General features: G+C 31.8%; 1 protein-coding gene across 2 annotated transcripts; it reads left to right on the top strand.

Moving 5' to 3' along the window:
* Nucleotides 1–27,918: 27,918 nt before the first annotated feature.
* Nucleotides 27,919–138,485, top strand: LOC140452400 (cytochrome P450 4d8-like). Of its 2 annotated transcripts, none has more exons than XM_072546627.1 (9): nucleotides 27,919–28,078; nucleotides 107,026–107,219; nucleotides 110,679–110,876; nucleotides 112,951–113,136; nucleotides 120,819–121,198; nucleotides 131,267–131,335; nucleotides 135,254–135,369; nucleotides 137,576–137,808; nucleotides 138,185–138,485. In XM_072546627.1, the coding sequence occupies exons 2-9, from the start codon at nucleotides 107,063–107,065 to the stop codon at nucleotides 138,349–138,351; spliced, it is 1,506 nt and encodes a 501-aa protein (XP_072402728.1). In that variant the 5' UTR covers nucleotides 27,919–28,078; nucleotides 107,026–107,062; the 3' UTR covers nucleotides 138,352–138,485. The 2 variants fall into 2 exon arrangements, with proteins under 2 accessions (XP_072402728.1, XP_072402736.1); XM_072546635.1 differs by lacking the exon at nucleotides 27,919–28,078 and adding an exon at nucleotides 92,006–92,226.
* The last annotated feature ends 5,694 nt before the right edge of the window (nucleotides 138,486–144,179 follow it).

Raw genomic sequence — 144,179 nt, 5'->3', positions numbered from 1 at the left:
GAAACAGGTTAGTGATTTCCCCACCTCTTTTGACTTAAAAAATCGATCTGTTAGGTAAGATCTTAAAAGTAAACTAAGGCGATAAGGAAATATGGATGTAATTGTAGAGATAAAATATACATGGCAAACTTTGCCAAATGCTTGAGAGACATCTAGAAATGCAGCAGTACAGTAATTTTTGTGTTCAAGCGAATTTCCGATAGTCTTTACCACCCTATAAATTTGCTTGATGGTACCATGTTGGTCTCTAAACCAAATCTCATCATTCGGTAAAACATTACTGTCATATAAAATAACGTCCAGTCTTCTCATAAAAAAAATTTCTGTGATCCTTACTAGGTTTTGAAATAAGAACAACTTGAGCAACTTTTTATTGGAGTGGAAAATAACCTATTTTTAATATTGAATTACATATATGAGTGATTAAACTTACGCCTTCGTTGGGTAGATTTTTTAGTACTAAACTAGATAATATATTATATTGAGGCGATTTAATAATTTTCAATTTATTAATTTCTTGTTTGATTTTTGATTTGTTAAAAGATTTAATAGGCAGAGCCGTCTGATATGGTGCATTTAGAACTTCATGAATAGCTTCCTATACTTTAAGTGAGACTTCCCTCTAATGCGGTTGAAATACCTCGAATAGATGATTTGCAAGAGCATTTTATGTTTTAGTCCAAGTGACATTTTCTTTCCTAATATTCGTATTTATTTGTTCGTTGTCTTTAAGTTTTTTGTTAGTTTCCTCAGGAAATAATTTGTATCATCTGCAGGTGAGAGGTTCTTCAAATATTTGTTGATTCCATTGTTTTTATGTTGGGTCAATTTTCTTTTAAGTAGTCTGCAAGCTCTATTAAGATTTGCTTTATCTTCTGCATGAATAGTGAGCTGCCACCTCTTTCGCAGTTCTCTTGTATGTTGTAGTTGTAGGTAATTTTTGGGGAGGACAACCAAGCAGCTTGATGAATAAATGTAGTTAATCATGTCGCTATCACTTTAAAGGGCAAGTTTAGGTTAATGGATGTTTTTATTTCTTCTCCATATCTGTTCCAGTTTGTTATTTCATTCAAAAAGTTAAATATTTAGGACAGTCACGAATTTAACTTTGTAGATCTATGAAGAAAGTGGAATGATCAGATGAGAGGTCAAATTAGGGACAAATTTGAAGGTAGGAATGTGATATTGCTTTTACTATAGCGAAATCAATAAGATCAGAAATTGTTTGTCTATTAGTGGCCAATAAGTAGCCTGTCCAGTAGAGAAAGGAATTACATGATTCTCATTAATACCTTTTAATAATTCTCGTCAATGTCAGGTTATGATTCTGAAGCTCCAGTTATGGTATTTGGCATTATATTTTTCAGCAGTAATGAAACGGTGTCCGAGCATCTTTCAGTAAAATGATCAGCTTTAATTATTTTTTTCGTTGGGCAATAAACAGCAGATAAAATAATCAGGCCTTATAAATCTTCGAACGATACTGATATGTCTTGGATGTTAACTCTACTAATTTTATTTATATCATGGTGCTTAATATTATTTCTGATAATAATTACCGTACCTTCGAGATAAACATAACATCGAGATTATAAGAGTAAATAAAGGCTTTTCTCCCCCTCCTCATTCCTTGAGCCCTTATAAGGGAGTGGTGACACTGTACATATTATTTGCTTGCTGTCTTAATTGACTGCGATCCTGTGCCATATGGATGTCTTCATGTATGGATTTTTCCACCAGAACCTTCATTTGGTCTGCCCATCGTGTTGGAGATCTTCTTCTTGGTTTTTGGCCTTCTACCTTTCCTTCTACTACCAATAGTGCCTTGGCTTACTCTTCGTGGAAATGAGTGATTAAGCCATTGACATTCCAACAGCACATTTTTAGTTTAGTGTTGAAGGATAAACTTAGATATCAGAGACATGATGAGATCAAACATCTTATGTACTACTAGTTCTAAATTTTTTTATGTGTTAAGAGTTTGTTGTTTCTATTAAAGTGCATTCATTTAGCAAATTCCCATCAGTAAATATGAGCACGTGTTGATATTCACCGTCTTTTTCATCAAGAGGCTATTAAATATAATTTATTACCTTAAGCCAGCCAGATTCTCATGTTACAGATCCCAACTTGCGAGCATTTTAAATTCAAATTGTATCGTGTTGATTTTTAACTTAATATATTGTGTTATATTTATGTTATTAGTTATTGTTAAGTTATTTACTGGTCGTGTTATTGTTTAGAGATTGGTTTAATTGTGATATAATGATTAAATTTCAAGAAATTCTTACACTATCAGTTTCAAAAGTAAATATTTTTAAAAATCATATGATACATAGGACGTATATCAGTACGACCCTGTTTAGCTTACTCGTGGTTCTATTGACGATTGGGAATTTGTAAAATGAATGGGGTTTACATGAGAATTCTCATCCATGGTAGATGTATTTCTATTTTCCCTTTTTGCATCAATTTTCGCATACATCTTTGACATTAAGGTTGCGGTGGCTCAACTGTGAGAACAGAGTTGAGTAATTTCGTGATATATATATATATATATATATATATATATATATATATATATATATATATATATATATATATATATATATTTATTATTACTGTGAATAGTCAGTGCCTCTTTGCTTAATGTTAAAGATGTTCAGTGCTGCATGTACGTGCACTAGTACGCTTTTTTATTGACATCTGGATTAGTTGAAGGGTGTAAATTACGTATAACAACTCGGAATCTACGGTTTTGTTTTAGTTGGTATGTATGGTACTGAGTAATTTTTTCTACTAAAAATGTTACGATTAATAAATAGGAATGAGTCAGCTTTAATTTGGTTGTTAGCAAGACATTTTAAAGTATAGATCAAGAAAAGATAAGAACAAAACTTGAATCCAGAAAACTAACTCCTTGATTTTTTTGTAAAAAAAAATATTTTTTTAAAGTATAACTAATTATTTTTTTTTATCAAAATTGTGTGCTTATTCATTGTTTTTCTATCTTTATAATATTAGTTTATTGTATGGTAATGTGAGATTTTTTTGGAAATAAATAATGTAAGTTTAATTAAACGTTGTTTTTTTTTTAAATTCCCAAAACTTTTAATCACATGCGCGGACTAATGATGTCACATAAATTTACTTTTTATAACCAATTATTATGTGTTTAGACTTAAAGACAAAGTAATATAATTTATTATTAATATAATATTAACTATTAATATAACTATGATAATTAAATTATAAAAAAACTCCATAAATTAGTGAACCACTCTAGTATACAATAAGTATTGCAAACCGTTTACGTTTACGGTTTGAAATCACATAGCCGAATAAATCCATAAAATAAAATTAAACAAATACAGATAAGTACAATTTCTTTATTGATAATTGATGTAAACGAAATTAAAGAAATATGCTGAAATTGATATACAACAGTATAGTAATAGATTTTGTAAATATATCAAATCAAATAAGAAGTGATGAACACAAACTAAAATTCTAAAGTAGAACAGACATTATGGTATGAGCAATGTAGATCCTTTCATAATAAATAAAATTTTGTTCTTAACCTCTACTTAAATATACTTTTGATATCAAATTTGGGTAATGATGGTGTCGGAATGTGCCGTATATGAGTGGACTTATTTTTTAAAACTTTCTTGTCCGGTTGTCCCTATCATCTTGTCACGTATGCTATCATAATATGTATATTGATACAACTACAAAAAATATTAAATAAAAAAATATTAAAATCATGAATGTGTTGCTTGTGTGAGTCCATTTTGAAAAGAGGTAAAAAGAAATAAATTAGACTTATTCACAATCAATTTAATTTTACTACCCAAGACGACCGGTTTCGCTTTCTAAAATTTGCAAAGCATCATCAGGTCAGTGGTACAAAGTAAATTAAATGCTGAAATTATAAAAAGCCCATATTAGGGTGCTGTCTTATAAGGATCCTTAAACCTATTAACTAATAGCAATGCGTTTTCCAACAAACAACAACTGTGATGAAAAGGTAACCATCAAACATATATTAGAGAAATGTCCAGCATTAACGCCAAAGCGCATGTTGTAGAGTATACCAAACAAACTTAGCGATATTTTAGGTCTACAGTGCAATATATCAAATATAAAATGTTTCTTAACTTTAATTAATGTTTTAAACGCTTATAGCCAATTTGGCTGATGCGATTTTGTTAATAAAAAAATAATATTAAGTTGTGTTTGTGTACGTGCTAAGATTTTAACAATTTTAAAACTCTACAACCATAACCAGACATTGACAAACACATCTATAACAAATAAAAAAGTGAAAAAAAACATCTTATACATATAAAGCATATAATACATATATGCAATAGAATACATACACATTCCTAAGTTTAAGTGAATGGATTTCTCGAGGGTGATGGGTTTTACAAGATTACCTTTGATACTAGAGCCTTTCCTGTAACTGATATCTTGTAGTTTTTACTAAACAAAAACTAACGTACTGGGGCGTGATAATGGGTATATATTTAAAGCCTTTCTGTAGTCCAAATTTACCATAAATAAAAACTACTTAAGATTGTAAGTATTGACTCATATCCCATATACTAGTATTATGGACTCATATGGGCAAACCTTTCATCATTTAAAAAAATATTATAAGCAGTTAAAGATTTGTCGATCAAAAGTATCTATATGGTAATTCACATTTTATTGAACGTATTTATAGTTTAATGGTAACTAAATGTCGAGTGAATATCGGTAAATTATTTTATATCCTCTGCCAGGTTATTAACCTTAAGTCCTTAAAGTCGTTGTTCATTCTGATATAAATATGGTTAATATAGAGCTGGTAGTTGCATAATTAATATATATGTGGACTTTTAAACATTATTAGGTATTCACGTGATACTACTGCTACTATTAATGCTTTTGGGAAAGAAGTTAAATTTCAACCTACAAGTCCAATTGTGTTCCACTTTCCTTGCTTTGTTTTATGGTTTCTGAATAATTAGAGTCGCTCATGTAATCCCCTTTCTCTAGTCTCCCAGAAAGTTTAGTATATTTAGAAGATTTGTGATAGATACATTCTTTTTTTTTCTGAAGTTTCTTAGAGTACAGCAGTCTGATAATATATGTATGAAGACCTAGACCTCACAGACCCTGCATTCTACCACATTTACTACGTCAAAAAATGTTCCCTCCATTGTATTACATTAGAAGTCTTTTTGATTTACTCATCCCTTGTTAGTCTTTAAAATCATTGGATCTTTTGCGATTTCAAACTATGTGAAATATTAACGCCATATAAGGCACGTATAAGCATCTTGTAGGAAACACCTACGCTGGACAGGTCAAGATATTTTCCAAAAGAGAGAGTGTGATAGTTGAGAGAGATAGTTTTTCTTAAATAAATAAAAAATTAAAAACTAAAACATTTATTTTTAATTAAAATGTATTTAACAAATTTTATAATCGTGTTATTACTAGAAGCCTGAATTCAAGCTTCAAGACTTATAAAAAGTCGATCAATCATTTCGTGTGGCAGATCCTCCCGTTCTTCTCTACAGGCAATTAGATGGGCAATAGATGAGTTCTAGGAGGATTCATTCGGACATGAACAGCTCTGAACAGCACATCCCATGTATGTTCAATGGGGTCATGTCTGGAGATATCGAAAATCACTCCAAACGGCGAATAACCTTCTCTCTCAAGATGACCTATGTTGATGAGGGTTATCATTCATAAATACAAAATTTCTACCCCCAGCTTGTCTCCCTAATCTAACATGAGGTTCAAAAATCCGACTAATGTACCTCCGTCCTGTTAGAGTCTCGTTAATAACTGTAATGTACCTACCTACTCACATGTAAGATAATTAAAGTATCTATGTATTTCTATATAGTTTTTAGTCACCTGGTATATGTTATTTACAATTATGAAAAGTTCTCATGTATAATCACTAATAATTATTTGCTGTTAGAAATCAGAATCAATACTCTTCATAAATATTTTCCTATTTAGAATAAATAAGTTTCGCTAGTTTATTCACCTAATACTTCGTATCTATGGAATAATAATAATTTACTTCTCTTATTTCTTTGTTCGATAAGCTATCCGTATTTGCTATTTTAATATTAATATTTGAGTCCAATCTCTTGTACTCAAATCCATCCAGAAACATCGTTAAATAATTGTAGATAACAGAACTTATATATTCATAGTTTTAAGAAATAACAAGCAGAGTGTAATTTTCATCCTCTAATATAATAAATTTATACATGTCAATATATTCTGTTTAATTCCAAAACAAAGAGTTAGTCCGGAGAAGAAATAAACGCATAGTATTCCATAACAAAATTTGGTGTCAGAAGTGGGATATTAGTAGCAGAGTTCCTCTGATTGCTGATAGAAGGAGAGCTGAGGAATTTTTGAATTGACTTGTTTCCTTCGAGGAATCATTCAAAAAAAAAACTGTCAGTGTGGAAAAATCGCCACTACAACTAATTACATTGGGGTCCAGTACATCCAGTTCGAAATCCAGTTCCAGTCATAACCCAATTGTAGTTCCATCGGAAGTAGAGGTGAACCCGTGGAATAATAGACTATGCGACCAACAACAATATTCTACTTGTAAGTACATTCTATCTTAAATTCTGTCTCATATTTTAAAAATCTTGTAAACGTATGTCTACTTTATATCCTGATATAAGTAACTTATTTGACGAACAAATACCTTCTCCCGACTCAAATTCTCTTTCAAATTCTTCTACTTCTAATTCAAATAAAATGTCAGTATCAATTGAAATAGCTGAAAAACTTCTCATTCGATTTGATGGTACAAAATCAAAATTATACGAATTCATAGACAATTGTGATAAAGCATACAATTTAGTAAATCCGCAATCCAAACCCATCTTATTAGCCATTATAGAAACTAAATTAACCGATAAAGCTAGGGCCATAACTAGAAACAGAACATTTGACGAATGGAAAGATTTAAAAGACTTCTTATTAGATGCTTATTCTGAACGCCGAACTGAAGGTCAGTGGCAATTGGAATTACATTCCTTACGTCAGATGCCCAGTGAAAATGTAATGTCATTTGCAAATAAAGTTGAAAATTGCTATATAAAATTAATAAATACACTTGATCCAGACTTATCTCCAGATGCAAGAAATGCATGTACTAAACTCTTAAAAACTCAAGCACTAAATGTCTTTATTAGAGGATTAAACAAAGACCTCTCTATTTTAATCAAAGCCCGAAATCCAGATTCCTTAGAAAGAGCTGTTGCTATAGCAATTGCCGAAGAACAAGAACAGTTATCAAGACAAGAAATTTTCAGACCATTCTGTAATATTTGCAAACGAAATAACCATTCCTCAAATAACTGTCGATATAAAAACAATTCAGATAGAAATGTTAGACATCTTCAAAATTCTAGTTTTCAAAACCCAAAATATCCTAATTCAAATCTTCAAAGGTCAAATTCTCAAAATCAAAATTATAAACCTTCAAATTCAAATTCCAATTCTGATTTTCCTCCAAACTTAAGAAAAGAAAATACCAACACTTCCCAACGTTTTTGCAGATACTGCAAAAAACCAGGTCACGTTATAGAAGAATGTAGAAAACGCGAATTTAACAATAAAAACAAAAATCCAACAAATTCTTTAAACTTCCAGAATCCTCGACAACCAACGGTCGATTCTCGAGGAGTTCGTTCAGTTCAGGCCGTATCACAACCATCAACTTCTCAGTCACTTCCTATGTAGATTTACCCTTAGTAAATAATTCTAATCCATCCTCTTGCAAGTTTCTAATCGATACAGGCGCAGATATTTCTTTAATTAAATATTCAAAAATACTAAACATTCCAAAAATTTATTCTAAGTCTATTACTCTACGAGGCATTGATAAAAATGTCTTAAATCCAAATAAAACTATATGTAGTTGTAACGTAAATTTCAAGATAAAAGATTTTGTCCAAACTCATGTTTTCTATGTCGTAGAAGACGATTTTCCTCTTCATTTCGACGGTATATTAGGTAGCGATTTTTTTGAAATAAATAAATGCCAAATTGATTATAAAGAAAATAAATTAAACTTTAAAAATTGTTCTATTTCAATCGAATATATAAAATCTCCATTAAACAATGACAATGACGAATTTCTGAGAGATCAAAATATCGAGACAAGTTCTAATATCGATGAAATATTTCCTTATGATGCTAAATCCATAGAGGATCATTCTTATTTAGAAACCAATGATATCCAAATAACCTTAAGTAGTGAAGAACTACTATCCAATCCAATTCAATCTAAATCTAACTCTAAATCCAAAGAAAATTCAAGTCCAAAATGTGTAAAATCCACTGAGATATGCACAAATAAAACTTGTAACTCTTCACGAAATCATAAATCAAAATCCTGTTCAGAAGAAAAATCCTGTTCAGACGATCTTATACTAAATCAAAACTCTAATTCTAACTCAAGAAGTAATAAAACTATTCTATCCGCAAGAACTGAAACAATTGTTCAAATTAAAGTAATAAATAATGAATTAAGCGAAGGATTATGTCCCGAACGCGAAATCTTTAAAGGTGTATTTTTATGTCCTAGTGTTGTTAAAGTAAAAAATGATTTCTTTTTAACCTCAATCGTAAACACTACTGAAACGGATGTTGAATTAAACGATATTCAAGTAGCAATAGAAAAAATTCCAAATTTACAAAACAATGCAAATATACGAAAAATGTCTTCTTATAAAGATAATACGAATTCTAACAGAATTGCTAAATTAAAAAATGCCTTGAGAACAGATCATTTAAATAGTGAAGAAAAATCATCTTTAATTTCTATTTGCAAGGAGTACAATCATATCTTTTATCTGGAAGGAGATCAACTTACCAGTACAAATGCCATAACTTGCAAAATTCCTTTAAATTCTAATGTACCTATTAGCACTAAATCATACAGGTATCCTGAAGTACACAAACATGAAGTCGAAACTCAAATAAAAGGTATGCTAGATCAAGGTATTATCGAAGAATCAACTTCGCCATGGAATTCGCCCCTTTGGGTTGTGCCAAAAAAGGCCGATGCTTCAGCAAAGAAGAAATGGCGAATTGTTATAGACTATCGACGACTAAATGATATTACTATAGGAGATTCATTTCCACTTCCGAATATAGTCGATATATTAGACCAATTGGGTCATTCAAAATATTTTTCAACAATAGATTTAACATCAGGATTTCACCAGATCAAAATGGATCCTGAGGATTCTCCAAAGACTGCTTTCTCAACTCCGTCTGGACATTATCAATATTCACGAATGCCATTTGGATTAAAAAATGCTCCCAGTATTTTTCAAAGGCTAATGAATACTGTCCTCTCAGGAATACAAAATTACAGATGTTTTGTCTATCTCGACGATATAGTCATTCATGCCGATACATTAGAAAATCATAATAAAAGATTAAAAGAAGTATTCGAAAAATTGTCTACATTCAACTTAAAAATACAACCAGATAAGTGCGAATTTTTTCGTCGCGAAGTAATGTATTTAGGACATTTAATAACTGAATTTGGTGTCAAACCGGACGAAAAAAAGGTATGTGCTGTTACAGATTTTCCTATACCCAGAACACAAAAAGATATTAAGAGCTTTTTGGGTCTCACTGGTTATTATAGACGCTTTATAAAAAATTTCAGTGCTTTAACACAACCTTTAACAAAACTGCTGAGGAAAAATGTTGAATTTAATTGGACAAGCATTCAACAACAGTCATTTGAGAACCTGAAATCAATACTTTGTTCAGAACCAATACTTCAGTATCCAGATTTTACCAAACCCTTTGTCTTAACAACGGATGCTAGTAATTATGCAATAGGGTCCATACTTTCTCAAGGTAAAGTACCAGATGATTTACCTATTGCTTATGCTAGTCGTACCTTGAACAAAGCGGAATCAAACTATAGCACAACAGAAAAAGAATTACTTGCAATTGTATGGAGTGTTAAACACTTTAGACCATATTTGTACGGAAATAAATTTTTCATTTATACGGATCATAAACCACTCACATGGCTATTTAATGTAAAAGATCCCGGATCAAGACTCGTTAGGTGGAGATTAGCATTAGAAGAATATAGCTATGAAATTATTTATAAACCAGGTAAATTAAATCAAAATGCTGATTGTTTAAGTCGTCCTCCTTTAACCATATCTGAAACAAATATTTGCGAAGAAAACAAAAACCCGGCAACAATCACCTTACAAATAAACAAAATGAGTAAAGAAAATAATGACACTTATTCACAGTTCTTATCTAAATCCGAAACTATATTAATAACAAATGATAATATAAAAGAAACAAATGAAAAGATTACATCATTTTCACAAAATTTAGCATTGTTTGTTTCCGTAGATTTAAATTTTAATGAGATCGTTCAGAAACAAATAAATAAACAATTCAGTCATATAGAAAAATTGAAAGCCAAAAATCCAAGACTAAATGACATTATATATATTTCTGATCAAAATAAAAACTTTTATTACATATTTATAAAAAATAATTATTGGGACAATACCTCTTATGAAGATATATTTAATTCCCTAATAAAATTAAGAGACTGGTTATTAAACGATAAAATATTAAAAATTTGCCTACCCAGAATAACTTTTAGCTACGATAAATTAAGTTGGGGAAAAATTAGATCTATGATTAGATTTATTTTTAGAAAAACTGATATATCTATTATCATTTATCATGATATACTAACAAATCCTGAACCTGAGGAAATAACTACAATATTACAAGAGAATCACACTAGTCCTACGGCTGGACACTCTGGTTTTCATCGGACATACAATCGTATAAAAAAACATTTCAAATGGAATAATATGAAAAATGATATTAAAAACTTTATAAAAACCTGTGAATCTTGTCAGAAAAATAAACTCGTTAGAAAAAAATTCGTAAAGCCCATGGAGATAACAACAACAAGCTCAAATCCATTAGAAAAAATATTTTTAGATATAGTAGGTCCTTTACCTTTAACCGAGTCAGGTAATAAGTTCATATTAACATTACAAGATGACTTAACAAAATTTTCTCAAGCTTATGCAATTCCGAATCATGAAACCAAGACTATCGCTGAAAATCTGGTTCGTGGATTTATTTGCAAGTTTGGAAAACCCGATATAATAGTTACTGATCAAGGCCGAGATTTTACTTCCAAATTATTTTCTCAAATCGCCAAGCTTTTTAAAATCAGACATATAAATTGTACTGCTTATCATCCAGAATCAAATGCTGCATTAGAAAGGAGTCACGCTACTTTAGCAGACTACCTTAAACATTATATTAAAGCTGATCAATCCGATTGGGACGAATGGCTAGATTTTGCTATGTTTTCATATAATACAACTAATCATACTTCAACCAAATTCACACCATATGAACTAATATTTGGATATACACCTAATCTACCTAGCAGTATAATACGACCAGTAGAACTCAAATATACATATGAAGATTATTTAGATAATTTAACACTTAAGCTTAGAAAATCTCATGAGTTAGCAAAAACGAATCTATTAGAATCTAAAGTAGTCAGTAAAAAATATTATGACCAAAAGATTAATGACACCGTTTTCTTAGAAGGACAATTAGTATATCTCCAAAATGAGCAAACAAAGAAGGGTCAAACCAAAAAACTTACACAAAATTATAATGGACCTTATAAAATTCTAGAGATAAATTCTCCTGTCAATTGCACAATTTTAGTAAATAAAAAACCAATAAAAGTTCACATGAATAGATTGAAACATGCTTTTGTTTCAGGTATGCAATAATATGGCTGACAAATAGTGAACAAATTCACAAGAAATATACCAATACTCCTATCAACAAATCACCTGGAATCTATTACGAACACATAAAAAATGTTCAATTTATTGAAACTCATTGGAACATATTAAGTCATATTCCTTTACAACCTTTTACAGACAAATTAAATTTTGTAGATCTCACCTATCAAAAAACATTAAGACTGTGTCAAAACAAACCAGTTCTTATTGAATTACGATTATGCGATACTTCACTAAAACTCTTAGGACAAATCATACCTAGACTCTTTCAAGATGAACAAACTTTAAAAAACATAATTCTGCATGAACATTTTAGACCAAAACGCGCTCTATTTAATGCAATTGGATCTGTTTTCAGGACCTTATTCGGTACCTTAGACAGTGATGATGCTGAAAATTTCAATAATGCTATTAACAAAGCTGAAAGTAACGAAAATCATCTTCTTGATTTACTAAAACAACAAATTCATGTAGTAAAAGCCACGATTGCAAATTTTAATAACTCTATTACAAATCTAGACCGAAACAAAGTGATTTTTGATAAAAATTTTGAATCAATTACCAATTACACAGATAAAATGAATAATAAATATTTTAATTTAGATTTAAAACAAAAAATTGAAGAACATTTTACCTTACTAACTTTCTTTATAACAGAATTACAACAAGAATATTCTACTTTAATAAACGTTATTCTATTTGCAAGAAATAATAACCTTCATCCTTCTGTTATAACACCTGAGCAACTAATTCAAGAATTATCTAAAACGGTAACGCATTTACCTAGTACATCGACTTATCCATTTCCATTGACTATCGATTATGCTCATAAATATTTCGATATCATTTTACTTAAATATATATATTTTGATAACAAGATTTTAATTACGGTTAGTATACCTTTGGTTAGTAATACTCCTTATTCTCTTTTTAAACTAATATCTCTTCCTATAATTCATCCAACATTAAAGAGACTTACCTTTATTCTTCCATCTGTCAAATATCTTGTTCTTTCAGAAAATAGAAACATTTATGTTACTATTGATACATTAGAAGACTGTTATTCATTAGATGAAGAAAAACTTATTTGCAAAAATCCTGATACTTTCCGATTTACACACACTAATCCAATTTGTGAAACTGAATTGTTAACTTCAATAACAAACATACCATCTAGTTGCGATACTCGTATAATTCAAACAGAATATGAAATTTGGCATAAATTAAACAAACCAAATTCTTGGATATATGTTTTACCCAAACCAACAGATTTAACTTTAAGCTGTCAGACTAGTACGCCAATATCTATTGTTCTTTCAAACACAGGTATTTTTTCTACTTCGAATAATTGCAAAACTTACACCGGATCAACTATTTTGATATCTGTCTCAAATCCAAAAGAAAGTAATTTTCAGTCTATCATTCCAGATTTATCCCTTCCAGAAGTCTGTTGTGATGATATTAAGATAAATAATGAATCCAAATTACACCTTGTTCCCTTACAATTAAATAATCTCGATCGAGATGCATTAAATTTAGCAAGCCATAAACTAGATAATTTAGAGAAAATGACCTCAGAAACAAATATTAATTTTTCAGACACAATAAAAAATAGTTCTTATTTCACTTATGCAATCTTATTTTTGATAAAATGTATGTTACTTTATATTTTATACAGGATAATTAAATATTTTTACCGACGATTTCGTAGAAATCCGTCACATAGTTGTCAACAAATTACAAATTGTTTAACACTAAATATATGTCAAAGTAAACGAAAACATGTACATGAGACAGATTTAAGTATAGATTGTAAACATAATAAAGACAATAATTATAGTGAATCCAAAAAGTGTGAAGAGACTAGTTTCACAGAGACTACACCGATAAGACGAAGTGAAAGACTATCGAGACTAAAAGAAACTATTTAAATGTGTTAAAATAAAATAATAATGTATACAAATGTTTTATACCATTTAAATGAAAATTCATTTTACAATTATTTTCATTCTTACAAAAGGAGGTGTAATGTACCTACCTACTCACATGTAAGATAATTAAAGTATCTATGTATTTCTATATAGTTTTTAGTCACCTGGTATATGTTATTTACAATTATGAAAAGTTCTCATGTATAATCACTAATAATTATTTGCTGTTAGAAATCAGAATCAATACTCTTCATAAATATTTTCCTATTTAGAATAAATAAGTTTCGCTAGTTTATTCACCTAATACTTCGTATCTATGGAATAATAATAATTTACTTCTCTTATTTCTTTGTTCGATAAGCTATCCGTATTTGCTATTTTAATATTAATATTTGAGTCCAATCTCTTGTACTCAAATCCATCCAGAAACATCGTTAAATAATTGTAGATAACAGAACTTATATATTCATAGTTTTAAGAAATAACAAGCAGAGTGTAATTTTCATCCTCTAATATAATAAATTTATACATGTCAATATATTCTGTTTAATTCCAAAACAAAGAGTTAGTCCGGAGAAGAAATAAACGCATAGTATTCCATAACATAACCACCAATTCCATCCGGCCACCTGCCATAATACCTACCAACACATAACACTACTACCAGTGAAAGTAAGTATGGGACGGACATGTGCTAGTTGTGCAGCTCTTCATGGAAGAATTTCTCCGAATGGAAATCGTGTTAAGAATTTGTATCCAAATCCCTATTCCATAACCGCGACATATCACTCTAAGAAACACCCATTTTTTCCGCCACGATCTGCTATGAATGGCCTTCTTTAACTAAAACGGCAATTCCAACTCAGAAATTAAATTACGATTCATTATAATTCACATTTTCACAAATTTTACCAGAATGAATGTTTCAAAAATTTACACCTTGGCAAAACCAGATCAATTAAATGGGCACTTAAATAAAATAAAAAAATAAAAAAGATTTTATTGCGCGTAACAATCATGAATACGAGAGGTGATGAATACCTTTTGAAATTATGTGTAGTATACAAAATATTTACTAATGTAGCAAAGCTTCTTGGCAACTATAAATGTAACTTTATACCAGACCAGATTTTTGTACGAAGATAATTTGTAATAAAAACCAAAGAATTTATTGTCGATACCTTTCATCTCTTCATTGATTTTAAATTGGCCTATAATAGCGCCCTAAATAGAAAACTGTCAGATTGCTAAGGGCTAAAATGTATTTTATCTGTAGAAATAACAGGAAAGTACAAATAAAAGGTAAACGTTTATTTTTAAGCACATATCTGTCTACGACAGAGATAATACGCGTTGGCGTATCTCTTAACTAACATAGTCCTATAAAAAGTATATTGAGATGCCGAATAGATAACAGGGGAATCATTCTTAATAAATCTTCACAAATTATGACTTACCTAGATAATCTGGACTAAACTGTTCATACAACAGAGTAATTAAAATAATTTTTTTTATAATTATGTCAGAATCTATAGGTTTGTTCCAACCCGTCACATTACCGTTCTTGAATGGTTACGAGTATGAGCACTAACACATTTTTCGTTACTGAGCATACTCGTAATCATTCAAGAACGTTATTTGTGACGGGTTGGAACAAACCTTATATTATTACAGAGTATTAAGTAAATGTGTTACTAGTTTTGGACGTGAAGGAGAGACATCCAATGATGTCTCACCGTATTCTACTTTGGTTTAGTTTTAAAGTAGGTCTTGGGGCCAGGTTTTATTTAGTCTTCTTATCCCTAGATCATTGTTGAATAACTCCCTTACCAGCTATTTTCATGGTGAATGATACATTCATTTTGTAATTCCGTGGCTCGATGGATTTCTTCTCGGATGAAAGGAATCTTAGAAAGAGTCGTAGAAAGTAGTCGTAGTCTTTGATTACTTACGTACCATGGTGTATCCACTATCGATCTTAGCACTTTAAAATGAAATCTTTGGATCATATTCAGCGACGTTCGCTTTACACAGCTCCATAGGTGTAGTCAGTAGAAGCAGATAGGTTTGAGTATGGCTTTGTATAGGAGAATTTTGTTTTGATTAACCTCCAAGGAGCCAATACATTCGCCGGAATTTTAAGTCAAGCTGTCTTCTTTTGGTCTGGATATGTTTTTTCCAAGGGAGACATTGGTCAAGATGGAGACCAAGGTATCTAGCGTCTGTCACTGTTGGTATTTATACATTTTTCATTCTTACAGGTAGGCATATGTTGTGCCGGTTAGCAAAGTTGCTTCAGCAAAGGAAGCGATTGTAGTATTATTATTGCCTGGTACATTGGCTGTGTAGAGTGAGAAAAGCAACGGCCCTAGAACACCACCCTGCGGGACTCCGGAGTTAATAGGACAGATGTTGGACAGTTGTTCATTTAATTTTATAGACAAATATCTATTTGATATGGAGGATTTGGGTAGAAAGAAATAGTTACTGGATAGTGCTATTTTTACTTTGTAAAGCAGACCCCTGTGCCAGACTTTGTCAAACGCTTGTGACATGTCTAGAAGTATAGCGTTGCAGTATTTCTTTTCTTTTTTAAGACTTTTATATTCCATTTATAATTCGATGGACTGGGTAGTGGAGTGATTGTCCTGAAAACCAAACTGATGTTTTGGTCGTAATGTTAGGAATTCCCTAAAATTTCCTTTTATGAATGTGTATATGATTTTATTAGAAAAATATTGTTTTCGAAAGTGTTTGTCACAAATGTGACAAACACTTTCGAAATCGATCTTTTAACAGTAAGTTTGTTTTTATTTATCCTTTTGGTGTAGTATTTTTTTTGTATTGTGTAAAGTAATTTTTTAAGTCTTTTTAATTTTTCATTACTTCAATTAGTTCTAATTTCTTTAGTACCTTAATTAGTTTGTTCTCAATAGAGTGGTACATCTAATTACAATCTATGAACCAAAATCGCACCTTAAATTTTGTCCATACGAATTTTTCTGAAGTTGTTTTATGATGCCCAAAAATTATACATAATACACAATAGTTGTTTCTATCGGCCTAAGCTTTTACATATTTTTTATCAATACACATTGTTTTGAGTATTTATAGGACGTAATTTCAAATTATTTGTTACTCTTGAAGTATCACATCACTTTGAATTCGCCATATTAGAAGATGGCATTAGTCAGTCAATCAAATAACAGTAGCAAGTCAATAAAAACAGTAGTCAGTCAATAAATAATCACTCAAACAGAAAAAGGATGAATTTTGAATCGTGAACAAAGAACAAAGAATAAAGAAATAGTTGACGGGAAGTTGTATGGTTGGAAAAGGGCTACTGAAGAGGGAGGACTTAAGATTAAGGTATTGGAAGTATATGTGTTTGGGAGGAAGAGGAATTTTTAAAGTTGTAGAATTATTTAAATAGTTTAAAGAAAAACTAGGACGAGTAGGAGAATTTAAATAACTTGGTTCCTACATAACGGAAATGGAACACTAAATCGAGAAATTGTCCACGGGATATAAGCTAGTTGGTTTAACTCAAAGCGAATGAGAAGGAGACTCTGTGATCAAAAAATCTGGAAAGGGCTAAAAGGGAAGATACACAAAAGTGTGGTCAGATCTGAGTTAGTGTACGGTGGTGAAGTGTAGCCTGTAAAGAAAATTTGCGAGAAGAAGATAGGAGTAGCTAAAGTGAAAATGTTACGGTAGATATTGGGTAAGACTAGAACGGACACAATCCGGAACACGTTGATTAGGTAAAGAGCCAAGGTGACGGGTTAAATAAAAAAAAATTCAAGAACAAAGAATGCCATGGTTTGGTTTTGTCAGGCATAGAAACAAAAACTGCGTGGGAAAAGGGAAGGACTATTAGAAGTTGATGAAAGGAGAGATAGAAGAAAACTGAAGTGAAGATGGAAGGACTGTGTGGCAGAGGACTTAAGAGAGAAAGGTTTAAGTGAAGAAGACTCGATACACAGAAACGAGTGACGATGAGGAGTAAGGAACAATATCCTCTAAAAAGGAAAAAGCTAAGGAATAAAAAGAAGAAGAAGAAGAAGTGAACGACATTAGTAATAAACGATAAGAGAAAATAATTTCAGACCATATTCTATAAGAGTAGGAAATAACACACGTTTACAATAATTTTTGAATGATTCGAACCAAATAATAATTATTAACTTTCTAATTTGTTTTCTAAAAGATCCATCACAATTTATTTAAAACATATACGTTTTTTTTTGTTGTAAATCCAAACATTATTACTAAAGAACTTTCTTTGACTTAAAAAATACTATCTACTATTTTTAATAGGAACTAACCAAAATTTTAATTGAAAATATATTTACTTTGATGTTTGGATTTTCAGTTCGAAAATCGTTCTCAAAATATAAATTAAAGAAGTATAAATTAAGGAAATTAATACAAATTAAATATTAATTTGAATTTTCAGAACGGCTTCCGAAAGCGGAACGTGAACATAAACGTATATTTAATTAAAATTGTTTTTAATTCACATTAAAAAACAGTAGACAGCATAAAAATACCACAAGAAAATTGTTCCAGGACGATAAAAAATTGATATGCAGCCTTAACATTCTGCAATTTAAATTTGATTATTTCGTCTTTATTTTTTCAATACTACTTGGGATATTCGTAAATAAGTCACATGAATTAAAAATAGACAGCTTTATTTTTGTTTTTAGTGTTATATATCATTTTAAAACTTACGCTATTATTCTACATAATCGACAATGCTCCAAATTTTCTATCCCTATGTTATAGATTCCTCAATTTGTTGAGGAATCAAATAACCTCTTTCATGACTTTTTATCCTAATTACTAAAGCGTAAGACAGCTAAGTGTTCCTTTAATTTTGGAAATAAGTGATAATCACTTGTTGCTAGATCCGAACTGTAGGGGGAGGGCAGAGCACGACAGTTGTTCAGTTTGATGTCCAAAATCTCTTAGCAGTTGTTCAGTTTGATGTGAGACAAGTGGTCGAGCGTTTTCATGATGATGCCTCACACCACTGGACATGAATTGTGGCATGGAAAGTCTCAGGAATACGCAAAGCAAAGTCGTTAATGGTAAACTTCTGATTTTCTGCTTCTTTTTCTTCTTTTCATATAGACATGACTATGTCTTTTTTTTCAATGTGCCTCCAGTAAGTTGTCGTGCCATCCTTTACGTAGTCTTCCTACTGATCGTCTTTCTATTGGCAGGCAATCTTCGACTCGACTCATTTGGTCTTCTACTTCTGTTTAGAGCTTTCCCTAGCTAGGTAATGTGATGCCTAGATATTTAAACTTCATTTGTTTTATTATCTGATCCTCCAGCTCCAATTTTTGTCCTAGTAAACTTCTGATCTTCAAGCAATATTCCTTCAACTTTTTTGACAATATCATCTGAAACTAAAAGCCTTTACAGCTTCGAATTTTATCGTAAATTTCCGTTCTACCTTAACTGAATTTTCTTAACCATTTGCGAACATATTGAACAGATACTCACTTTTCCCTATAAACGTCGATCAACTGACGATGAATGTCAATAGGTAAAATCTATTGCATTTAGGAAACCTATCGCAGCACGAATCTCGCATCTGACGGTAACAGCGATCGAAAGCTCCATTTTCGAAGGCTGATAGGCCAGCACCAAGCAATGTAGCTAGGCGTTAGCGGTGGGTGACAGAGAGGGAGAGTTAGCAACATAAAAAAACTTTTTTTACAAATGACTCTCGTATTTTAATAGTATATCAATTTTGTCTACTTACTTTGAATTATTATTTATAATCCAGTCGGAACGAAAAAATGTCTAGCATTGCATAGCGAGCTACCGCCAATTTTTTTATTGTAACCTTTAGGGGAGGTTCATATTAGGGTAAATTTAAAATGGAGAGTGAATCCAACCGTTGCGTTAGCCTCCATCTTGAATTTAAAGAAGAACCGTTTTTGCTCAATATGTCCGCCATTTTAAACTTTTCGACAAAAATGGTAGGGACTGAAACTATTGCAAATACGATTTCCTATGATTTCGTTTTTATAATTTTTTTCGGGCGGTCGTTATTTTACGAATTAAAAGGGAAAATAATGAAAGAGAGAAAGCTTAATTATCGAATTATCTCGTTTAATGTTAACTTTACGACGTTCGCTAGAATTCAAATCGATCGGACGTGTTCAAATTATCGGCGTTAATAGTATCGATAACAAAATTTTTTGTCTACTTGTTTTGTTGTTTTTGCGATACAATCAATTTTGGTGAAACTATAGGTATTTTTTTATAAAGATGAATAGATTAATGGGGACAGCAAGACCCCTAAGCCCGATGCTGACCCTCCCCTTTTGATAAAGATGAAAATCAGGTTGGTATGATGAAATTTACAAATTTGGAAACAATTTCACAAAAACAAGAGAACCAGAATGTAAGTACTAATTTAATGTCTAATTCTTTGGGAACAAACGGAAATGTTTCTAACGTTAATGAGAAGGTAAATAAAAGACAGGTTTATTTATATACAAATAAAGATACCGGACCATATCATGTTTACGTAGAAAACTGCTCGGGATCTTTCACCGGTAAGTTAAATGCTTTAATAGTTGGTGACATTTTTCTTTCTGCGTTTCCTGAATTGGACTCAAAAATTACAAATATTGATTCTATAGGTCGTAATAGAATTAGCATGAATTAGTATTAAATAAACAGACTAAAAGATGCAAATTATTTAATAAATCAAAAATTCATCAGTGTTTGTTACAAATAATTTAGAATTGTATATACCCAAATTCATTCTGTTCCGACAGGGGATAATTAGAGATATTGATACAGAATTTTCTAAAGAATATGTAAAATCAAAATTTAAACAATATGATAGTCATTTTAACTTTGAAATTGTAAACGTTCGGTGAATTAAACGCAAACAGGAAGTAATTGAAAATGATTCAAAAAAAAGTAATTTGCGTTCCCACAAAATCGTGTATTGTTTCCTTTAAATCTCAGATATTGCCGCGTGATATATCAATAAATAAAGTTATTAAAGAGGTTGAACACTATACACAAAAAGTTTTAATGTTTTAATTGCCTTAGATATGGGCATTTCGGTAGTCAGTGTAAAGGTCGCCCAAGATGTGCTAAATGCGAAGAATCACATAATACAAAAGAATGCCAAAATGACTTTATCCCAAAATGTTTCAGTTGCCAAGGAAATCACTGTACAACAAATTTATCAGTGTGTCCAGAGTTTAAGAGACAAAAATTAATTAAGGAAGCTATGAGTTTTTCCAACATAAACTTTTTCGATGCCAATAAACAGGTTCTCAAAACTTCCTACGCAGATATTTTTAAATAAACGCAATACGAGCCATCCATTTGACTTACTCGTTCAACGCACTTCTTCTTTCTTCTACCTTACAATCTACTTCTTCTTTTACTTCTGTTGTTCAGAATATTCCAAAAGTCAACTCCTCTAGAAAACAATTTGCTCCCCATTTGCTTTATAACAATAGCTCAAACGAACTAAAATATAAATCTAATAAAAGGCCAAGGCCAAATACTCCTGATCCATCTGAACAGATCAGAAAAGAGATTATTTCTCAGGTTAATGTCCCCAGTACTTCGGGAGGAATATTAAGTAGCCCCCAAAACAAAAAAACAATTAGCGCAGATCGACAGTCATAGGTCCTAGATTCTAGTATAATTAATGTAATTTTAGAATTGGTTATGAAAATTGTTAATTCCCTACAACAAACAAATAATTTAAATGTTGCTAAATCAGAAATCATCCAACTAATTCATAAACATATAAATGCAGATGTGTTATCAAATTCGCAGACCTAAACTCAAACTTAAATGTTTTGCAATGGAACTGTCGTTCGGCAGTCTCAAATAAAGTAAATTTAGAATTTTTACTCTATCCAAATCAATTAAGCCTGGTTTGTATTATAACTTTAAAAACTTTAATTGCTTTAGAACAGATAATATAGATGGATATGGTGGGTCAGCTGTTTTATTGAAAACAAATATTAAATGTCAAGAAATTAGATTTGACATAAATATTCCTATTACATACACATGTATTTCCTTTAAACTACCATTAAAAAATAAAACTATTCATCTTGTATCCCTATATAATGAACCGAAAAAAAAACTACAACACAGCAATGGCTATCCTTTTTTAAAATTATACCAAATTCCTTTATTTTGGGAGGTGAATATAACGCGCATAATGTCGCATGGGGCTTTGAAGTTGATGATACACCTGCTAAATCATTGTTGGATGCTAATGAGCAGTATAACCTAGTATTTTTTAAATGACGGTTCACCCACTCTTGTTCCTTTAACCACACATTCACGAGCATCTGCAACCCAGGACGTATGGTAATCTAATTGAAAACTTCTACTTCACAGCCAATACAGCATTACGACAATACACGAATATTACCAACAAATATCACATTCCAAAACCTTGGTGGGACAAAACGTGCCAGGAAACAGCCCGACGTAGAAACTTAACTTATATTAAATATAAGCAAAATCCTACAATAACTATCCTAATAGAATATAAAAGATGGACGCATTAGCGAAGAAAACCTTTAAGGAGAAGAAAAGGAAAAACTGAAGGGAGTATTGTGAAAGTATAAATACTCCCATTAAGGAGGTATGGAGGAAAATCAATTGCTTCAAAAATCGCAAATAATCGAATAATTTACCTATTGACCCGGACGAACCATGGATAACAGAGTTTTACCAAAAAATGTTACCAAATTGGGTTCCGAATGATATTACCAACTCCATAGCCACTGTTTCTAGAGACAACCTTAGCTTAGATCGTCCGTTCTATCTATGGGAACTAAGAAGGATCCTTAAACAAAATAATAATATAGCTCCTGGTAAAGACAATATATCTTATTCTATGATCGCTAACCTGACAAATGAACATAAAATCCATCTACTTAATGTTCTAAATAATATTTGGCAGAAACAAGCTCCAATTCCATAAAGCTGGAAGAAGTATATTATAATACCTATTAGAAAACCTGGCAAACGTGATGACGATCACAATTTATATCGCCCAATATCTCTAGCTTCGTGTCTTCTTAAAACCCTGGAAAGATTAATTAAAAATATAATAAAATATTGGTTAGAATTTAATGACATTCTTCCAAACTCCAAATCTACGCAAATTTAAATCCACTCCAGATGCCATAACTGCTCTCGTAACAACAGTTCAAGTCAATTTCACGGAAAATTCAGCCACTGCAGCTGCATTTCTGGATGTATCATCTGCTTTTGATAATATAAATTTGGATATCCTTGAACAAAAGTTATTGTCAGTCGGGATACCTATAGGTATAACATCCTTTTTGAAAACTTTGTACTCAGAGAGATTGATTTAGTTAAAGATCAATGAGAAAATTTTTTCTCCTCGACTCTCCAATATATGCCGCAGGGAAGTATTTTTAGTCCACTTTTATATATTTCATATAATATAGATTTAGAAGTCATTGTTTCTATTAACACAAAAATACTACAATTTGTAGATGATGTGGTACTCTATTCATCAGACAAATAAATTGATGTTTCTAAAAATAATTTAACAACAGCTATTTCATCAATACATGCATGTTATGAATCAAATGGATTAACATTATCAGAATCCAAAACAGAAATCTGCTTCTTTTCTAGAAAACATAAAATTCCAGAAGTGTTTATAAATTGTGGTCAATTCAAATTTCCCATTAAAAACTGTGTCAGATACCTGGGAACTTATTTGGACAGAAAAATTTGTGGAAAGATCATATTCAACATATCATTAAAAAAACCGAAAAAGCTATGAATATCCTAAGAGCTTTCTGTAAAACAAACTGGGGTGCAGATCCCAACATTAGTTTAATGTTTTATCGATCTACGATACGACCAGTTTTCGATTATAGCTGTCATTTGTATGGAAACGCATCGAACATCCATTTAACAAAAATTGAGGCACAGAAAAATAAGTGCCTACGCTTGTGCCTTGGGTATCTAAAATCTACACCAATTAATGTAATGGCAATTGAAGCTGTTGAACCGCCATTGAATTTACGGAGGCAGTATATTAGCGACAAATATGTAGCTCATACCATTAGCAGAGACCAAGTATTTCTCAAAGATATTCACAATCTGGTTGTTTTAGATATGACTAAAGGGTAATAGTTTAAGAAAAAATCCCCACTCGTGGCGGTAAGCTACAGACATCTATCTAAATTCAAAGAGGTACTTTGTAAGGGTCTTCTTCCACCAGTTTATACTGAAAAGCCTCATGTACCGTTCTCAATAAAAATCAAGACAGAATTTCTCAATACTGTCCAAGGCCCAATGTTTAAAGCAGAAATTCAGAAGAGATGGCCTAATTATTATTATATGTTTACTCATGGTTCAAAAAAATAACACTGCTTGCGCAGTATACCAACAGTATTCTAGACAACAGCATAAATGTAAGTTACTTGATGAAGCCACCATCTACATATCCGAAAGGCTGGGTTTAAAGTTTGCTCTGTTTCACGCTTTAACAAAGGAAATGAAGAACTATGTAATATTTACAGACAGTAAAAGTGCAGTAGAAAGATTAAGTGTAACAAGTAAATCCAAGCAATTGACTCATCTTGATATAGAGATTTAATATTGTACTACGAGGTTTCAAAGCTCGGAGAAGTTATTATCGCATGGATCAAAGGCCATTCTGGGATAAAGGGTAATATAATAGCAGATTCTTTGGCAAAAGAAGCATTATTAAGCGGAGAAATCATAGACAACAATATTCTATTGGTGTCAGGTATAGATGTATGTAGTAAACATCGGCTCAAATTAAAATGAAAAGCCAATTATACGGAATCCGAAAGACAGTCATCCTTTAAATATTGGCAACACACACTTCTTAAAAAAAGGTGGTTTTATTCAAAGTCCAACAGAAACTATTAATAGGCTAAGGTCAAATCATGCTCTAACACCTTCAAGAATGTACAAAATGAATTTAGCAGACACTCCAAACTGTACTTGTGGTAAATATGGAGATTTAACACATATCCTATTAGAATGTGTAAACCAAATAGGAAATATTACATGTTTTTATGAAAACTTACGAAAACTAAATGTCTGTTTCCCATTTCACATAAACGAATTAATTTTCTCTGGAAACGTAGAAATCTTTAATTATATTTCAATTAGTTCAATTAATATCAGTTAATAAGAAATTGTAATTATAAACTTTAAACAATATAATGTACTAACCATAGAATTAAAATGAAACTTATAAGCAATTTGCGAACACACCAATCATGTAATAAACCTTTTAATACTAAAAAATGAAAAAAAAAAATGGAAAAAATAAGAAACAAAACAAATAAATAAAAATAAACAAATAAATAAATAAAAAAAATATGTAAAACAAAATAAAATATATATACATATTACATACAATATCAAAAAAGTAATATAAAGAAATAATAAAAAAAAATAATAAAAATAAAAATAAAAATAAAAAAAAAATCACAAACAAACAAAAAAAAAGAACAGTAAAAACAAGTCAATTCTTTAATTTACTTTTACCTTACATTTTTAGTATTAACTCGAACTGTGATTGTTGTTCTGAGAATACAAATTACAAAATAGTCTGGTCAATTGGCTATGCCAAGGCCATTAAAACAAAATTTACGACATAAATGTACATTAAAAAATCTAGAGAATTATATTTTATACAATTTTGATTTCTTTGAATTTTTGTGATTCAATCAATATTTAACCCATTCGCTGCCAAACTTCGCTTTTTAAATTTTATAGCACCTGCAGGTCAATTTTGTGTTCTGAACTTATAGAAAAATATTTAAAAAATTCTAAAACTTTTCACAATAGCCCTGTGTCTAAAAATTTTTTTGTTCCAATTTTGGAACATGGCCGTAAGTATATAAAAAAACATCAACGTCAATTTAAACTTAAACATTTATTGATAAAAAAATGTTAACATTTTGAGAGGGTCTATACATTTTTTTCATCAAAACATTTGAAACGATTAATAGGATATACATTAATTTTACAAATAACGCATCCAAATGTACAATCCACATCCAAACCGTATTTGATACATTCTCAGACAAAAATTTAAACCCATATCTAATAGGTTTTCCTTGAATACGCTGTTTACAGCTATACTGGCTGTAGTAAGGTACCACGGATTCATCAACAGATAGTGATATGGTTTCACCAACCGGCACATATTTTTTAAATAAATTATTTAAAGGTTCCATGAGTGGTCTTATTTTAGCAAATTTATCATTTTTTTGTAGCTGAGTGTTATCTGAAAAATGTAAATTTTGCAAAATTTCTTAAAACCTATTTCTCGACATTGCGCTGGCGATTGCTTCGTTTCTGAGATCCAAATCCAAACTCCAGTACATATCTTTTCTGGTCCTTTGAGAATAACCGTAAATCAGTAGAACTACAAAGAATAATTTGAGTTCTTCAATCGTAACCTAAAATGATGTGTTTTGTGTCGGACATACTTTATAGTCTCGTCTTTTATGCATTCAAAGACATTCTCACATCAAAAAAGTGTAAAGAAATCGATTGCACTTTCACAGTGAGCAATATTTGGATTTGGAAGTGAGATATTTTCTCGATGTTTATCTTGGGACAAGTCACCTCTTTGTTACTCGTTTTGTCTATTTGATTGAGCCTTATTCATTGAAGTTCATCATTTCTCGTCGAGAACATATCTTCAGCCTCTTTTGTCTAACATTGTAAAATAAGAGTTGCTTTAGCTGGGTGTTCAGTATCTCTGATAAAAACTTATCAGAAAAATCATTGAAATTCACATCATCCGATGATTCAGAATCTCCATCAGAATCTTCCGCTGGAAGATAAATGTATATGTTTTCAGAATCAAACTGCTTCTCATGTAGGTCATCGATTAGATTGTTCAGAGTATCAGCTGAACAACTCGTGTTCTTTACATAAAATGTTTTCACATCCATAATTCCAAACTAAAAAGGAAAACCTCAATTAGCAACATATACAGCCAAGTTCCATTTTTGGAACGTACGAAAACTAGAGGCTACTCGGTATATTCTATTTAAGGTTAAGCATTAAAACGACACAGATATATTGTATAAGCGTATATTATTACTAAAACTTACCCCGATCGCTATATTTCACAACAGAAGATAGCTATAATCAAGCTAGAGGTTATACAATTGCACCTTCCTTGAAATTTTGATATGAATCACACAACAAAAGCCACTTACACGAAACCAGTGGGTAAATTCAGTATGCACGTGTTCTTTTGACACTACCGAACACAAATAGTTTATCAGATTTAAGACCAACAGTTACATCTTGTAACCAGCAGCGAAACTAACAATTGTTCCAGATTTTGAACATGGCAGCGAATGGGTTAAGGTGCTAATCTTATCAAGCCCTAGAAGATGACAAGATGATCAGCAGCAGAACGAACCTACGAGCTTAAATATTATTATTATTATTAAACAGATCAAAATTGTATAAAATATAATTCATTTTTGCTTATGTACATTTATGTCGTAAAGTTAATAATAAACAAGATAATTCGGTGATTATGATTCCCCTTATTTCAGTATTTTGCCCTTTAACTTGACAACGGCGGAATACACTCGCGATTATTAATTTACACTACTGTTGACTCCCCGTAAAGATTTGAATAATAAAATTTGGGGCAGTTGCCATGCAAGGTCAAATGCTATCCCGACGTAACTATTAGGCTTTTTTTATTATTTATTTATGATATCATCGATTGGAATTTGTCTTTTGAAGCTTTCGTTGTTCAATTAGAAAAATATTATATCTTGTCTTTAAGTAGGGTAGGATAAGTTATCTGATCTATGACATAATTAGTAAGTGTCAAATTTTGTTTTTGCTAGTATTTTCCGGTATTCTTAGCAATTATGGTACCTCACCTTTAATATTTTGTTTATTTCACACACGTTCAATTTCTGTATTTATTTATAGTGTATCAGCATTTTGCTGTCATAAATATCATCTAAGACTGGACTATAATATACAAAGTCGAGAGTAAAGAGAAAGTAAAACCAATTTCAGTTTCTAAATTTGCACAGTTTGGTGTATGTAAGTGCTCTGGTGCATAGCAATACGTAAATATTTTATATAGACATAATAATTATTAATGTGCGTCTAAAAATATAAAGGTCAAGTAAATATAACTGCACGCGATAAATCTAACAAACAAAAACCAAGGTAAATATTCATTTTAATTTACAAGTTTTTGCTTAAAATTGAGTTTTTGGTTTTATTAACAAAACAAAAGGTAATTTAAATGTATTGTAGGTATGTTATAAACACACAAAAAATTAATTTTTTTGCTTTCTTGTTATTGCTTAAATGAGGATAGTTTATGTCTTGTTATGTTCATAGTTAAGGATTTTTTAGTCTTCCTTTAAAATTTGTGTAAGAGTATATACTATTTTCTGTATATTTTTGATTAAATACCACACACACCATAGCAACATTACAACTTATCTAATCAGTTGAAATATGTGTGTCACCACAATCAACAATCGGGAAAAAAATCGTTGATTTCACGAAAAAATCGTATACAGATATTTGAAAGTTTAAAAAATATATGAGGGGAGCTAATAAAACATCGGTGAAGATGTACAGCTGATTTTGCTTTGTTTTTCTTTTAAAGAATTTAAAAAAGTGAAAACGTAATTTTTTGCCTATAAAACGTTTTTTTGCAGTTTAGAGAAAAGTGGTTTAAATCAAAGTAATAGGTCAGAAAAAGCTCTTTAACATTGATAATTTTAATTTTAATAATTCAAAATTAATATACATAAATACTTGACCAAAATAATTTTAAAAAACCCTTATTTTTGTAGCAATTTATAAATATTAATTCCTTTATTTTTTGCACAATCACATGTATGATAACTCATAACTATTGAAAATTCTGGCATTTAGTGAGTTTTTAAAGTGTGCTAAATTTTAAACGGATCGACCAAATAGAATATAAGTTATTCAATTTATTTATCAATAAGAGCGAATATTTAAACAAGTGTACTAGCTCAAACAGTCACTCTAGATTTATTTTGTAAATCGAAATTGATTCTTCGAGCCTTCGTTTTTAAGGTATATTAAAAAGATCTCAATATTTCAACATTAAATTTGTCCAAAAAAGGAATGACTGTGACATTGAAATTTTGAATTTTTTTATATCATACACTTTTATGTAGGCTCAATAAAAACCTGGTGAAAAACACACTTTTCAACAAAATCAGAACCTTCTATGACCAATATTAAACCATTTTTTTTAAACGATATTTCCATTGTTTATTAATATTAAGAGCTAAAACTTAATCAAATTGTAAAAAAAGACCTAATATTATAATCCAACTAATAGATGGCATACACAGTGAAGAAGTAAAACGTTATAACCCGTTAAAATGATTGTACTTTTAAAATACCGCCATTGAAAAGTAGAGGAAAGAATTGTCTCCTGAAATAACTTAGCTTGTTTTTTTTTATTAGTCATAGAACGTTCTGTTTTTTGGGAAAGTGTGCTTTTTTACCAGCTTTTCATTGAGCCTACTTACAACCATATGACATGAAAAATGTCAAAGGTATTATAAATGTTTAATATGTATTCTAAACTGCCACAATTTTAAGTAATTATATTACATGTGTTTATGTAAAAAAACAAAGTTTTTAGCATTTATAAATTACTACAAAAATAACGCTACCTTAATTAGCAGACCTTGTAACTCCAAAATAGTAAATTTTATAGGAGACAATAAAAACTTTGTAAAATTTTATTTATATTAGCAGTCATATTTTTGGTTTGAAATATATCAAATATACAGTGAACGGCTAAATTATGGAATATTATCATTATTTCGAGAACCATCGAGTTTTGAGCACAGACCACTAATTGAGGGAAATGCCGAAACAGGTCGATTTTTGTTAAAATATCCATGCTATAACGGGATGATGTCACCGGTGTAGGTGTAGCCACGCAATCGTTAATTTTTTTAAATAGAAATCGGTATAATGCGACACCTCATTTAAACGAGAATTTACTTCTCTATTTAACGACATTACATTTTTAACTAAAATATTTTTTTAAGGGTACCAAAACAATTTTTTTTAATTTAATTTAAACTAAATTACAACTAATGATTTAATTCATAATGTACTTTAAAGTAACCAAATTGTGCATAACAATTATTTTAAATTAAATGTTCGAAATGCCATCCATCGATTTCTTGATAATATGCTAATCTACAGACACATTCATCAAGTGCATTGCGGATGACTTCTGGAGTAATTAGACTCATTTCATGCCTAATTCTATGTTTTAAGTCCTGTAAGTTTTGGGGTTTATTGACATAAAGTTTTAATTTTATGTAACCCCACAGGAAAAAGTCTAGAGGTGTTAGATCTGGCGACCTTGCTGGCCACTCTATAAAACCTCATCTTCCGATCCACCTCCTGGGAAAGCAATGATTTACACATTGACGTACTTCACGTGCGTAATGCGAAAAGGCTCCATCATGTTGAAACCAGATATTTTCACTAGGTAAATTTGGATTATTGGCATTTGGATACATGTTAGCAAGGACAGGTATAAGTTGATTTCTCAAAAAACTTAAATAACGTTCTCCTGTTAAATTTTATTCGCAGAAAAAGGGCCCAATGATTCTGTCATTAATGATCCCTACCCATACATTTACTTTCTGAGGATATTGCTTGTGTGACTCAGTCATCCAATGTGGGTTTTCTTGACTCCAATATCTGCAATTTTGACGATTCATTGTACCATGCATAAAAATATGGCTTTATCGGAAAAAAGGATTTGATTGATGAAATGTGAATTGCGGATACATAAATCCTGCATAATTTCAGAAAATTGAAGCCGGCGATCGGGATCGTCGTCGTTTAATTCCTGATGTAGTTGAATTTTGTAGGGATGATATTTTTCTTTTTTTAAAATACGTAATACAGATCGTTGGGGAACTCCAGCATATTCACCCATTTGTGTTGAACTACTATGAGAATTGTCATGTACATTTAATAAAATATCAAGTTTCACATTGTCTTCAATTTTTGCGTTGAATAAGTTGCATACCTTGTTCTGTGTTCTTTTTTTTATCTCCGCATCCGCTAGGAATTAATATTTCTATGCGTTGTGTTTCATTTAGTTGAGCCATAATTTAGTATTCAAAAGCAAAAATTACAATTGACAACTGATGACAATTCACAAAATCAAAACATTTACGTCAATAAATATTGCAGTAACTATGCCACCATCTGTTGGTTGAATTAACATTTTAACATTTTAACAAAAGTTTCAGTGTTTATGAGATAACTTTTTATGTCCATTATTATTTTTGCTTTTTTAAGTATTTACTTCAGAAAGTCATGGCAGGAACGGATGGATGGCATTTCGAACATTTAATTTAAAATAATTGTTATGCATAATTTGGTTATTTTAAAATACATTATGAATTAAATCATTAGCTATAATGTAGTCAAATTTAAAATAAAAAAAATGTTCTTGTACCCTTAAAAAATATTTTAGTTAAAAATGTAATGTCGTTAAATAGAAAATTAAATTCTCCTTCAAATGAGGTGTCGCATTATACCAACTTTTATTTAAAAAAAATAACGGTATGTCACTACACCCACACCGGTGACGTCATCCCTACTCCATGTACGGTATAAGATGGGTATTTTATAACAAAAATCGACCTGTTTTGGAATTTTCCTCAAAACTCGACGGTTCTCGAAATTATGATAATATTCCATAATTTAACCGTTCACTGTATATTTGTATCCTTTAATTCAAATAGCTAACTGTAAAATTTTTTATTTTACAGTTTTTTTACGGAGTTGAGTTTTGCACACACACACAGACTATATCGGAGATACGTGATTTTCCAACATTTATTTGTTAAAATGGAAAAAGAGTGATCCAGAAAATAAGTCTTTTTTTCTAAAAAATACTAAATAAAAAACATAAATTTTACAAACTACAGTAAAGTTTAACATGAACAAGGTGTTTAATCGTGAGGAATTGCAGTATAAAATGGATTAAAATCTGGTTCCAAAATGGATGTTAAGGATTGTAAATCAAGAAACTACCTCTATTTAATCGATAGTCTTTTGGTGTAAAGACTTGAAAGATTGTGAAGTGTCGTTGGATTAATTAATTTGTCTTTTCTTTGGGGTAGATTTTCTCATTCATCAGAAAAATTTAATTTGAATTGAATTGTTTGATTAGGTAAATACTTCAATGCACGTATATCGACAACTCGGGGAGATCCACTAAGTTTGCCTGGCCTAATGCTATTATAAAATAAATGACTATCAAATTTTTTTAAATATTTGTAATCCAAATACTTCACTGTATATGGAGAAGGGAATTTTCTGGCCTTTTAACAGATTGTTATATAATCTGCTGGTACACGAACTGTTTTATTTTTTAACTTCCGTCCATTCAGGAGTGCATTTAGTCGGCCTCCATTTGTGTGTGACCGACTTCTAACAACTTTTGTTCAATTATTACATTGTTCGTAGATTCAATATGAAGAGGCGCATTGGCTAGTGTACAGCAACGGTTCTGGTACGAACAGCCACGCCGTCGCTGTACAAAACAATTTTTCCTTTCCCTCAAGTAAGGGCAGGTGTGATAAAACAAAATCTGAAATTATTGTTGAACACTCATTGGAAGTCAAACCGCCTTTTGTCTGATTCAACATGAAACAGAATCCTTTCCTGGTGTTTATGTTATAAATTGTAAAGTTGTGGAGAGACAACTTTATTTTATAGTAGAAAGAAGATACTGAAGATTTAGGGCAAAGTAATAATAATTGTAAATCCATTGTGAATGTTACACAAGTTGAGTCTGCTTTATGTACATCTTTTTTATCTTTGCTTCATCTTTCTTAAGAATATGCGTTTCATACTCATCTTGACTCAAATTTCCCGTTATAAAAGACTCTTAAACATCGCAAGCATCTTTTTTGGGTTGATAAGTAGAAAGATTTTGATCATCAAAAATCTGTGAAAACCTTTATTGTGACAACGGAGTTACATTTTGTTCTTTGTTTTCTGTGTTTTTTTTTTTAATTAGGTTCGACAGAGTTCTCATCAACATTGAGTGTAATTTTATGATCATCTGTTGGATCATATCGATTTCTACCTTCTGTTGCTGTTAGCCAGTTTTGAGCAGTCCATTCACCGATAGCTTAGGTATTCAGGAACATATTCTTGCAAACTCGAACTGCAGAACTTATTGACCAAAACATTTCCAGCTATTGGACCACTGATCTTGATTTTATTCAGCTGGAGGAGTTCCACTTGATGCCATTGAAAGATTATCGATTATTGTTCAAATGATTAAATATTAAATTTATCTAAACAATATTTTAGTAAGTTTTGACATAAACAAATTATTTACAAATGTGTCATGAGATACTGATAGTACCTATTTTCAACTAAATAATGAATTATATAAACAACATTTTGGTCTAGCAATAAGCTCAACTTAATCTCCATTATTACCGAATATATTTATGGAATACTTCGAAATAAATATTATTTCTAAATTAAATTTAAAACCCACTGTATGGTTGAGACATATGGATGATGTGTTCAAAACAAGATTATTTTAAAGTCACCTACTTTAAAATGTATATTTGCTGAATTGTCATGTTAATATAGTTATTATTATTAATATTTTATATGTTAATCAATTATATACGTAAAATAAATTATAAGATGAATTTTTTACAAATTAAAAAAATTGCTTTAATTTGCTTACAGGAAAAACAGTAAATTGTATTAAGATGTCACAAGAAAATAGCTTCAGAACAGCTCTTTTCTTAATAATAGTAATTTCTTAGCAAGTACTACATTGTAGTACGCTTAGCAGAACGCTTGACAGAATTAAGGTGGGGCGTCGTTACTTGGATCTAGGGATCCCACCTTAAATTTTTACCTTTACCATGCGATCTGCGCGATGCTCCATTACGCATATCAGGATTTTAAAATTTTGGCCTGTGATTTCAAGAAATAATAAATTGACAATTTATTTGAAAACTAGATTTAAGCTAGATATTTAATTAACCAATTATAATCTTTTATTTATGTAGTCTTATCGAAATTATGATTAAAATGATGACTAGCAAATCTCATAAATAAAAAACTTACAACTAATTCTTAATTTAAAAGAAAATTTTATCCTTCATATCATTCATAATATATTATCTTAATTTCCAAAATTCTTTCTTTCCTCTTTCAAAAAGCCTATTTCTTGTTTTATTTGACAAACATTTAGTACTTCTCCTGGTTTTTTGTATGTTTCTTTACATTTTATTCCCACTACTAAATAGCAAAATCTTTTACAATGAAACTTTTTTAAACTTCTTTTTTAATTTAAATATTATGTTTATATGGGATTAAGCCACAATTTATTGGTTGTAACGAAAATCACATTTTTTAACTAACCAAAGTTTGACGTTTTGAAATCGTTCTCAAAATATTTATAGAAATTTTAAACAATCTAAGAAAACGGCCAAGGATGGACCAAGGTTATCTTTATTGGTTATAATTATGATGAGCATTGATCTCCTTTTTTAATCGGTAAAAGATACAGGTTAGGTTAGGAGAAACAAAAATGTCAAAGTCTTAAAATCATCTGCGCAATGGTGCATGGCGCATCTCGCATGGTAAAGGTGAAAATTTAAGGTGGGATCCCTAGATCCTTGTGGCGTCGTTCAGTGGCAAGAGCCAGGAATAGATGGTTATATGAAGCGAGCACCAAAACTAGAGAGATATTAAGGGTGTATAACTGGAGGAGAGCAACCGGAGAAAGGAATATTTGAAGGAAAATAGAGGAGAAGGTCAGGAGCTTCTTTGCAAATTATGCAAAAATATATAGACTGCTCTGGGCAGGTTACCTTATTAGAATTGATAATAACAGAACACCTATCAGAACATCTAGTGGCACTATGGTGGGGTGTTGGCCAGTGGAAAGACCAAGGAAGGGGTGGTTAAACGATGTGTGCATCGATGCAAGAGAGACGTTGGAGGTGGATAACTGGATGAGCTTAGCCGAAAAAATGAATTCTTTCTGAAAATTCTGAAGGCACCTAGGGCCCTATTTGTGGTGTAGTGCCATTAAAGAGAAAGCAATATCGTACTATACAGTGACGACTGTCAATATCAAATTAAACCTGCATATTATCAGATGCTCTAATGAAGTTAGCAATAGAAAAACAGAAAAAAATTAAAAAAAAAGTACCCTGAAAACTGGATAATCACGAAACGGAGATATTTTTAGGGACATTTTATCAAATGTTCAAATGTTGGTGAGTTAAAGGATTTCTTTATTAAAATACATTATTATCCCATTAGAAGAACGAGTTATAAAACCGGTGATCAAATAGTCGCAGACATTCGTGCTCGTACATTAGGTGAATTAATTTTAAAAACCGACTAGGATGATGAATAGACAGAACTACCTAGGAGACCAAAGATTGGGGATTATAACTAACACCCGCTATATAAATCTCGACCGAAAATAACCACGGAAAAGTACAACCATCATCAGACATTGAAATCAGTGATACGTAAATAATTTTGGGACTTTTACGAAAACTTTCCACATTAAAAAATATTGGATTTTAGTTTACTTTAAAAATAAAAGGATAAGAATACGCATTGTTAGTAAAAACCATGATACTTGTTTTCCTTTTTTGCATTTGATTCTAATTTAGTTTGAAAAGCCAGAAACTTAAAATAAATGTTTATATTCTTAGTTTAAATTACTACTTTATCCTAAATAAAATGATTTTCAAATATATTGAAATGAAATATTCTTATTTGTGAACTATTTTATTTTTAGACCATACGTATATATTCCAGTCGTCAGAGACCCCAGACGAGACCCCAAAAATTTTTACCACTATTTCCTCCGAGATTGCGTCCTCGTAGGGGAGGGGAACGGAAAATATTTATTTATTAAAACTCTGTATACCATAGAAAAAATGTTTTAAACAATAAATGTAGCTGAGATAATTTTAAATAAAAATGTTTATTAGAAATTTTTTTTGTAAAATAAACCATTTCCTCAGAAAGGACGCTTGAAGCGACCGGCGATTTTGTGTCATATGCGAGCGTTAAACCATTTTTTGAGTAGAATTTGTATTCACTCGATGGTAAGAATTCTATATCTTTTATTCGGCAAAAGTCAAAATGCATTTTAGAAGTGAAAAGTCCAACTTTCATAAACAATTTTTGAATTTGGCTGCGAATGAAGTCAGTTTGTACAAAGCTGTTAAATAAATAAATGTTGCACGATTTTTGCCATTTTTCATGATTCTCATGAGATCAATAAAATTTATCACTTTCATTAACCAGTCACTATATAATTTCCATTATTAGAGCCTAATCTTCAAAAATAGATCATGAAATTTCGATTTTGAGTTTTGACAACAAATATGAGGAATTTGAAATGTGCGTTAAAAAGGCTTATTTTTAACTTTTACATTAGACCCCTTCGGCTACAAATTACACCTCATGCCGCCTTCGTGAAAGCGTATCCTCTGACGTAAGATCCTCTGTAAAATGAAAGTTTAAATTCAGCATTTTTTAAGCATATTTCAAATGCTTTATATTTATGGTCAAAATTCAAAATCGAAATTTCATGTTATAGGTTTTGAAGAATAGGCTCTACCAATTGAAATTCTATAGCGGTTGGCCAATGAAAGTTATAAATTTTATTAATTTCATGAGAATCGTAAAAAATGGCAAAATCCGCATTTTTTACCTTTAAAACCCATTTTAACATTTGTCGATAGGACACTCTGATCAAAAGAGCTAATTATAATTTTTGATTAAAATTATTTCAGTTACATTTTTTGTTTAAAACATTTTTTTCTACGGCGTCCAGTCTTGACAAATCGATGTTTTCTTTTATGTATTTTATGCGAAAATCGATGAGTTTTAGAATGAAGCCTAAAGGTAAGAGTGACAAACTTTTTTATACCTTTTTGGGGTCCTAAAATTGACATACTCAGCAAAATTCAGCTTGTTTGTATGATTTTTAGAGGTCAAATTTTTGACGACTGGACCTTATAAGGGTAATCAGGAACACGTAAGTTAATAATTAAATAGAAAAAATGTTCAAAACCTCGTATATATCAAAATTATTTAAAAAATAATATAAAATTTACGAGAATAGCAAATTTTTTGGTATTTGATAAATATTAAATAGTATTACTTGGACATATTAGAAATTTGTATTAGTGTTGTACAAAAATAAAAAGAGATGTACTTCTAACCCTCTCCTGATTAATTTGTTGAAATTCAGATACGAGGTTTTGTAGTTTGAGCGACGTTATACTTATTTGATAACATGTATTAAACTGGTGTGTATCACATTGTCTCGACATTGTCTTTCTTAGCTCTATGTCCTATGTTTTGTCCAATCTTCCAACGCCATTTGAGTGAATCAGTCTATTGGCTTTCCCTTGGTCGATTAATCTTTTGATTGTATATATGTGATCTATACACTATTTTTCGTGGTAGATTTCTCGGTGGAACGATCAGCGATTTTTTCTTTTATTTCCTTTTTTTAATTTTTACCTTTCCGTTTAATCTTGTTGTAGTTGGAAAATATTATGTGAAAAACTATATAAGTAAGAGCCATCATTAAAAATATACTTGTATAAAGTTCTTTTTGACATTTCTAATACCTGTTGTGTATTATACATGTCAATGTATTTCTTACGTGTAATGACAACTACGGTTGCTCTGATCTGCTCAAGTGATCTCAAATCCATAGAGCGTATTTGGAGTCAGTGCAGTTAATTTGAAAAACATATTTTTTTAAAGTAGGTATAGACTTTCAAAATATATTGCTTCTTTGATACGCCACTGTAAATATAAAATTACTAATATTTCCGTGAACTTCAACAATAACTTTCCAATGCTGAATATAGCATACCTTGTAGGCCCTTTGCGCTCATCGAAAAGTTTAACGGCGTGTCATATTTCAAGTTACGTCGCAACGATACGTACCTTTCCATAAAATTTCACAGAAAGTTTACATCCATTGTATTTCGTGAACTGTTTGGAAGTTTTTTGTTTTATGTTGTTTTATCAGCTATTTTTAGTTGTTTCATAAATTTGTAAGTACCGAAAAGATCCTTAGTATAATAATTAAAAAAGAAAACATAACATCAATTACAAGTATGTGGTTCTTAATTCAAAAGTTTTATAGTGTTAATATAAGCACCATCACCATCTAGAACATTAAGCATGATCATATACCTACTTATAATTTATAACGTGTTATTTCTCATTTATGTATTTATTTTATTATGTATTAATTTTTCAGCGATGTTTTTTTATTTATTCTACTATTTCTTTTAATAAGTAATATTTTTCAAACGAGATGATATCGAGTGGTCACTTATTTGAAAGTTTTTTTTTCAAATATATATATATATATATATATATATATATATATATATATATATATATATATATATATATGTATATATATATATATATATATGTATATATATATATATATATATATATATATATATATATACTGCTGTTTTTCTTGTTTATGATTCAATTTTCAGCTCCATTTGTCATAATACTTCGCACTAATGTTTTATAAATCTGTGTTTTTGTCTTCATATTTAGGTGTCTATTCCACCATACTGAGTTAAGTTGTCCGATTGCTGTTCTTGTTTGTCCTAATCTTTGTGTAATTTCTTACTCTGTTCTTGCCTTTTTCGTAATTATAATCCCCAAGTATTTGAATTTATCCTTTTCTTTGATTGTTACGTTGTCATCAATCTGTAGATCTTTTATGTCTTCTTCACTTGTAGATAGGTACTCTGTTTTCGTGAGGTTAATATCTAGGCCAGTCTTGGTTTATTGTTCTTGTAGTTTCTTCATCATGTAGCTGAGGTCGTCTTGGTCTTGTACAATCGCTACTTGATCGTCTGCAAAGCTTGACGTATATAGGTATTCGTTCCGTACCGGTATTTCTATGCCTTCGCATTTTCTTTTCCATGTAGTCAAGGCTTTCTCTAAGTATATTTTGAATAGGGTTGGAGATGTGGAACAACCCTGCAGGAGCCCTTTTGTTGTGGTGAAGTCTCCTATGATTCTTGTTTCCGTTTTAATGGAACTTAATTTTCATTATACAGAGCTTTTGTAGTTTCTATGAGTTCCATATGTATTTCTAATTTGTACATTGCCTTCCATAGTTCTGACCTTAATACAGAGTCATAAGCCTTTCTCAGGTCTACAAATGCCGAGTGTATATCTCTATTTTTGCTTTTTTCTTTTTCAACAGTTGTTCCAGTGTGTATTTATGGTCTATGCATGATCTTCCTGCCGTGAAGCCTGCCTGATCCTCCCCGATTTTGCCTTTTATCGCTTGCACTATCTTTTCTCGCAGTATCTTCCCATATAATCTTCCTATTGATGATATTACGCTTATTCCTCTGTAGTTTTTGCATCGTTTTCTATCTCCTTTCTTAAATATAGATGTCATGTATGCCTCCGTCCATTCCTTTGCGAGCTGTTCTTCATTTATGGCTTTCTGAAATACCCATTGTATCATCCGGTGTAATTCTTTTGATCCGTATTTTATGAGCTCAAGAGAGATGCCTCCAGGTCCCGGTGCTTTCTTATTTTTGATTGATTTTATGGCCGTTCTCATTTCCCTATCTGTTATTTCTATTTCTTGTTGTGGGAATCTGCTTAGTCTTCGCCTGTTTTCTTTTCCAATGAATTGTTGGCTTTGTTCTGTTAATATTTTCTTGTAACAGTCCTTTCATTCTTTGTCCTGTATATTTTCCAAATTAATTTTTTCTTTTGAGTTTTGTTTCAATCCTCTCAGTACTTTCCATGACTCCGAAGTTCTTGTATCTCCTATGTATGTTTCAATATTTTAGCATGTTCTTTCCCATTCTTCATTCTTTTGCTATGTTATTTGTTTTTTCACTTCTCTATCTTTTTTCTCTATATTCTTTATAAACTTCATCGTTGGTTGTAATCAGCCATTTTCTGTATAGCTGCTTTTTTTCTTCAATTATTCTTTTTGTTGGTTCATTTATTTCATAATAGTGCTGTTTATTTATTCTATGTTCTTTTTTCCAAGGTCTTCGAATACTGTTTGCTTTATACTCGCCTTTATATGCTGCCCTATCTAAATTCTATTAATTTTTGGTCTAGACGTTGTTGGTATAGTTCTCTTATTGATTGTTCTTCAAGTAGTTCTATATCGTATTGTTTTTCTCTTATAGTGTTCAACGGTTCTTCTGTAGAGGGGGTCTTGTTATGTTTCCAATTAATACCCATTTTTGCTGTCAGTAGTCTATGGTCCGTTCCACATTCTGCTCTTCTTCTAACTCGCACATCTTTGATCTTTATTGTGGTATTTTGTTTCGTTATTAGGTTTCAATTTCCACTTCGGAAATCGTTCTCAAAATACAAATGTAAAAATTGTCCTGTACAGCATTTTTGTAATCTCACCGTTAAACAATTGTTTGTGTTTTTTTAAAGACATTTTAATACCAGTCAACATGAAACATTATATTTTTTTTACCCAGGGATTTTTTACATACCATATCACCCTCATAGCCGCAATCTCAAAAGCATTAATCCCCTTCATACATATTGAGTCATGTTTTTGTAATACATTTTTTTCTCATAAAAAATGTATTACGAAATGTAACCATGTAGCTTTAAAGCATATATATATATATATATATATATATATATATATATATATATATATATATATATATATATATATATCGTCGCCGTGGATGTGAAGAGAGCTAACCAACAAAAGTCAGTTTCGAGATAATGAGCATTTTAGATTACCATGTTCAAGAAAAAATACATTTTAGCTCATAACTTTCCTGTTCATTGAACTATTCCTAAATTTTTTTTAGGATTTATGAAACAAAGTGTTACCTACTTTGTACTGAATCAATCACTAATATAACATTGATTTATATGAGGGTAGAAGGGTTTCGTTCATTTAGCTCCATTCACCACTAGATAACTTTTCTCGAGTCATACTGTTTTTTGTTATGTGAAAAGATCTAAGTCTACGAAATTAAATAATACAAGGTGATATTATGCTTAAAATGTTTAATTTTGGGTACAAAAATAACACAAAAGTATAAAAAATTCAATTTAATTTATAGTCTTTAACATTGAATATTATTTAATAATGAATATACAGAAATCTTATTATTTTATCGCTACTCGGATTCCGAATCGTTTGCAGCGATTCGTACTTAAAATTATTATTATCGGCTATTGGTTTTAAAAGTCGGAGATAGTAATCATGGTAGGTGGCTGAGATAGTATCTGACCTACAAAGATCTTGTAGATCCTTTAGTTTCTTAGCATCTATTCCTAAAGCAGAAGGATACAGTTTCGGAACCTCACTGAAAACATTATTGTCAACTCGAGTGTTTCTACGAATGCAGAATTGTTTGAAGTCTACCTGACTAAGTTGTGTTTTATAGAAGATTATATGGGCGTGCATGATTTGGACGCTAAATTTAAATTCGACACTGAAAAATAAAATTACCTGTTTCTGCATACATGATTTAGACGCTAGGTGTAATTGAAATGTAAATGGAAAGTCAGGTAATAAAATTCTAGAGATTAAGCTTGATAAGGTTTACTTGTCACTTTGAAATAAATACGACATACATTTTACGAAATGGAATCGATCGATACAGTTAGTTTGATACCCATGTATCCTATTTCTAACGAACATATTTTTTTTCTACTCTTTGGATCTTTAAGTCTATTACTTTCACTATTACAGACACTATTAATTTTAATGTAAGTTTCAGTTTGAAAATTTTTTAAAACATCAATAAAATGGAAAATATTTGGATGAGCATGGTAAAAATTATCATTAAAACGCGAGTGGAACGATTCACAAGCATTAGTTGTTAATTGTAAACTCTCACTCATCGCAGCCCACATCTCCGACGGAAATTTTGCGTGGTCGCCAATGTAGTTGTCCAATAAGTAGTCGGAAAACTTTTCAATTTTTGAATCCTTTGGTTGAATAGCCATAAAATCATGTATAAAAGATTCTTCGACTTCTGAGGGAGGTAAAAATGGCAGCCCAAAAATATATTTCAGCCATTTAGATATTTCACTGTCTGCCAATTTATATTCCCGAATTAAGCCACAACCACCGATATTACGATACCAAGCTTGCATAAGATGAAAACGGCACCCTTTAATGTGCACATTTGGAAATTCAAAAGCGCAGCATTGTGGATAGCAATTTCAAAATCGGAGAAAATGATTTTTGGATTGAATTTTAGACCAATTACTTCACATTTGCATTTCAAAACATTAAATAGTTTTATATAGGTTTGTTCCGATTTGTCGGGAAGTAAACAATAACACAATGGTATATAATGTCCATTGATAAATACATGTATGGTAAAAAATTGCTTGAAATATTGAGCACAGTAACTAAATATACCGTCCATATAAATCGTTTCACTGCCGCACAGAAAACGCATGTTAGTGTTAGACGAGAAGATGATAATGTAAGAACTTAGTTCAACCGCAAATATAAAATTCTCGTCTTTAAGTGTTTTGATATTCATAATATTTACCGCAGCAATAGTTTCTTCTTTACTTTTGGGCAGTTTCGGTTGAGCCATTCGCCGTTCACTGTATATTTGATTTCGTATTAAATTAACGTCTTTAACAGACATGTGGCTCAAGCAATCTACATTTTCTTTCAACGCACTATGTATGATTTTGGACGGCCTTTCGGTCAAATTATCCTTAGCCTTCCTTTTGGCACTGCTACGCACAATCTGTCTATTAAGCGTCTTGATATCACACTCGTGATTATGTTCTAAATTACTTCGGATCTCTAACTTTTCTGGCCCTTTCGTGAATATCTTCGCTTTACACGACCGTTTTACACACCTCCAATACGTTTCTCCCGATTTTAGTACTTTATCTTGAGAAAAAGTAAAACTGTTCACTTTGAGCAAAATTTTACCACGATTACTTACTAACGTTGAAATTTTCATGTTCACTTTTCACTATTCTCTGACAAACTAATAACTAATAACTAAGTAAATTTCAGTGACCATCAATAAACCCTAATTATATCTAAAACAAGGGTACTTTTAAGACCCTCAGTTACTTCAGCGTCAAAAACATGCCCGCCCGATTATATCAAGGTGTTTTTTTCTATATTGCAGCCATTTAATATTTAGCCACTTCATAACACCGCCATCGACTGTCTTTGTTTTGTTAATAATTAATTTTTCGCTGTAAGTTTTAAAGTCTAAAAAATGGCTGTAATCTAATTCCTTAACGACGTATAGAGGGTGATTTACTTTGGATGTTCTTGCCACTGTGTACCACCCGTCAGGCACATATATATTTATTTTTCGTCCACTACTTTCAATCGCAGAATGAACGCTGTCCCATTCCATTTCGGAATGTCCGGATTCCATGAACTTTTGATTAATAATTTGTAAATTATCAAAAGAAGACCAAGCTTTTATAAACATTGCACATAAAATAGAATTTCTATTTTGACCTGTTGCAGTATTAGAATAAAATGTTACTTCACTCACTTTAGATGGCAGCTAAGAAAGCATGTTCCGTAAGCATGTAGCTACTTCTGAGTTCTGATGATCCTTTTTTACCATTCAATTCATGCCACATGTGGTTAATAGTAACACTAGTTTTGAGAATATAAACCGTAAAATTGTATGTTTTTAATTTCTGTTTTTAATATAATTGCCTCACTTCTAATTAGGGAGTCAGTAAAATCTTTTCCATACCCATAGTGAAGGTGCCGAAAGTATTATTAATTTTAGCACGATCTTTGTCAATTTTCTTATGCTCTCTAGTCTCCTTCTTTCAAAGTTGATGTAGATTGTATTCATCTTGATGTTTTTCTTTTTCGTCTTCGGTTTTATTTGTGAATTGAATACAAAAGCTACATTGGTCTTTTTTTGGTTTATGGAAATCATAGGTAAATTCGGTGCTGAATATATAATTATGATAATAAAACGACACTGAAACTCTCTGATACTCTTCGCAGTATTTTAAATAATCTCGGTAAATTCGTTTTTCAGACCAACCAGAAGGTATATATTTCCTCTTGGTTGAACTTCGACAATAATGAGAATCAATCACCGGTAGTGATTTAATGTGATTACGTACTACCTCCTTTTGATTATCTGGGCTATCTGACTATCTATTCCTTAGGGGGAACTTTTCGACATCTCTTGTCCTCCTCTATGATACCTGACGACTTTTACTTTTTTAAAGCCGTTTCCAGATATATCAAATGTACCCAGAAAAAACGTTTACATACTTGGATGTTGTCGTCGTCCAACCTTAAATTGTACACCACAGTGTATTTGCGTCTAGAGGCGGCATCTTCATTATTTGTTTTATATCGCCGGTTAGGTATTTTTTGCGTAATTCTACTACTGATAAAGCTCTATCTTCCTCTTTCATCTTGAAAGTAGTGAAAATCAAATAATGTTTGCCTCTTTTCCTGGCTAATTTTTTCTGTACACCTATAGTGACATTTTCAATTACTGGGTTTACCAGATTTTCCTGGGGTAAATATCTCAATATATAATATATAAATAAGATTTTCTAAATTAAAAAATGTCTATAAACAAAAAAGTTATTGCAAATTATACCTAAAAGTAAGCACATTTTTCAATTGAATATAATTATTAAAATAAACAATAAAACCATTTGAAACACATTTCATAATGTGTTTTAAATGTTAAAAAAAGATAGGCACAATAGGTCAAGTAGTTTTCAAACAATTATTATATTTGTTTATCCCATTTGAGAGAACAAAGGTCATTTTCAAATTGCTGTAGAGGTGCTTTGTCAAGACTTAGAATGGTTTTTTTTTAGTCTGATTATCTTTATGAGGACTCAGATTGTCATGTTTTTTAAAAGCTATAATAATGTTTAATTGTTTACTTACATATAATTAATGCAGAATGAATTACCATTACTTATATTGACAATATCCCTAATTTATGCCGCGCAATATATGAATTACTACAATCTCTGGCCAGTTTTTATTTAAGCTTTGTCATAAACCATATTTTTATAACGAAAAACAAACAAATTTTTCGTAATTAATTTTAAAATGTTTTTTATTTGGCTCCCAAATGATGACTGTTTATACAGTAGTGTAGGTTTCAATATAGCGCGCCTAACGTAGCACTTCGATTACTTCAATTATTGCATGTAAACATCTGGAAACTACTCTGAACACTCCCAATAAAATTAAAATATATATAACCTCTACTGTGATTTATATACTTATTATTCTGTGTTTATATTATTTGTTTTCACTGATCAAAATATAAGTCAATTTTCAATAATCTATTGATTTTAAATTAAACTTTCACCTCAAAAACAATTAATGACCATTAACCAATATTGAATGCGATAAAATTGAATTTATCCATTTTATTTTTTCTCATCTACCATAATTTTTTCAAATTTAATATAATTTTACGGCCCTGGCACAATAATCCCATTCTCAAGTGTTTTTAACACTGTACGGATCCTCTAATTGTGTGTCCAAAATACTCAGTTTTTCGCCTGTCTATGGTGTTTAACAACTGAGGTTCTGAGGTTCAGTGTCCCTCATTCTGCGAACACTCAAGCTGGAAGTGTAAAAGACCCAAGACATTCTTAGAATAAAGGACCACATTTCAAACGATCCTAATTCATAAAATAGAATCGACCAAACATAACATCTTAAAACCATTTTACGAAGATTTAATGATGGTTGATAGATTCGACCGTTTCTTGATAGACATTCATTTTATGTAACAATAAAACACTGAAAACTTTGTTTTCAAAACTTCCACAAAGTTTATTTTAAATTCTTATCACTACAGCTGTTTCGACTGATTGCCTTTCTCAAGTGCATGAGAAAGGCAATCAGCCGAAACAGCTGTAGTGATAAGAATTTAAAATAAATTTTGTGGAAGTTTTGAAAACAAAGTTTTCAGTGTTTTATTGTTACATTAAATGATGGATTTCTATTACACTGAACTGGTTTCCATGGCATAAATGCCTTATGTAATAATTAAATCCGTGTCAATCTAATCATCAGATTGTCCATTTTTGTTTAACTAGCTGCCTAGATATTAAAAATGACTGATATGCTTCATTTATCCAAATTTACTGTTAAGCTATATTTATTTGGCCAACTGCTATCCACTTTATTTTCTTAATATTTCTGTTTCCACCAATTTTTATTCCTTCTAGTCTGCTATCCAAGGCTTCCATGAATATTTCGTTTGTCGATAATATACATCCTTGCCGTTTTCCACGTTGTATGGGCAGTTTATTGCAGCAATCGTCTTCAATTTTTTCAGATGCCATTTGATGGTAATTTAAATATTTAGTAGTTTTAAATCATATTCATCCAATCCTGTGATTTCGATGCATTTAGAGATCAGGTTATATTAAACTCGATCAAATGCCTTTTCATAACCAATGAAACAAATATAGAAGTTCTTGCGAAATTCACAACTTTTTTTGGAGGAGAAAACGCTTACAGAATAGGGCATCTCTGGTTCCCAAGTCATTTCTAAAGCCACGATGATTATTACCACTTTGGTTCTCGAATATACGGAATGTGCGGTTTTGAATTATTCATAATAAGATCTTAAGTGTGTGACTCTTCAGACCAAAATTGTAAATTACCTGCATTTTATGGGTTCACTCGTTGCCCTGGCTACGATTAATTCACCTTTCGACCAATGATAAGTGCATTTCGTTGTTCAAGATAACATTTGACTTATGTCAAGTGTTTTCTTATTTTTAATTACATATATAGTCAAGTCAATTATTTTTTACTTCCATTAATTACCCAGCGAATTTCAATGCGTCCTACAAAAACAATTTGATATTTTCGAGCTAGTAAATAGTAATATTTACTATTAATAGTAAATAGTATAGTAATATTACAGCAGAATTTATTACTTCCATTTGGTATCCTTTTTTAGTTCTTACTATTTTTATTATTTTATCCATAATCAGGTTAAACAATAAAGGACTCAGGGAATCTCCCTGTCTTATCCCATTACCAGTTTCAATGAGGTCGGTTAGTTCTGCTTCTACTTTTACTTTCATTGTGTTATTTTGGTAGATATTTTCAATCGTTTTGATTATTCCTAGAGGTATCTCTCTTGCGAACAGTAAGTGGATAACGTCTTTTAATTTGACCCTGTAGAATGCCTTCTTAAGGTCCACGAAACATAGATATGCCAGTTTTTGTATTCTAATGATTTGTCTTGCACTTGCCTCATTATAAATATAGCGTCGGTGCATGATCTTCCCGACCTCAAACCTTGTTGTTCTTCTGCTAGTGTTATAATTTCATTTTGTTTATTTATCATCACTTTGATTGTTAATTTTAGTGTTTTGTTTAACAAATTAATTCCTCTGTAATTTTCCGGGTCCGATTTGTTTCCCTTTTTGAAGAAAGGTATTAGGATGCTTGATCTCTATTTTTGAGGAATTCTGTTTTGTTCTATTATTTTTTGTATTAGTTTTAATAGTTGTTTGGTCAGATCTGGTCCTCCGTACTTTAGGAGTTCGTTCAGGATTCTGTCCTCTCCTGGCGATTTTCTATTTTTTAATTTCCTTAATGCTTCCGTTACCTCTTCCTTCTCAATATTTATTTCTTCGTTTGTCGTTACCTTAGGTTTTGGTGGTTGCTTATCGTCATCCTTAGCAAATAGAGATCGAAACCCATGTTTCCTTCTGAATGTGTTTCGTTTTTATTAGTTCGTTCATCTCTTTTCTTGTTGTGTTCAGTAGAAGTCGTATTCCATCTGTTTTGAGAAGCTTTGCCAGTGTTCCCTTTTTATTTGTCTAACTAAAGTATTCGTTTTATTTCTGATTCGTTTGTGGTGTTTTTTGTGTTGTGTATTGTAAAAAGGCTTTCTTCTTTTCTTCACATTTTGTCTTCACTTTCTCTCTAAACCATAGTGTTTTCTTTTTTGATGGTTAGTGTTCGTTACTTTCCTCTCTCCAGATGATTCTATTGCTGCGTTAACTAGGTTATTTTTGAGTTTTTCCCAGCTTTCCTCGATTTTATCGTTTTCTAATATTTCATTCCCAGCGATCTTCTCTAATATTATTTTCCTGTATAAGTATTCCGTGGATTTTGTATTTAGTCCTTCGACTTTGTTTGTGGTTTGTATTGGCGCCGCTCTCTTGGGTGGGAAGTATTGCAGGATGATTCTTATTTTACATAATACTAGGCTATGGTCGCTACCCACATCTGCTGAGTTGAGGCATCTTACGTCAATTATTTTGTAATAATTGTATTATTATCTTATAATATATATATATATATATATATATATATATATATATATATATATATATATATATATATATATATATATATATATATATATATATCAACATGTTAGTTTTATCTCAACGCGACCAATCCTCTTTATTTATTTTTCTTTCTTTTCTTTTCTATACTTAGTCTCATGCATTAGAGAATCATGTCAGAAAAATTCCTAATCTCAAAGAGAATGTTGAGTTTGGGGAGGATTTTATTACTTCCCAATGTATGATGCCGGTTCCTGAATTCTACTTTAAATCGACTAATTCTTATTACTCTGCTCATCACCCAGTACCTATCCCAAAAAACAAATTTTTATTTCGTTTCCTGTCTCTAAAATTTGTCTATGTGACGTTCGGGGTGTGTCGCTTTTTATACCGGTCCTAAAAGGCCATCTTGTCTCTATTACTTAATTTTAGATATTCTAATTATTTTATTTGTGATATTAAGTAAACATATCCACAAACTAACGTGAACAAATAATTTTGGAAAAAAAAGAGTCTCTGGAGGTCGGATTCTTTTAAACCTCTCCAAGAATCTTTTCTACATACCGTTACTTACGGCACCTTTTTGTCTTAATTTGCTCTAAAAACTCTACAAGAGAATCATGCTTTCGTACTGCCTCACAAGTCCCAACGCCACATTTTCTATATTGACAATGGTTTTGTTAGGAAGTGAGAGGTCATTCAGGTTTTAAAGCTCGATAGTTTTCCGCCGTACAAATACGCCAGTAACTATTCCAGTCTACTTCAAGGCTTTGGTTTATGTATTTTGACATTTTGTTAATTTGACAAAGGAAAACCTTCCATTATTACGGTCATAGGCCTAAAATGGGACCGTACGACTGACATATTTTCTTATTCTTATCGTCCCTTTAGCAAACCTTCTACAAAGCGCGCTATTCGTTCGTAAATCAGTCGTATTTTTTTTTCTTTCATCTTGGTTTTATTTTACCATGTCTTTTTACTGGCCAAACGTCTGCTACAACAGTTCTGGTAATCTAATGTATATTAGAATGATGAAACATCTGAACAGATACAACAGACAACTGTACTTGTATGTGCTAACTTTCTAGTGTCTTCTATACACAAGACCATCTATCGCAAGATTGGAGCTCCTGGCAGCTATATTGCTGACTGACCTAGTCATTTTTGTCAAAAAGTCTTGTCCAATCTTCATGACTGGAACTCTTAAGAGCCGCACTGCTGACTGATTTAGACACTTTTGTCAAACAGTCTCGTCCAATCTTCATGCTTAGTCTCATTTGACAAGATTGGAGTTCTTTGAAGCCGTATTGCTGGCTAATATAGTCATTTTTGTCAAGGAGTCTCGACCAATCTTTAGATACATACAAGAACTGATACCATGCTCTTTTCGTTATTATGTACCTGCTAATCAAAACCCTCCAATTGTGCCAGTAGTGTTTTAATTTATACTTTGGCATTAAGAAGACATTAAGAAAAGTTCTAGAATGGTTATATTTGGCGAATGGAAAGAATATGTAAAAGTATACTATCGAAAATGAAAATTATGTGCAGCGGGCAGTAGTCCAGCGTGTAAAAGAGAGCAACTATGAAACAGTACAATGATAGAAATTCAATGAAAAGAGTTATCATTAATATTGCGTGACCTTCTCTAGGTCTATCGAAAGTCAAGATCTATTTACTGTTCCGGAAGATGTCTACATAGCCTTTTTGTTTCCTAAGATCTTAACATAACCAAAGGAATATAGTCAGTCTAACAAAAAGTTCGGTCGATTTGATGAGTTGAACAATCAACAGCCTAAAGATAGTAAACTGAAGCGTTTAAAAGATAGTTTTCGATCGTTATTATACCTAGTAACCAAGAGATCCTATACAAAAAGAGAACATATTGCCAGCTTATGCTGAGCTGGAAATACCTGTCAACAACGACATATCCCGGGAATTTCTTATCGGGACGGTCAAGGTTAAAAGGGGAAATGTGACGTAGCCAGCTTTAGTAATGAATTCCTGAGAGCTCTAAACTTCAGTGATCTCACACACCGCGATTATATTGCGACTGCTTACCTTCCTCGATTAGTCACAGTGCTGGAAACCGCAAGCATCTACAACATATATGTGTTTGTTTTTAGTCTAATCAGTCGATTTTATTTTGAAGCAGTGTTTTGTACATTTTAAATAAATAACTACTGTAAATGTCGAACCGTGTGTCTAATTATCCGTTATAATATTACATAAAACTTATTTTATCTATCTAAAACTTCATCACAAGATCCAAATTACCACAACAATACAAACTTCATACTCAATTTAAGTTGACAAGTCGTTAAAATATTGCTTTAAAAAATACATTTAAAAAGTTCTGAGAGTTTTTCTTTACTTGGTATATTACGTCTTAAAATCACAATTTAAATAATAATTGTATTATCATCAACAAAAGACGTATCGTAAGTATAGGATACCTTGTCGAAGGTAATTTAATTAGTTTCATTTACATAAAATAATTAGTGATAAAGTCCATGATATATGAAAGCCACCAGCAATATATTTTAGACCAGGCGGTATCTGTTGTAAAACACCCCCATTTAAATAAATCGTATATGATCCTACCTTTTTGTTTTAATCGTTTTGAAATATAATTAGAAATGATAATTTTCTTATTATGACACTTCAAAAGGTGGGCTAATTTTTTAAATAAATAATTTGTGAAAAAAAAAATGCCAAAATTCCTTTTATTTTTTTTTGTTGCTTTATCTCGGCAGCTACATATGCATTTTAGAAAAATTATAAGACGACAAAAATTGTTCTAATTAAATTTTCTATAAGATTCCTATAAGAATTAATTACAAACAAAATGATTATTACAGTAAAATTAGCAAACTCCGTCAAAAAAAATTTCAAAAATCAATGTTTTTTCAATAATCTTGAACAGGTATTTAAAAGCAACATAGAACCTTGAAAATCTATCCAGAAAATCTTTTTAATATAAAAAAGCACTACACAAAATTTTAGCATAATTGATTAAGTAGTTTTGGCAAAATAATTTTGCAATCTAAATTTTTGAAACGAACTTCTAAAGTACGGAGGACCAGATCTGACCAAGCAACTATTAAAACTGATTCAAAAAATAATAGAACAAAACAGAATTTCTCAAGAATGAAGATGAAGCATCTTAATACCTCTCTTAAAAAAGGGAAACCAATCGGACCCGGCAAATTGCAGAGGAATTAAATTATTAAACACAACACTAAAATTAACAACCAAAGTGATAAGAAATAAACTGAATGAAATTATAACACTAGAAGAGAAACAACAAGGTTTCAGGTCGGGAAAATCGAAAATATTTACCAAAACAACACAATAAAAGTAAAAGTGAAAGAAGAACTAACCGACCCTATTGAAGCTGGCAATGGGATAAGACGGGGAGAGTCTCTGAGTCCTTCCTCTATTGTTCAACCGGATTATGGATGAAATAATAAAAAAATAAGAACTAAAAAAGGATATGAAATGGAAGAAAAACAATTTAAAATAATCTGCTATGCAGACGGCGCAATATTACTCTCTCAAAGTGATGACGATTTACAACGTAAGCTGTACCAATTTAATATAACCACCAAAAATTTTCACATTTTAATTTCCCCCAAAAAGACAAAATGCATGGTTATCACAGCAAATTTACTAAGATGTAAATTTGAGCTGGAAGGTCAGATAATAGAACAATTGATGTAGTTTAAATATCTAGCTACGAAAAGCTCGAAACTGAAATGGAAGATCAAGTGAATAGAGCAAACAGAGCCGTAGGCTGCCTGAATGAGACAATATGGAGAAATAAAAATATGAAAACACAGAAAAATTGATGGCAAGACACTATGGGACGGAGCTAGAAATACAGATATATGACGTAGAAACAAGGTGGAGAATATCAAGAACTGGGTAAGAAATAGAAGAGTAGCATGGAATGATCATATAAGCCGAATGACAACAAATAGAGTAGTAAAGACGGCAAGAGGCGGTTACCCAATAGGAAGACGATCAGTATGAAGACCACGAAAACGATGAAACGACAACTTAATGAAGACACATTGGTAAAAAGACATAGTGTCTATATTAAAAGAAAAAAGAGAAGAAGTAGATCAGAAGTTTACCAGTAACGACCTTCATTTGGCAACTTGCTTACTGAAGGTACATTAAAAAAGAGACATAGATCTTACTTTGGCAACTTGCTTACTGGAGGCACATTAAAAAAGAGACATAGTCATGTCTACATAAAATGAAGAAGAAGAAACTTTTGAAAAAAGATATTAATTTTCAAACTTATGCAACAATTATGAGACAACAAAAAATGTTTTAAATACTTGAAATTTGTTTACATATAAAAGTGCATTCAGGCTTTCAAATTAAATCTATGAAATCCGTTAAATAGAAGAGCCTAGGAAATACAACTGTATAATTTTTCTTATTTTTTGTATTTAACAGAAATAAAATATTATGAATATTTAATTTTTTTTACATTTTAATAATTTAATGATAATTTGCTGTCTGTCTTTCAATAATGAAAACCCCAGCGCCACATATCCACAAAAATTATATACTAATTGTAATAATAGATACACATTATACGTCATAATTATGTCACTGGTTTATTTTATAAACAAATATGTATTTATTAAATAAATATTTTCTATTTAATAAAGAATTAACGTTGTTTATAAAGAAAGAAAGGCTTTGGGAAGTTTATAAAATAATTATACGTTGTCTTTAAATGATTTAGACCGTGTATCACTCTTACATACTACATAGCGACATCGCTTTATTGTTCCTTTTCAACGTATCATAATATAGTGGATATTATGATACCTTGATAAATAGGTAATAAATAGGTATCATAATAATAATCGAATATAAACATTGATTTGCTAATTGACGCACTTTTTTCTTTATTTTTGTATTTTTTTAATTACTAGACTTTCTTTGGTATTTTTTATCTTAATAGTCCAGTCGTCAGAGAATTTACCCCTAAAAATCATACGAACAAGCTGAATTTTGCCGAGAATATTAATTTTGGGATCCCAAAAAGATGCAAAAAAGTTTACCACTGCTACCCCCGGGCTTCCCCTTAAAACACCCCTCTTAGGGAGGTAAAAATGTGTCAGTCAGTCAAAGAATATCAGTTACGTGCACCAACTCAATGTTCAATAAAATTTGTATCAGCTCGACGGTAAAAATTCGATATCTTCTGATCCAAGTATTAACAAAAATCAAGATGCGTTATGTAAGGAGACTGCTTTCAGGAAGTTTTTGTATTTTGCCGCGAAAAAACTCAGTTTTTATAAAGGTGTTAAATAAATAAACGTGGCACGATTTTTGACATTTTTTACGATTCTCGTGAGATCAATAAAATTGATCACTTTCATTGATCAGTCGTAGTATAATTTACAATTTTAGAGATCAATCTTTAAAACCTATTTAAATTTACTTATATAAAATTTCAATTTTAAGTTGTGGCAACAAAGGTGAGGCATTTGAAACATGAATAAAAACGAGAATTTAATATTTTATATTTCAAACGATCTCACGTCACAAGAAATGCTTTTAAGAAGAAAGTGTAGTTTATACCAGAAGATTGGTTTTTGAAAAACGTACTAGTTTAAATGAAAAAAAAGTTTTAAACGTTTTAGATTGTTTGTTAAGTGAAAGTTTAAGTCCAGCGTTTTTTAAGCATATTTTAAATGCCTCACATTTATTACCAAAACTCAAAACTAAAATAGCATGTTACTTTTTTAAGTTTTTACCCCCCAACAAGGGGGGTTCTAGGGGGAAGCCCGGTGCTAAAGTAGTAAACTTTTTGTATCTTTTTCGGTCCCAAAATTATTATCTTCTCTGTAAAATTCAGCTTGTTCGTCTAATTTTTAGAGGTTGACTGGCATTTTGGTGTTTGACAACTAGAGTATAATTATGTACATTCACATGCACTTTATTGTTATTTATATTACTAACTAACTAAATTAAATAATTGAAGTAATTAAAAAACTGATGATCATTTAGCGATAGGGTTTTAAATGTTTTGACTTGAAAATAAAACTGAATGTTTTATACATATATTAATCAAATATCATCAAGAATGACAAATATGAGATTAAGAAGTATGTTGAATGTATACACAACCAATATATATACAACGCAAAAGTCTAGGCATATTTTTATAAATAGACGTATTTTAAATCATGATCATGAATGTGTTGCTTGTGTGAGTCCATTTCAAAAGGTAAAAGAAATAATAAGTTAGACTTACTCACAATCAATTTAATTTAACTAATCGGATGACCGGTTTCGCTTTCTATAATATGCAAAGCATATTCAGGTCACGATACAAAGTTAAAATGCTGAAAATAATAATTCCATATTAGGGTGTTGTCTAATAAAGGTAAAATATAGGTAGGTGATATAAATTATATAAATTACAGTAATTATGCCAATATTACATGTCTGTGGTTTTATAAATGAATAAAATGTTTAAGCAGACAAGGTAAGACCCACAAATTTGTAACATAGTCTATTAAACTGTAATGAATTAATAAACAAATAAATAAACATTACTTACATGCCGGTACTCTATTAATTGATGGTTGAAAAAACATGGTTCAAACTATCTTGTATTGTTGATTGGAGAATTCAGGTCAACTATTGTAATTGTTTAACAGTAAACGGGGAAGTTCTTGAGGAGACAGATTTTATCCAATGAAGTAGAGATAGGTGAAATGTATTGTTTGTTTGATGAAAGTAATGTTCTATACCATTAAGTTCTTTAAAGTTATTTATATTTTGTATTTTGTTTATCTGTAATCAACTTAAAAAAAGTAATACAAAATTTGTAATTGAAATTGTTGTTTAATATGTTAAAAACCATAAATTTCAAAAAAACAGAAAATTGGAACAAAAAAAAATATATTGCAAATCACACATGTTTCACATACCACCATAAAATGTCAAAAATACGAAATATAAACTTAAAATAAAGTATGGCCACCACGTTGGTTTATCATAGCTCTATATCTACTGTTCATGCTACAAATCACATTGTTAATGTCTACTTGAGGTAGTTGTGTTCATTGTTCTCTCAGAAGCTTTTTTAATTAAAACTCATTGTAGATATTGCCCATATGTGGAGTAATTCGTCGTTGGAGCATGTCCCATGCATGCTCAATGGGATTCAAGTCCGGTGATTGTGCTGGCTACGGCAATACATCAATACCCTCATTACCCAACCAGTTTGTTACAATATACGCAACATGTGGTCGAGCGTTATCATGCAAAAAGTAAAAATTTTCTCCAACAGCAGCAGCAAACGGGCACACAACGGATTCAAGAATAGTGTTCAAATATCGCTGACTTGTGAGAAAGCTACGTGGAAAAATGAGGTCAGTTCTTCCGTTAATCATGATTCCGCCCCAACCATTAGTGTACCATCTCTGTATGCATACACTTCTTGAAGATGTCGTAATCGTTCTCCATTTCAGGGTCGTCTCCAAACTCTTGTCCGACGAGAATCTGGATGAAATCTATATCTAGACTGGTCACTAAACAAAACTGTGACCCAGTCATTGTCAGTTCAATAATTCTGAAACTCTCGACACCAGGTTAATCTTGCAGCGGGATTGCCTCTAGATAGAGGTGGACATCTCAGTGGTCGCCGACTACGAAGATAGGCTTCATGGAGACGATTGCTCACAGTACTGCTGCTAATTGTTACATTATGTGAAAGCTGTAATTCATTAACCAGCTCGGGTGCTGTGATTGTTGGCTGCCTTTTGGCATTTAAAATTAAATATCGGTCTTGAGCGACGGTTGTAGAGCGACCACGTCCTGGATGTTGCTCGGCTGGACTGCCAGTGTCTCTAAACCGACGCCACAAATGAGTTACGACGCTTCGTGAGACACCCAGCTGGTCAGCAGCTTGAGTTTGTCGCATACCAGCTCGAAGGAGGCCCACGGCTCTATTTATCTCGTCCAACGTAAAATGTTGTCATTGCATGGTAAAAAGACAATATCTTTAACGCAAGAATAGTATAAAGTGACTAAAATTAAAAATAAACAAAAACATAAAAATGTCGATTTTTTGTCACTTCAAAAAACATTCTAAAACACTTATTGCCATTAGTTGTACAATTTTTTTTGATAAGAAGTTAGTGTCTGTATCAACAATTATAGTACAAGCAATTGGTATTCTATCATTGGTATTGTCAAATTATTAAAATATCCTTAGACTTTTGCGTATATATATATATATATATATATATATATATATATATATATATATATATATATATATATATATATATGTATATATATATATATGTATATATATATATATATATATATATATATAAAATACTGGATATTATTGACTGTCGATATAAACAATCTTTTATTCCTTCTTCAAGACACTTTAATTAGAAGAAAGTGTAAATATTTACAACATATCTCAAATTGTCATTACAACTTACTAGTCGTTGAGATTATTTGTGTAAAGCTACGACACTCAACATTAAAAATACACATATAAAATATAACATGTAAAATAATGGACAAAATACATTTTAAAATTTAGTTGTAAAGTTAAAATTTTGTTAGTGACATCTTTTAATGGTGTATTTTGATTGATCCATAGAGAACAGAAAAAAACATATATATTATATATATATATATATATATATATATATATGTTATATTATATATATATATATATATATATATATATATATATATATATATATATATATATTATATATATATACATCCTACTATCATTTTCGCATCGATACATTATGCTTTTACCATCAATTTAGCATCGTCTTGCAAAGTAGCATCTGTATATCGACGCTACTTTACAAGACCTTAATAACTGTTTTCCCGTACTTGTTACAAGAATTTTAACCATCTCATTGATTAGAGTCTTGATACCGTGTTGGTATTTTAAAATATCCGCTTTCTCTTTTTATCCCTTACTGAGTTATATAAGTTTATTCCAGAAAATGTTTGAGTCTAAAATGATGGTACAGTGAAAATATTATATATATTTAGTTCAGGGTTTTACCGTTTACTCGCTGCCATTATATACATGAAAATGTATATCCCACTTTCATTATCAATCATTTTAGCATCAGAAATTTGGCATCGTTGTTGAATATAATATTACCCACGACGAAATAGTAAATTTAAGAATATATATATATTTTTTTCATCTACAAATCATTCTGGGATCATGTTTGGTTAAAAGTAACGGGTTATGATATATTGCAACTACCTATTGTATCTTCGCTCCAATTCGTCCAGTCGCGACGTACAGCACCTCAAATGATAGGATTTAACCAATAAAATACAATAAGACAGAAAAATCAAATATAGCAGCATGTCAAAAAGGCCTTAATTATATATCTTCGTTTCTATAAGTCCAATCGTGACATACAGTATCTCAAATGACAGGATTTAACCAATTAAAAACAATGAAATAAAAAAATTAAATACAGCAACATGTCCAAAGGGCCGTAGTCACGTATCTTCGGTCCTATTAGTCCAATCGTGACGTATAGTACCTCTAATGATAGGATTTAACATAAATAATACAATGGGATAGAAAAATCAAATGCAGAACAATGTCAAAAGGGCCTTAGTTGTGTATCTTTAGTTCTATTAGTCCAATCATGACGTGCAGTACCTCAAATGAAAGGATTTGACAAATAAAATACAATGAGGTATAAAAATTTAATGGAGTAGCATGTCAAAATGGCCTTAGTTATGTATCTTCGGTCCTATTAGTCCAATCGTGACGTACGATACCTCAAATGATAGCACTTAACCAATAGAATACAATGACATAGAAATCAAATACAGCATCACGTCAAAAGGGCCTTAGTTACGTATCTTTGTTTTTAGTGGCCCAATCGTGACGTACAGTACCTCAAATGATAGGATTTAACCAATCGAATACAATAAGATAGAAAAATAAAATACATCAGCTTGTCAAAAGGGCCTTAGTTATGTATCTGCGGTCCTATTAGTCCAATCATGACGTTTCGTACCTTAAATGATAGAATTTAACTAATATAATACAATGACATATAAAAATTAAATAGAGTAGCTTGGCAAAAGGGCCTTAGTTATGTATCTTCGATCCTATTAGTCCAATCGTGACGTAAAGTACCTCAAATGGTACCATTTAACTAATATAATACTACGACGTACAAATCAAATACATCAACACTAAAAGGACTATAGGTATATATCTCTGCTCCTATATATGTTATGTCAAAAGAGGCTTAGTTGCGTAAACGAATTAACGCATAGAAGTGTGTGGCATATTACGTGACAGGATTATTAGCGAATACCATACGATTACGTCATACATCTCTTTGCATACGTCCACTTTTAGTTAAATACTTAGTATGTATTCAGTACTTTGCTTTACGGTTGTTGAGGCATTAACTCTTAAACAGAATAATGTTAAAAATCTTAAAAGCTTTGAGATGTGGTGCTACCGCCGTATACTAAAAATAAGTCGGGTGGATAAAATTACAAATGAAGAGGTAATACGCAGAATAAATAACGATCCAGAAGTTATACTGAATATAAAAAAGAGAAAACTTGAATAGTTTGGCCACCTGATGAGAGGACAAAAGTACACATTCCTACAAAATATAATGCATGGAAAAATCCAAGGACGCAGAAATCCAGGCCGTAGAAGAATGTCCTGGATGAGAAATTTAAGAGAGTGGTTTGGCTGTACCACTAACGAATTATTCAAAACAGCAGTAAATAAAATTAGAATCGCCCTAATGATATCCAATCTCCGATAGCAGAGGCACTCAAAGAAGAAGATATGATAAACTCGAAAAATCTCCAACGTTCACTGTTATACATATGCCTCCCGTTCAGTATACACATTTACTGCTCCTTGACGCTGTGACGAGAAAGAGATAGGATTTAACAAATAGAATGACAGAAAACTAAAAAAGACAATGTGTCAAACGTGGAATGCGTCGCAGAACATGAAATATTAGCGTAAAATTATATGATGCCATAGACGGTTCTTTAATACCCAGCAAACTCGCTTTGTAAAGTTACATAGCAGGGATCTGTGCGAGAAAAAGTCGATCATTCGTTTTATAACCCAAAGGGGACCATAAAATATTCAACGTTAAAATTTGACATAATGTAACGGTATGACAAATCTTTTTTCTCCCGCATGTGCTTGCCTGTGTACCTATACAAGGGGAGTCGTGCATAACCTTTAAGTTGATCGTAATACATGCAATAAAACATAAATGCACATAAAACTGCAACAACAAGTATGTTGACGACTTGGGTTAGTATATACAGTGCATTCCGTACGTTTTTTAAACATGGTTAGGAAATTGTTGACTGGAGGCTATTAAAGAAGTTCTTAAAATAATTGCGGGTCACCGCCTTTTCTGTAAATGGAGTGAATATTGTTATCGATTTAATTTTTTTCTTCAGTTGAATAATTCCTGCTGGTATTTGGTCTAAGCTTACTTCTTTTTCTCATTCAAACTGTTTCATAGCTAATTTTACTTCCTCTTTATAGTGCCCTGTTCACCTGTTTTGGTAATTTCGGACTATTTCATCTCTTATAACATAAAACAGTTGTTTCAGATATCTTTATCGCGTTTCCTTTTTTTTATGGATGAATATGCTGCCGTTTTCATCTCCTACTATTTCATATGGAGCTACACGATTAACAATTCCAAATCAAGAAAAGACAAATAACACTGCGAATTATATTATACAACTAATAGTCGAAAAATAAAGAGCAAGAGGTAGATAATCAGACAATTAAGATGAGCGCTACATGATGTACGCAATGCCACATTTGAACACTACATTAGTACATTGTCTAAAGAAGATCATTCACTATGGATAGCAACAAAACACTTAAAGAGACCTGATCAATACAACCCACCAATTAAGAAAGATGACGTTAGTTGAGGGAGATCAGACCAGGAAAAAATGTCAACATTTTCAGAATACCAGATAATAATAATCAAGCAATAGAACACTGAAAACTTTTGTTTTTAACTGTACGCCCGTGAATGACTTATTATTTTTTAAATAACACTTAATATTGCACTTTTTTATTGTATTTTTTTCATCTTTCAAGATAATTCTTATAGGAATATATTTATTTATAACATACGGTCTTATGGGAACAAGAGTTGCAGTAAAAGATTTTTCTAAATATAGAATGTAAACCATATTTCCAATATATTTGTGAAAAAGAACCAGTTTATAATATTCCGGACGACGTAATAAAACCTTATTTTAGACTATTGGTCGATGAATTGAAATCATTGTTCAAGAAACGAATTATTCATGTGCAGATGTTTTACTATAAAAACATGTCAAACCAAAATCTCGATTAAAAAAATTGCAACCAGTTACTCACGATGAAACTTAACCCCATTATTGATTTTACAAGTAATAAAATGGGTCGACAAAAGACCAGTTTTAATCCTTACAACATTTAAACATAATAGTTATATCTTGGTTTAATCAGATGAAAAGAAAAATTATACACAAGTACTAAAACCACAAACTATTCTCGATTATAACTTGGTGAAAAAGAGTCTTGATTTCAGTGATTAAGTGGCTTCTTACCAAAGCCCAATACGGAAAATTCTGAAGTGGTACCGGAAAGTGGCAGTGGAATTAATATTTAATACCGCATTTAATACCGCAGTAGTAAATGCTTAGTTGCTAAATAATAGAAAACGTAAAAAAGCGACAACCTATCCTTGAGTTCAGACTGGAGTTCGCGAAGGCATTTGCAAATAAAGAAATGTTGTAACCCTCACGAACAGTTACACCCAAAAATACCATCTCAGGCAAAGCGATGTAGATAATACAAAGAGAAGAAAGTGTACAAGATGTAACAAAATTTTAAGAAGAAGCATGACTAGTAGAAAGGACGATAGAAAAGTTAAAAAAGTTAAAACATACTCTGAAGAATGTGATGGCAAAACTGGAGTATGTCTAGTGTGCTTCAATGGAGCACATTAAAAAACAATTTTACTTATACAGGAACTATTATTGAGTAAAAACGTATTATACCTCAAGTGGCCTTATAGTATTGGAAGTCGTAAGTTGATAGTTTTAGTAGAACATTTTAATTGTTAATTACCTCCGTAAAAGTGAGTTATAGTATTTATAAAAAGATGGATGTAAATAATATGCCTTCGACATCTAAAAAAGCTAAATGTTAATATAAACGTAGATTGACCACTGCTGAATTACAATCATTGTTAGAAGCATCTGGCGAGGACGATGTAGATTAAATGAATGGTGGAAGTGACTCTGATTGACTCTGACGAAATATTTGCACAAAGTCGTTCAGAAAAATCGAGGATTGCGTTTTGGAAAGAAACAACACAAACAGAATTTAAGACTTTTCTCGGACTTATGTTCCATATGGGGACAATTAAGATGAACCGTCTGAATGACTACTAAAAAAGTATGGGTAACTTCTATAATAGTGTTGACTTGACTAGATAATTGCTCATAGCCCATATTAAGAAATAAGCGAATAGATAATCCTCACTTGTCAAAGAAACTGAAAAAACGTGAAGTGGTCTAAAAACTAAAAAGTCCCCTATTCAAACTGGTTTTTAATAAAAAATTTAATAATATGTTAAAGTTTTTTTAATATACCCTAAAACTAAAAGCGAAAAGAATCGATTGCAAGTTACAAAATACTTGTAGAGTCATACTGTTTGGACAAGTACAGTTGTTTAAATAATCGCTTTCTGTCATAAACAAATTGAATAAATTGTAAAATATTTTTTGATCTGCTTGATATTTAGCACACTTTAATAACTCATCAATTGCCATAATTGCCTGTCGTTAGGCCAAAAACAAAGTTATTAACATTATTTATAAATTACTACAAACATAATATCATAGAGTTTACGGTTTTTTGGAATTATATCAATTATTTATATATTTAAATTTGGTATTTCTCTACATAAAAAACTTTTTATGGTCTACAACTATTATTTGAATTATTTTTCTTTAGCATGTATACAAAACGTTTTATAAGCAAAAAATTATTTTTTTTTGCCTTTTAAGATTGTTTAAAAAAACAAAGCAAAATCAACTGTACGTCTTTACGAATTTTTCGTCAGCTACCCCTCATACTATTTAGAATTTACATTTCTGTATAAGATTTTTTTAAATTATTTAGCGAGGTTCCGTGAACTACTTTCTTATGGCATGGTCAAAGTCAAATATTATTTTTTTATGTGATTAAGCCACAATTATTGGTCGTTATTGAGATGAAAATTACATTTTTAATTAACTAATATTTAACGTTTTGATTTCCACTACAAAAACTTGATAATTAAAAGTTCTCCTATTAGTTTTTAATAATTGTGTGTATATTAAACAGTATTTAATAGTTATATTACAATTAATAAGTATTCAAGATTCCCATTCAGGTAGCCAACGGAGTGGTACGGTGGTTAACGTGTACGGAGTGTAAATAGCTCCCCCCTAAATGGGGGAAGCTTTAAAAAGAAAGACGCCGTTAGGTGTAACTATTAACCAGACAATGAGTGCAAATAACTCTAAAAGTGATGCGGAATCAGAAAATTATTTATCGGTCCCCGTACAAGACATGGATACCACTTTAAGTTCTGAGACAACAGCTGAAACCAGTCGTCAGGTCATTAGTGATAAAGAAAAGGATATTTATAAACAAAATAAAACACCTAAAGTTTTTAATCTAAGAAATGGAGATAAGTATAATTTGAGTAATATTTGTGTTTTTATCGAACGAAAAAATATTGAAAATGCCGGCCGTCTTCATCCCTTATTTGTGGGAGATATCTTACACAAAAAACTAAATGTTAACAATATTAACCAAATTAGATCTGTTGGAAAAAATAGAATAAAAGTTAGTCTAAAAACATGTTCTGATGCCAATGCTTTAGTAAACAATCCTCTTTTATCAGAAAATGATCTTGTAGCGTTTATACCAAATCATTTATTAGAAATTAAGGGTTTGATAAAAGATATTGATACTCAATTCGATACGAAATATATTTTAGATAACATAAAATCTCCTTCAACAGTAGTTGATGTTAGACGTACACATCGTAGAATAGAAAAGGATGGTGATATACAGTATGTCCCCAAAAAAACCATTATTGTAACTTTTGAAGGGAACACTTTACCTAGTTATATTTCAATAAATAGTGTATATTTTTCGGTGGAGCGGTTTTTTAGCAGAGTTACCCAGTGCTTCAGATGTCTACGCTATGGTCACATTTCTAGGCAATGTAAAAATATTGAAGAGTTATGTATTAAGTGTAGTAATGTAAAAGCTGAAAATCATGTTTGTCACGATTCAGAAATTCGCTGTTTATATTGTAAAACAAATGACCACGTTTCTATTTCAAGAAAATGTCCTCATTATGAAAAACAACGTAAAATTAAGAATGTTATGGTTGAACAAAATATTTCCTTTATTGAGGCAAAAGAATATTGTGAAATGTCTTATTCTGGTATATCTGTAAACAATAGTTTTTCTATTTTATCCAACTCCAATTTTCCGCCTTTACCAGCGATTGAATCTAAGTCTGGAAATTCTAACTCCCTTTTACACTCAAATTTTAAGAATAATAGCAATTACGTTTAGCCCACCCATCCTACACGAAGTCCTACCGGCCATACCAATAAAAAACGTCGAATTTCTAATGACACTCCTCCTCCACAACCGATGTTTCCGTTTCAGTTTGGCCCTAATCAACCACTGCCTCGAAATAATAATCCACCAAATTATCAAAATTTAAATAAAAAAAACATTGTAAAGTCAATTGCAGATTTTATAGTTGAATTTTTAAAAGGTATTCATACCATTGAAGATATCAAAAATTTGAATAATGATTTAATTCAAACAGGGATAAATAAAGTGTTGGAGGACACATGTAAAAAGTAACCTTCACTCCATTACCAAAGACATTAAATATTTGTCAGTGGAATGCACGTTCTGCTGTTTCGAATAAAAATAGTCTAATGCATTATCTTGTAAATAATAATATTGATGTAGCAATAATAAGTGAAACATGGTTTAAACCTAAAAAAGTATATAGTTTCGTAGGTTATAATGTAATTCGTAAAGATAGACAAGATGGTTTTTCAGGAATTTGCATTTTGGTCAAAAAGTCGATTTCACACCTAGAATTAAGCATAGTTTCCAATTTTAATGTCGATCTTCTTGTTTGTGGTATTAATATCAAATTCAACAATAAAACTTTAAGTATAATTTCCGTTTATAGGTCACCGGATATTAAAACCAACACAACTGATTGGGTAAATATTTTTTCGCAGTTTTCAACTCCATGTATTATTGGTGGGGATTTTAACGCGCATCATGCTACTTGGGGATCCCATAAAAACGATTCTATTGGTAAACAACTCATCGAAGCAAGCAATAATTGTGATTTTGTAGTTATGAATACTGGCGAACCCACGTGTATTACCCGGCCAGGATGCAATGATTCTATGATAGATGTTACCTTTTGCTCCTCGGACGTAGCTAGTGATATAGATTGGGCAGTTTACTCTGACACACTTGGATCGAATCATTTTATGATAAAAATAACTCTTGCAATGCAGCAAATTTTGCAGGACATCACAATTCCGCGATATAGATGGAACCTAAAAGGAGCTAATTGGGAACAATATAAAGAGTTTGTGGAAGACTACTTTTATAACTTTACTGATGCAGAATATCCAACCACCAAAGAAAAATATGCATTCTTAATCAATTGTATAAATAATGCGGCACAAAGAACTTTAAAAGAATACAGACCGTTTAAGTGCAAAAATCGAACACCTTCACCTTGGTGGGATGCAGAATGTGACAACATAATTTCTGAAAGGAAACATGTACTGCAAGTATACAAAGAAAACCCCACAAAAGATAATTTTCTTGCATACCAAAAATGCATGGCACTTACTAAACGAACATTAAAAGAAAAAGCTAAAAAAAGTTGGATTGAATGGTGTTCCAATCTCAACAAAAATACTCCAACTAGCATGATATGGAAACAAGCAAAAAAAAATGAATCGTAAAACAATAAACATTGGTAAGCCACATAATGATGATTTAATAGATGAGTTTTTTAATCATGTAGCTCCCCAGACTGTTCCTTTCACTGTAAATATCGAACATACGATCTTAGATAAAAAACATTTTTTGGCAAATAATTTTCACATTAATGAACTAAATTATGCTTTAAGAAATAAAAAAAGTACTGCCTCGGGTTTTGATCAAATAAAGTATCCGATGTTAGAGAACCTACCAATTATAGCAAAAAGTTTTCTTCTACAAATTTTTGATGAGATGCTTGCAGGTGAGTGCATTGAAGATTTTAGGAAAATTATAATCACACCGATTCCTAAACAAGGTGAAGACCCTAACTTGGCCCATTCTTATAGACCAATTTCTCTGCTATCATGTGTGCAAAAAACTTTCGAACGTATGATAAAACATAGGCTGGAATGGTGGCTACATAAAAAAGACCTGCTTACGCCCTGTCAATTTGCATACAAAAGAGGAGTGGGTACGCTAGATGCACTTACAACCTTAGTAACAAATATTCAAAATAATTTCTCTAGAAATAACTTTCTTCCAACAATTTTTATTGATATTGAGAAAGCATATGACACCTTAAACTTAAATATTTTGAGTAAAAAAATGATTATTGATTTTAACATTCCTAAGGCAATAGTGTATGCTATTATCGGATTATATTCAGAAAGACATGTTTATGTCAGGGATTTTAACAACCATTTATTAGGCCCAAGATATGTTTTCACAGGAATTCCACAAGGAGCTGTCTTAAGTCCTTTTCTTTTCAATTTATACACAGCTGACCTACATAAATTAAAGTTGGAAAAATATCCTTTTAAGATCATCCAATATGCAGATGACTTCTGCATTTACTGTGAAACAAAGAAGAGAGATGAAGCTTTTGGATTTTTAATGGATACCTACAACGTTGTAGAAATATGGTTGGAAGAAAATCACCTTCAGCTGTCGGCCACAAAATCAGCAGTGACCATTTTCAGTAGACAAAATATTCCCAATATCGAAACATTTATAGTAAAACAGCGAGAAATTCCTTTTAAAAAGGTAATTAAATATTTGGGCATTATACTGGATCACAAGCTCACATGGAAATTTCACATAGAATATATGTTAAATAGATGTGAAAAAGGCCTAAACTTTCTGAAAATGACAACTAAAACTTGGTGGGGAACAGATGTTCAGACTTCCTTACTTTTTTATAGAACTTACATTCGCTCTATCATAGATTATGGATGTTGGTTATATGGATCTGCCAGCAAGAACTTACTAAACAAATTAAACATATTTATAAACCAGTGTTTGCGTATCTGTATTGGTGCCATGAAGACAACTCCTATTGAGCCCCTTTATGTTGAAGCACGTGAGCCTCCAATTTCTCTTAGAAGACATTTCTTGGCCGAAAAATTTTTACTGAAAATTAAACACCAGAACACTTTCCTTTATACCGAATTAACAAATTTAAACAATTATGATTTAACGAATAAATATTGGATTAAGAAAAATTCTCCAACCCTATGTGAATCTCTTAGAGAAAACACAGTTTGTGCTGATGAAGCTATTAATTTAAAATCACACACAGATATAAATGATTTTGAAGATCTTTTTTATAGCGTTAAATTTATTAAACCAAATTATGTTAACACTGGAAGAGCAAATAACAACATTATAACAAGCATCTTATCCAATTGGGATTACTACAGTACTATCTACACGGATGCCTCCAAATCAGAAGACGGTACAGGATGTGCCTTTTACATCCCCATGGAGAAGGTAGAAAAAATGTTCAAATTAAAAGCAAATATTTCCATATTTAGTGCGGAAGCAATTGCCATATATCAAGCCCTACTTTTTGTTTCTAACAGAGATTCCTCCGTTATTATTGTTTCAGATTCCATGTCAGTTCTCACAGCCATTAACCAACCTTTTGTTCCAACCACATACTCCAATCCCTACATAATATTAATTAAAAAATTAGTTAAACACTTTAGGGAAAATAAAAAAATGTGATATTTATATGGGCCAAAGCACACAGTGGAATTAAACATAATGAACATGTGGACAAACTAGCCAAATTAAGTATTTATTCAGTGGATACCACAGAATTTCTACCCAGTATTTCTGATTTGGTTGCTTCACGCAAGGCAGTTTTAAAATATAAATGGAGTGACCTATGGTCTGAGTTTTGTTTTACCAACCCAAATAGATACACTTCTTTACACACAACTGTCCCTGTTGCACATTGGCACAGAACTTATAATGTCCCTAGGCGTTATATAACAACCATATCTAGGCTTAAATTTGGACATGCTTGTTTTCCTGCTCATCTTGCAAGGATTCATGTGATCGAGAGTAAAAACTGTGTGGAATGTGGAGTAGAAGGTGACCTAGATCATGTAATTTTTGGTTGTGCCAAATATAATTTGGAATCCACCTTATTATATAATAATATAGTTCGTATTACCGGTAAATCTCCGTTTAACGTTTTATCTGCCCTAGCGACTCAAAATAGATTAATTTACGATTGCATAATCGATTTTTTGACCAAATGTAATATTTTTCTTTAGTTAAAAAAAAAAAAAAAAAATTGGTTTTTACTTTTTACCTTTGTTTTCTCTAATTTATATGTTTAATCCTATTTACCGTGGCCTAGTTCTGTGTATGTTATATATTATAATGTCCTGATGGTCCCCTGGACGTGAAACGAGTGACCCATGTTAATTGTATATGTTTATGGATATATATGTGTATGTATTATTTATATTTTTTCTCTTCTTTTTGTTAAATGTTGTAAATTTATCTATTTTAGTCTATTCGATTGCAAATAACTCAAAAACTTTTTACTGTACCTAATGAGATTAAAAGATCATGTAACTGGCTGTATGGCAAACTGCCGAAGCCATAAAAATAAAATAAAAAAAAAAAAAAAAAAAAAAGATTTCCACTATTATTTTACAATAGCTTTGTTTATTGTACTAATTATGTAAACATGTGTATACACATTTTGTACAGAAAAACGTTGTTTGAGAACGATTTCCGGAATGGAAATCAAAATTTCAAACATTATCACAATCATAACCAATAATAAAGGCCTTAATCCCATAAAACCATAATATTTATCTCAAACTATTCATCGATAGCTTCGACTAAACAGGTTGTAAATTAAAATTTATGTAAAATATTCCCCTACACGATTCTCTGGGCAAAAATATCTAGGTTAAATAAATATAACATCTAAACGAAGAACAAAACCTGTTGAGACTGCAACTTGTGAGCAGGTAGTTTCAATGTCGTCATTCGAACTTGACCCAAACAACTGATCGATATTTAGGTATCTAAAATATTATTTTAAGGATTAATACCGGCAACATCTACTGGCTCTAAAATGATGCCAAATACAGTGATTTTACCGCTCGATGTTAAAACGTAGGTTTGATGTAAAAATTAAATATATAAAAAAAATCGGAATATTAAAAAACCGACAACAGTGCCAAGCCTACAAAGGTACCCTAAACGAACATACACAATTTATAAATAGAAAATGATAGCAATTCTTGGTGATGCTAAATTACTGCAACGTGAAAAGAGTTCTAAAGGATAGCGGGATGTATATATATATATATTTATATATTATATATATATATATATATATACATATTTTATTATATTTTTTTTCCTTTGTTGCGAGCTATGCCGATATCTTTTATAATTATTATATATATATATATATATATATATATATATATATATATATATATATATATATATATATATATATATATATATATAAGGATCACTCAGAAAAGTGGTGGGTTTTTTCGGTCAAAAGGTGGAGAAAAAAGACAAATTTGATGGCTACTTCATCTATTTATTGAAGACGTTTCGCTTTCTTAATCAGAAAGCATCATCAGTTCATCTAAAAAGAACAATATGAAAAAACCACACAAGCATGGAAAAGTTGTTACATGTGTTACCTTAAAAAGATATGTAGCAGTCAGTAATAACAAAGTTGTAAAGACACTTAAGTAAATGGACATTATACGATTATGATGTATAAACAATAAATTGAACTAGATAAGTTAACAATTTGTTCAAACTAGGCACAGCAAAAAGAACATGTGGTTTTGTTTTTTTTTTTTTTTATATAAATGTATAAGTTAAAAAAAACATTAAAAAAGAGAATGAAGAACTAAGAAAATCAAAGAAGCACTTCCAACAATATAGCAATAGTTATGATTTAATTTTTACTTTAGGTAGCATTATTGTATTAATTAATATTGAAATTGAATAATTTAATGTATAATGAAATTACCACTCCTGGCTTCTTGAATGCTGCCGGTAAAATGGAGTTCAATTAAGACAACTACGCTATCAACGTAAAAGACAGTCAAAACCTTGAGGTCATTAATTATGACAGAACAGCAAGGTGAAATACCAACCCTAATGATAGAGCGGTTTATTTAAATGATAGGATGAGTTTGGATGACAACCTGTTTGTAAGGAACCAATAAATAAAAAGGAAAGGTGGTTAATACCACCAAATTTCCCCCATTGATCGGCTAAGAAAAAACAAACAAAACAAGTGAGGTCAAACCAAAAACTCATATATAATCGTCAACGTTGTGGATGGTTAATCAGCCACAGGTGAAGATTAATTATAATTTCCAACAGTCCAAAGTTTAAAACTTGGAGCTGCAAATGAAACAAAAAGGATTCTATGAATCACATCAATTATATAATTGTATTGAGCTATTTGATTAAAAATAGCTAATATAAAACTGTGTATATGCAACACGAAACTAAGTCAACAGTAATGCGAGTTGCAAATGTTTAAGTTAATATAAGTAAGAAATATTTCTAGTATTCTATTTTATATTAAAATTATTTTATATGTTAATAAATATATGTGAATATGCAACTAGTGACTATGTCAAAAGTTACATAGTTTAAGTTAATATAAGTAAGAAATATTTCTTTGTTTTTTATTTTATTTAAATTTATTATTTATATGTTTTTAATTATTTAAAAGGGCCTGCGTAGCGCAAGCGGTAGGATGCTTGCCTCGCAAGCCGGTGGTCCGGAGTTCGAATCCTACCGCCGGCAAGAACAACTAGACATTTTTAAAAATGTCTATAGGCCCCAGGTCGACTCAGCCTGAATAAAATGAGTACCTTGGGTAAAACCAGGGGTAATAATAGGCGGTTGAAGCATAGCACTGGCCATGTTACCTTCCTTGTATACCGTAGGCCCTAGATATAGCAGACTACCCTGCTATACTCCCAAAGCCGCGAAGCGGTATAAAACGGGAGACTATTATTATTAATTATTTAATAAGAAAATTTGGAAATATGGTAAACTTGTACACCTTAAATGACAATGATAAAGTAAATAGCTTATTAAACCTAATTCTGCAATATTAAAGCATGATATATTTGGCTCAAGTTACTGATATCTGTCCTCTTGTTAAGAGCATTCGGGTGTTTAAGTATTGAACACATTTCCAAAAACTGTCTTTTGACGAGATTACGTTCTGTGCCAAGAATCTTAACTTCATTAAAGTCTATCTTATGCTTGGTATCAATAGCATGCTGGGCAAGAGCACAAGTATGTTTAGATAAATTAATGTCACTACGATGAGTAGTAAGACGCCCTTTCAATGATCTCCCAGTCTGACCGATATAACATGAGTCACACTCAGCACAAGGTATGTGATAAATAGTATTAACTTGTTCCGAAAGGGACAAGGGTGTTTTAGTTTTTGAAAACAAATTTCTAACAGTCTTAGCATTTTTAACAGCGATTTTCACAGGTATGTTATTTTGTTTATAAAGTTTAATAAGTTTCTCAGTAACTTGAGGAAAGTAAGGTAAATATGAATAATGGGTAGTAGGAGTCCCAAGATCAGTATCAGGCAGAACAATGCTATTAATTGAATTATTAGATATTATTCTAAGTTGGTTACCATTGGGTATGTCATCTAAAGAGGAACCATAGCTTTGTAAGTATAGGTATTTATTAATGAGAGAGGATGGGTAGGAATTCTCAATTAGAATACTTCTTAATAATTGAAGTGATTCCCTTCGATTAATCGGACCGATAAAATCTAGGAGCATATCCATCATAATTATGTAAATATTTAGCAAGTGGCTGATCTATGATATTTAAGTTTTTTAAGTGAGTTATAAGTTTATTTATTTTATTAGTGAATTTAGAACAAGGATTGGTAGAAAGAGGTTGATAGTATCTATCATCATCTAACAACGATTTGCTCAGACTGGAATACTGATCTCTATCCATAAGGACAGTAGCATTACCTTTATCGCTCGTGAGAACGAGAAGCTTGGGGTGAGTTTTTAAAAACGATACCATTTCCCTGTAAATCTTATCTAACTCCGATATGGGTTGTCTAGGGCGTTTTGTAAAATTCAACAGAATGTTGTTGGAAGAAGACCTAAGAGATAGAAGGTCAGAGTTGTCAGCATGTGACAAAATATTTTCCTTATCTGCCAAGATTCTACTCACAGAGTAGTCTCTGAAAGTTGGATGAAGGCCAAATTTAGGACCCAAAGATAACAACTTGAGTATGTTCTGTGGAACATCAATATTGGATAAGTTTTTAATCCATTTGGGATTAACAGGGATTTTATTGAACTGGGGAATGTCTAAATTATTGAGTTTCTTACGAAGGCGTGCCATGGATTTATGATATATAAAATTAAATTTTTTATGTAAAGATGATTCATAAGTGTCCAACAAACTGTCAGGTAGGTGATTATCAAGAAAAGAAGTGACGTTATTGATTTGAGAAATAATAAATTTAATGTCAGTGTGAACCTTAGATATATGGAAATTAAGTAATCGTACCCTCACCTGTCTGTTTAAAGTTTGGCTTCGGCGGTATAGTGTGTTGTCTGTGGAACCAGATGTAGATGAAAGTATGTTGGAAGTGGTATCTAAGATGAATCTTGGGATCTTCTTAGTTCTTCTACACTCTAGAAGGAAAGATTTTCTGGCTTCTGCTGTTGCTAGTTTTTCAGTAAGGTTGGTCCATCTCTTCAGTTTCTTTACTGAAATAATTGTTCTTTTTAGATGAACTGATGATGCTTTCTGATTAAGAAAGCGAAACGTCTTCAATAAATAGATGAAGTAGCCATCAACTTTGTCTTTTTTCTCCACCTTTTGATCGAAAAAACCCACCACTCTTCTGAGTGATCCTTAATTTATATTGGATTGACGGTCGTACTTCTTTTCTCGATATGTATATATATATATATATATATATGTTATATGAGAAAATATTAACCTTGAACTAGCTTAAGTTCGCCGACTTCAGATTTCATCATCCCATTCCCATAGAAACCGCTGAGCACGCATTAGAACTTTGTACGAACCGTTGGCCAATATTCATGGGAACAGCAATTCAGCACTTCATACCAAACATATAAATTACCATTCTCAGATGCCGGAACCACTCTTAGCTGCAACTTCGACCAGTCCAGTTATTGTAGTCATTTTAAATTAATTTAATTTTGTACTATTATTTAATATTTAATTTGTAACAAATAAAGTTCTTTTTTAAAAAGTCAAATAAGTGATTAGTGATCTAACAATTGGCGCAAAGTCAGTAGGATCCGGTTAACGTTGCTAGAACACGTGTATACTCACTGGCAGCGGCGGATTCTCATCCCTTAACGGAACAAAGAATCTACGGAAGTCCTCACTCCTGTGACCTACGGAAGGAACACCTAGTGAAGCCCCTGGTAGCCGAGCAGAGAGAACAAGACAACCCTTAAAGAAGGAAGCATCTCCGAACAACCTCACTCCTGTAATCTACGGAAGGAACACCTAGTGAAGCCCCTGGTAGCTGAGCAGAGAGAACAAGGCGTCCCGATGTTCTTCTTTATGTAAGTGGATTTTGAATCATCTCGTTAATAATTTTGTTATATTAATTTACGAAATTGACTATACTGCAAGTCAATTAATCAAGATACATAAAAGAAAATACAAGTTGATTATCTAATATTTGAAATTATTGATATTTCTTTACATACTATTTTATACTGATATTTTATTGACATATTTTTTTACTTGCTATTTTTTGGTATATTTTCTCTCGATATATTTTTATTTGGTATATTTGATACATTTTTGTTGATATATTATTTGATATTTTTATATTGATACATTTTTGCCCTTTATATACCACCACATTTTTTTTTCTCCCTTATATACTGATACATTTTATATTTCTCCATACTTCTATTTTTCATTTTCGTTTAAAAATATCTCGAAAAATGCCTGAGACACGTTCCCAGACTCAACAAGAAATCGAACCATACAAGCTTTCGGAAATATTTTCTATTATCCCAGAATTTGAAGGCGATCCGATTTCTCTTTCTACATTTTTAGATGCGTGCGACTGTGCTTTTAAAATGGCCACAGGCGATCAGCGCGTTCTATTAACGATTCACGTAAAAAATAAACTTAAAGGTAAAGCTGCACAGCTTATTAATTCTAGAAAACCAATTTCTTATACAGAAATAAAACAATTACTAAATCTACATTTCGGAGACAGTAGAGACCTGACCTCTTTAATACAAGACTTACAAAGACTAAAACAACTATCTAACGAATCTCCTCTAACTTTCTTTAACCGTTTACAAGTTCTGAATGCAAAAATGCACGCCTCGATCCAAGTAGCAAATTTATCCCCAGATCAAAAAACTGCCCAATGTGACTTAATCGATACCATGGCCCTAAACACACTTTTAACCGGTTTAGAACCTCGTCTAGGACAAATTATTAGGGCTAGTAATCCAAAAGATCTCATTGAAGCAAGCAATCGTATTAGACGCGAACTTCAATTGTCATATTTTGAAGAACAAAAATCTAATTCTAGATCAACTATTCCTAAACCCTCTCAACCAATGAGAAGACCCTCATCTCAGTTTACAAAATGTACAAATTGTGGCCGCATTGGTCATCTAAATAGTGAATGCCGCTCTTCACGTTTCGTACAGCCAAACCAAACTTTTTCTAGGCCACACGGTTACCAAAACCAATATAATAATGGACCTAACAACTATCAAAACAATCAGAACCCTAATAGGAATCAATATTCGTCCAATAATCCAAATTTCAACCAACAGAGACCTTCCTTTTCATCTCAAAATCAAAATCAAAATCGTCCATCTGTTATTCAAAGAAACCCAAACTTCCAAAGAGCACATGTTTTAAACGAATACCCTGATGAAATGACGACTAACTATTATACAGACGATTACTATACAGATAATTATTATAATACCGATAACTATGAAAACTATGAAACGGATTATTATACAGAAAATAATCCGCAAACTGATAACTTTTACGAAACCAATAACACACAAAATTATCAGGATTTTCTTTCACTTCAGAATCAAAATCATCCTCCCACTCATACGAACCCCTCAACGGATATTACGAATATCCAAGAACAAATTCAAGCACTCAACTTGGACAACTTTCATCCGGATCTCAATTTTCCCGAACAGACATTCATGTAACCCCATTTCATACGATGAGTTCCAAAAATTTATATTACATTAACGATGCTACCAACACTTTTAAACTTTTAATCGACACAGGTGCTGGAATCACTGTTTTCAAAGAAAACACAGCACGCAATTATCATAATAGATTTCCTGAAAACGTTACTATTCAAGGTATAACCGATCAAAAATTGTTAATAACAGAATCTGTCCTGATTCCCTTCACTGACAATAATCCTCACAAAGTCTTTATTTTCAATTTAGACATTGATTTCGATGGCATAATAGGCCTAGACTTTCTAGATCATTATGAATGCGTAATAGATCTCAAATCCCGACAGTTGCATACAAATTTTAAAACTGTCACCCTTCACAAAGTAGGACACGAGACAAACACACCTCCTAAAGACAAAACACCGACACACCCTACAGAAATAAGACAAAACGAACCTAAAATAAAAATTAAATCAGATTCTAAACAGGAATCAAATTTAAAATATCAAAACCCTATAAATGAAAAATATACTATCGTAAAAAACCGAGATCAAGACAAAAATCTTGAAAGACCAGAGAGAAAACGAATAAAAGGAAAAAACAGAATTACCATTGACAGCCGGACCGAACAAATATGCAGACTAAAATGCAACTTATCAAATACAGATGCCATATTATCAGCTCAAGAAATAGAAAAAGTTAGATTACCTCATGCATTAGTCCATGTAGATGAAAATGGAGAATTCTTAACTTCCGTACTAAATGCTAATGCTATGCCGAAGACAATCGAATTTTCAGACATTTCAATCGAACCTTTCAAAAATTCGGAGACAATCCTATCCTACAACGGAAATGATTTTGAAGAACCCGTAGTAGATAGAACACGAATAATTAAAGAACAACTAAGAATTGATCATCTAAATTGCGAAGAACAAGAACTAATTCTAGATATATGTACTGAATACGCAGATATATTTTATGTCGAAGGCGACAAACTGACCTTCACAAACGAAATCAAGCACAAAATCGAAACAAACAACGCTAAACCTATCTTCACTAAATCCTATAGATATCCTCAAATACATAAGGAAGAGGTAAAGACGCAAATTAATAAAATGTTAGAAGAAGGAATAATCCAGAAAAGTGTCTCACCCTGGTCGAGTCCAGTCTGGGTCGTACCGAAGAAATTAGATGCGTCAGGAAAACAAAAATGGCGAGTTGTTATTGATTATCGAAAACTCAACGAACTCACAGTACAAGACCGTTATCCTCTACCACAAATATCAGAACTATTGGACCAACTAGGAAGATGCCAATACTTCACAACACTAGATTTAGCGTCTGGATTTCACCAGATTGAAATCGAGCCACAAGACATCCAGAAAACGGCCTTTTCCGTCGAAAATGGACATTACGAATTTGTCCGCATGCCATTCGGACTAATGAATGCTCCATCTACTTTCCAAAGAGTAATGGACAACATCCTCTTAGGAATACAAAACGAAAGATGCTTAGTGTATATGGATGACATAATTATCTACTCACCCACTATTCATGATCACATGTCACGACTAACAGAAGTTTTTAAAAGGTTACGAAAAGCAAATTTAAAAATACAGCCAGACAAGTGCGAATTTTTAAGAAAAGAAGTAGCATATTTGGGCCACCTTGTAACAGAAAATGGTGTAAAAACAAATCCAGCTAAAATATCTTGCATCAAAAACTTCCCGGAACCAAAGAACACCAAAGAAATAAAGTCATTCTTAGGCTTAGCCGGTTACTATAGAAGATTTATTCCAAATTTTGCCAAAATTTCTAAACCACTGACGAAACTACTTCAGAAAGACGTACCTTTTATTTTTAATTCTGATTGCAAAGAAGCCTTTAACGAACTCAAAAATATTTTAACTTCGGATCCAATACTTATATATCCCAATTTTGAGGAACCATTTTTACTAACAACTGACGCTAGTGCATTCGCGATTGGAGCTGTTCTATCACAAGGCCCTATTGGAAAAGATTTACCCATAGCTTATGCCTCCAGAACATTATGCGGTGCCGAAACAAAATATTCGACGATAGAGAGAGAACTATTAGCTATCGTATGGGCAGTCAAACATTTTAGACCATATCTTTTTGGCCGAAAATTCACCCTGATTACCGATCATCGACCCCTTACATGGCTTTTCTCGATAAAAGATCCCGGAAGCCGATTAGCGCGTTGGCGCCTAAAACTCGAAGAATACAATTATAAAATAGAACATCGCGCAGGAAAAATAAACAGAAATGCAGATGCCCTCTCAAGGATAAAGATTAACCATTTCAAGGATTGTGCAAACTTTCAATCAAAAATCTCATTACATGCATCGAATGAAGATGATACGGAAACTCAAGAAAACGAAGACGACGATGAAGAAAATATAGAAAAAATGTCCGAAGAACTTGACAAGTTTATCGAACTGTATAGAACAAAGTCAATAATCGATTATTCTAAAATTGAAACATCGAATACGGACTTATTAGACAAATCCAACAAAAATATTGTTACATTTTTTGGCAAAATAAACTTGAAGAACTTCACGAGAAAATAATGAATGACATATTCGAAGAAAACATGGAATATAGTAACCGAAGAATTAATATTGTACACAGCAAAACTGTAAAAGATCGAAAATATTTTATTATACCATTACCGTTTGATCCCGAACGAGTAATATCACACTTGTTTCTTGTACTTTTTGCAAATAAAGATCAATTCGATGAATCAAAAATATATTGCGTCGAAAATAATCTCGAACTACCTATCCTAGAGATATTTTCTTATATTTTTGCTGACAAAGAATTAAAATTAAGAATCTGTCAAAATATAATTAAAACAGCCAGCGAAGACGAAATCCCTCAAATTTTAGATCATTACCATTGCGGTAAAAACAACTTACATCGAGGAATAAACGAAACTGTCAGAAGAATAAAGCAGAAATACAATTGGAAGAATTTAACAAAAGATGTAGAGAAATTTGTAAAAGCATGTGAAATTTGCCAAAAAGTTAAGATTTGCAGGAAAAACTTAAGTGGACCACTAGTCATAACAGAAACTCCAAAAACACCATTCGAAAGAATAAATATGGATATATTCGAATACCCTACTAGGAAATACGCTTTAACTATTCGTGACGAATTGACAAAATTCACGCAAGCCTATCCTTTGGAAGACAAAAAGGCAGTAACAGTAGTCAAGACACTCCTACTCTTTTTTCAACACTATGGAACACCACTAAGAATTCATTGTGACTGCGGTCGAGAATTCGAGAATGCTATAATCAAAGATCTATGCGAATTATACGACATTAAACTAACATTTTCTAGCGTTAACCATCCACAATCTAATGGATCTATAGAAAGGTTTCATGCCACACTCTCAGAAATGATTAGAGCAAATCAAGCCGAGAACCCAAACGATCATCCCTTTACTATACTTCCTTATGCAATAATATGCTATAACAACACAAAGAATAAGACCCACGGTTTCACACCATATGAACTTATATTTGGGCACACTGCAGGCCGACCACCAGAAACTCTATACAATCAAAAAACACTAATGAGTAAATATATTCGAGACCTGAATAACCGCATGGAATATTTTTACAAAGTAGCCAGAGCAAAAACAGAAAGACAGAAAGAAAAGGCGAAAGTAAGATTTGACGAGAATATTTCAGAACGAAGACCTGATTTTAAAATTGGTGACAAAGTTTACGTAAAAGAATCACAAATTAAATCAAAATCGGATAATCTTTTTAATGGACCTTTCGAAATTCAAGAAGTTTTTACAAATTCCGCAATTATCCTTAACCCCAAAACTAACCAAACCTCTAAAGTAAATTTTGACAGACTCAAACCTTATTTTGAATAATTTTCCTTTACAGATTCTATGGACTCCTTCCTATCGTCCAATCCCAAATTCTCCTCACTCCAATTAATAACACAATTGGAATATTTTTTCATGAAAAAGGAACTATACGAATATCTAATGACAAATGGACTTTACTTGTTTACAAAGAATTATTACCTATCAAAACTACAATATCCAATAATGACAGAATTTTGGAAAACCTGTTAGAAAAATTTATTAACGTGGATACACCGAGAAAACTTCCCTTTCAAGCCGAAGTACAGACACATGTTAGTCTGCTAAAACAAATCTCAAACTCCGTTAATTTAAAATATAAAGAAATAACCTCTGACACAGTACCTTATAATAAACGCCTAAAACGCGGTTTAGTAAATGGTATTGGAACAATCTGGAAATCTATTACTGGAAATTTAGACGCCTCTGATGGCGAATACTTTAATAAATGTATAAATAAGATAAATTCCGATGAAACTCAAATTGAAAATCTCCTAAAAAATCAAATATCTGTTACCACTTCAGTTATAAGAACTTTCAACACTACAATTCAAAAATTGCAAATAGACGAAGAAACTTTTAACAAAGACTTAAAAACTATCGAGACTACACTTCTGGACATTAATAATGACATATCCTTTTACCAAGCACAATTACAAATACTAGATTTATGTGAGTCCTTAATGGAAAGCTACGTATTTTTAGAAAATTATTTAAATGATATACTAAATTCTATAACATTCTCTCGCCTGCAAATTCTACATAGTTCTATTATTTCGCCCATAGACTTAATGGACGCATTAAAAGAAATCTCACAGTCATTACAAAATAACGTATTGCCTCTACCCACTTATATGTCAAATATAGCTCAGTATATTGACATAATAAAACTGCAAGCTTATCAGCTTGATTCAAAAATTGTTTTCGTTCTCGAAATTCCGTTAGTTGATCCCGAAATATTCACCTTGTATCAATTATATTCAATACCAATATTAGATAATCAAACTGGTTTTCATCATATACTTTCAACTGTTCATAAATACATAGCGCGAGATGATGATTCAATTTCATATGTCTTACCCATGGACACCGAAAAATGCAAACAAATCAGTCAAAACCAAAGAATGTGTACAGACATTCTTCCGTATCCCATAGACACAGATGCTATATGTGAAGCCCAGCTTTTGAAACCTCTCAGCAACTTACCAAAAACTTGCCAGATGTCCATGCTCTTGGCACAAGGTTACAATGTACAAGAAATTGACCGAAATTTATGGTTACTAACCATTTCCGATCCATTACCAGTAACAATCAAATGTGCAAGAAAAGACGTCACTACACAAATAATCAAAACAAATTCAATCTTAAGATTAATTCCCGAATGTATTGCATTCATCGGCAGTACCAGAATTCATGCTAGAGACCAAATTGAGAAATATACAAATATCACGTATAGAAGTCACCCAGTTAACGTACCCTACAGATGCTGTGACCATTTTGAGACAAAGAGTCACCTATCAAAATTGAAACCACTTAAACTCAGTAAGATCAACGTAGATGACTTAAATATTGCACAACACAAATTGGACCAATATTCAGAAGAACTGGACCATATTATGAGCCAATCATTCATTGAGGAACATCTACCCTTATTCACTATATCAACCTTATCCCTGATTATTATCCTAGTTACCTTATACCTTTTCTGCAAATACCGAACCAAAATATTCCCAAAAATTGCAATCTCCTTGTCCCAGGATCAGCGTCCAACTTCATTACCACGCAGAAATTCCATTAGACAGAAACTTCAGGGCTTAGCCTCCTTCAGAAGAAGACCCAATGTCCAACAAGAAAGCGAAGCAGAAACACCAATTACTCTGTAAAAGTCAAAGCAATGGCATTGACTTTTCACTAATAAGGGGAGCTGTTATATGAGAAAATATTAACCTTGAACTAGCTTAAGTTCGCCGACTTCAGATTTCATCATCCCATTCCCATAGAAACCGCTGAGCACGCATTAGAACTTTGTACGAACCGTTGGCCAATATTCATGGGAACAGCAATTCAGCACTTCATACCAAACATATAAATTACCATTCTCAGATGCCGGAACCACTCTTAGCTGCAACTTCGACCAGTCCAGTTATTGTAGTCATTTTAAATTAATTTAATTTTGTACTATTATTTAATATTTAATTTGTAACAAATAAAGTTCTTTTTTAAAAAGTCAAATAAGTGATTAGTGATCTAACATATATATATATATATATACATATATACAATTTAATTAATTTAGTTAATATGATTACTGTCTGTCCGCAACGAAACGAAAACCTCAGCGCTGGCCCATCATATCTCCGTTGTTATTGGTTCTATTGGAGCGTGTGATGCGTTAATGAAAGGGGAGGGAATAAGGATTATATTAAAATAGAAAAAAAGAACAAGGCGACTACCAAAAGGATGTCTACCTTCTCTTCGTTATTACTGAACGTATAGGCAGATACGAGATATAACATGACAGTATCAATACATTTAATGTGTTATTCTATCTGTCTCTCCATAATGAACACCTCAGCGTCGGCAGTACATTATATACGAAACGAAAACCTCAGCGCTGGCACATCATAATCTCTGTTGTTGGTCTGATTGGAGCGTGTGATGCGTTAAATGAGATGGGAGAACGATTATAGTAATATAGAAAAAACCAACAAGGCGACTAGTAAAAGGATACTACACCTTACTACCATCTTAGTACTCCCCACCAATGGGGAGGTGAAGGATTCTATTAAGATAGAAAAAAGATACAAGACGACTACCAAAAGGCTACTACACCTTATTTTTTTTGTTATTAGTAAACGTATAGAGACATACGAGATGTCACATGACAGTATGAATGATGATAGACACATTATAATGTAAATTTGCTTTATTTAGTAAAAAGGCCTCTGAATGAGTACAAAATTAACAACTAACCGAATCCTAACATGCGACATAGCATATAAAAGAGGAGGATATAACGAATATATTAAGATATAAAATCAAACAAGGCGGCCACTAAAAGAGCACTATACAGTATCTTCATTATTAATGAACGTATAGCGACATACAAAAAATTATAGTGCACTATGGATAAAAAGAGATTTGCTTTAAGACAAATTTTGATTTATTAACTGGCTGAGCACAACATAAACAACTGATCGAATCCTAACATGCGACTAAGCAAATTAAAGGGGAGCAAATAACGAATATATTAAGATAGAAAAAATCAATCAGTTTTTAGTTGTTACCACTCGTGAAGAAACTATGACGACTATTAGACCGAAGTCTGTTTGTTATTAAGTGGCGAACACGATACTATAGCTTATTTGTAGTGTACCGTTTTGTGCGTGTTAAATGGTATGAATCCATTTTTTTTTGTGTGTTTTGCATTTTTTATGTTTATTTATAATATCAAAATAAATCTGCATTAAATGTTGTTGGTGTGACAAAACAAAAGCTTTTTGGTAGAACATCATACGCTCTAGAATCCCGATGCGTTAGAATTGGGCCACGTTCTAGTAGTTTAATAAGAAATAGATCAGGGATCTCATTACTATTTTTTCAATGATTATTGAATAATTTTTGTAAGTTTGTTTTTAAAATTAATAATTCATCATCATCATTGGTGCTACAGCCCTATAAAAGAGCCTCGACCTTTCCAAGTCTATTACGCCAGTCAGTTCTATCCATTGCCAACTGTTGCCAGTTTGCTGCGCCTATTTGTCTACCATCCTCATCTACACCATCCCTCCATCTGAGTTTTGGTCTACCCCTTTTTCTACTTCCCACAGGTTGTGACATAAGGATTCTTCTAGGAGGGTTGTCCTGCTGTGATCTTGTCAGATGTCCTGCCTATCTTAGTCTTCCTATTTTTATAAAGGATACTACGTCTTTACCAAGAAATATATGTTTATATCTGTGATATATCTCTTAGTTGTACCTCCTTCTCCAAACACCATTTTCACAGATGCAACCAAATATTCTTCTCAGGATCCTTCGTTCAAATATAAGCAGGAGATGTTCATCTGCCTTGGAAATGGTCCATGCCTCCGACCCATATGTTAATACTGGTTGTATAAGGGTTTTGTATATGGTTATTTTTGTTTTTTGGCTTAAGTTTTTGCTTCTCATATGTCTACTCAGTCCAAAATAGCATTTGTTTGCTAGGATTATTCTTCGCTTGATTTCTTCCGTCATGACGTTCTCTTTGGTGATCAGGGAGCCTAAGTATGTGAATTTGTCCACCACTTCAAAGGTAGAATTATCAACCGTGAATTGGTGGCCGATGTTTCTGGCTCTATTGTTGGGTGTTGATGCCATTATCTTAGTTTTATTTTCATTTACTTGCAGGCCCATATTTTTTGGAGGCGTGTGACAAGGTGGTATACATTTCTTTTAGCTTGCGTGTTGTGCGGGCAACTAGATCAACATCATCTGCATATGCCAAAATTTGGGATGATTTATTAAAAATGTTTCCTCTGCTGTCTATTTGGGCATCCCTGACCGCCTTTTCCAAAGCTATGTTGAAAAGGAGACACGCCAGCGCATCTCCCTGTCGCAGCCCAACATGCGTTTCAAATGCCTGTGATTGTTCGCCCTGTATTTGGACTTTGCAAACAACTTTACGCGTTGTAGCCTTAACCAATCTTATCAGTTTATCGGGGATGTGGAATTCATCCATGGCTTCATACAATTTATTTCTTAGGACACTATCATAGGCCGATTTAAAATCTACAAAAAGATGGTATGTGTCGATATTAAATTCATTGGTTTTTTCCAGTATTTGCCTTAGCACAAAGATCTGGTCTGTTGTTGATCGACCAGGCCTAAAACCACTTTGATATTCTCCAAGAAGCTCCTCTGAATATTCACTCAGGCGACCATATAAAATACTCGAAAATATTTTGTATGCTGTATTAAGGAGGGTTATTCCCCTATAGTTTCTACATTCTAATTCATCGCCCTTTTTGTGTAGCGGGCAAACGATCCCAATACACCACTATTCTGGGATTTGTTCCTCATTCCAGGCTCTTAGTATGATTTTATATTTATAATTAATTAAAATATTAAATAAAATAAATAAATTAATAATTAATTAAAATAAATATTTACGAATTAATGTAGTTACATTAATTTGAAAAAATACAACAGCTAAATAACATTGATATTGTAACATTAACGAACAAAAAAAATAACGTAATTTTGCAAGTGAATATTCATTAATATGTACAAATTTGAAAAATAAATTTTTATACGTTTTGATAGTATCATATTTAAAAGTTTAAACCCACGGAACCTCAGTTAAAAAAAGATCAAAATTGGTCCACTAAAAGCTGAGATAATTAAAATTAGAGAGTTGACCAATCAACCAATCTTAATGTTTTTTTAATATATGTATTTTTCCAAACTTTCGTATTAGAAAGAAAAAAATTTTAATTGAAAATTGAAAAGGGTATTATATGTGTTTATTAGCTTAAAAATTGTACAGTTTAAATAAAAATCGATGGGCTTTCATATTCAACAAATTTCAATAATTCGAATTATATTTGAAAGATTGAATGCCGGCAAGTATAGAAAACAAATGGAATTGTATTAAAAAAGCTATCGTAACCACCACCAAGTCTCTGATCGCTTCCCAAAAGTACAAAAAGAAGAATTGGTTGACTGACGAAATATTATCAATGATGGACGACCGCAGATCATTAAAAAACGAAGACCGAACCAAACATCAGCAGGTTAACCGACAAATACGAAAAGAGTGTCGTAAAGCTAAAGAACAGTAGCTGCTAGACAGGTGTGCAGAAATGGAGGAATTGGAAGAAAAACATGACCACTTTAACACACATAAACTCGTTAAAGAACTGACAGTAAACCTTGCAGTTTTAACAGTATTGTGAAGGACAATAAATTAATTACTGATCCCAAGAATCTACTTCGACATTGGAGAAACTACACACTGCAACTATACTCAGACAACACTAGAAGAAACTCTGAAATTGAATATAAAGTGAACCCTCCCCCAAAATATTGAAGTCAGAAGTTGTAAGGGCAATCAAACAGAGCAAATGGGGAACAGCACCAGGCCCAGACGACATATACATAGAGGTTCTAACAATATTGAGTAGACAATATAGACCTTGGTAGATCTTTTTAATGACATTTATGGGTCCGGTCAAATACTACAGGATTGGCTTCAATCAATCTTTATACCAATCCCAAAAAAGCCAAAAGCTAATAGTTGCGATCAATTCCGAATAATCAGCTTATTAAGTTAGGTCCTAAAACTTTTCTTGAAGATAATTCACGCAAGAATATATAACAAATGTGAAAAAAACATTAGCCCTACACAGTTCGTTTTCAGACAAGGATTTGGCACAAGAGAATACCTTTATAGCTTAATTGTCCTACTTCAGAAATGCAGAGATTAGCAAAAAAATGTCTTCCTCTGCTCTATAGATTACCAGAAAGCATTCGATTGTGTCAATCATTCAGATTTAATGATAATAAAGATTGCTCCAGGAACGTTCGATAGATGAGGATGACCTTAAAATCATAAAGAACCTTTATATGAATCAAGTGGCATATGTGAGAGTAGGACTGGAATCTATATCATATTTCTCAATCGAAAAAGGTGTACGACAGGGTTGTGTTCTGTCACCCCTCCTTTTTAATCTTTACTCTGAAACGATTTTCGATAGAGCCGTAAGTGACACTGAAGATGGAATCAAAATCAACGGACAGACTATTAGTAATCTTCGCTATGCCGATGATACAGTCATAATAGCTGATAGCCAAGAAGCGCTACAACGACTAATAGATAGAATAAACACTGAAGGAGAACGACTGGGCTTGAAGATTAATATAGACAAGACGAAGGTAATGGTGGTTAGCAGAACACGAAATATTCAATTAAATATAAGAGTAAACAGTAAGAACATCCAAAAGGTCCACAAGTTTAGATATCTCGGTAGTTGGATAACTGAAGATCTATATCCAGACATAGAGACACGTAGCAGGATTGAGCAAGCATTTACTCATATGAGAACCTTGCTAAGCAACAGCAGCCTTAAATTAACGCTTCGATATCGCTTTGTAAAATGTTACATTTACTCCATACTGCTATATGGTGTAGAAACCTGGACCATAAAGGCCAATGTGATGAACCGATTGGAGAACTTTGAAATGTATTTAGAAGACTACTTAAAATTCCCTGGACAGATCACACAATAAATGTCGAAGTATTAAATTGAATGGGCAGAGAACGAGAATTTCTGCCAATAATAAAAAAAAAACTGCTTATCTGGATCATATATTTCGAAATTCCAAGTACCAGTTGTTAAGCTTTTTATGGAAGGAAAGATAGAAGGAAAACGGGACATTGGAAGAAAGAAATACTCATGGCTTAAAAAAAAAGAGATTGGACAAACCTCGATGCCCATGCCCATGCCCATGCGAGATTGAAAAATTATTTTGTAAAAACTACTTAATCGATTGTGCTGAAATTATGTGTAGTGTTTAAAAATGTGTATATTAAAAATATATTTTGGGTAAATTTTGACGTTTCTGTGTGTCTTTTAAATACCTGAAAAGGATTATTGAAAAACATTGATTTTTAACACTGTTAATGGTTTCTACTAATTTTGCAATAATAATATTATTAATTTTTTCAATTTTAAATTAAATTGATCTTAAAGAAAATTAAATTGCAAAAGTTTTTTGTATTTACAATTTTTTTCTTAAATTTATAGCTGCCGATATATAGCAACAAAAAGAAAATAATTCTCCAATTTTTTTCACAAATTGTTAAATAAAACATTTAGCCCATCTTTTGTGCCTGCATAGTGAAATTATTATTTCTAATCATATTTCGAAGCCATTAAAGAAAAAAAATAAAATCATATAGGGTTTACCCAACTCACAACAGACCGCCTGGTCTATTTAGGTTAGGAGTAATGAAATTTTTCTCTATGGTAATAAGAGAATGGCTGAATAAGATCTGTTTGTTCATAATGTTTCTTGCCATGACATTAATAATACATATAAACCAGAAACCACATAAAACCTATTTCCAGAAATATACATTGTATGCAATAAATTCAAAACAAGCAAATTATTTGTGGTATAAATCTTTTCTGGTAATTAAATACCTGTTTACATATATATTAAACTACGTCGCAGAATATTTATTGTATAATTTGAAGTATACTTAAACAGTAATTGCAAAGTATTGGCAGTATAAAGTTGCTGCCCCAGGGTAAGCCACAATTTTTTTAACTAATAATTGTAAGTTACTAGACTATTCTAGAAAATGTAATATATATATATATATATATATATATATATATATATATATATATATATATATATATATATATATATATATATATAGGGTGTCCCAGAAAGTAGTGCGTTCCTTAAAGGTATGGGCTGAGTGCAGCATTTAAAACAAAAAAGTCTTATAACATTTTTTTATAAAGTTAACCGTTTAAAGAAAAAAATATTAATTTTAATCCATTTGATGAGTGTCCACAGAAAAGCAAATACAGCCGGCAACGTTGCGCTCCAAAAAGGTATGGGTAGAATGCACCATTTAAAAGAAAACTTTCTTATAAATTCTTTTCTAAAGTCATCTGTTTGCTCCAAATTTTAAATTTTAAATAGTTTCTCCATTCAATCTTCTAGGAAGTTTGTACGGTCCAATCAGATGATTACCAATAATCTCAGCTCATAAATTTATACTAAATTGTTTTTGAAAATTTGTTTTACATATAGCATACGGATTTTCATCATTCCACACGTGACAATTGTGAAAATTAAACACACCATTTCTCGTAAAACAAGCTTCATCTGCACACAACACTTTTGAAACTATCTACAAAATATTAATGTTCCAGGTAAATTGCCTTGGTGTAAATCTTGCACTCATTGGTAATGGTAAGGATGTAATAGTTGTTCCGTAATTGTCTTTCAAAAAACAATGTTTTTTGAAATGCCAACCATTCTAGCCACAGATCGGGTACTTACTCTTGGATTATTACTGACTATATCCAAAATCACATCTTCTGCATTTAGTCTACGGTTACTTCGTGTTCTACCGCTAGTCTTTTTAGGTACCACACAACCCGTCTCTAATTACCTTTGGGACATGTTCACAAAACTTAATATATACATGACCATATATATACTGATCGCTGCAATACGTTACCGTTCCCACAGTGCGATAGAGAAAACTGACGCAAAACAGTCCCTGCATCTTTTTTAATGACCCGAGTTAATCATCGACCATGTGACCTTCCCATTGGTCATTTAGGTCTTCGGTCCATTAGAAAGGTGCGGAGAATGCTTTGTCTTTAAGAAGACCTCCGCCTGAGCATAAAATAAACAAAATAAACAAGGTATAGCGACATATGAGATACCATATGATACTATGGATAATAATAGATATACAATAGGGTAAATTTGCTTTATTGCTCTAAAGAAGGCTGTTGAAGGCTGTGAAAACTGTTGGAAGTGTGTACATTTGCCGGGTATCTGCTGTTAGCATGGGAAGCTTTTGTGGTAACTTCATTACACCTTTTATAATATTACTAGGTAATTAAACTCTTATAAATCTGCTCAATAATTTTACCTAAAATAAAAATAAAATTAAATTAATACTAAACTGTTGGAAGTGTGTTCTTATGATCTTGTTAGTTCTCGGCAAATATTTATTTTTTACATAAGTTGTTTACATATTTTTTTTATATTACATGTACAAAAACCACATGGTCTTTTGCTGTGCTATGTTTGAATCAAATTTTAAACTGTATCTAGTTTCAATTTATTGTTCATACAACTAATTATTAATGTCCATTATCTTAAGCTTCTTCACATTTTATACCATTAATTGCTACATGTCTTTTTGAGATGAACTGATAATGCTTTCTGATTAGAGAGCGAAACGTTTTCAATAAATTGATGAAGTAGCCAACTTATTTCTCTTTCTTCTCCGACTTTTGAAATTTATATATATATATATATATATATATATATATATATATATATATATATATAGGGTGAGTCATAACTATTGGGACATAGACTAAGGACAGGTTATTTGGAACAAAATATGGCTATTGGGCCAAATATGCCTTAATAAAATGTTGCTGAGAAAAAAGATATATGGTGTTAAAGTTAATTTTTGTTTTTCGTTTTTTGCTAATAGTTTCCCTGTATATTTATAAATTTGCCAATTTCAAAATTGGCACAGAGGCATAATCTTAGACAAGAAATAGTATTTTATTTACAATTCCACTATCAAATACCAAAATAATAAACAAAGTTAAAAATAACGTAAGGTTTCCGTTTTGACGATAAATTAAAACTAAACACACTTTAACTTAAAAGAATTAGCTGTATTTTGAATGTATCTCCAAAGTTCGTATCGTGTATTAATTTCATTGGAATAAACTAAGGACTTCATATGTCCCCAAAAATAAAAATCTAGCGGGTTGTACTCAGGACTTCTTGGTGGCCATTGAAAATCACTGACTTTGCCAATCCATCATTGAGGAAATACGTCATTAAGATGATTTCTAACAGCTAATGAAAAATGAGGTGGCGCTCCATCCTACATAAACCACATTTTTCTTCTTACATCCAGTGACAGATCATCTAAAATATCACTAAGAGTATTTTCCAAAAAGAATAAATAAGAATCTCCATTTAAATTCGGAGGAAGAACATAAGGCCCTAGTAGTTGGTCGCCTATAACGCCACACCAAATATTTAATTTAAACTCACGCTGAAAATGTCTAGCTTTAATAGCATGCGGGTTTTCTTCTTCATAATAATGACTATTTCGCCAATTAAAAACCCCTCGTCTGGTAAAAGTTGCTTCGTCGGTGAACATAATATTCTTAATAAAGTGTCTGTCATTGCAATGTTTATTCAGAATACGTTGGCAAAATTGTTACCATCGTGGAAGATCTGTTGGAAGTAAATTTTGAACAGGAGTGAAGTGTAAGGATGAAGGTTCTTTTTTTTTAGAATTCTAACAATAGACGACTGACTTACTCCTGTTGCTGCTGAAAGATGTCGTGAACTTATTTCAGGATTTTCATCTACTCGAACCAAAAGTTTATCTTCTTGATAAGGTGTGATTTGTTTCGGTCGAACACCCCAATTTTTAGTGTGAAATGGCTCAGTTTCACCTAAACTACGATAAATATAATCTTGCAAAAGTTTTGTAATTTGGTTGCCTTCTGTTTGGCTATGTTCCATACCTTCTTGCTGCCGAGCGACCGCAAAAATTTTCTTGTGCGTATACGCAAATCATATCTCGCATTTCTTCATTAGTAAAATGATTGTGACGAGGCATTTCAATCAAAAAAAGTAATGATTACTTTTAAAAAATGCAATATTACACTACACTGTCACATCAAAAATTATTTAGTCTAAACAAATGAGATTTACCAACAACAATTATCTGACAGTCCAAAGCATACTTTTCATAAATTAATATTTGAAAAATAATATTTGAAATTCTTTTTTTAAGACTCTAAGCAGTTCGACTGCGTTTTTATTGAAAACGGTTGAAATTATCATGTTTAAACAAGAGTACCAATTTTACGTAAAAATGATGTTTACGTCATATTTTCTACTAAAAATTACTAAAAAGTTTCATCAGAAAAAGTTTAGACTCAATTTGATCATTAGGAATGATCCACGTGGCGCCCTCTATGAAATATATATATATATATATATATATATATATATATATATATATATATATATATATATATATATATGTATGTATATATAGATATAAATATATATATATATATATATATATATATATATATATATATATATGTATGTATATATAGATATAAATATATATATATATATATATATATATATATATATATATATATATATATATATATATATATATATATATTATATGTTACATTTGAAATTTCCGCGGGAGTTATGTATGCTTTCTGTAGTTTTCCCGGTTTGACTTCGCGTTTAATAATTTTGGTTTTGATAAAAACCATTATTTTGACGACGTTTCAGCAAGGTCGCACTTGCCAGTGTCAGGTAGTAGTGCTTCTCGCTGATGCTTGAAGTTAACTGACTATCTTGGTCGCTGCGTTTACTTTTTATACTTTTTTATATAAACGTATTTAACGCGGAGTCAAACCCGGAAAACTATAGAAAACATATATAACTCCCGCGAAAATTTCAAATGAGAGAGTATCGAGAAATCGGTTCCAGGCGAACTGATTTCTCGGTCGTTGAGTTTAAATATCTTGTAGCGCTTCTTTTGATTGATTAAATTTTTCGGATATTTTTCGATCTCTATGGCTTCCCTGATTACCCGTTTGGCTTTATTTTCGATGTTGGCTAGCATTGTTGTTCCATGTTACATTTAAGTCTATTTTGTGCCCTGTGTTTATGACATGTTGTGCTAGGGATGAAGTTTTCTCTTTTCTTTCGATGGCGTTTCGATGTTCTTCGCGTCTAACCTGTATCCTTCTATTTGTTTGTCCGATCCGGTCCGGTATCAATAAAGTGTTATGATCATTTCAGCCTATCCCAGCCTCATCAGACACTTGGGCTGATACAAATTCAAACTCGGAAAGTCCAACGAATATCTCCCAAAACTTCACTATAACAGTAGTTAGCTTACAAAGGCGCCACCTGCTTTGGCGACCGTGAACGAAAACGATATGATGATGATGATGTCGTTTTCTGTATCCTCTGCGCTATGCGAAATGTGTAAAATATAAAATATTTTAGCGAAATCTTTTAATAAAGCGATAGCGGCTTTCGCTAAAAGATTTTATATTTTACATAATATATACATATATATATATATATATATATATATATATATATATATATATATATATATATATATATATATATACATAATTGAAACCAATCGGATGCTTTCCGATGTAATTTGTTACATAATTGATATTAGATTTATCATTACTAAAAACATTAACATAATTTTATATTTACATTAAATAAACAAGAGTAGGGGGTATCCTATGATTTGCAGAGAGAATGTAAATTCGCTGCAGGAGCAGACCAACGACCGCGTGAATCAACATAACGCGAAATTAGCGATTAGTGATGTAATGATAGTGTGTACTGTTATCTACGTCTACTCGAATACTCGAACTATTTACTAAAAGTAACAACGTTTATGTTTAGTAGACAGTTTTGGAACAGTACCTAAACAGTGTGGTATTATTTAGTGTATGGACAGCAATAGTGGTAATAAAGTTAAACTATAACTAAGGTACGTACAATTTGTTATCTTGTATTACGATTATTGTGGCAATAAAATAATTATTACTCTGGAATCCGAAAGCAATAAGACGGTAGTATATATGTATGTCTGAAACAGAGAGCTTTAACTATTGAGTTTTTGACTCCACCACCTTTAAATTTTATACCTAAAGAATGTCTTCCTGATTATCTGATGTATAAAGCTGTTCACATTGAGAATGAAAAATTGATAAACAGTCAATAAATACATCATAAAAATCAAAATGAGTTGATATTTTTAAATGAGCATAAATTGAACTAGAGATAAGAATAAGAGACAGAAAAAAGAGTTCTAACCGATCAACTGCCAAACTAGGTTTATTAACTTATATTTTTCATATGTATTACCATCTTTATCCAGTATCTCTTTTTTGTTTGTCAATGATTTTTGCTATAAAGCTCTACAATTTGTAGGCTTAGGGATAGAGTAGCATTATTTATAAATATATTATTAAACTAATTACACACTATTTACAACTATTAAATCAAATAAATTGCTAGGCTTTTCATGGCTTCTTTTACTGCATTTCCAAGTTTTCCATGGCTTTAGTATTTTTCTATTCTGTTCTTTTAGTTCTCTCTCCCAATCTCTTATATACATATATATATATATATATATATATATATATATATATATATATATATATATATATATATATATATTTATATATATATATATATATATATATATATATATATATATTTATATATATATATATATATATATATATATATATATATATATATATATATATATATATATATATATATATATATATCTTTAAGGAATATGACCGTTTAATTTAATATAAAGAAATGTGCACTCGTAAGTGAATGGGATGTTTTCGGTCAATTTGGAGATAAAAAAGACAAGAGTTTAGACACTTTAGAAATAGTGACAATACACTAACTACAAGTTGGTACAGGAAACCTATGGCTAGTAATAGGTTTCTTAACTATCATTCTTGCCATCCGTTCAAATACAAAATAAATCTTATAAAAGCACTCAGCTGTAGGCTACATAGGTTAACACATCCTGATAACAAAAGGGATTCTCTTTTGTTACTCAGAAATATACTATCTGACAATTCTTACCCTACATCTCTCATAAATAAATACCTTTTTTCAACAAGTTTTGGGTCTTCTATTCATGATTTACCTGATGGTGATCAACTAAGAATGATTTCTAATAATATAAACAACAGTACTCTACTTTCTCCTAACATTGCAACTTCCACCACCCATTACTCTTCACTACCCTATTTCCCATATGTTACTGAAAAGCTTATTAAATTGTACAAACAGAACAATATCCCGGTTAAGATTGCTATCAATAATGCTAACACTGTCAGGAACTTGTTTTCTAAAATTAAAACACCTCTTTCCTTTTTGGAACAAGTGAATGTAGTCTATCACATACCCTGTTCTGAATGTGATGCATGTTATATTGGTCAGACTGGCCGTTCCCTTAAAGGACGCCTTACTTCACATCGTAGTGACATTAAACTTTCTAAACATACTTGTGCCCTTGCAGAACATGCAATCAACACCAAACATACTGTGAATTTTGATGATGTTAGAATTCTCTGTAGAGAACGTAACCCTAATAAGAGACAATGTATGGAGATGTGTCATATTTTGAAACAACCTAATGCATTAAATAAGAGAACTGATATCAGTAACTTAAGCCAAATTTACCATGCACTAATACTACAAAATTGATTCTTCCGTATTCTACTTTTAATTATTGGTTTCTTCTTCAACTTCTTTTATTATATCATAACATTTACGTTGACATCTATAAAACTTTTCCTTCAATCTCACCAGCTGATTGTCATTTCTGACAGTCGAGCTTTCAATAACTTCATTATCATGATATGATCATAACAGTCAAGAACCCTAGCCATGCCGTTGTTAATATAAGAATTTAAAATTGACAATTATATTTTTTGATAGATTTAATTAATCAATGTTTTCAAAAGTGAAATTTAAAACAAATTAATATAAAATTAGTTAAATTGGGAATCTTCCGGCGTTCTTTGTTTCTGTGTTTTTGCTCATATATTTAGTATATTAATTTTTGATGTTTCTTTGCAATAATAACATTTTAATGCTACAGATCTTTTAAAGGTAAGATCATTTACTTAATTGTTTTTTCATATTAGGTGTATCGCTAATAACACTCTTTTAGATGAACTGATGATGCTTATTGAACAATGGGCGAAACGTCTTCAATAAATAGATAAAGTAGCACAACTCTTGTCTTTTTTATCTCCAAATTGACCGAAAACATCCCATTCACTTACGAGTGCACATTTATATATATATATATATATATATATATATATATATATATATATATATATATATATATATAAGCGGGGATCCTACAGCTTCTGGCCGCTTCCCGCATTTCGATCGCCATCTTTTTCTATCTCTCCAGGTGTCTTCATCAATGGCTCTGTCTTTCATGGTTTCCATAACACCTTGTATCCAATACTTGGCTTGTCTTCATCGTTTCCTTCTATTACTTGGATTGTATTCCATAGCTCTTTTTGGCCATCTGTTGTCGTCCAATCTTTTAAGTAATACTTAATCCATTCCTATTCATTCATCTAACATATTTACACGTTTGTATATATGTACTTCTAAAAACACATCTTTTTACATTCACTCTTTGTACTTTTGTAGCTGTCACACTAATTAAAGTCTTGAAGATTATTTTCAAATGGACTTTTGAGTTCAAATTGAGGAACATTTTAAGAAATGGTTTCTAGCATAGAAAATAGGGTAACCAGTCATATCAAAGCATTCACAGATAAGGTGTTTTGAAAAATAATATCAATTTTGTAATTACAAAGATTTTTAATATGGAAAACTCTAATTATTACAATCCTGCTTCCAAATCATACATCCTAAGAGATGCGTAGTGATTATGAATGTTGCGTTTCTTCCAGAAATCTTCTTCTTGTTCTTTTTATATAGAAATGACAATGTCTGTTTTTCAATGTGTCTCAAGTAACTTGTCGTTCCATCGTTTTCGTGCTCTTCCTACTGATCGTCTTTCTATTGGGGAACCGTCTCTTGCCGTCTTTACTACTCTATTTGTTGTCATTCGGCTTCTATGATCGTTCCATTCTACTTTTCTATTTCTTTCTAGTCCTTGATGTTTTCCACCTTGCATCTAGGTCGCATATCTGTACTTCTAGCTGTCCCTTAGTGTCTTACCATCAATTTTTTCTAAGTGTTTTTATCTCTGCTGTTTTTAACATTCTTTTTATGAATGTGTTTCGTTTTTATTAGTTCGTTTATCTCTTTTCTTTGCTCTCTGATCATTCTCCATATTTCTTTTTGTGTTCCGTAGAAGTCGTATTCCATCTGTTTTGAGAATCTCTGCCAGTGTTCCCTTTTTATTTGTCTAACTAAAGTATTCGTTTCATTTCTGATTCGTTTATAGTGGTTGTTGTGTTTGTTGTGAAAAAGTTTTCCTTTTCTTCATATTTTGTCTTCACTTCCTCTCTAAACCATGGTGTTTTCTTTTTTGATATGTTAGTGTTCGTTACTTTCCTCTTTCCAAGTGATTCTGTTGCTGCACTAATTATGTTATTTTTGAGTTTTTCCCAGCTTTCCTCGATGTTAACCGTTTTGTAATATTCCAATCCCAGCAATCTTCTCCGATATTCTTTTCCTGTATAACTATTCCGTGGATTCCGTATTTAGTCCTTCGACCTTTATTTTTGTTTGTATTGGCACCGCTCTCTTGGTTGGGAAGCATTTCAGGATGATTCTTATTTTACATAATACTAGGCTATGCTCGCTACCTATATCTGCCGAGTTGAGGCATCTTACGTCGATCACTTTCGATGGATGTATATCTCTATTGGTTATACGATAATCTATCATAGATCTTCCAGGAATCGTATTGCGTTTTTTACGCAGTCTCTCCATATATCCGTATTTTATTACGCACAGCTTAGAAAAAGTTCTGTAACAAGTACAACTTGTTACAGAAATTGTGGCCAATTTTACGGCCAATTTTACGTCAGTTGGTTCAACACTGGAAACATCGATCAGTAATCAGAAGATAAAATCTATTAAAAACTAAATTACGAAAAACATAAAAAACGATTGAAAAGCTGAAATGAAAACGAATGGAACCCTATATAAATAGTATAATTACTTACTTTTGATTAGTTTGTTTTTAATATAAATAAATAATATTTACATTAAAAAACAAAACAAACATAAGAGCTATAAAGCTATAAAGCTATAAAGCTATAACAGCTTTTTTAATTGTTTATCAAAACACGTTTATCAAAAGTTCTTAATCTATCGCCTTTAATATTTTTCTCAAGCAAAATTTTGTACCACCGCGTTCAATTTTAAAATATAAACTATTTATTTCAAAGTTTTACTTTTTAGTTTAATATCTCATTTACTTAGTATGACTTACTCAAAATGTTCACAGATTAGTTGTTTCTAGTTAGATTAGTAGATTAGTTAGTGTGGGTTCAAGGCAACCGCGGCACCCGCTGTGGCCTCGACTACATATGTTTTACACTGATTATAATACATACAATTTTATAATAAGTACAATATATACTGTAAAATAATTTAACTCTTGCTGATAATATGAAAATACTAGCAGTCCAAGAAAAACCGGAGCAAAGAAGTCGATGGAGATCACCAACCCAATGGATTAATACAGTCGAGAAGTTATTAAATACGAACTTCGCTAATGCGGTCGTGACATTCAAAATACGGATATATGGAGGGACTGCGTAAAAAAGAGCAGTACGATTCCTGGAAAAAATGCAACATTCATAATCACTACCTGAGCTCTGCACTAATTCATCCAGCTCATAGTTCATTTTTATTCTCCAGGAACCATCGCTAAAATGAATTGGTCCAAAGTCGCTTATTTTTTAAAAAATAAATTTATTCCATACTGTATATGCAAGTATTATCCAATTTTATCCCCGTACAATGCTACTTTCTTTTCCAAATATGTAATTTTTTGCTATATAGTTTTTAAATTGTTGGGGACATGCAGCATCATCCATTTTCTCAAAGTACTTTCCAAAGTTCTGTTATTGCTAATGTATCGTAGACCTTTTGTAGTTCAATCAAAGTTAGGTGTAGTTATTTACTCTTGATCTTATTTTCTTCTCTGATCTGCAGTAATCAAATCATATTTTCTGTACACGATTTACCGGCTCTGAATCGACTTTGTTTATCTTTTTGGTAGCTGTTCTGGTATTCTTAATCTTAATATTATTCCAAAAAGATGACTGAGTCTTAAAAAGATTTTTAACATCCTTGCATATAGATGATTGAGCCTACAATTATCCGAAATATACGACAGTAATTGGGGTTTTTCTTTTTATATACTAAGCAGATGTATGTTACTTTCCATTGGTCGGTAACGGAATGTTCGATTATACATAATAATATATATTAAAAAATGATATAATTTTTTGATTTGACATTTAAAGAATTTGACATTATTACTTCAAGACTACTTGCTTTAATATTTCTTATTATCACGGTTGCTTTGTTTTCGGTATCTTTACGATATTTACACGATTTTTTCTGTGTTTTTTGCTTTTAGCCCTTGACCATTCTTGTGTTAATAAAGGGTCGTCTTATCTTCTACACTTTCTTCTGATAGTAAATTATCATAATATTGGGACCATTCTTTTCCTGTTATTGTATGTATTGGCATTTTATCTTCTGCTGTTTTCCTTCTTTTCTCTATGGACCTAGTAGGAGTACCCCTAGTAAAGTTATGAATGGAAAATGACAAAAAGGGTAAACAATCTTACTGTTTATGAACCACGGAATCCATGATTTGGCATGGAAGAAATAGCTGAAAACAACAGGGCCTCCCAGGTCGTAAACGTTTATTTATTTCACACCTTTATAAAAACTTATTTCATTTGCGGCAAAATACGAACATTTTATACCAAAGGTACACTCTTCACATTTAAAACCCATTGTTATTTTTGTTGATAGGACGCTCTGATCAAAAGAGATTGAATTTTTACGGTCGATTTGATACAAATTTTATTTAAAATTGATTTCGTGTGCGTAATTGACATTAAAAATCGTCGCTTGCTTCAAGCGTTGATTCTCAGAGAACGGTTCATTTTACACAGAATTGTTATTATACACATTTTTATTTAAAATTATCTCATTCACGTTTTTTATTTGAAATATTTTTTTCTAAGGCGTACAGATTCTTGGTAAATCGATTTTTTCTGTTTCCCCTCCCCCCCTTCGAGGAGAAATTTAGAGGGGAGCTAGTTGGTAGGAGTTGTAAACTTTTTGGCATATTTTTTGGGATCCCAAACTTGACATTCTCAGTAAAATTTAGGTTGTTCGTATTATTTTTAGAGTTTTAGTGGTATTTTGGTCTCTGACAACTGGAATTGTCAAGATCGTCAGATTGTATAAGTCATTCATAAAAACATATGTTAGTAAAAATAAAGGTATATTATCTCCCTTACTTCCTTTTACAAAATTTTCCGCAATGATAAGTTACAAAAAAAAAACATGATTGTGATGTGTTATCGACTTAAAAAGGCATTAAATAATCATCACATAATTAAATTTAGCACCAGTACATTTCCAAAACAGGATTGCTATTTTTATTTTATATTGAAAGCAAATAATAAATTCCGTTAATAATATTTACAATTTATATTAATTTCGCTTCCCGAAGGGAAATCGAGAGTCAAAAGAAAAGTATGTTAAACCAAAGTTGTTGTTAATTTCCAATAAAAATAGCAAATAATATTAAATTGCCAAAGGAAAATATCTTCAGAACAACTTTCGTTAAGTACAATTTAACTTAAGATTATGACTTTTTCTTCGAGACAACTACTACAGAAATGTATTTAAAAAGTGTGTAGGCCTTTATCTTTTACTAATAATAGTACATAATATACTATATAATTATAGAGTACCCTGAGATACCCACAAAAAATATGTTTGGGAGAAACAATATATGATATTGCATAAAATATTTGGCAATACAATTTCATTTTGAGACAGAGTGTGAGTAATTTCTATTAAAAACAACGGGTGTGGCAGTCCAGTGGGACTGCCGGTAGAAGTTATACTTCTATACACGCGTTTGCCATTACAAATTTATATGGGAGTCAATCTGCACAATCATTACATATGTAATGCTATAGGTAAGAGAGAGCAGAAAGAGAAAAAGAATTATGTATACAGGTATATGGTGTATCGTTTGCTGTATATAAACATTTGACCTTTAATAGAAGGATAGTAAGTAAATGAAGGATTGAATCAATATTTTAATGAAAATATATACTTTTATTTTCATATATGTATAAAAGGAGAATGCAAAAAAATTTTTTTACACATACTCTGCAGTAAAATTTATTGTTGATTTTGTTATTAATATAAAAATACAATACAATACACTGTAACATAATTCAATATAATAATACAATACAAATTAAAATGCAATATTCATAAGTATTTAAAAATGACAATATACGTAACTTACTTACGCATATGTTTAATTTACCATGATAACAAAATTAATAAGAAAAATATTGTGTGGTGATACAACTGTCAATTTATCTGACATTGACAAATACAATATTTAATTGTTGTTTGTTGTGTATATAAGTACACATTTGAACTTTCTTGAGATATTTACAAGTTTTAATTTATAATTTAACATGCCTAACTAGACTTGTTACTCCCGTGCAAATTTCCAAAGTCGAACGCGCGTAAAGAAGTATAACTTCAAAAACCAACAATTCGGATTATGTTGTAAATTTACATTTTATTTTAAAATTTAGCATTTCTGCGTATATTACATATATTTAATAAAATTAACGTGGGGTTTTTAAATATTTCAAAAATAAAAAAGAAAATTAATATTGGGATTCGAACTCACATACACCAGCGTATGAGCTAAACACGTAAAATATTTGCCAGTTAGACATGACACAAACGTATTTCAAAATTGACAGTTCTCGGTCATATAGTGATTTATTGAGATTATTATTTTACAATACAAAATACTTAAATAATTATGAACATTTAATAAATAATACAAAACATATCACATAAATAATAATATTAATAAATATTATATTATATGTATATATATAATATTATATATACCATGCGGTCCATATGTATGGAATAAATTCATTTTTAGCGATATTATGTACTATCTGAAAAAAACCTGAAACAGGTCGATTTTTATTCTTAAATTGACAAATTACGATATGAAAATATTATCCCCTTCCAGCACCCCCTTTGAATTATAAGTACCCCCCCAAAAATTTTAACTAACAAAGGGGGTCGTGTTGCACCTTATTAGAAAGGGATTTTGGTCCTCTGTTCAGCAATATAAAGTTTTTTCAGTTTGTGCAATCATAACCGAGAAAATTGATTTTTACAATTAAATTAAATGTTCAACTTGACCAAAATTATTCACTTCTTGACAATAACCGAGGCGATTTTGGAATTCTCGTACAACATTTTGTATGACCTCGGGGGTTATTTTGATAGTTTCTTCAGTTATCCTAACTTTTAAATCAGTAATATTGCCTGGTCTATTAAAATATACTTTAGAAATAATCAGGTATTTTCGTATCTGTTTTTCTAAACATTAATGAAAAAACCTTGAAGATAATAAAATATTAGCCAAAAAGCCAAATAAACAATTGATATGAATCTAGTAGGCTGCTGTCATTTAGGTATTTAAAATTACTAAACAACTGGTCAACAAGTTTCGCAGTCTACAGTTAGAAAAATTGAAAAGAAGTTTCGTTATACTGGACACGTAAAAAATATTACAAAACCAGGTAGAAATGTTAAATTTACTGATGAAAAAATGTTAGACCTACTTCTAGAGATTGAGGAAAATCCGCATAAGACAACTCGACAACTGGCCGCCGTCAATGATGTAAGTAAATCATCTATTTTGAGTTTTGCGTAAAGAAAAATACCACCCTTACAAAGTTCATTTGGTTCAGGAGTTAAATGAAGATGATCCTGATAGAAGGCAAGAGTTCTGTGAAATGATGATGGACAGAATGAACGCAGATTTGCAGTTCATAAACAAAATAGTTTTTTCTGATGAAGCGACGTTTTTAAACGGAACTTTTAAAAAACTCAGAGAAAATCCTCACTTGGGGTGTGAGACTTACGCAATATCCTAAAAAAATTAACATTTGGGTTGGTATCATTAACAATAAAATTATTAGTCCTTATTTTTTTGAGGGCACAGTTGATGGTGAACTTTTTAGTGCCTACATTACGAAGATTTTTTCCTGATGTCAATCATCGAAATGAGATAGATCGATCTATTTACTACCAAAAGACAGAGCTCTTCCGCATTTTGCACGTACAGTTAAAAATTATTTAAACGAGGTTTTTCCCAATTAGGTGGATTGGAAGACGTGGAACGATCGAATGGCCTACTAGATCCCAGATTTGACTCCTCTCGATTACTTTTTATGTGATTATTTAAAATCTAAAGTATATTTTAATATTTTTAAAGACCAAACAGTATTGCTGATTTAAAAGTTAGGATAACGGAAGAAATTAACAGAATAACCTCCGAGGTCGTACAAAATGTTGTGCGAGAATTTCAAAATCGCCTCGGCTATTGTCAAGAAGTGAATATTGGTCATTTTGAACATTTAATTTAATTGAAAATTACATTGAAAAATACATTCCAAATATTATGTAACATTATTATCTTCATTCAACCTAAAGTTTTGTGATAGAGACATTATCAAAATTTTACATCTTAAAAATCAATTTTCTCAGTTATGATTGCACCAAACCTAAAAAAAATTTTAAATTCTGAACAGAGGACTAAAATCCCTTTCTAACAAGGTGCCACACGACCCCCTTTGTTATTTAAAATTTTCGAGGGGATGCTTATAATTCAACAGGGGTGCTGGAAGGAGAGAATATTTTCATACTATAAATTGTCAATTTAAGAATAAAAATCGACCTGTTTCAGATTTTTTTCAGATATAAAAAATGAATTTATTCCATACATATGGACCGCATGGTATATGTATATATATATATATATATATATATATATATATATATATAATATATATATATATATATATATATATATATATATATATATAATATATATATATATATATATATATATATATATATATATATATATATATAATATTAAATATATATACAAAATAAACATTTTTATTCTCGAGAGAGGAAGAGAGAGAACATATATCTTCTGTCTCTCTCTTACTCATTATCTTACATATGTAATGATTTCACCGATTCACTCCCGTACAAATTTCCAACGTGGAGCGCGCGTATAGAAGTATAACTTCAATAATGCATATTCGTTCTGATTTTAGTTATTAGAACGTTCAATTTTTCCAACAAATATCGAAAGAAAAAGCTAAAAAATATATCAAAATTATCAGTAACGTACATATATCTTCAAAGTTAGAAAAGTACTTTAATCAAAGTCCTAATTCTGCAATATTTTTGGATGATCCTGGTAAAGTGAACCCCATTGAATACAATGTGGTTACACATTAATACAATAACCCATTCGATGTCAAACTTCATTTTTTAACTTTTATAGAGCATGCAGGTCTATTTTATGTTATGAACTTATAGAAAAATATTTAAAAAATTCTAAAACTTTTCACTGTGTCTAAAAATTGTTATGTTCCAATTTTGGAACATAGACATAAGTATGTAATAAAAAATCAACAACGTCAATTTAAACTTAAACATTTATTGGTAAAAGATTTTAACAGTTTGAGAGGATTTATATATATTTTCTTCATGAAAAGATTCGAAACGATTAAGAGGATGTACATTAAATTTACAAATACCGCATACCAAAGTTGTGTTTGTTGTACAAATTTTGCATCTGTTTTGTTTTAAGGAAATTGGGTAATGCAAAACCGACATATTTTGTGAAACAGATCCTGGAATTTTTCAAAATAATGTTCCTAACTTTTGTCTTATCTGGGTTTGGTTGTGGAGGGTTGAGTAATAGATATGTCGTCACAATGTTTCTTATAAACTCTAATAAATTTAATGGACGCATACTTTTAACAAATTTTATATAAAATTTGAATTCTATATAAAATCCATGCCTTAGAGATTGAAGCAGACAAAAGTTGTATAAAAATTTGCCACCACCATTTATTGTTACGCAGTTTTGGTCTATAGTTAGCGATATTTCTATTCATTAAATCAGTATCTTCCATGTGAGTATTATACTGCTGAATTGCCTAGAGAAAGTCTACCATTATATATTTCTTTTTCTGTTGCAGAATAACGACGTACCTATTTTGTAGGTTGAACGCCATAGAAATTTGAAGCCACTTTTCACAATTTTTATTGAGTTTTCAACGGGCATTTTTTTAATCTCTTATGTCTAATGGTGCCCGTGTAACCATATCATAATTCACTCATGTCCCTTATTACTAGAAGTCCAGTAAAAAAGTTTGCAAAAAAAATTATAAAATTTTTTATCTGCAAAATTAGGTATACTTCACCCTCTCAGCAAAAGTTGTAACTACAGATCCATCTAGTCCCAAGTTACTCTCTCCTAATACGGTTCCTTTTCCTTGGTCAGGTTCGGTCTGCACAAGATAACCATTTGATACATTGTGAGACCAAAATTTAAACCCATATCTAATAGGCTTCTCTTAAATATACTGTTTAGAGCTACGGTGGCTATAATACAGTACCATGGACTCATCAACAGATACTGGTATGGTTTCACCAACCGCCACATATTTTATAAATGAATTGTTTAAATGTTCTATAAGTAATCGTACTTTAGCAAACTTATCATTTTTTTGTAGCTGAGTGTTATCTGAAAAAAGTAAATTCTGTAAAGTTTTTCTAAACCTATTTCCCTACATTACATTGCTTCATTTCTGAGATCCAAATCCAAAACACAAGTACATATTTTTTCTGTGCCTTTAAGAATAACCAGAAATCAGTATAATTGCAAAGAATACTTTGAGTTCTTGAATCGAAACCTCAAATTATGTGTTTGCATTTTTGTGTCGGACATACAGTCTCGTGTATTATGTATTCAAGGAAATTATCACACCAAAAAAGTGTAAAGAAATCGATTGCAGTTTCACAGTGAACATTATCTCGATTAAAAATTGAGATATTTTCTTGATATTTATCTTGGGACAAGTTATTGCTTTTCCAGTTATTTTGTCTATTTGATTTACTCCCTCTTTTATTAAACTGAGCAACATTTATTAGAGGTTCATCATCGCTCGTCGAGAACATATCTTCAGCCTCTTGTGTTTCACATTGTAAAATATCAGTTGCCTTAGCTGGGGCATTCAGTATCTTTGACGAAAATTTATTAGAAAAATCATTGAAATTCACATCATCCGATGATTCAGAATCTCCATTAGAATCTTCCGCTGGAGGATAAATGTATATGTCTAGAGAATCAAACTGCTTCTCATTTAGATCATCGATTATATTGTTCCAAGTATTAGTGAACAACTAGTTTTATTTCCATAAAATGTTTTTACATCCATAATTCCAAGCTAAACAGAAAAACCTCAATTAGGAACAAACACAGTCAAGTTCCATTTTTGGAACATACAAAAACTAGAGGTTACCAGGCTTCTAACTTCGAAGAAGCCTGGCTCGTCAAAGGTGTCTACACGTCGAAGGAATCAGTTCTGCAGAAGGCCTCGATGTCGGAGTGTTAGAGTATTGCTTTCTAACACTACATGGTTCTCTCCACATTATTCTCTTGACTTCAACCCATGTTGAAGTCAATGGTGTGTTGCCTTATGTGAATTCGAGCTGGGTCGTAGGTTCGGATTTTAACCACGTTGTCGGGCGCCATGTCACCTCGGGGGAACAATTAAGGGTCTAACCACCTTCTGATATCCCCGGGTGCTCTGTAGAGGGCTTCGAATATACTGTCGAGAGCTCCCCTACTTAAGTCCATTTTCGGGTTATGGACTTGGAAAATATTTATCTTCGGTGTCTTGCCTTAAAAAAGGCAAGATATTTCTTACATGACAATTTCTTCGTCGAAATAAAACACCAAATTAAGTTGAAATAATTGTCAGCCACAGAATATGGTAAATAAATGCAGGAAGCAGAGCCCCGAGAGCACTAAGCTCTCGGACAGCCCGTGAGGGACTGACCTGGCTAACCTGAAAATCGCCAATATTTATATGCGCTGTTCGAGCGATAAATAGGGATTTCCAGGTCAAGAGCCAATGGGAAAATTCGAGGCGGGGCGATGCGCATTGAAATGCGTACTAGTCCACAGACTATCGCATCCGATGACAGTTTTTCGTCCTTCACAGCACTCTATTTTCCCAGTCACCTTCTCTGAGATCTCTATTTATTATAGCATTTCCTATGTATGTTTTCCATCATGTAGCAGGCCTTCCTCTCCATCGTCTTCCAAGCGGGTCCCAGTCCAATATTCTGTTTGGCCACCTGTGCTCTAGTATTCTTTGTACATGCCCGTACCACTACAGGGCTGTGTTTTAGTGATTATTATTAAAGAAATTTAGCAACATGTGTTGTATTTAATTGACAAGTTTTGACAAAAAAAACTCGAGATCATCTTAAATATCATTATGAAACCAACTTTTAGGCGATGCCATAAAGAATTCGTTTTTGAGGACGATCATGTTGACTTTACTGATGCAAGAGAAGAAATTGAACAACATAAAAAGCTTGAGTGATTATATGAAAATTACTATGAAGAATTCGTTTTTAAAAATAATCCTAATGACTTTGGTGATACAAGAGAAGAAATTATAAAACACAACAACCTTGATCAGTTTAGTCATTCAAGAAAAAAATTTAAAAACAGTGAATAATTCCTTTTTGAAGATGACTCTTATTTAGATGAAACACGTATTTCTACTAAGGATATATCTAATGAGAATGACAAAAATATAAAATCTATTGTTACTAAGATTTTATGTTGGTAGGAATTAATTTAAATCTTATAACGTACTTTGATCTGGTAGGTTAGTGAGGATGCCCAGAGGTCGGGTATGACTTTGGGTAGCATAAAAATTGACCCAAGAAAACCCAATTGTCTTGAAACAAAAAAGATAAATGAAAAATTCAAGGTCTAAGGGCCAGTTGTTGAATCAATAGTTAACTCATGGATTAAGTAAACAATGATTAAATTTAATTCAAAGATTATTTCTCAAGAAGTTGTTCAATGCATGTTAACTCTCGGATTTGTTAAACCCGAGTACTGAAGCGGTGACAATGTTGCCAGTTATTAATTACCGGCTTGGAACAAATTTTTTCATGAAAGTTATAAAAATAAATTTGTTCTGTGGTATAAACGTTGGTGTTCATATATAAAAGTTAATGACTTTTCGCGTAGTGTTTACATTTTTCATGTTCGTGTTCATGTTGCATTAGTGTGATTATTGTCTCTGGCAGCACAGCATGATTTCTAAAAATTGTTTAATATATATATATATATATATATATATATATATATATATATATATATATATATATATATATATATATACATATATATATATATATATATATATATATATATATATATATATATATATATATATATATATATTATTGTTATTACTTTGATAGATTTTTAATTATTTAATTTAATACATTAATTTTGATGAAATATCAGATGAGTTTAACAGATATATAAATTTTTTTTTGTGAACTTTTTCATAATTAGTGTATTTTATTTTAGATTTCACAACACATGCCAGATTATAAATCTTCCAAATATGGCAATAGTACTAGCTCTTTTTATTGGGGCTATAGTAGCTGCGATTTCATATTGGTGGATGGGTATATACAGAATTAGATCTAAACTACACTGGATACCAGAGTTACCTCGACTACCTTTAGTTGGTAATGCCTTGGAACTAAACAATACAACAGGTAGCTATTTTTTTAGTGACAACTTTGTTTATAAAGCTCGCAATCTTCTCCTTTCTCTGGTGTCGTAAAATATGCAGCGTGCTGGTTACAGCATACGGAGATATCCTTCTTCATCTCTTCTGTTGTTTTAACCCTGATCTTCTTCGACCTTCGTAAGCTATTCGTCGAACTTCTTCATTTGTAATATGGTTGATCCAATTTTAAATAACTTTCTAAAATACCCTATTCCTACTGTCTATAGGATTTTGTATTCTTATTTTACCTGACTAGGTCTCGCTGGTTTGGATAGGTCATCATTATCATATTCAGCCACAAAGCTACAAAGGTTTATAAGTGTTTACCTTCAAAATAGTGGTAGCCATTAAATGCGGTAGTCGCAGAAGTCTCCGTCGCTGTCTCATTATTTACTGTTATTCTAGTAGTCTCAAGATATTTACTGAATTGAATTTCTCAGCTCCATCTGTTATGTACGTGTATAGTTTTAACTGTGCTTACTTATGGGACTATCTTCTAATTATAAATACCTTCGTTTTTGTAACATTAACGACTACACTCCTTTCCCCAGTCTATTAATTAATTAATTATATTCACTATCTCTGGCAACTTCTCCATGTTGCATGTATAGTAGCTTTATCGCAACATATCGTAGATTATTTATAGGTATTTTATTTAATTGGTAAATTTTTTCATTTTGCTGTAGTATTTCAAGTTAAAAATATTTTCTAAATATATATGTTAAATGACAGTGGCGAAAGGATCAGCGGTTCAGTCTTATGTTTTATTAGCTACTTGCTATAGTTATTTTTGGGACATGAAATTATCATTGGCAGGGATAACCAGACTCATGAACTGAAGAGAAGAATCGGCCTTGGGTGGGCAGCATTTGGAAAACTGAGAGAAACTTTTAAAAGTGAGCTGCCCACATGCCTAAAGAGAAAGGTATTTGATCAGTGCGTCCTCCTAGTCTTGACGTACGGAGCAGAAACACTTACCTTAACAATAGCAGCAGCTACCAAACTGAGAGTCACGCAGAGAAGAATGGAGCGGTCCATGTTAGGAATAACTCTGCGAGACAGAATAACCAACGAAGACATCAGGAGAAGAACCGGAGTGACTGACATCATCGAGAAGATAGCCAGACTAAAATGGAGATGGGCAGGACACATAGCCAGAATGACAGATGGGCGATGGACAAAGAGGTTATTGGAATGGAGGCCAAGGGAAGACAAGAGAAGCGTCGGTCGACCAACTACAAGATGGACTGACGAATTAAGAAGACTCGATAAAAACTGGATGAAAGCGGCGCAAGATAGACGGGGTTGGAAACATGACGAAGAGGCCTATGTTCAGCAGTAAACTCTTGAGGCTGGATGATGATGATAGTTATTTTTATATAGTTGTTGTAACATTCTTCAATGTACGTATCAATATTTCAGGTCTAATATGATCAAACACCTTTCGGTAATCGATAAAACAAATAAAGATATCCTTGCTCTGGTTATAACACTTCTGTGCTAGTTCTGCACAATATTAATTGCATAAAAAAATGGCGCTTTTCGTGTTTCCAAGCCATTTATGAAATCAAACTGATTTTGTCTCGACCCTCTCCTCATTTATAATAAATGGCCCAGTAAATTAGGCGGAGTTGTAATTATTTTGAGTACGTGGCTCATGGTAATAATTAGATGGCGAAACCTATTCTTATTCTGATAATTTCACCTAGATAGGTGTTTATTCATCTCTAAGAATGCATCCTATTTAGATCAGTTTTGTTTTTAATAATAAATATCGCCTCCTAATTGTCTTTACACTACTTCGTTTATAACTTCTCCCACACATGGAATATTTAACATCCTAAAACATATCAAAATCCAAAGTTTCTATCTTTGTTACAGTATTAACATTACCTAACACCCCATAGGCTGACAACCTTGAGAGTTCTTGAGACAAACCTTCCCATATACAGCGCACCAAGCAAATAAGCAAAAATTTTTACGATAAGAAATAATTGTGTCTAATATACAAGAGTACTTTTAAATTAAAAATATAGACTAAGTAAATTTATGTAATTCAAATCTTGAGTATGTTGCCTGTGTGAGTAGGTATAATTCAAATAGGTAAAAAGAAATAAGAGTAAGACTTACTCGCAATCAATGTATTCTACCACCAACGGCCGCTTTAGCATACTACAATTTTCTATGCATCCTCAGGTCAACGGTATATGATAAACTATATGATGCCGATACAATGATTATTATTAAATGTTTGAGAAAACATAGTTAAAAAACTGTAATAATAAACTGGTAACAGTTTACCATAACCGTTTGAGGGGAATATATTTTGAGAGATTTATTAGACAACAAAAAACTATTCCTGTTTGCCAGTTCCTCCTGCATACAAAAGTGATTTTGTAGTAGTTCTACAAAATACCCCCTTTTTCTAATTAAATCTGTCTGTTTTGTCTTTTTGAATGGGTTCTGTTTGCCCTTAATTGTTTTTAATTTTAATTGACATCACAATAATTTCTTTTCTGTCCAAATACAGACCGAAATTGGTTTAACTTGGTCATTAACTTGATAATTACAAGTTGGAGTTATTGCACACCCAAACATCAAAAATAGAACATCTTTTTTTTTATATTGTCACAATGCTGTCTGTTCTGAATAAATAATTTCAATAAATAACACACATGTTTAAAATATACCTCTGCAATAAATATAAATAACTCCATTCCTAGCCTCTTCTTCTTCTTCGTCTAGCCATTCACGTCCACATCTGAACATAAGCCTCTTCAAGTCTTCCTTACCTTTGTTTTTTATTGTACGCTACTTGTAGCCAATTTTTCCCGGCAGTCCTTTTCAGATCATCTGTCCATCTCATAGGAGGTCTGCCTCTGGGTCTTTTGTGTTGGTATGGTCTCCAGGTTAAAATTGATCTGTGCCATTTGTTTAGATCGCTCCTAGCTACATGTCCAGCGTATTCCCATTTCAACTTTAATGATTTTTGCACCACATCGGTGACTTTGATTTTCTGTCTTATCCATGTGTTTGTTTTGTTTAGGTATATCACTTAAGGACAAGAAAACAAACACATAGATTCCTAGCCTAATTGTTAATTTTTTCCCTTCAAGAACTATCCCGTTATTCTTTAAATAGTTGCAGTAAAACCGATGATCACCTGTCACTAGTTTACCATAACAGTTTTTAACTGTGTTTTCTCAAACATTTAATAATAATTCTTGTATCTGCAGCATTTAGTTTAATCATGTATCGTTATCCTGAGGATAAATAGCAATTTATAGTATGCGAAACCGGTCGTTGGTGGTAGAATAAATTGATTCTGAGTAAGTCTTATTCTTTTTCTTTTTACCTATCATGTAATTTAATTGTTGAAGACTAAACTTTAGCGAACTAAGTTTAAAAACATAATACAGCTTAACCATCATCTTATTTTTTTTAGAAATTCTTGGCAAATTGAAAGAATATCTAAGTCAACATAATGGGTTATGTACCATTGAATTGGCCACTTATAAGTTTATAGTTGCATCTAATCCTACATTTTTGGAATTCGTGTTGGGCAAAACAGATATTTTAAATAAAACTGATGAATATGAATTTTTGGGTAATTGGTTAGGTAAAGGACTTTTAACAGCTGCAGGTAAGATTAAGTTTTATTTTTAATTGAACTAAAAAAACCACATGTTAAATAGAATAAGCTGTAATTGGATCTGCTATTGTATTTAGCTATTTTAATTTTGGAAGTTCCACTCAGCAGCTTGAATATATTGTTAGTTAAGCCATTAACGTAGGGTAACTTTTTCTAAATAACGATATCTGTTGTCTGTTATCACATTGCCCGTCATATAAACATTGTGGGTTTTTATACCCACGAATATACATAGGACAGACAAACCAACGAATCTACAACCACATTTACGAATATTCTATATCTGTAAAACATTCCGATGCTACTTCAATCCCAGCCCAACATCATATTCAGACAGTCACAAACTAAATTTCGAAAAAACAAAAACCATCGCTCCTATCCGCTTCTTAAAATCGAGAATTATTTGTGAAGCCATCGAAATTGAAAAATGCCCCAACAGTTTCAACACGCGCGATGGTGCTAAAAGACTGCTGGCAACATGGCAACTGCTGCTTCAGCGACCCCCGCGCCAACCGATCCGGCTCATGCTGTTTCCGGACATATTGTGTCATCTTTTCAATCTCTTTTATCCTTTTTTTGAAACAAAGGCGGTATCTTTGCTTTTCAACGAAGACATTTTATCGTCAAGACAAGAAATTTGAAAAATAAACTTATTTTCTCAAGAAACAATGTCTGTAAAAATGTAAAACCTTTGGAAATATGGGAAAAAACTTTTGAAATATCACTAAAAACTTTATATCGTTAGAAGATTTACTTTCTAAAAAACAATATCCGTAGAAACTTTTAAAATATCAAAAGAAACTTTAGTTTTTAATGATGTAATATCACCAGAAACTTTGGTCACATCAGAAAAAACTTTCGAAATCGATGAGAGCAACATGCTTGTTCTTAATGTTTCTGGATTAAGACTCACTTTTTCTAGGCCGTTTTATTCTCCATTTGATTAATTTAACTGTTTTCCCAACATAATTTAGTACTCTATCTTTCAACTTCACGTCGTAAATCGGTAATTTTAATATCGCTAACTCTTGTTGCCATTTTTCACAGAGTTTATTCAAATATCCCGCTCCTGACATCAATGTAATGTCTATTTTAATTTATTTGCAGTCTTCTAACACTAATACTGGAAACACAATTAATTTATAATGTTTATTTATTTAACCGTACAAATGTATATTTTCGATTGACTTATTTAGATTGTAATTTCTCTTTATATATATTTCGTGAAATGCTTCCATAACCTGTAGAACTGTATCGACGCCGCTAGAACACCTTGGAATTATCTCGACAGCGGTAGCTTCTTCCAACATGCTACCAACGGATATAAATGCATATAGAACACTTTTCAAATGGGAAAATTTGTCATGGTTAGTATACTTTAAAAATGTCCTAAAGATGGCGATTGTCTAAACTTTATTATATTATTTGTAGATTTTTACACATTTACATTAAAAATTTGAATCACGATATTGTTTATAGTTCTAAAAGGATTCAGTTATTAAAAAGTATTAAAGTTAAAATAATATTTTATTTTCTATAAAAAAATATGGTGCATGATTAAGATTTAATCTCTAATTTTATAAAATTCAAAAATTTAAGGCTAAGCATTCACAACTTCACTCGTTCATATTTCAGCATTGGTAGTAACAATGGTAGTAGTTTGTTGACGAGGGATATTGCGATCGCGATGGTGACAGGGAGATCACAAATGAGCGGTCACTAGTGGTACAGGGACGGAAGTAAAATCTAGTTCCCGAACTGTTCCCGACCAACCTTTACTAAAAAATGACAGTGCAGTGTGCTTCTATATGCGCTTATATTCATTGATACTATTCAAAGATTCGATCAGCGGTGTAGCAAGAGCTTGGCTTAACACTATATGTTGTTACTAAAGAGAAATTTTAACAAAAGTTTTAAAAGTAATTCTACAAAATTTTAAAATGTGTAAAGTGGTAGTTTAAGTATTTTATTTTTAAATTAAAGTATCGTGAAATATTAGTGAACTCATAATGTTTTTGTGTTTATTTGATGTATTTAAAACTGTACAAATATGTTTCTGTTTTAGGTCCAAAATGGAAAAGAAGTAGAAAAATACTGACTCCTTCGTTTCATTTTTCGATTCTTGATGTCTTTGTCGAAACATTTGATTCCAACGCTGCACTTTTAGTGGATCTATTGGATAAAGAAACTAACAAAGATAGTTTTGATATATTTCCGTATCTTCAAAACTGTACCCTGGACGTTGTGTGTGGTAAGTAATAATGTGTGATTTAATAATTACTTAGGGGCCTAATATGAAGAAAATATGCATGACTATTAGTGTATGATTTTCCAGATCAATTTTTATCAAACGAGTCTTTACGTACTGAATACCGATGATGAATACTTTCATGAGTTCTATCACACAAAAACTACATTCTTAGAGGCCCGACCTTTTCTAGATTCTGCATTACTCCCTAAAGCTGTGATTTGTTAGAACAGTGAGCGAAGCATGACTCACAGTCAGTCGAACGCCGCGCACGTTCTTCAAAATCAAAGAAATGGTTCTCTATGATAACGGTTTGTTAGATTCTGCTTAGTTTCGCGCACTGCAGATTAACATTATCATCTATTCTTCTTCCACCTCTTCTTGGAGCAATAAAATTATTGTGTTAAGTTTGCGAGAAAATACGGATCAAAAAAATTACACCGGATGATACAATGGATATTTCAGAAAGCCATAAATGGAGAACAGCTCCCAAAGGAATGGACGGCGGCATATATGACATTTATATTTAAGAAAGGAGATAGAAAACGATGCGAAAACTACAGAGGAATAAGCGTAATATCATCAATAGGAAGATTATATGGGAAGATACTGCGAGAAAAGATAGAGCAAGCGATAAAAGGCAAAATCGGGGAGGATCAGGCAGGCTTCATGGCAGGAAGATCATGCATAGACCACATATACACACTGGAACAACTGTTGGAAAAGAAAAAAGCAAAAAATAGAGATATACACTTGGCATTTGTGGATCTGAGAAAGGCGTATGACTCTGTACCAAGGTCAGAACTATGGGAGGCAATGTACAAATTAGAAATACAGACGGAACTCATAGAAGCTACAAAAGCTCTGTATAAAGAAAATAAAGTGTCCATTAAAATGGGAACAAGAATCATAGGAGACTTCACCACAACAAAAGGGCTCCTGCAGGGTTGTTCCACATCTCCAACCCTATTCAAAATATACTTAGAGAAAGCCTTGACTACATGGAAAAGAAAATGCGAAGGCATGGGAGTACCGGTACGGAACGAATACCTATATACGTTAAGTTTTGCAGACGATCAAGTAGTGATTGCACAAGACCAAGACGACCTCACCTACATGATGAAGAAACTACAAGAAGAATATACCAAGGCTGGCCTAGATATTAACCTCGCGAAAACAGAGTACCTATCTACAAGTGAAGAAGACATAGAAGATCTACAGATTGATGACAACGTAACAATCAAAGGAAAGGATAAATTCAAATACCTGGGGTTCATAATCACGAAAAAGGCAACAACAGAGGAAGAAATTACACAAAGATTAGGACAAACAAGAACAGCAATCCGGCAACTTAACTCAGTATGGTGGGATAGACACCTAAATATGAAGACAAAAACGCAGATTTATAAAACATTAGTGCGAAGTATTATGACATATGGGGCCGAAAATTGGATCATAAACAAGAAAAACAGCAGTAAGATAATAGCAACAGAGATGGAATGCCTGCGAAGATGATGCAGAGTAACAAGAATGGATAGGAGAAGTAATGACGAAATAAAGCAAAGAACATCAATAGAAACAGACATACTAACATATATAGAACAAAAAAGACTAAAGTGGTATGGACATGTAAGAAGAGCTAGCGACAGCAGATGGATAAAAAGAATAACCGAATGGAGCCCCATAGGAAGGAGGAAAAGAGGACGACCCCGAAAATCCTGGAGGAACGAAGTAGACGACGCCATGAGTAAGAGAGGACTAAACGATGGAGAATGGAACAACAGAGAGAGATGGAAACGGTTGAGCGAGGGAAGGCAGTGAATACTGTAGAATCCCTAAATATATATATATAAGTTTGCGAGAATTCATTTTTCTAAACGTACAACCTTTAAGAGAAAAAACGTAAAACTTATTTCTTAACTTATTTTGAGCGCGACTCAAACGATTGATGCTGTGTATACAGATATTGATTTTGGGAGCTGTTGAGGAACTATGTACATTGCACCACGATTCTGTCTTCTGTTTTTATGCGAAGTAGCCAAATGACCTTTCTCCTACTGTCTTCGTATGTTGTAATTTTTGTTTGTTTGTATGGTTCCCAGCCTGTAAACAGCTGGGATATATCATTACGTAAGGGATCATCTATTTTTTCCTCCATGCAGTCCTTCTTGTAGGAGGTTGTCGTCTTCTGAATATCAATCCGATTGATATGGATTGACTGCAAGAAACCATAATTAGTTACTTCTTCTTTTGCTGACGTTTCGTTTCTATTAGTTTTGTAATCTTCATCATGATTTCCATAAATGTCAACATCATTTGTACGGAGTTTGCAGTCTATTGCCTGATGTTTCTGGTGCGCTATTTATTGGTATCGTTCCGTGCCTTTATCCATATGGGATTTTTATGCAATTTCTGATGTTGTTCTCAACGTCTTTATGGTTTGATTGCATTTCACAAACATAATGATGGCGTGAAATATCTTACTTGTATGTTGATATGACTGACAATAGTAGCATTAAATGAGTTTTGTTGGAATGTTCTGTTGGTAAGTGTTCTATATTCACTTTTAAGTATTTGAGCATGGTCGCTTTTCTCATTCTCTGGACCTTCTTTTCCTTTTTTTGGCACCTGTACAATAGATATGGATAGAAACAGTTTTTATTTCTGGTCTTAATTTTTTTATGCTGATTTAATGAATATCCGCTCCTTGATTTCGCTCTTTATTACTTTGGCATTCTCATCTTTATTCATCATTATGGCATAACTGCCCTGTTGAAGTTGATTTCTTCTTTATCTACCGACGATGTATTCTTCGAATAGTTCTTTAGCGCATTTGTTATCATCTTTTTTCGTCACTAGTGGCGGCAATTATATTGACTTCTACCTTTCTTCTTTTGTGTTCCTTAGTATACATCTATCCATGTGAGATATACCCATGTAGCTTTTGGATATTGAAGCCTCTGGGCTGAATGTATTGGTATATTTTGGGAGACTTCGCCTTGGCTTGTATTAATTATCTTCGGTTTTCTATTTTAGTTCGTCTTGTTTAATTTTTCTTGTCGTGAATGTACTTTTTACATTTTTTCTTCATAGTTTTCATAGAGTGTTGTTTAGATTAGGTGTTTAGGTTTGATACTTCGTTTTAGTAAAACTAAGTTTGTTTTGTCGGGGTAGTAATAAACACAGCCAAGAAGTGCATGTCTAGAGAATATCGAAAAGACTATATCTCAGATTGCCGTTAAAACAATGAGATCATTTACCAAAATGTTCTCGATACTGGCAATCGAGAAACCACCGACCATCTTATCTGTAGTATAAATATATTAATAAAATAAAAATTCACTAAGATTAAGAAACCTAAACTTCTAAGCATTAAGTCGCAAAGTAAAAGTTGCAGATGGAAAAGCAATTTAACAATAAAACGCTGCTATATGTTGAAATTCAGTAAAATCATATATTGCGGCGACATGAGAAAAATCCATAAAGCTTATAAATTTCAAAATAGTCAAAGGGAAATGTAAAATCTTTTGAATCAGAATCTTCTTCTTCTAGTGCCGACTTCACTAATGAAGTTTGACTATAACCATTGCAAATTCGTCTCTATCTGCTGCTTGTCTTAAAAGATTCTGTGTGTTTAACCTGGTCCAGTCGTGAATTCTTTTCAGCCAGGACATTTGTCGTCTACCAGGACACCTTTTTCCTTCGATTTTACTCTTCATAATACGATACAACAACTCGTACTTTTCATTTCTAAGTATGTGCCCGAAATATGCTGTCTTTCTTTTTTTAATTGTGCTCAAAAGTTCTCTGTCTCTTCCCATTCTGGACAACATCATTTCGTTCGTAATATGGTCGGCCCATGATATTTTCAAAATTAAAAAAACTTCTTTTTGTAAAATGGTATAAATTTTTTATTAAAATTAAAAAAAAAATGTGGTAACAACCTCTCAGAGCGTAAGGTCCTGGAAAAATTCAAATGTAAATATAAGTTCGAATTCTTTCTAATTCCATTTATCCGATTATTCTCGATTGACGATGATAAAATAAAATAAGATGTAAAAGTCGTGGAGTAAAATATATTTTTATTGACAGCTACTGAATTATTGCACTATAATTGTTGTTGAGTTAGAAATTTATAATAGTCTACGTCCCAAACTAGTCCCGAAGCTATAGTTAACATCTGGCTAAAATGGTACGATTCATCAGATAAGTGTATTACTCTCTACGTAGAACAAAAACCACTCTCGAAAGCTGGCAAATATAATTTAAACCGAGGAAATGATTGCAGGCATTTCCTCAAGATAATATTAGGCAATCTATAGTTTGCAGGAAGTTGAACACACTGTAATTAAGCTACTAATCGATATGTTTCAGAATTATACACGGTGAAACTATACAAATTTAGGAAATTAAGATTAATGTGAGATTACAAATTAATGGACTAATTTGGGATTCAACAGTCCCCTTTTTTAAGCCTGGAAATTGTACGTTTCCTTAAAAAATGTAATCCCTTATAGACCTTAAGACCTACATAGTGTCTTAGGAATTACAATGTTCGTTACTTAAATTATGTAATTTAAGGGTTATCTGACTTCAATATGTGGCTAGTATCGACTACTTTATATATGTTTTTTATTGATAATGATCTGATAGAGATGAAAACGTTCTTAAAATTTATAAATCCATTTTAGATAGTTTTTAAAAATTTTATTAAAAATTTTATACCATTTAACAAAAAGAAGTTTTTAGTTCATTGCAAGTTTTTTTAACTATGGTATACAGCCAACTACTGTGAATTTCCTTTCTAAATTTTCAAAATTCTTCTATACAGCTACATTTTAAAGGCTTCCATCAAGTCAACCTTAATATTCCAAGCTTGGCACCATAAAGAAGAATACAGTGGATATAAAAATTACCATACGATATCGGATTTGCAGATAAAGACTTTTTGATTGGTCTATTTTTGATTCAATTTCTAATTTATAATTTAGATCTTCAGTAATCCAGACTCCTAAGTACTTAATTTTGTCCACTTGTTCAATATCTTTGATCCCTCTTACTAATAACCATGGTTTTTCTTTTCTTTACGTTTATTGTTAAATCAAACTGTTCCTCAGTATTACAAATTGTGTTAAGTAGCGTCTGCAGATCTTTCTAACTTTCAGCGATAATGACTGTATCGGCGGCGTATATCGACGTATTTATCTTGATCCCTTGTGTACAGTTTGAAGTGCTTGTGTAAATAACGCTTTAGAGTGTATATTAAAAAGTAATTGTGAAACTACACAGCCTTGTCTCACTCCTCTACTTAATCTGTTGCGCATCCATGCTATTTCCATCCCTGTAAACCAACAGGCTGTGGTAATGTTACCACATCCTGTTGGTTCCAATAGAGATTTCTCACTGTGTTAATATCATTTTTGTCAAGTCTTTTTCGCTTTAGACATTCCCTGGGAATGTTGTGTTTAACTTTGTCGAAAATTTTCTCATAGTCTATAAATGCCAAATCTTTTTGCCAATAACTTATTAATTACTAAAAATATTTACTATACAACAGTAAGAGTCCAATAATACTTTCAGATATATGTCGAAATGATTTATTCAGAACTTAGCACTCCTAGAGAACTCAAAAATCGCCTACTGTAAAATACACCACTTGCATAATATCTTTTTAGCATTTACAATATGGAAATGCTTGAAACAACATCGACAAAGTTTAGTTATGCCGATAACCAGGCTGTATCAACCCAAACAAAATTCATCGCAGGAACTAAAGATATTCTGATTAAACATATGGAAGTTGAAGAAGTTACTTTCGACAATTTATACATAGTTGAAGTAACCTATGATAACCTTAATAACAATTTGGCTCAAAGAACACTTGCAAAGGCTACATTTCAAAATACCCAACGTAAACATGATAAATATTCAAAATACTTAGCCGTGAATTTAAGTAGAACGTTAAATTTTAAGTATTTAATCTAAGTTGCTGAGAAACTAAAAACAAGAATCGAAGTTATCCGGAAACTCAGCTGCTCGACATCAATAGTACTGACATCCTCTTTTAAGTGTTTACTCCTGGCGAACACTTCCACGAAATGGTTTATCGCGTAAACAATAGAATATCTATGATAGGAGTCATGGAGTGACGTTGCAATATTAAACAATTTGAGCAGGTTGTTTGATATTTTTTGAAACCGCGCTAATTACAAAATTTTTACTCACTTACCTAAATAATAAATGGAGTTTGATTTTATCGATACCAAACTTTTTATTCAAATCAGCAACTTAGTCAAGATACTCAGTACTGACAATGTTAAAAAATATATACTTGATTGTTTTTTAAATTTTCTACGGCACATGGACTTAAAATTTTAACAGTAATTAAACCGTAATTAAAAAGTCATTATTAATGACTCCTTAACAACTCATTAAGGACATACAAAGAACTGATAGAATTATTTCCGAGAATTTCAAGTCACTGGATTTAAAACGAGTTAATTTAGTCTCATTATGTTGTCAAGTCTTAAAAAGAAGCTAACACGCGTATTAGAACTATTTTGTAGAATGGAGATGGTTAAGTATAGGAGAAGTAAATAGATCAGATTGACACCAGAATCCAAAGGAATAGTTTACAATGTATATAAATACATATATACAAATACTATTACAAATATTATACTATTTCCTGAAGGTAATCGAATCAATATTAAACACCGTGTGAGCGAAGCTACTAAAGTATCTCTAATTACAGTAGAAAACATCATTCAACAAGCAAATATGTTAACAAACGCAGAGTCAAATAATTCACTTAGACCAGCTACTTTTGCTAAAAAGAAAGAAAAGACTGTACATGCAGGACACACTACGCCAAATAGCTGGACAGTTAAGAGTGGCAAAGAATTAATAAATAAATAAATAGAATGGTCTGATTTTATTTTTCCTATTGATATTCCTATTTTCTTAGGACCATTTCGATTTAACAATCCAGTAACTTTGGGGTACATTTGCGTATTTGAAGAATTTTTGGAATGCGCTTATGTTGTTACATAAAACTACAGATTTTATAATAAATGATTTAGGTTTAGGGATACCAACAAGAACTGCCAAATTAGTAAATAATCACAATGTTCCTTCTTTCGTAAGGGAAAGTGCCATGTTTTTGAATTGGTATTAGAGTTATCCAATATAGTCACCAATTCTATGTCGAAGAAAATATAAATGACGCATAAGTATAAATGACGTTAAATATAAATAATACATCAGGCATATTCTAAATCCTATTGTTAGACTATGGAGGGGAGGGGAACTGCTGATAATAATATTGTTTGTATGGACAGAACCTTCTGAAAGAACGAAATAACGTGAAGAATAACCTGCTTAATCCCTAAATATAAACACTAAACCTATGAATAGCATACCACGAAGTTGTCAAACTTATATTGATATTCGAGATGGAAATACAGGCTATTAGACATGTTTTTTTTTTTTTGTTGTCATGCATATTAAAAAAAAACTAAAATAAAATAATATTTCTTGATAAATCATCAATAAACTAAAAGCTGTTGTCATCAAATAAGAAGTTTATTTGACAATTTAAGGCCAATCAGATAGCTCTCAGGTAGAGCACGTATCCTATAAAACGTTTGTTTTAATTTACGTTTAGTTCTATTTTTTTTTTTCAGAAACATCAATGGGAGTATCAATAAATGCCCAAAAAAATCCAAAATCGGACTATGTTCAAGCAGTATCAGAGTTGTGCAGATTGCTGATCCTCAGAACGTACTCACCCTTAAAAACTTTCGATTTTTTCTACCGTTTTACCACTGACTACAAAATAGAAATGGAACAGGTTAAAATACTTCATTCTCATACAATGAACGTAATCACTTCCAGAAGAGAAGAATTAAAGAAAAAGCAGAAAGAAGAACAAACAGAAAAAATAGATGATGTTGGGATTAAGCAGAGAAAAGTATTTTTAGATTTACTTTTAGAAGCAAGAATTGATGGTAGACCTCTTACCGATACAGAGATTCGAGAAGAAGTTGATACCTTTTTATTTGCTGTGAGTATGTTTTTTATCATCAAAAATGTAATTTAAAATAAACTTAACTATATTTAAAGGGTTTTTACCCATGTATTTAGTGGCTTCAACCATGTACACCTAGAAAGCACTGATGATGGAAATATATATATATATATATATATATATATATATATATATATATATATATATATACAGTATAGGTAAAAGTTTATGGTCGGTATGGACCTTACGTGAGATGCAGTTAGAAACATCTGTTTAAAAAGAGAGAGGTATATTAGATCCGGCCTTTAGATCGCCGAACATGCATTAGTAGATATAATAAAAAAGGGGAAGTTTAACGTTGCCAAACTTATTGGTTTTATGTGACCTGTTGTCTTTTTAGCATTTGAATAATGTTCTAAGATAATAAAATTTGGGCGAAATGGATTTAAATGACAGCTTACTGTTTTTTATTAGGAATATGCCACAATTTTACACATTTAAGTGCGTCCTCCACCAATAAATTTAACGTATGAGCAAAACAATTTAAATGTTTTCATTCCAAAACACCTTTAATAGCTTTGACCATATTTGAGACATTATCAGTTACTGCAAAATTTACTTTTCGTTTTAGACCCCACGGATTCATAATTTCACTAATTTCAAAAGCGATGTTTTCTGAATTATGGTTTTCAGAAAAATGGTAGCAGCCTAATAAAACCGTTTTAAATTTTCATTTAAATAATGTCCTGTTAATGCGATGTTAACTCTCAGTTACTCCAGTTGTCCAGAGGTCAGTAGTAATGCAGATATTTTCTACTTTTTTAACAACTTGTGCTCTAATAATTTGCTCAGTTTTGATATAACATTCCTGAAGTAATGAACCTGACGTAATGAACAAGTTTTTCTTGTTGGTGGTTTATATCCAGGAATCCACCCTGCAAACTTTGCAGGGTGGATTCCTGGAGTCTTTGCATAGGTTTAGTAAATCCATATCTATTTGTTTCTTTTGTTCTAAACTAATATTTTTATTAATGGAAGTATCCATCACCTTTTGACGCTTGGTTGGCGGTGGCAGTATTTCAGTACTTGTAGTAGAAGTAGTCGAAACGGACAGAAATGCGTCAGGAGAAGTTTCAATCATTGCAATATTCAGAAAGCGGACCATAAAAGCTGCATCTTCTACAAATGTGCACTTTTTAAAAATAAAATTATTATTCTTATACTAGGTCAATAATTTTGACTAAGAAAAATAATTCTTAATTGAACATTTACAATAAATAAATCCTTTGATGTGTGGATGTTGTCTGTCTCCCATCGGACGCGTCCCCAGGTGGTGGATAGGGGAACGCCCTAACCGGTTCTAGGACCGGCGGGTAGGTGGGAAATAAAATACCACCCGTGAACCAAAACGGACTAAGGTATGGTAACCCTAACAGAAGAGTCCCTGGCCCTCCAGGTTGGAGGTTGGGCTTAGGGCTAACAACTCTATCCCGTAAAAAAACATCGTTACGAGATCTAGCAAATGAAAATTACCCACCCAGACGAACTCTATTATCGGTCCCAGTGGGAAATAGGAGTAGAGGCAGACCACGACTGAGATGGAGGGACGGTGTGGACGAGGACGCAAGGAAAATCGGCGCGGCAAATTGGCAACGGTTGGCGATGAACAGAAACGACTGGCGAAATAGACTGGGGAAGGTCAAGGCTCAACTAGAGCTGTAGCACCACTGATGATGATGATGAAATCCTTTGATGAACTATCAATACAAAATTTGAAATCGAAAATGCAGATCAATCGTAAATCGAAACTCATTCATTAATCAGAATACCTAGTTATAAAAAGCAAAAGAAAGAGTTAAGAAGCTGGTTACTCCTATAAAACAAGAAACAGAAGATTGTACTAGTGAAAATCAACCAGTACAAGGAAAAGAAACTAATGAAGATGACTTAAGTCCATGGTGTATTTTTGATGAATTTATTGGACATGACTCATCTAAACATACACCTGTATCGAGAGATATAAAAGAAGTCGACATGTATTTGTCTGATGATATTACCCACAAAAAATTTCGAACAGAGATTGTAACTGTCCATTACAGTGGTGGAAAAACCATCGCCATGCATATCCTCACTTAACCATAATATTCATAAAATATTGTAGTATTGTAACAAAATCTGTTCCTTGTGAACACATGTTCAAAGTCTGGTTTACTTTTAAATAAAAGAAGAACACGGTTAACAAAAAAAGGAGAAAAACTTATGTTTTAAATGTCAATTTAGACGATTCGCGATTTAATAATGTGTAATGTAAATATAAGTACTATTTTTATTATTTAATTTATTTTTCAAGTTATAATAAATATATCCTTCGTTAGTTTCTTTCAATATAATAGCCAATATGTTTGTGTACTCGCTTATTTGAAACTACTGGTGCACAATCAACTAGTTACAGTTTACGAAAAACGGTTCTGATAAAAATGTCAACGACCCACCTCTAGTTTCTTAGGATCGGAACCAGAGATATGTATATCTCTGATCTGAACTAATCGGAACTAATCGTCTCACTAATGGGCAATGGGCAATGGGCAAACTTTTACCTATACTGTATATGTATATATATATATATATATATATACAGTATATATATATATACATATATATATATATATATATATATATATATATATATATATATATATATATATATATATATATATATATATATATATATAATATATATGTGTTCGGATAAGTTTCCGCGGTCAGATAAATGAAAATTGCTGAGTTCTCGGGAAGAACCGCGTTGAGAATTTAAAGTTTCGGCGCCCATTTTGGAGCCATTATCAAGAGTGATATGGTTCGGTTCGAGTTCGGGGTCTCAATCTGCCTACTCCCCTCACTCGAGACGTACCAGTATCGTGTTCTATATTGCAAGAACTGTCTCTCGGCACTGAGGTCTCAATCTGCCTACTCCTCAGTGTCGAGTGACAACCGGTCTTACCCTGTGTGGCTGCTTTTATACTCGCTGTATGCGCGGGAACGGTATGCGCTGGCGTGGTCTAAACTGACGTGGCCTGAGCGGTGTGGGCGGGAGGTCGCTGAAGCAGGGGTCGCCATTTTGCCGGCAATCGTTTCGCGTCATCGCGCGTGTTCAAGCTGTTAGGCCGTTTTTCGATTTCGATAGCTTCACGAATGATTCTCGCTTTTAATGAGCGGATGGGAGCGATGGTTCCATCGCTCAAAACAGAAATATGCATGGAGCAAAAATTCACACGAATAAAGCAATAATTTGTAAATGCAAAAAGACTAAGTATTCCTAATAACTATCTGCTCAGAACTAAAAAACCAATTAATGACAGTATAATTGCCTATCCTTTACATAATAATAATAAATTTTCAAAACGTCCACAATAAACTATTAGTACTTAATGGTTTCTTAAAAAAAATTATACTTAAACGGACAACTGACTTTGTAATCAAATTGAAGACTCCAGTATTTTAATATGAAAAGTTTCTTTTAACTTAACTTTGAGAGAAAAAATTTACTGCTGAGTTCTTCAAAACTTCATTCTAAGATGATTTCCTTTCCTGTTTACCTTATTTTTTTTATCTTTTCATTTCTCACCTCCTAAAATAATTCCTAGCAAAATCCGCTTCTTTAATTTGCTCGCCGCCAGACTCTTTCTATCCTACTCGAACAACCATCCCTTCGTCAGATGAGACTGGATCTTTCCCTGTTTTCCACAAAATTTCCGTGTAGATTAAAAAGTTTTATAAACTAAACAAATATATCTTATTATAAGAGATTATGGGAAACACCATTACTGATGTTCATCTTACAATAGATTTCAAAATTCCTAATCTATTCGTAAACATATATTGTCCTATTATTTACCTTGCTAGGAACTTTTAAACCAAACAGGGAAAGTATTATTAATCCACATTACGACATTGTTCTTTTTTATCTTCGTACTACTAATCCTAAATTAAACTGTAAAACTATCTATCTAAATATACAATAAATATTTGGGTTTTAGGTTGCAAATTTTTATTTCTAATGTATTTAAAGTTTCACAGCATTTTAGAATTCTGGCAATATTATCATCATCTTTATTCTCTGCTTATTCTACCGATTACTGTGCAGCCACCCTTACATTATCATGCTTCATTTCTGCCTACGATTGTCTAATATTTGCTTCTCTGTGCCATGTTTTACTTGCCTGTTTCCTTATGCCATAGTAATTGGTATACCTATCTTTAATACCACAGTGGAATTCTAGTGGACCATCTATTATCAGTGGCAGTGGACAGGTTTGACAGCGGACCAATTGCTACACGTAGCGCAAGACCGAGATCAGTATAACAATATTATAAGCATGGTAGTCGCCGACGTTCCGTAGGGATATGGCACTCTAAGAAGAAGAACATCTATTATCAGTTCTTCTTGCTAAATGTCCCGCCTACTGCCATGTTAAACATTTAATTCTGTTAATTATATTAGTGACCTCGATTTTCTGTCTGATTCATTCTATTCTTTTGCGATATCTCTTTGTTATGCCTAGAGTACATCGCTCCATTAACCTTTGAGTTTCGCTATGATCTTTTTCTTTAGTGTCAAAGTTTCGCAGCCGTATCTCATGATCGGTAGTATACAATAATCAAATGCTTTTTTCTTCAGGTGGAGTGGCATGCTGGATTTGAATTAAACTGCATTTTTAACAAGACATGCCCATTGCTAATGCCAGTTTCATTCTTTTGTTAATTGCTGGGAGTAAGTAGTTTATTATTACATCTTGGACATCCACTAGCTGGTTGTACATGGTTATTGTTTTTGTCAAGTTTACTTTTATACCAACTTTATTGCTAGCTGCATTTAAATAGCTAGCTTATAAGTTCTTGAAGTTCTGCAGAATTATTGTTGATCAGGACGATGCCGTCTACAAATCTTAGATGGCTTAGGTATTCTTTATCAATGGATAGGCCTTTATTTTGCCAGTTCATTTTGCTAAATATGTTTTTTAGAGTTGCGGGATATTGTATCGTTCTCGGACGCCTCTAGTAGTGGGAAATTCTGTAATGTAAATGTTTACCTTAGCCTTTGGTTTTCTGTATGTATTTGCTAAAGTCTCTATGCATGGTTTTTCAATGTCTTGGTTGGTCAAAACTTCTATTAATGCCATGGGATATATAAAATCGCAATCCTTTTCGAAATCTATAAAGGTTAAAACTAGTGGTATTTTATATTCCACTAATATTAACTATATATAGTAGTCTAGGCGCATGGATATGGTTCAGGGTACTGAATCCACTTCTAAAGCTAGCTTATCCTCTTGGCTCTAATGCATTTGTTAATCTATTGTTGACCATTTTTGTTCTTTGTGAATAGCAAATATATGATTTCACTGTTATGTCATATGTTCCAGCTGTTATACCGCTTTTCATTAGCGTAATTGTCGATTTTACTTCTTTCGAAAGGACTCCTGGTATATATTCTTGGTTATTAGTTGATTCTTAAACTGTTTCAGGGGCTTTGTATAGTTCACTTTAGAACTTAGTCATGAGTTGTATTATGGGTCTGTAGGTTTTGATATCATCTTTGCTACTTTTTTTATGAATGAAAATTGCGTTTGCTCTTGATCTTAGACACTTCGTAAATATACCTGCTAAGATTCTCAAGGTTTTCTTACCAGCATATTTAAGCAATTTCACTGTTATGTCATATATTCCAGCTGTTATACCGCTTTTCATTAGCGTAATAGTCGATTTTACTTCTTTCGAAAGGACTCCTGGTATATCTTCTTGGTTATTAGTTGATTCTTTAAGTGTTTCAGGGGCTTTGTATAGTTCGCTTTAGAATTTAGTTATGAGTTGTATTATTTCATTTCTCTCTGTTATTCTGGTGTTTTTATATTTTTTTCTGTTTTCGATTGCATTTTCTGATGCCTGATTATCTAGGTATACATATTAAAATAACTTTATTCGGAACACCAACAATTTTACAATACTTGTTTACAATAACTCAATGACAACTATAAACTTCAAAACTTAAAATACTACTGTTTTAAATTGTCAAAGACATCTGTTTACATATATTTGATGACATTCTGACTTTCACTAATTTCATGAATTTTCAATAGTAATACCACTAGTGATTCAATTTTCGCGATAAGTCTGTCGATTTACTTCTAAACGAAACTGAGTTGCTTGAAAACACCACGAGTCCGTAAGACGAGTGGTGTTTTCTTTAAGAAACTCAGTTGAGTTTAGAAATACAAGACAGACTTATAAGCTAAATTAAATCATGAGTGGTATTTTATTAGACTATGTCATGAACAAAGTGATAGGTCAAAAATTCAGTAGAATGAGAGAAAGGAATTTAATAATAATACATTTGATCTAGGTAACCCAAATCTACCCATTTTTTGAATAATTCACAACTAGTCATGATCATGAAATATTTATTATAACTATAAATAATTTGTTATAATTATTTTTTACCTATAACAATAAATAATTTGTACACGAAAAAAATACATTATTTTCGACTATAATTATTATAAACTATATTATTTAGAATGAATGCTAGTCTTTCGTTGTTATTTTCTGCATCTAATTTGTAGTTGCGATCCACACAGAACATCATAAATTGTCTCCATATACAAGATTTAGATTTTCTTGTGTTACTCGGTATATTTTCTTCAATGTTTTGGTTTATAACTTCGTTTGAAGCACCACCGAAACGACTCATTTTGACGTATACAGCTACAATAATTTTTTTGGCAAACGTCAAACTTTGCTTTGCGATCGGTATCCATGGTTACGTCGTTGAAAACACGAAACTAATAGACCAATCAGAATTGAAAGACAGTTGGTGTTTTCGCGATAACACAAGCTGTCTTTGGTTTGTGATTGGTCAGATTATGTAAAATTTTAAGATGAGTGAAATAGTCGATGTCATCTTGAATGTTCTCCAACTACTTTTCTTTTTCGTCAAGTTCCTCAAATGATTCTTTCTATAATAGAGAAATTAAAGTATCCTGATATTTTTGATTATCAGCGACAAACATTAAAAGGTAATAACAAACAGTTCTTATTTATTATATAACTGTCTTTCGACCATTCCGTCTGATTCTGAGTTTTCTTAATATCTAAAATATTCATTAATTCCTCTCATAATTCTGATTTAAAATTTTCTCCTTGATCTGAATGTAACTCTAAATGAACTCCATGTTGTGATACGACGTGTGTTACGAATGCTTCTGTTACTGTAGTCGCTTCATGATTAGGAATTGGGTTCAATTTCAGGATATTTTGAAAAATAATCCATTGCAACTATTAAGTACTTGTTTCCTCTTTCTGTCATCAGAAGTGGACCGAGAATATCCACTGCAACTCGTTTAAAAGGCTCTCCGCAAAAAAGTGTGCCATTTTACCACTACTTCTTGTTCTAGGGTTTTTTCTACCATTGCATAAATCGCATTTCTTATAATATTATTCTATATCTTCATTGATCTTCAGCAATACTCGTTAAACGTACTCTATTGGGACTTTCCCACTTCCGATATAATAGACCATATATAGAAATATATAGAGATTCCCATTGAGCCCGGTACGCCTTGATATTTCTATTGTATTTGGTTATTTCCAATTGCCAATTATGTCTTACTCCATTTTTAAGCCATTCTCGTATGACTCTTAAATCATTATCTTTCTTTCGACTCTTTTTAAGGTTTTCCAGGAAAGTCTCATTATTATCTTTTTGCTGTTCAACAGTGATCCTCCGAAGACTAACTTCTTCGGTTAAATTCTCTTTTTCTTCTGGTTGGCACTGACTTTGAACCTGTAATTATTTCATTGTTGAATGGAACTCTTGTAATTGTTCATTCTGCAAAATTGACACCTGTTCCCATAATTTTTCTATTTCATTTTTACTAATCGCTAGTTGCTCTCACAGATAGGAAACGTCAGATTCCAGAGTATCTTTTTTACTTCTCTGGTCACTTGTGGGAAATCTATTCCTTGGAGACATATACTTTGCAGTATTTCTAGTAAGACTATGTAACGGGATTTTAAATGTCAATCTGGGCGGCTTTCTGACCTTATTATTTGGTTCTTTTGTCCTTGCCTGGGATCGGCTTCTGCAATTATTTTGCAAATGCCCTACTCTCCCGCAGTTAAAACATCTGTTTTTAGTTTGTGATTTTTGGTGAACATTTTGCAATATGCTTAAAATCTGGGATAAAATAAGTTGTTCATTATCTGTGTAGTGACATCCTCATTTTCTGCAAATCTGATTTCTTTCAATTTTGGGCGAGAATTAGAAATACCTTTCGCCGCTTCTCCGTACTCCTGGGCTGAGATTAGTGCTTTAGCGTTTAGCCTTTAGAGATTTAGCGTTTGGTCATGCTATAATCGACGAGCTTGTTGCGTTTCAATGTCCAATATCAATTTGTTCTAGGAAATCTTTAGGACCCTGAGGGTACGCCAACTGCAATAATTATTTAATATCGGCTTCACATTCTTGCAGGCTTTCGTTATGCTTTTGATGACTTTAAAAAACCTGCTTTAAATGCTGCTGGCCATATCTTGTTTCTATAATCAGGTTGCATCCTGAGGAAGATATTGAAAGATAGTTGCTGCCTGTCTCCGTATCGACACTATCAAGGAAGCTGCCATTTTATTCTCAGTCCATCCAGTTGCCCTAGCTGCAGCTTCAAATTAAATACGATGTTTTTCATGCCGTTGACCATCAAATATGGGGTGGTTTTAAAATTTTGATAGTGCTGTGACTAGACATTAGTTACTAAAGCAATATTAGATAAAGAAGCTTGGGTATTCATTTTTCTTTTTAACTTAACTATTTAACTTTCTTAATTATATTTTAAATCGTTTTTCTATTGCTCTATTTTATTTTCTATAAAAGTTACTAAACAATAGTTTAGTTGTTGTTTTAAATCGTTATGGTATTGCGTTAATTTAATTTAGTTTCTAAATCGGTTTGTAAATTGTTTTGTTAATTTACTATTTTATTTTCTAAATAGTTCTATTGTTCTTTTAATTTTTCTATTCTAATAGTGATTTGACTTACCTCTAACTTAAAATTTTCGTTAGCTCTTCTACTCTTGTAAAAGCTGTTTCTCATCTTGTCTTCGCTTCTTCTTTTCTTCTTGTCTAAGATGTTCCTCTTCTTCCATTTTTAAAAACCATGCGGAGGGTTCGCACATATCCATCTACCTATCAAAATTAGTAGATTTTATATTTATCATTAACAATTACTAAATATTTCTTTGATCCCAGCGCTGTCACCAATGTTACACTTCTTTAAAATAACTTTTTTCGGAACACCAAAAATATTACAATACTTGTTTACAAGAACTCAATGACAAGTATAAACTTATTCTCCTTCTTCTTTTTCTTTATCTTTATAAGCAATTCTGCTTGTTCATTGGCGAATTAATACCTCTATGGAAGGTTGTCACTCCATCTTTTGCGCAGTCGCCCGATACTTCTTCTGTCGATTGGTGACTTATCTCTTGCTATTTTGACGACACGGGTCTCCTCCATTCTGCGTATGTAGTTATTCTATAAACTAAACTATAAACCTCAAAACTCAAAATACCTGACGTTCTGAACATCACTAGACATTTCATGAATTTAAGATGTCATCTTGAATGTTCTAGAACTACTACTTTTTCTTTTTCGTCACGGGACTTTTTCTATGTGGGATAAATCTTACGGAACTTTCGTAACAATATATTCTTCGAATTTTTTCTTATAGATTTTTCAAGATCCTTATTGATACTAATATTGTTGAATTTTTTTTAATTGTGTGTAATTCTTGATCCTGAAAGAAAGTTAATATTGAATCAAAATAGATCAAAAATCAAAATAAAATATTGAGCTTTGTTTAAAAAAAACATTTTCTTTAAAACAAATAATGTTCGTTAAATCATCTAATAATAAAAAAACAGTAAAAGAAAAAAATAATAACAATTTAAACACTTATTGCAAAGTTGCGAATCGTTATCATTAAATCATTAGATCAGTATTTTTCCCATTATCTTTTTTAAATATGTAGTCTTATAATAATTATTATTGTTCTAGGGACATGACACCACCGCATCTGCTATAAGTTTCTGCTTATATTGTTTGTCAATTAACAAGGATGTACAGGTAAGTTATATAACTTTAATAGATAAGTATATATGTTTGGGTTGTAAATTGTCTTTCTCTCTCTCTCTCTCTCTCTCTCTCTCTCTCTAAATATATATATATATATATATATATATATATATATATATATATATATATATATATATATATATATATATATATATATATATATATATATATATATTTGACCGTAAGAGCCACATTCCCATATTTAAAAGCATCTTCGAGGCAAATAGGATTGTTGAGTATATTGTACTCAAGACTACCGACATGCAGAGAGCCGGTTGTATTCTGTTTTGATGATAGGGTCTCTGAATCTCTTCTGTTATCGAAATAGACGGCTTTTTTATCGAATAAGTAATATAATGTGATCTAGAAGTACCGGAGAATATATATTATATATAAAATAGACTCATATGTATTACGTTGTCGATGTGAGTGATTGCCAAATCGACTTGTTCGGTAAATATTATTGTGCCTAACTTGAGGAGATTTATGCCATGTATTCTTGGAATAATTTCCAGTGGAATTTACGATAATCTCGTACATATATGGCTGAAATATATATATATATATATATATATATATATATATATATATATATATATATATATATATATATATATATAGAGATATTTTTGACTGTATTAGTAGATTAGGAAAGTAAAAAATTGACACTTACAGAATTTTAAACCGATTTTTTTCTTATTTATTTATCATGAACTATAATATCTCTGGTGGACTTAAATGTCTGTAAGTAGTTTAAATTAGTGATGCCACAAATATTTGGCTACTTTTCGGTATTCGGCATGTTCTGCTACTTTTTCAAATATTTGGTATCCAGTATGCTATTCAGCTGAATACCGAATATCAAATCATTGAAAAAAATACATGTTATTTAAAAAGTTATGTAATTTAAATCAAAAACGATTACTTTATTACTTAAAATGTATAAATGCTAAGTTGTAATGATTAAAAACAATTTTTTCAGCATTTGTTGATAGCAAACGTTTGGCTTTTCTTCATAAATAATATCTGCATCTGAGAAAAACCTCTCACTATGTACACTAATATCAGTAGATGCCGTCTGCCGTCTGATTTAGCAAATATTTTTTGCATTCTCATAATTTTGCATGTTGTCTCTAGTGGTTTCCTCAAAACATTTTTAAAAACTGTTGTGTATTTCCATTTACCAGTTCCATAGTTATTTTTATCAGTTTCATTGGTGTTTATTCTCTTACAAAGTAGAAAAAAATCATATTTTCAACTCATTAACTCATTTTTAAAAAGTCTCTAAAGGAATTTTCTGTCTTGCTCTTTCCATTTGAACTAATCTCGGCAGAATAGTTTCAAAACGCTGGTCAAGAAAACAGCCCCTTATGAGGACTTCGACAAAACGTACATCAGACAGACCAATCAATGGACATAGGTAAAACTAAAAGAACATAATTAAATATCCCTAACACAACATATCATAAGCACAGGACACAATATAAATTTAAATTAAGCAACGATGCTAGCTAACATTAAAAATAGAAAAAAATCTGTAAACAGGGAAACAATAGAAATTTAACAACATACTAACAGTTTAAATACAAGAGATGATGCTCAAAGCATTCCAACTGCATGCAAACAAACTCTACAAAAAAGAAAAAATAAACACAAAACTAAATTGGAAAATAAGACCCCATCCACTTGCATGCCCACAAGACCAATCACAAGAATCGCAGCAAAGTATTTATGCGAACCACACACCTGCTCGGATATACCCTATATACTAAGAAGTACCTAATAATGTAAGGTTTTCACTTTAGAAAAGGTATTAGGCTAGTATCCAAAGACTGCAACACTCTCACCTTTGTAGTCAGAGTCTTCACGGACTCGGAATCCCACTGTTCTGCTGCCCTGAAAGGACATTGTTACTTAGGTGGTAAAAGCACTAGTGTGAAATGCTCAATTCAGGAACGTAGCTCTAATTAGGAAGAAATATTGTTTTAAATGTTGCTCCAACATCCAACACCTCTCGAACATCATATATGGATTGTATACTGTGAATTTAATTATCAAGGTGCCAATAGAAAACTTCACCTTATCAAAATATTCTCCACTGTCACAACATCTAAATCTTTACCCTAACTGACACCTTCCTAGTTCTACACACCCGCATTTTACAACATACCACTGTCCTAAAATCTAGGGTCCCGCAGAAATGACCAACTTAATACACATCCCCACAACACGAACGCTGATGACATCCATCTGACAGACATTCTAATCAACCTCCCCAATATCAGATCCCAAATTCTAACTTCGCGCTCTTCAGACAACAGGGTACATCAGTTGTCGCTTACATAATTTGTATTGACCATATCATTGAACGGTTTGACGTCGAGTATTTCCAGTATGGAGTAGGACTCCATAGTGACGTGATATTATCTGTCTCTCCTGGTAAGAATTGATCTGACTATTCTACCCGCCCCATTTCAGCCATATATGGACGAGATTATCGTAAATTCCACTGGAAATTATTCCAAGAATACATGGCATAAATCTCCTCAAGTTAGGCACAATAATATTTACCGAACAAGTCGATTTGGCAATCACTCACATTGACAACGTAATACATATGAGTCTATTTTATATATAATATATATGTTCTCCGGTACTTCTAGATCACATTATATTACTTATTCGATAAAAAAGCCGTCTATTTCGATAACAGAAGAGATTCAGAGACCCTATCATCAAAACAGAATACAACCGGATCTCTGCATGTCGGTAGTCTTAAGTACAATATACTTAACAATCCTATTCGCCTCCAAGATACTTTTAATTATCGGAATGTGGCTCTTACGGTCAAAAACACCATAAGAAAAATTTGTATTTTTGACACAAACACAGCGTCTGGCCATAACTGCGTGCATATCAAATGCTTAAACTTCCTCAGACTATATCTAGGTAAATTCAATGCAACTACTAAAGCTCCCGCATATCTACAAACATTTTTATTAGGCCAATTATTGAATACCGTCCTCCCTGTATACGCTACTTAAGCATAGACAAGGAAACAGAATTCTAGCGACGGGGAAAAAATCCTCCGTAAACTCTGTAGAAAAATTTACATTCCTTCCATAACTTTTGGTCCAAATTTAGTCCCTAGCCCCCGAATCGTTCTCATAAGATACGTTTTAAGAACGATTCGGGGTTCTAACACCCAGGCTCAAAATGTTCTTAAGACGCCTTGTTTTCCTCGAGTCCATCTAGAATTTAGACGCCCTAAAAACAATCGTTAAAAAATATCGTTATCTTCCTAATGATAATTACGATGTTCTTGAAAACACTCTATATGAGAACCGTAAACTAAAAGGACAAGAACATTGGTTTTCTGTGATTTTCAATCTTATTGCTGATTACAATGATAATATCCTCCATGCATTTTAAAAAACCAAAAAATTATGAAAACAATGGTTCTGTTTGCGAATTAATCCGAATGCATTTAATTATCAATCGACAACCATACCCAATCCCATACACCCGAAAACACTTCATACACGAAACCAAATAAAAACTAGCGATCATCTTCTGTGGCTACGTATGGTCCACAGAAGACGGTGGATCCTTTGCAGACGCTCTGTTTAGGGTTGAAGTTGAAAAGACAAAATTACAAAAATCTATAAACCTATGACTCATAACTGAATCTAACCTATTTACTATCTTTAATGAGACTTAAACTTTGACATTTGAAAGTTCTGAAACATATTCTGATGTTCCAAACTTAAATTTGCTCCTCTAAAATTTACGATTTGTGAATTGGGACCCTCTGGTTCTCACGTCGCGATTAATTAATTGCTAGCTCCCCGACTTTTTTCTTAAAATTATTTAAACTTTATTTAATGATTTATATGATTATTATTTTAGGACAAGATTGTTCAAGAACAAAAACAAATATTTGAAGAAAATGTAAATAGAAATGTAACCATCCGCGATCTTCAGGAAATGAAGTATCTAGAATTGGCTATTAAGGAGTCTCTAAGGTAATATTTTAATATACAAATATATATATATATATATATATATATATATATATATATATATATATATGTATATATATATATATATATATATATATATATATATATATATATATATATATATATGTATATATGTAGGATTCTTTGAAGTCACGTGAAGTAAAAGTCCGTGTTAAACAGTTTTTAATTTAATTAGCAAAATAGACAAATAAATTATAGTTGAGTATATATACAGTAGATTACTAAATTACTAAAATACGTAGATTGATGTTGTGAATTAAATTAATGCGACCTAATTAACTTATTCTTAAACAGAAACTGAATTTTAATGAAATAATTTCGTCTTAAACACTCTTATAGAACCGGCTGTCATTTTTAATTTCGTCTTAAATTCGTCGTTAAAATTCAATCCCAAACACATAATATTCTTTTGAAAGCCGACTCTTGACTAACTAATCTGTCTTTCGACTGATCGTACCCAAATACTGCGATTTGTTTCAGTGCTTAACACATGGCGAGGGTTATTTTATCTGGTAATTAAAATTCTCTAATTTTCAAGCTTGATTATATATTTTAAAACATTGTTTTTAATTGCTAATTAAGCGCGTATGGTAGGGCGGGCGCTCATTTGCAACAATGATAATTCAAACCAGCAAACATTTATGCAGTGGCGGCTGGTGTGGTAAAATTTTGGGTAGGCCAAGCCAGCAAATTACATAAAGCTATGTGTATTCAGACAGGGATTGGTCACGGGGTCATGACCCAACCCCTTAAAAATATTTGGAAACCCACTTATCCTATTGGTGGTAAGACTAAAAGAGAAAAGTAATCACCCTCAAGATCCATGACCTCCCCAAAAAAAAATTCTGTAGCTGCCAGTGTGTGTAATACATTTTTTTTTGTGTGAGAGTGGGAATCTTTTTTTTTTTTCGAATTTTACGATTTTTTTTTAAATTTATTTGGGCAACCGTGCACTTGTTTGCAATTGTGTTGTTTGTTTAAAAATATGTTACAATTATTATAGATTATGTTACATATTTTTTTATCATAATTTAAAACATAATTTATATTACAATTCGATAATTACGTTACAAGTGACAACGATGGTCGACGTAGGCCCGATCGTCTGGTGCCTAAACAGCAAGCATAAACACGACAATATAAATCCTTGTCCGGCAAGCTGCTTAACTTCAAACGCTTATTGTACGGGGATCTTATGTGAGCTGGGTCGGCCACTTCCGATCGGGCCTATTAATGATATTTAAAATGCGTGAATACGATTCGATGTTTTCTGTGGGAATATAATAACATAGTTGTTTTAACGGACGCAATGTATTGAGTGATTTAGTACATTTAAAAGTTATTTACATGCATTAACATAATTTTTAAATATGTGTTTTTAAATTTTAAAGCTCTTAAAATTATTGGGTAGGCCCGGCCTATCCTGCCTACCCCCAAAAGCCGCCACTGCATTTATGCCGTAAATCTTTTTTCTCTCTCTTATACACGCCGCATCTCGAGCGCCCTTACTGTCATGAGCGCGTCATTAACGACTCAAAAACAATGTTTTAAAATAAAATAAGCCCAAACATACTTATCGGGATATGATTGAACATGGTTTGAGCCTAAGTTTAGGTCTTGGTGAATTCAAAATTAATATATTTTACTTGTGTTTGATTATAACTCGAAAAAGATTGAGTTTACAGAAAAATTACAAGGGACATATTTTGTTCAGAATGATCCAAAAAATTTAAAAAACATTGTCTGGGCTAAAAAATCGATTGTTGCAATTGGTTTAAAAAAAAATTGAACAACTTTTCGCCTAGGCCACCTCTTGAACCTTGAGCCTAGGGTATCTCATGAAAGTTATTATGCAAAAAAAAAATCACGGGAATATTTTTCCAAACGAACCCGAGCTTTTGGTTTTGTCTATACGAACTTTCTCGATTTTGTTTGGGGTATTAGCAGTTTTTAGAGGTTAACTTGGATGTTCATGAGATATACGCAATTTTAAGGTACGTTCCATTTGCCGTACTGTCAATAAGATTTAATTATAAAACCGCTCTGTACTCGCTCGGAATGGTATGAAGATTTATGCGAATCTCTGTATTAGGATACTTGCGCGATCTTTATATTAGGTGACGTAGTTATCGAATAATCATTCTAGCTAAGTCTTCAACCTTAATTATTTTTCACTTTATATATTTAGGATGTATCCACCAGTTCCTTATATTGGCCGAAAAGCTGACAAAGATGTAGTATATACCGATGGAAACATTATTCCAAAAGGTGCCGCTTTATTAATCGTTATATATTGGGCAAATAGGAACCCGAAGTATTTCCCAGATCCCGATACATATAACCCGAGCAGATTCGAAAATACAACAGATTCACATCCGTACACATATATTCCATTTAGTGCTGGTCCTAGAAATTGTATAGGTATTGTAAATTTTTTATTATTATGGATTATTAATTTCTTATCATAAAAAAGAAATAATATATCAGAAACGACAAACATCTCCAAAATTTCTGGATAAGCCTTTTTGCCATTCACTTTTTCATGCTTCTTTTTTGGATTTTTAAATTCGGACATCAAATAATTAATGAAAGGAGTTTGATTTTAAAACCAATTTAGTCCCTTTGGTAATCCTAGTTACAACGGCATCCGATTTAGAAGGTGAAATGTTATAAAACATTTAATTTTCTTTTATTGTGCTGTGCTATTAATACAGTAATATTCTGCAAAAAGTGAGGTCAGACAAATAGCTTTAGAATAAGTTTAGCACAAGTAATTATGATATTTTTATTATTTTAGGTCAAAAGTATGCATGGAATTTAATGAAAACTATCATATCTAAATTCTTAAGAAATTATGAAGTGTTACCATGTGGACACAAAGTTGAAGTAGCTGCAGAGACAGTTCTTAAATCAGAGAACGGAGTCAAAGTAAAACTGAGAAAAAGAGATTGGAATCAAATTTAATACGGATTCAGTCATCGTATTTGTGATGTTTATTTGTATTTTTGTAATTTTTAGACATAATTTAAGTCGTAAGATTTAATTTGGTGTAAATGTAAAAAAATTGTATGGGTTTTCTACAATTAAATGTTCTACATTATGCTTTTTATTAACATCTGACAGGTTATGAAATCAAAACAGCAAGTAATATTTTTTTCTTTAGAATGCCAAAGACAAATGTCAGTGTACAGTCGTAGTGATACAGTGATGGTGAAGGCGACTTCGACTAACGATGACGCCCTATAGGTACTCCCTGAACTCCCTACGCGTGTCGAGAAAGAATCTCATCTCTCGGAATACCACTTAAGGTAGAAATTAAACTTAAAAATTTACATTTCATCTGCAACAACAATATACGAAACCAGATATAAATTATTAATGGCTGACTTTGAGAACATTTTTGAAAAACTTGCTTATGAGAACTTCGGCAAGCGAAAAAAAAAAATAATAAGAAGCAAGAACGAATTACTACAATAGGGTCAAGTTCAAGATGTAGTAATTAAAAAGAAACTGGGATATTCAAGTATTTGCAAAATACGACGAAGTTCGGGACAAAACAAAAAAATTCAAGGTAAGAACATCAGCAATCATGAGAGAAGTTTATTAGTCGAATTGAAAATTATTTTAATGGTAGGCAAACTTTCGATTTACAAGATGAGGAAACGACTAAACAGAACAAAAAAGATACCAATCATTTAAGGGCCTATAATGAACAACAGTGGACGGAAAACTGAGAATCTGTAGTATAATCCCAACAGTTGTGTAGAAGAATATCTAAAAGGAAAAATTTCGTATGGAATTTATCTTATAACAATGGAGTAGAAAAATAACCAGATAGACTAAATAAAATAGATCTCCTGAAGTATGGAGATCTTTTGTTACACTTAAAATTGGCTTGAGTTTACCGAAAGTACAAGCTGATTATAGCCGCAAATGTAAAACATGGAACAAAAAATTTCGGTATAGCAGTGTTGGCATGTTTTTATAATGAAGATGATGTATGCTTCAAATATAAAAAGATAAAGCTTTAGAAAAGTAGATTTTGTTTATATTATGTTATTTATGAATTCTGTAATCGTACAGATAGCCAAGCGGTCGGTTCTCATTCGCTTCACTGCGAGTGGTTCAGTGGATGTGAGTTCGATCACCAGCTTGGTGTACAGAAAACAAAAGGCAAAGCAGCAGTTTAAAATTCTAAATGAATCTGAGGCTTAGACTAGAATATGCTGGTGTCTGATCGGCCTATGGTGGAGCAGTACGGCAAGAGATAAGGGCTTGCCGCTCGGTGATACTCCTCCATAGATCCCTACCGGAAGGGCGTACCGCCTAAATACCTGTATATGTATGTATATATATATATATACATATATATATATATATATATATATATATATACATATATATATATATATATATATATATTAATTCTGCAATTTTTGATTTATATAAAACAACAATGAGTGAATATTTGTTTCTTTGTAGATTAATTGTAGTTAATTATTAGAAATTTTTTTAGCAATTATCCTTTTATAGATTAGAGGATAGATTTGGCAATCGTCAAATCAGCAGTTGCCAGACTACAACAGATGTTTGCAATTAATCTCGAAAGAGACAAATATTTACTCGATATTGCTTCATATAAATTAGAAAATGCAGAATTAAAAAAATAGTATAATCAAAATGTATTTTTTATAAGTTTTATCCCTATATATTTATAGCATACAACATATGCATTATAAAAACATGCGAACACTGCCAAGCCGAAATATTTTTGACATTTGCGGCTATATTCAGCTTGTACTTTCGGTAAACTCAACCTAAAATTGTTACATTTTATAAATAAATGTTAGTTGGAATCTAGAATGAAATATAGAAAAGTTTATTTTAAGAACTGATCAACTCAACAAGGCGGAAATTAATAATCCTACGATAGAGAAGGAATTGTAAGCAATAGTATGGAGTATTTCCGAGTGAAGACATTACTTACTACAGAAGGAATTTGTTATTCTGATAAACAAAAAAGTGAAAGGAGCTAAAAACGTTACAGTAGATGCCGTATCACGAAAAAAAGTCACATCAGAAAAGCTCAAACAATTAAATGAAGACCCAGAAAGAAGCAAATTGGTGTTGACAAAACATAAATGCACAAACAGCAAGAAATAGATACTTTCAAGGAGAAATGGACTGACCAACCAGATCTTATCGAACTTGAAATTCCCGGAGAGCACGGTAGAATTGAAATTAATAGACAAGGAAGAATACAAAGGAAAAAATTCTACTAAAGTACATACAGAGAATAACATATTGTATAACGAAGAGGAAGATACTATTTATTTGATTCTAGATTCTCAATCAACATCTGCATTACTAACGTCGTTAAGAGACTCGACATATCAAGAACCTCGATTAGCGTCTTCACTGTAATCGTCAATGGGAGACTTGATACAAATGTGCGCACAAAAGAATATAAAGGAGCTAGTAAAAATTGGCCAATTATTCGAGAAATACGTAAGCTTACTAAAATAATGAAGGGAAAAGTTGCCACATGTTTTCGATAGGAGGGCATGCAGGAATAAATAGGATGTACAATTTTTAGAACGGTTTGTGAAATATGTTGGGGAATATGTCAGGAGATACGACGATTGATAATAAAGCCATAAGCACTCGATCATCACTAAACAACATCTAATTATTACATCGACCGCCACCAGCGCGTTTGACAGTATATTTACAGTTCTTGTCACACCACCAAAAAACTACCCGTTTTAAGAGGTTTGCATAGGTTGGATTCGGTTTTATTTGCTTTTATTTTATACAGAATACAGTATTACAGTTACTTAAATATTATATATGCAATAATAACAAACTTGCAATATTAACACAACAACATGACATTAATTGCCTACTTCATACTGTCTTTTATTTCTTCTTTTTCAAGGCCAACACCACTACGCCTTTCATCCAACAAATTGTTCTAGGTAAAGGCAATCTCTGACAATTGTAGTTGTCAAAATTTCCTAAGGATTGCAGTAGGTCTCTCTTTAGTCCTCGTCATCGTCATGTCGGGTATTATATGTCTCCAAAGAAATCTGTCTCTAGTCATTTCTTTTAACTCATGCATAGTCTTAAACTTTCCAGCATCTTCTCCCTCAATTGAAGTAATATTTCTCATATATCTTGATAGATGGATTTGTCATGGACAGTGTCTTTTGATACCATAAAGAAAAGATAATGTGAGACATCTTGAAGTGTCAAAGCTTTTCCGGGATCGGGTAGTCGATATTGAAGTTTTGCAACTGTTATTATTGGTTTAAATGGTATGAGCCAGTGAGTAGTCGTTTGGAAGTTCGAGTAGATTTTACTTTTCTTCAGTGGTAACACAATGTCTTGTTTTACTGGTACCTCCACATGCACCCATTAATTCCTCAAACATGAAGTCACGTACTTCTTGGACTTGGCTTACTTCCACTTCTTCATCTAGGTCGTAGTCTCCTTCGAGTGGCGCCTGCCTGTTATGGTGTATTACCATCGTCGAAACAGCGACTATTATATATATATATATATATATATATATATATATATATATATATATATATATATATATATATAAATATGTTGGAGATATCGGGTATGTGGTCTATATTAAAAAAAAATCTTTGTTTTTTCTAAAGCTCAATATTTCGCCATTTATTTAATAGCTTCATCGGGAGTAACTGTAAAAAACAAACATTTCAAAAACACTGACGTACACTTAGATTTACAATACTTACAGAAATTAAAAGATTATACACATAAATAAAATTGAATATTAAAATAACATTATTGTTGATGAAACTGTACATTTAATAAAATGCATATTAAAATTTAAAATATCTTTGAGCACGTTCGTTGACAATAAATAAGATGGAACAAGTAAAAATTATTTCAAAATGCAAAAACTGACAATGTAAGAAAACATTAGAGGAATAGTATTTCTTTAATTAATCATTAAGGCTAGTTAGTATGATTAATCATTAAGGTGAGTGTAGTTTTAAATTTTGTTTAATATATTGCAATATATGTTGCTTAATTGCCCCGTGTCTGTTTTATAATTTAAAGTTTGTTTATTTTTGTTAATGTGGTACATCTCCAAAAATAACCTACTTTTGTAATTTTCACTCTGTGCCAAAATACGAGCATTGTTGTAGTCTAACAGATGACCGGTGTTTTTGTAGTGCTCGACAACTGCGCAAGAATTTTTTCCCAAGCGGCAATCACTTTTATGCTGTGTGATACGTTGTTTTAGCCACTGCGATGTATGGCCAATGTAGCTTTTTTCACATCTTAGACACGGTATTTCATATACCACATTACTCCTATATAAGGTTGGTACTGGGTCTTTAATTTTAGAAAAAAGTTGTTTGCTATTTATGGTATTGCATTTAGCTATATTAATATTGGAAACATCTTTAAATATGGATACGACAGACTGAGTTAGGCCGTTAATGAAGGGGAGTTTTTTGTATTTGATTGACTCATTGTTAGAGTCAAGGACAGGACCATCATAGAAATTACTGCTGTAAATGAGTTTTTTTAAAATATGTTTAGGATAGCCGTTGTTTAGAAAAAATTTGTATAATATGTCCAGATTTTTTTGTAACAAATTATCATCAACAATGGACATTACCCTGTTTTTCATACCCAATACTGTATTATATTTTTGACGAGTGGTGTGGTTTGAAAAGTAATTCATATACATACCTTCCCGATGCTGTTGGCTTTTGGTACCAATCCAATGTCAGAATATTGTCATTTGTTCTTATTACCTTAAAACCAACAAACATTAAAAAACCAACATCAACTTACTGAACAATTTGCAAAAAGTTAACAATCTATGACTCATGTTCTCCTAAACTTTATTGTTTGCCTAAAATCCATAAATTGGACGTTCCTCTCAGGCCTATTGTAAGTTCTTTAAAGTCCACTGCGTACAACATTTCTAAATTTCTTGCTGATATATTAAATGATGTCTTTGAATATCGCAATACTTATAATTCTAAGGACACATTTACCTTTGTCGATGCTGTTAGGGGAATGCGGTTACCAAAAGATTATGTTTTGATTTCTTTGGATGTGGTTTCTTTATTTACAAACATTCCATTAAATATGGTCACGGACATTATAGAATCAAATTGGAACCTTATAAAAGACTACACGACATTATCTAAAGGTAATTTTTTACTAATTCTCAGGTTCATTTTTAATGAACACTTATTTCAGTTTCAATGAAAAATTTTACTCCCAAATTTTTGGAACACCTATGGGTTCCCCGATTAGTCCCATCCTTGCTACTATTGTAATTGATCATCTCTTAGACAATGTGATCACACAATTACCTTTCGAATTACCATTTATATATAAATATGTCGATGACATCATATGTGCAGTTCCATATTATCACATCAATACCACATTAAACATTTTTAATTCATTTAATGAACATCTTCAGTTCACAATTCAAACCGAGACAGATCTTAGTATACCATTTTTAGACACAAAGGTAATAAGAACAAATGACAATATTCTGACATTGGATTGGTACAATAAGCCAACAGCATCGGGAAGGTATATGAATTACTTTTCAAACCACACCGCTCGTCAAAACTATAATACAGTATTGGGTATGAAAAACAGGGTAATGTCCATTGTTGATGATAATTTGTTAAAAATAAACAAACTTTAAATGATAAAACAGACACGGGGCAATTAAGCAACATATATTGCAATATATTAAACAAAATTTAAAACTACAC

The sequence above is a fragment of the Diabrotica undecimpunctata genome, chromosome 1, assembly GCF_040954645.1.
Source record: "Diabrotica undecimpunctata isolate CICGRU chromosome 1, icDiaUnde3, whole genome shotgun sequence".
Taxonomy (NCBI): domain Eukaryota; kingdom Metazoa; phylum Arthropoda; class Insecta; order Coleoptera; family Chrysomelidae; genus Diabrotica; species Diabrotica undecimpunctata.
The sequence above is the reverse complement of the archived record's forward strand: the minus strand, read 5'-3'. Positions and strand labels throughout refer to the sequence as shown.

What these genes read in the sequence shown, in the direction of transcription:
- LOC140452400 (XM_072546627.1), top strand. Translation starts at nt 107,063, where the DNA reads ATGGCAATAGTACTAGCTCTTTTTATTGGGGCTATAGTAGCTGCGATT. An exon ending in AGGACTTTTAACAGCTGCAG is followed by an intron (nt 110,877 to 112,950) that starts GTAAGATTAAGT and finishes TTTCTGTTTTAG; the next exon opens with GTCCAAAATGGAAAAGAAGT. An exon ending in GCTATTAAGGAGTCTCTAAG is followed by an intron (nt 135,370 to 137,575) that starts GTAATATTTTAA and finishes TTATATATTTAG; the next exon opens with GATGTATCCACCAGTTCCTT.